This window comes from Vidua chalybeata, chromosome 2, assembly GCF_026979565.1.
Source record: "Vidua chalybeata isolate OUT-0048 chromosome 2, bVidCha1 merged haplotype, whole genome shotgun sequence".
In the NCBI taxonomy this organism is placed as follows: Eukaryota; Metazoa; Chordata; class Aves; order Passeriformes; family Viduidae; genus Vidua; species Vidua chalybeata.
The window spans coordinates 39,394,716-39,495,703 of record NC_071531.1 but is presented as its reverse complement, the minus strand read 5'-3'; the positions used below and the strand labels follow the sequence as shown (position 1 = coordinate 39,495,703).

Here is a 100,988-nt window from a genome sequence, read left to right as displayed (position 1 = left end):
TATCTATTTTATAATCTATTTTATAATCTATCTAAACAGACTTTATTTGAGTTTTGAGAACATTCTTAAAAGGGGATAAGAAAATATGGTTAAAGAACCAAGTATCATCCTCTTGCTCCCATATCCACTCACAGTTCCTGGAGACAAGGAGCAGCTCCTGCATTCTACTAAAATGACTTCCTATTCTTTCTTTTATCAGATAACTCGAACTTCTAACACTGCCTCTCAGCCATAGTTGGTTTTGTTAATATTCACACTGACCTTTTCCTTTACGGTTCACTTGGTAACAGCTGATGCTGAGTATCTGCCTGGGGCTTGAAACACTCCATCCAATAACCCTTGAGGAGTTCCTCTGAAGGCAAACAAACCTTTCCAGAAAGAAAAGGTGTTAGTGTTCAGTTGCACTCAGCTGAGACCCCAGAGGTTTTTAATAGGGCAAATATTGCCTACTACCGATAAAAACGCCAGTATGTTCAGAAATCTTGTGTCACCAAGGATCCTCACTAACACCCCCCATTTGCTGTATGGAGTTATTAATAAGCAGGAAGACACATATCTGGTGCAAGATGCCCATGGTCAGCATGGATTGAGGTGAGATTTAGGACACCATTGTAGTACAAGTGCACAGTTCAACATATTTGTGTCTTACTCACCTTAAACACGATGAGCTGAACCTTGCCATATCAAGAAGATGTTCTGTCTGGTGCTGACCATGGCTATTGTTTGAACATCAATGCTCCTGACACGTGCTTTGAAAGAGCAGCTGAACACAGCGAGGGACTTTGGCTAAATGGCTTATCCACAGGGAAGAAAATTACCTTTTTATTCCCCCTGGAATGCCACCGGATCTGAAAAGAATGAAGATGGCCAAAAAAGAATGTTCAGAGACTGGGCCTTGCAGATGGACTGGTGAGGAGAAAGACCAGTGGACTTTATATAAAGAAAGCAATGATACAGAAAGAACCAAAATTATTTCAGCAGCCAGGCTGCTGAAAGTGAGCTGGCTCAAAAGTCAGGTGGAAAGGTCAGTCCAGGCAGAAGGGACACACTGCACCTGTCTTATCTTTTCCCTTCTCATGATTAAATATGTATTTTTCACTCCTGCTGTTATGCAATGCAGCTGTACAGTATGAAACCATTGCCACATCCTCCTAACAGGTGCTGCCACATTTTGTATCAGGGTGAAGCTAGAATCATATTAATTGTGTTTGAAGTTATTTGGGATACAGAGGTGCCATTTAACTTTCATTTGGTGCCTCACTATTTTGTTTTTTTTTTAATAGTAGTTTGACATATCTGGTAACCAGAACAGACAGATGGAACAGAGATAATGAAACACAGCCAATCTTTCATGCAGTGGTTCAGTTCTCCTACCAAACAGGTTTTAAAGAATTAAGGTTTCAGTAAGGAAGAAGCCAGGCCTGAGGCAGGGTTAGGAAGCTGGATGATCCCTCTTATGATCCTTGTGGGTCTCTTCCAACTCAGAATATTCTGTGATAGAAGATGCTAATATTGCCAGTAAATAAGGTTTTTTTTTAAATTATCAGTTATTCTTAAATATAGGACCTGAAAATGGTTCTGATGAGAACTGTATATATAAATTGCATGCAATACATAAAAAACAGAAAGAACAATTTAGTGCAAGTTTGAGGCAGGAATTTATAAACGTCAATGGCAATATAACACATCCTAAGAAAGGAGGGAGATCTGTTAATGTCTTAATTTACATATAGTGATATAATTAGTTTAGGATAGAGTCAAGCTGATATATATTAATCTTAATTGAAAGGAATAAAAAATAATAAAAATATACAAAATAAATGGATTCAACAAATGGTGTTGAAATAGGTTGAATTGAAATGCTTTCTATCAAATATGTAACTTTTTGACAAATAACTCTGATGTGTACTTGACTTGCAATTTAGCAGAAGGGAAAAAAAAAGCCAAAATGAAAGACTTACAAGCTCTAGGAGGACCACATCTTAATAAACAGCTTTTACAATTAAAGAAGACAACAAAGTATACTACAAATTTTGTCACATGCTTATTAATTTAAATGAACTCAGTTTGCAATACAGCTCCACTCACATATCTGGAGCTTGAGCCAGAACAAGAACAGCTACAAGAACTTGCAGCCATTCCTAGGACATCCTTAAATGGCTATATGAAATTTGAACAGTTTAAAAATGACAAATCAGGACACAAGACATATCATGGGTGAAATTCAGTTAAGGAATTCCAGCTCCTAAGAACTTCAGCCCAGGACTTTGTTGCTTTTGACAGGATGAGACAAAATACAACTTTCATGCTGCATGGACCAAATGATGTTGCAGAAGCTAATAAGTACCACCCAAAACAGAGATAAAGTTTCTCGTTGCTACCTGAAAAGTGGAGGCAGAGAAAAGGAACAAAATTGAAGTTCTAGAACATTCATGCAAGACACTGTTCTCTCAGAGAAGCATCCCAGGAATTTCCTAATTTATAAATTTCAAACCTCTTCAAACACTAGAAGTATTAGGATGTAGTTGCCTGGAAACTGTTTCACCAGTGCTTGTGATACAAGTTTCTGCTGTGAATAATGCCAGGCTGAAATCTGGCTGTTGAACACAAGTCTTGTGGTAAGTATCAATGTGCTGTCCTGAGCTAAAACCCAGTCAACAAGACCACTTTCTAAAATTATCATGTTACAGACTGCATTCCTCTGTTTTTCCAGAACATTGTTATAAAATAGCCATGAACCAGAACAGGTTAACAGTAACTAACATTATCTTAAGACAGCTAATGATTTCAGGATTTCAAGTTTTGGTTTTAGCACTTAGACCTAAGAGAGACCACTAGCTCTGAACCATAGGTTAACCATACCCGAAATAAAATTGTAATTAAACAACACTGCATCAATACCTTTGGAATTCAGCACCATAGATAGTGCTTAATGTAGTTGTTGACAGGGAGTAAGAATCTGATTTGAATTTCTAATCTAAATTTGCCTTGCTTCAGTATCCAATCTCTATTATGTCTTCCTTAACCAAACTATAAAAGCCTCACAAAAGTCTCTATTCACCTAGAAAAAACTGATTTTGGGTTGTACACTTCTCAGATTTTTACTTGGTAAGTTGAAGCACTGTCCCCCAGATCTCCTACCACATATTCCTTGAGTATGGATTTTTGTGGCCCTTGTATCAATTCTTCAGTACAACATTTCAAAACCTCAGCCCCAGTGTTGACCCAGTAACAGAGTGGTTTAACAATGGTTTCGCAGGTTCTGTAGGACAAGAGATAAAACCACCACAGCACATTCTGTTTGCATCCACTTACTGCAGTAGTTCTCTTTGCCACAGAATTACATTAGGAGTATGTTTATGGGAAGCTCCATGTTCAGAAGACTCCTTAAATCCATTTCACTGGTGCTATTTACCAAGACATAATGTGTATATTTAAGTTCTTTTCCTGTTCCTAGAAGCACGACTTTGTAGGTGATTACACTAGCAACAGACACTAGCATACTGTTTTGAGGTATGGTGCAATTAAAACAGAAGAGACCGACCTTTGATTTAATGCAATTTAAATAGGCAGGGTTTTGTTACATTTGTTTATGGTTGAATAGTACCACTATGACACCAATATGTATGGGAAATCTTGTAGAAAGACTCTGTCAATGGTCTCTAAAAAAACTTGCTAGGCTGACTTCAACATTTGGACACAGCTCTGTTATAAAAGCCTGCCCATGTCACACTGCTCCGGGGAGCTGAAACACAGACATTAAGAATGGTTTGAATGAAATACGAGTGAGAATTATTTATGTGAAAGCACGAGCAGCAGCACAGTTTCAAGGAACAACATGAATTGATAATTGAGGACATGACTAACAGCAATTAAACTAGTAAATGCTGAGGAATGTGCTGTTTACATCAAGACCAGGAGGCTGAGCTCTGATAAGGCCATGGGAAGATGACTTGTCAGCAGAGGACCTGAGGTCTGATAGCAGGAGGAATGGCAGCAGGGTTCCAGCATAGTGTGTGCCTACTGCTTCTTACCCCAGCATGGAAAAAGGCCAAAAAGTTACTGAAATGAGGAAACACACACAGGTAACAACCCTCCCTACCATTTATGGGGGATGAGGCAAGCAAGATTATGTTGGAACATCACCTTGTACTAGCTGATGGATACAAATACCTGGGTGGCTCTGGTATTTTTATCTGGTATTTAACCCTGGCAGGCAGCTCAGCCCCACACAGGCACCTGTTCATCCCAATGGGATATGGGAGAGAACTGGAAGGGTAAAAATACAGTAACTTGTGGGGTTGAGATAAACATAATTTGGCAAATAAAACAACAACAACAAAAAAAACCCAAATCACCAGCATGCCCCCCTTCAAACAAACAGACAAGAAAAAAAATTCAAAAGCTAAAAAAAGGCAAGCAAAGATAAAAAAACCCTAAATCAAGCAAAGTGTTACCAAAAGCCTAATTGCTCATCAGTGACAGATGCCCAGGCAGGCCCCAAGCAACTGCTGCTCTGGCTGACCTCCCTCCCCTCCAGATAAATTCCTGAGCTCAATGTCATATGGTGTGGGATGTCCCTATGGTCATTTGGGATCAGCTGTCCTGCCTGTGTCCCCTCCTCCCCACTCCTTGTGCACCCCCAGCCTGCTCCCTGGTGGGCTGAGAGCAGAAAAAGCCTTGACTCTGTGCAAGGGCTGCTCAGCAACAGCTGAAACATCCTTGAGTTATCAACACTGCGTCAGGCACAAATCAAAAACACCCCATACCAGGTACTGAGAAGAAAATTAACTCCATGCCAGCCCAAACCAGCACAATGAACAAGTTTTCCACTGCCAAGGAAGAACCCCAGACACATGGCACTTACTCAAGGGTAACCAATCCTTTTCTCCCTGCCTGGAGTAGCTGCTTTGACATGGGCTTCTTGGTGCTTGTGAGCATGTGGGTGTGAAAACACAGCTGGGTGAAATCTGTCAGATTCAACACGAGGGACTGAAATGGGTTGTATTTAAAATAAATACCGAGTTCCCTTTCCTTCTGGCCTTGAGTTGAATTTTGTCACATTAATTTCATCCTGCATCTTTTTCTCTAAGCATATTTTACTATTGGCTGTGAGCCATTTTCCCCTGCAGATGTGCAAGGCAAGTTAATCCTTCAGTTCTGAGCCCACATTTTAACAACACAGCTCTTCACCAACACATTGCTGCCTCGTGCTTCACCAGCTGGTGCATTCCTTCATTTCTGCTTCAGTTCCTGCCTTTTGGAATTATCAGTATCTCCGAAACAGATAACAAGCAATTTTAGCATAGTGTGCCACCTCCCCTACTTTATCTTTCTCAACTAAGACAAAAAGAAGAAAAAAAACAAAAAGAAGAAAAAAAAAATCACAGTCACATAATTTGTCTAGGTACATTCAAAGATTTTTTTTCCAAGGCTTTATTGTGTATTGTGTATGTATTTTTATAGTCTCTAGCACACTGTGAGGGGAAAATATTCAACTGTTTCAAATTATGGATGCAGAATAAGGATCCAACACTGCTGACAATGAAAGAAAAAAGCTTTAAGCTATCAAAAAAAAAACCACCAGCCCTTTAACAGGCTGTTGTTGATGAAGAGAGTTTTCCTTTTCTGTCACAGGCCTTTAAAAAGCCTAAGTAGTGATGTTGACAATTTTTCCATCTCATCACACCAATTATAAAAAGTGTTGGCCCCCTTAGTGCCTTTGCTTACTATGGGTAATCATACCCCTTACCTGATTGATTACTGTGGCAATGTGGCTATTAAAGCTTCACTAAATGAAACACAGCTCTGGGCTTGTCCCTCCCCAGGCAACCTTCATGGAGTTCTGAGAGTTATGGAATGAACAATGAGTTGAACAGTTTTGCTGAACTAAGGTCCTTTTCTTACAGTTACCTGTACATCCTTGGGAACTTCTTATCTCTTCTTTTTACAGTCCACACCACTGAAAAAAACCCAGGGTACTTACCAGCTCTATCAGAAATTTCACTTCTTTCTTGGTACTAATAATGTTGACTGGAGCAAAATGATGCAGTCACTTTCTTTTCAGACTTCTTCCAGGCTTTAGAATCCTTTTTTTTTTTTTTTTTCTTTCCTGATGTGTTACTTCAAATAATTTGAAAATTATATTTGTATAAAGCTGCTTAAACCTTATACCAATTCTTAAAATATAAATTGAAACAAAACTGATGTAAAAGGATTTTTATACTGGGAGATGAGTGAGTTTTGAAGGCCTCAGCTGCAGTTCTGCCAATTATGTTCAGAATTTTCATGTTTCTCTTCTCAATTTGTCACATCAAACTTCCACATTTTTGGGAGTCAGATATCACAGTGATAAAGATGAACAGATTATACAGCACTAGCTACAAAACTCACTATCCCAAGAAGCTCCACTTGCTGTTCAGGTATCTGGTGTCAATGAATCTTACAGGACAGAGACAGACATAAAAAAAAAAAAAAAAGTTCTAAGGATTCACAATGAAAGGTTATTTACCTAAATCCCTTCAGCCTCCTCTTTTTGTCTTTCCAGCTAATCCTTCATAGCACAATCCAAACAGCAAAACAGAACCATGCAGCTAGAAAAATTCTCAGTGCTTTTTTCATCATTTACAACATGTAGCAGTTAAACAAGGTATAGCATTCCCAAGGTATTTTACTAATATCAATCACACCTTGTTTTTGCAGAAAAAAAAGCTGTAAGTTCTGCTTTGAGAGAAGAAATTACCAGAAAATACCAGGAAAAAACCCTAATATCTACTACAGTTAATTTGAAAGGGATATATGCCTAGTCTCTAGATATAATTTAAATTGTTTATTTGTGTTGAGACCAAAACATATTTAGAGTCTAAAAAATTCTAAATAATTCATTGTATAGTCACTATAATACTTAAGAAAGGAAAAAAATCAAAATATTTAAAAGATATTAAAATAGTCACTTTCAAAAATATCATAAAAACAATTGAATTTTTTCATTATCTGCCAAAGCTTTCATTTGTTTTCTTCCTGCAGGAAGTTCCAGGACTCCCAGTCTGAACACAATTAAATACAGAATTTTTCCGTTCATGAAAAACCGCAGAACAGCAGTCTTCACAAATTTTAACAGCTAACTTTCATGACGAACAGCAACTCAGACATCTCCTATGTACTGAAGTCTTCTTATAAAGAAATCAAAGATAATAGAAACTGAGTATAAGAAAAAACCTTGCCTGACTTACTAGACTAGGTGCTTTCATTAAGAGTCAGGTCCTTCTAAAGACACAGTTTTCTTTGAAATAATTCTATTTCAACTTAAATACTTATTCTCAATATTTATTCTATTCCTACTTAAATACTTACTGTTTAAAACAGTATTTATAACATTTTTGTTAAGTTTAATTTACTGCGTATCATGTCCATCCTCAGACCCAACTGCAAAGACCCCCATGACCATGACCCATGACAAGTCGCTGTTGTGCCTAACTCTGGCAACAGTAAAACAGAGCCCACTCGGCAACTTGAAAAAATATTTTTGAAGAGTATGAATTAGAAAGGTCCAGTTTCATTTGTCCCTACACCTCATCTTTACAGTCCTTAAGCTGAACCTGCCCCTCCACTCCTGTGGCTCGGCCCCCTGTTCCCTGCAGAGCACGACAGACAGGTCAGCACAGAGTGATGCAGTCGAGTGCAGGGGTCTCCGCTTTGGCCAGGGTCTGTTTGTATATCCCCAGATCCACAGACCCTCTCCTCCCCTCGAGGTTCTCAAGAATGCTAAGCTGTGTTTCTGCCATAGCCAGGGCATCCTTTTTTATCAAATATTTTATCACCTCAAGATCCTGTACTTGTTCTGTACAGACTGCCAGAGGTGACAATCCTTGTCACTTGCCCATATTCTCCCACATGCCTTGCCTTGACCATACTGCCTAAGGACATACCCCTATGTGATATTCTTGAATTAACCTTAGGAAAAGCTGGGAAAATATACTTGAAACATGCCAGTAGGAATATCTTAGTTACCAAAAGGTATCCAAGGTACTGAAGAGTTAGTGTAGAAAGACAGAAAACATCTACCCCACAGGAAAAGGGGAAGGTACCATTCTTTGTTTCATCTACCAAGTGGTTCCTGGAAAAGGGCAAATGTCTAATTGTTCATTGTCCTCATGAGACGGTTCCCAAAGTGCAGGGAAGGCAACAATGCAGGGCCCAAATACCAGTTTAGGTTCAAGGCCAATTCTTTTATCATCGTTCTCCCAAGCAAAACACAGCCAAATGATACACTGCAAATTCAGCCTTTAACAAGCTCTCAAATTTGATGTACAGCCAAAAAAAAAAAAAAAAAAAAGAGCGTGGCAGTGATTAGATAAACTAATACTGTGAACAAGTAAATCAACACTGTAACCAACATAACATGCTGTGGTCAAATCTGTTATCTCAAACCCTTCAAGCCTGACACTGGGTGCCAAAACAGGACTGTTGTGATTCAACCTCACCTAGCTGCTCCCTCAATCCTCTGCAGCAGGATAGGGGACACAATCAGAAGGGTAAAAGCGATAACATTTGTGGGTCCAGATAAAGACAGTTTAATATGTAAAAAAACCAAAACAAAACCAAGAAAAAGAAATTATGCAAAAATCCCTCAACTGCTTGGCAGCAGCTGACCGATGCCCAGCCACTCCCTGAGCAAGTGCTGCTCTGGCAAACTTTCTCTGCAGTTTTTATTGCTGCACATGACACCTACACAGTACAGGACATCCCTGACCCCCAGCTGGGGTCAGCTGCCCTGGCTGTATCCCCTCCCAGTTCCTTGTGCAGCCCCAGCCTGCTCCCTGGTGGGGTGAGAGGTAGAAAAGGCCTTGACTCTGTGCAAGCACTGCTCAGCAACAGCTGAAACATCCTTGAATTATCAACACTGCAGCACAAACCCAAAACACAGCCCCATACCAGGCACTGTGCAGAGAGCCCAAGTCTTTATAAATAAATTAACACACACTGGATAATTAATTTACATGCTACAGAAGTAACAACAGAGAAGGGAAGCTGGTACAGAAGGAATTATTCAGGAGGGAAATGCCCACATTTATTACTATAAATTACTAAGCTTAAATGGTAGAGGGTGCGTTCCCTCATAGAAACACATCACAGAGATTAAGTCTATAGACACATCATTTATGTGTTAATCATTAATGATTTAAGCCTGTGTAAATCTACAGCAATGTCAACTAGAGTTTGCTGTTTTTCATAGGCCAAGGTTCAGCAAAAGAGTTACACATATATTTAGATGTATGTGTGTATATATATATACACACACACACATGCACATATACATATTCACTTCTGAATACAAACTACATTTATAGATTAGTTGTCAGATGCATCTTCACCCAAGAGAGGTCTCAGTACAAAAGGGAAACTGTCAGTTCTGTTCCCAAGGCAAAGTGGAAAAAGTCAGAAAAAAATGAGGCAATTAAAAGAAGCCATGGTGATATGCATAATAGCTCTTAATACATGGATACAGAAGTCTTCCTGAGTGGCAAAACAGCTTTACAGGATATATTCTATATTCTCCCAGTAATGAAATACCTTTTGAGGTAGGTGTTCCTACACCCATTTCCACAGACAAACAGAAGTGTGAAGCTTGTAGGGCAGAGGAGAAGATAATGCCTCTTACAGCATTGTGAGTTCACTGTCTAGAAGTGTATGATTTTTTTCCCTCTTTAAGGAAAAGAATTTTAAACGAGAAATTTTGTTTCAGAAACATAGTTAGGAAAAGCAGAGTATATCCAGCATTTCACTGCCAAGATGAGCTGCTTTAGAAAAAACCTTTCATGAGTGATGGCAACATATGTGTTTCACGCTGTGCTACAGAAAAATGACAGCAAACCTCATGTCATAAGGAAAAGATGATTTCTACTGTCATGTGATGAAAAGTTTTGAAGACTTTCTAATATTAAGTGTTGTGGTGAATAACAACCTCTAGTTACAGGAACACGGTACTAGAGTCAAATGCAAAGGACTTGAAACTGATGTCTTGACTAATAATTTAATTGCCTTTATTGACAAGGAATATGAAATAAGACCTGCAAGTGTCTGCATCTCATACGCAGGATGCAGAAAGCCATTTTTTTTAAATCAAGCTTTCATTTTTCCTAAATGTCAGGGGTAAATCTAAAACAAAAAAACGCAGCACACAGTGAGAAAAGTAACTACCTTTTTTCTTTTAATATAGATGTAGTACAGAATGTTTAATTACAGCAGGACAGTGCTTCCAGTTAAATAAAATTAAAAACCTTTATTTTCCCCAAATATAAAATTACTAAATTAATGTCTTAAAAGAATAAGAATATGGAAAAAGCTTTAAATTATACCACCATTTACCACAGTAACCATGATTACCAATTACATACTCCATTGCTTTGGCAAAAAAGGTTTTTCTTTTAATAACTGCATATAAACCTAACATAGCAAAGACTGTATACATCTTTATATTGCACTTATTTATATACAGGGATAAATGAACTGTAAAGTCTGCATTTACTTGGAATGAGCAAATTTTCAAAATAAACTGAAAGCAGAATGGTAAGAGCTGGTATGAATATTAAAAAAATGCTTAGAAATGTAATACATTTATGTACAGACTGTACGGACTGTATTAACAAACAATATGTACATAACAATTTACTACTATTGATATTTTAGTATAACTCAGTGTTTATTAATACAGACCTTTGGTTGTATTTAGTTGTTTAGTAAGATCTAAGCTTGCATACCTCCAAAATGCAACAAGGTATAAAATAAAGCACAACAATTTGCCAACTGGTACAAAAACTACTATTGTCAGTTCCATTAAACCCCAAAAACTAGTGTCTCTCTCTAGCCCCAAAATAGTTCTTGTACTTGGAATCTCTATGTGCCATACACAAAAAGAACACCTGAATCTTACATATCTGCAAAATACATCCCACAACACTTTTTTTTGTAATGTGCAATTCATTTTAATAATACTTTCTAATGAAAAACAGAAGCTAACTTCAACTTGATAATTTTCCAACACGCACTTCTGCAATGACATTGTGAACACTTTTAAATTTTACCAGCAAGATTAAAAAATATGTATGTGTGCCTCCCTTACTCTAAAAGACTATTACCAGTAACTGCTATTTGCTAAGTGTGCTCAGACATTCGTATGAACTACGCAGTTTGCATGTGCCCAACATTTAGCTTCAAGGTCATCCTGAGTTTGCACACAATGAAGCAAATCCACAAACTTCAAAAGAAACAAACATACTTTCCTTTACAAAACAATCATGCAACTGAAGAAGAACTGGGCATCCCATGAACTGTTGTGCTTGTTGGAGTTCCACTTATGGCGTTGAAAATGTGTAGTGAGTTGGGCATGACACTGGCCTTTTCTTCCACCGGAGTAATCTTAAAATGAAAGACACGTATTTACCAAAACGTTTCAAAATGGCACAGGCATATCTAAAACAGATAACCAATTTCTTGATGTGCTGCTTATCAACTCAAGCTCCCAGTATTTTTCTGCACAAAACTTTTTGGAAATGGTTACTCTTTTCAGCCATCTTCTCCCAGATTTAGGAGAAGTTACTTCTTCAATATCAGTTCTCCTAACTCACATATTACACTGTCCTTTGCAGAGGGTGCTTGGACAGTTTCTATCATTCCTCCTGTTAACTTTCAAAAGGAATTTCATAGTGACAAGGTCACTTTTTGCCCTTTTTTGGTTTTCCTTTTTTGACTCTATAGAAGTATGATTTGAGCATTTCTTACAAAAAGCTATCGAAACATGAAAAGATTTCATTCTTAACAGCGATAAACAAATTGATGCTGCAATTAGAAATACCATAAAAAAAGGAATTATATAAAGATTAGACAAACTAATACAACAGAAGTAGAGAAAACTAATTACCATCCCATCTGATCATATTGGCAAGCAGCAGAGGAGAAAAAAAAAAACTGTTAAGATTCTTTATGCATTTTTATAACAAATTTTTTGCACTTGTTAAGACCTTGCAGTGTTACATTACAGCTAATAGTTTATTCAGTGATGCAGAGCTTTTTCTCAAAACAGCAATAGGCAGATACATAAAAGAGGCATTTTAAAAGATTTAAGTGAAGACCTTCATGTTTCTAAGCCTTCAGGGGAATTATCAGTCTAATTGGAAAAAAAAAAAACAACAACTAAAGCAAAACAAAGCAAAACCACCAATAAAATATTTATTGGTGGCATATTTAACTTATGTACAACTAATGACATTTGTATAAGAACACAGTGATAGGCTTATAGTACATATTACTGCAGTCAGTTCTGTACTTTTATGTTCTCTTCACAGTATCTTATGGATATCAGTTGTTTGTCTAAATGTAAACCAAGAGAAAGGGCAATGTGATTTACTCCTGAAGTTTCAGGACATGCTTTTTCTTATCACCAATCTTTGAAAACTCACATACATCAGCATTTTTTAAACATCTACATCTTGCACTGAGTTGAAAGTACTTTTTCTTGTGTACAAATTTTCATTATATTCTTTTACTTTTCCCTGTACCAGGGGAATGCTAATCTTGCATTTATCATTAAATTCTTTGACCAAAACACTTGCCTCTCCTTTCCAAAGGGGTATTCTGTATCGCTGTCTAATTCTCTCATGTACCTTGTTCATCTCAATCAGCTTTCCAGTCAGTTATCCTCCATTCCAAATCCTCCTCTGCTTATCAATAAATCACATTGAAATATAGTCAAACTATCCCACTTCTGTTAGCTAAGCAAACTCTTTTTCTGTTCCACAAATCTTTCAAAACTATTTTCTTCTACTACTGTTTCTTATTAAAAAACCAAATCCAACTACTTAATTCTGGAAAAATGGTATCACTTCCTATAAACTTTGGTTCACAATGTTCTCTATTGATGGTAATCAAAAAGAGTTGTGTCATAAGCTCTTCTCTGTGACAGGATATCAAACTTGGTGAAGGAAAATAAAGCCAATGTGCTTCATCATGATTATATCATATCACAGAGCTACTCAGAACACAGTACCTGACAAACCACATTGGGAAATAATGGAAAGCAAGAAAGCATGAGAAGTGAACTTTAGATAAGTGGCCCATTTTTGAATAGAAAAAAGTTGCCATAAAAGTTTTGGGTTCCATCTAAGCAAAGGTAGAATAAAGGCAAAACTCTTTAGAATTATAAACTATTCTGTGGTTCTGGAAAAGGTTATAAAAGTAACAGTGGATGAAAGAAAAGGGGGCTGAAGTGATGAATAAAAATGTCAAAAAGGCAGGGACCAAGCACTGAACTTCAGCTCTTCCTGTCCTCCTAGAAATAATGATCTTTGCCTTTGAAGTCAGGAGACATTTCTACCATGGAACCCAGATGCAAAGGTTGAGTGGTACATCTCACTCCACAAAAGTTCTGCTTTTCCTTCCCCAATATTTCTAGCTTGTCATTATTGGACTTCCCTCAAGAAAATGTATTGGAATACCTCTTGAAAGATATGTAACTCTTTGTTGCAAAAGCAATTATTTATACCTCCAAAACTGAAGAAGAAAGGGCTACGCTTGCAGATCATAGATATTAATTTCATTACATTTGTTTTATCTTTATTGTAGTCTTCCTTGCCTACAAAAAACCAGGCTGATGCCAACGAAATACACAAGCAAAAGAAATTAAGGTCCACAATTTCTTGGCAGGCTTATACTCTGATAGAAAGAAAAAAAAAGAAACAATCCTTTCGTGTAAAGTATTATATACATTTCCCCTACTCTTTTCACATTATAGTTACATTCTGAATGATGGTATGCATAACTTAATTTCAGCACATACTTGTTCATGCATTATTTCAGAAAGCTCTTTTGCCATTTCTCTGTAGTTGGCCTTCATTTCTTCTTGATATTCCAACTGATCTTCCTTTATCAGTCGTTCATTTACACCCAGAGCATGCCCACAGGCTTCAACAAATTGCCTGATTTAGAGAAAATAAGAAAGTTCTCAAACAGAAATCCAAAAGTCTGGTTTAAAATGTCAGCTTAAAGTATGTTTTTACTGAACCAGAACACTTTAAAAGTTAAAAGTTTCAAAAAGAATTTTTATGAGTCTTGGAAAAAAGGTCCATTCTTTTCTTCCCTCTCCTCCATCCCCAAGAAATCCAAAACCTTCCATGCCATACCTAAAAACTTCTTTTAGGAGCTTTACTTTATTGTCTGGATATCTTTTGGTGTTAGTGTCATCTAAGAAAGCTCTTGCATATGCTAATGGACCAGCATTAACCTAAAAAGAACAAGAATTAAAAAATAGTCAGATATCTGACATACTGTCTTAGCAATAACAGGTGCTACAGGTGTCTATTGGATTTGATTTTCTTATGAGAATACATAGATTTCAAAAAAGTTGTGGACTTAGAAAAGAAGAAAACTGCTAGAGTGGGAGCATTAAAGCAGGAGAGGACTCTCTAGTGCTATAAACCTGTCCCGGGTACAAAGAAACCACTTCAATGATGTGGCAAAGTAACTGTGGATATTGCCAATCTGTCATCTCTGTTATGCAATTAGGGTGGGAAAATGAGCTCACCTACTACTGTTTGGTCTGTGTATCTGTTGAAAAGAGATTTCCAAGCTGAGAATTCTGCAAAAACCTGCAGAAGTTTAATTGTGCTCTTAGGGCAGCTACAGGAGAAGTGCTTTCAGTGACTTATGACTCATCCTTATTATTCCTTCATATTATCAACACAAGCTTCTCCGTTCTCATCCCATAATACTAGCTTGACAACTTACTGATTCTGGAACCTTGGTTTGGTTTTTTTTTCCCTTTCCTGCTGAATGAGACAGCTGGTCATATCAAGATGACTGTGTTAACAGTTCCTTTGTTTCCAATCAGTTTAAAGTAATAGAGCAGCACATATGTCACTGTATTTTTTGAAGATCCTTTCCATACTGACTTATACATGCTACAACTGCTTCAGGTACCCTATTTTGGTGAATCTGATGGCTTCTTTATACATTCCAGTTCCTGCCTGCCTTAGGCAAAAAGGCACACACAATGAGATTTTCTATGGTTATCTTCTTCCTATATATTATCACTCACTCTTTATGTCCATAAGGTTCTTACAAAAATATGCTAGACCTACTGTAGGCAGACCTACAGCTAAGCAAAATATGCTAATTTATCTTCAGGCTCATCTATCATCTTCTAGCAATTTCAGTTTTACACCAAAATCTGGTGGGGCTTGTAATACAACATATTCCAGACATGAATCTTAATTATTTTGTGTAACTGATCAGTTGTTTATATCAAATACTTTTATTTCTTTTCCTATTCAGGAAATAACTGCAGACAGTGAGCATATTTCTAATTTAGGACACTCTTGAACGTGCAGAATAGAAACCAATTATAAAGTGCTACTTATATAAGTTTTCAAGGACAGAAGCAAATGAAACTGCATGGCAAAGGTCTTACCTGAACACTGACACTTCCCTGTAGCTTCAACTGCAATTTGATCATATCTACTTCGGCCGAAGAGCAAAGCTGCCTAAGCTCTGCAACTTTTTTACTCATTTCATCAATGGCTACTTCAATTGGATTTAAATCAGTGTGGTGCTGGTACATCACTGGAATGCGCTTTTTCACATATGGGAAACAATGTATGGCTGTGGACAGAAACAAGTTTAACTTAGTCAAGAAAAGGTTTTTTAATAAGGTGTGCTTTGAGAGAATCTTATGCTAAAATCTCATTTTGATGTAATTAGCTGCCCAATTTAATAACTTATATAATTACAAATACTACCAAATGGATGGGGAAGCAAGACATTGATATGTAAATATGCACAGTGTTACATGCATTACAGCAAAGAAAGATCACTGTCATTACTGCTAGTAATTACCACCAAGAAATAAACCACTGGAACTTAATTTATATGAGAACTCTGAAAATAATTGCTTAACATGCACAAATCTCAAGGAAGAGAAGAATCCCAAAATAGCAAAGCTGTATTTTCTATTTCCTCACAAGTACTGGCTACGGACAGCTATAAAGTAATTTTTTATTATAAAGTCACTTTATTATTATAAAGTCACTTATTTCTTTTTACAACTATTTTAATACAGAAACTTGCACTGAACAGAGACGAAACACAAAATAGTCTTCTTCTAAGAAAAAGGAGAGCCAGATTCCAGATTCAGAATTCTGGAAGCTTAAGGAAAAAGAGAAAATAATTTTGAGGATTCCCCACTGAAGAAATCAATCTGAAAAACCTAGTTGTGGCCAAAAATATGAAAAGGATTTTAGCTGATAGCTATAAAGGACTGAGGTGAAATGAAAAAACCCATATAGAACAAAATTAGACCATTTGAACTAATGCTTCCAGTCACAGCATTCCATTCCATCAGTACCTGTCAAAATAGTCCGTCGCTTACACTGTTCTTCTACTCCTCCTTGTCTTTTACCACCTTGAGTAAAAGGCATCTCAAACATGAAACGACGAATGTTATGAGTCCTTTCAAAATCTGTTTTTCTTTCCTGCAGCTCCTTTTCTTCAAAGTATGGAATTACATGTGTAACTTGAATATATGCATATTTTGAATCTAAATCCTTAGGATTTACCTTAAAAACAGGATTAAAAAAATCAAATAGCTACATTGTGAATAAAGTGGATCTAACAGTAGTCACACAACTTCCAGAAATTAAATTTGGTCTCTTAACCTCTAAATTATTGAAAACATGGGAAATACTCATGCTTTCACAGAGGTTTCCTGTATTCAGTTTTTAACTACTAGGAATAAAGACAGATGCATTACAGCACGTTGTGGATTTTTTGGCTTGTTTTGGTTTGTTTGCTTTTTGGAGGTTTTTAACCGCTCATGATCATGAAACCCAGTCCTTTCATCAAGTCCTCCTCTCATTTTAAAGTTCAAATATTGAAATGCCCACCATTGCTGCACTTTAATGCCAAAATGCACAGAAATTTTTGAATCAAGGATTCAAAAGGACCCTTATCAAGGAACAAAAAGAGCCATGAAATTATACTAAGAGGAAATCACCATAAAGTCTAAGGCTGAGATGTGGGAAAGGGAAGAACTTCCAAAGAATGACTGTGCATGAATGGACAAGAAATACAGCTAAAGTTAACACAGAATATGATAGCAATCCAAATTTCTTCTGAGATACAATTATTGTTTTGTGAGGTAGCATTACAGAAATTAAGTTTTTTGGTTGTTCTAAAAGGCATACTTAGTAGGAGATAATATTCCTCTCATGCCTTTCCAACAGTAGAGCTTTTAGATGCAAATGAGTAACAGACAGTGATCCCACGCTATTTCAAGTATACTAGTGAAAGCAATATATTAGAATTTTTTAGAGAGAATAAAAATCATACTTTGCCAGAATCCTGAATCATTTTGACATTTTCAGCTCCAAATTTGTCAGAGTAGAGTTTTTGGAGTCTTTGGGAAATTTCTGAAAGAGGGGTGAGTTTAGGCTCTTTATAGATATATTCTTTTCCATCTTCATCCTCAAAGAAACCCTGTAAAAACAAAGTAATCAAAATCTTGGGGAATAAAACATATAAGGAAATGACTAAGATAGACATAATGTGTGTGGTTCAAAGAAAATATAAACATTTAACATTAGTATTCAAGCAAACATAAATAGACAGAAATTAAAATATAAGTAAAAGGGTTTTCTAAGAGAATAAAAAACAACAGAAAAATGTAATTCTCTACTACAACATGAGTGAAAGATAATGGAAACATAGAGTTTAAATTTTAAAAGTTTGTAGCAATTCTATGGTGTGCCAAGCCTTTGAGATAAGTTTCTTTCACTTTTTCTTAAAAGTGAACTTGCAGCACTGTTTCACTCGCCAAAATTGGTAGTCGTGCCCAGCAGGACTATCTGATCCACCAGTGACTATTTTGGCAAAAGTTTACATAAAAATAATCTGAAAATTTTCCTTAGGTAGTTATAAAAAATTAATCCCACAAGATGAAATATAATTATGCAAAGATCTTAATTTTATGATGTACTATTGGTATATGCTTCTTTATCTTATTACACACACCATTGTTTTTAAAACCACAACTAAATGCACAATACATGGAAAGTGAAACAGTTCATTGGTTTAAAACAACAAGCCATGTTGAGTTCATGTTTGAAACCAGAAAACAAATATTTTTTCATAAACGAAACAGACAAAATAGAAAAGCACAACATATCATGTATAAACACAGGCTAGATTGACAAAAATACCCACACCAAACTAAGGTGAAATGCAGTAGTTTGTACTGCATTGCTTGCTTTGTAAGCAGTCACTGTAATTACCTCAACATCTGTCTCACTGTCTGTAAACTGGTATTGCTATAAAGTCATAAAAGACAACAGAATACATGTAAAATTATACTGCTCAGAGTATTTTACAATTCTCCATGCTCAGCTGGACATTTAAGCAACTGGGCTATGCATGTAGAAAGTGTATTACTTGATACCATATGCGTGATACCATAGGGATACAGAGGCATTCTAGACAAGTACCAGAGGATGTGAAGCTGCCCAATACACAGCCAGAACTTTGGTTTGAAGCATGCAATACTGATGCATAGAAAAGAGTGACCCGTTCTCTAAATGGAGCTTGATGTTACTTTTTGACTTGCAATGGCTATTAATGCATACCAATCTAAGAAGCAGCCTTGCAAAACCACACCGTAGCACTACAGACATTATGTCAATGCATTGCTAAAAACTGACATTACAGAAAACTTACCGCTGCCTTAAGGTAGTAAACAAAAGAAGAAAAAAGGAAAAAAGGCAAAAAAATTTACTGAGGAAAATTATAAGAATTTTACTGGAATTGATAGATGTTTTAAAAATAAATTACTGATGGTGTTTCTTTATTTCATACAGAACACATTCTGTGTGCTTTTGATGTCACGGCATCAATATAGATGATGAAAGAGTAAATCTTGTAAAATAAATTCAGGTTTTTCTTACTGCATAGAGCACACCAGTGAAAGTAACACTCACTTGTCCAAAGAATGCTACCCTGAAATAAGTTCCCAGCAGCCTCTTGCCTGTATGCATAACTTCTGTAACTTTACTGTATGCTCGATGAAGGGTGTCATATAAGTGAGCAAGCCTCTAAAAGTAAAAGAAAACAATAATGAGGGAGAAGAACAAAGCACAACTTTCCTATCTTAAAATAACAAATTAGGTTAGGTCCTTGCAGCCAGTAACAACTGAAAACATTCTTTATTGAATGGTAGTATTAAGTTTAGCAGTTGCATCAGGATGACAATATGTAAGACTCATTTTTAATTATTTATATTAAAAGAAAAAATGTAATTATTTAAAATTAAAACAAACATTTCAACACATTCAAATTTCAATTACAATTTTAACACTCTTATTATGTGCTGTCCAATGTGTCATGCAGTTAGACTTGAAAATTCAGGATTTTTTTTCTTGCTCAAATTTACTTTTGATGAATTAAGTACCTCAAAATCTCTCCGTTTTTCATAAATGGGAATTATAAGTTTATATATGTCAGCAATGAGTTCATAGCGTTCTGCCTTCCAGAGTCCATCAGCACACTGCTCCAACAATTCCATCAGCACATCCTAGATTTGAATACACATTTGAAAGTGTAAAACAATTCAGTACTCATCAAAAGCAGAGAAAATAATTATACCAAAATTACTCCCAGTGAAAACTGAAATCTTGCCTCAAAACGGAATTATGTAGACTTTGTAATTTAAGTTATTATGGCAATCAAAAATTGCTAAAAGGAACCAAAACAAGATAGAATGGTCTGAGTGTACACACATACTCCTTGTATTTTATACAAGAATATCTTTTAGATATTTTTGAAACTTGTTTGGACCCTCTTCTATCACTCTTGCATCACAGTGGTGAAGCTAGAAGCTGGAAAAAACTCCTCTGATGCTTAAATGTTACTCTATTCCACCTTCTTCTTCCCTTTGGTAGAGGACTAAGCTTAAAGACATCACTAAGAAAATCAATTTTTAACACTGTGAGCACAGACTAAAAAGTGGTACCCTTATCCTTACCCTTATCCTGCAACAGACCTTAAAACATTTCCTCCTTTCCCCCAGTCATTATGGGGCTGTGCAGACTCCCAGTATGTCCATTCTCAGCAGCCAAGTGGTGACAAGTGACAGACCAGTGTCACTGCTGCACCACAAGGGCTGTCCACAAACACTGGTTTATGACACAAGTCTTAATTCAGACACCAGAGGGCATCCAGATGTAGCAAAGTAAAATTTTGTTTACAAAAGGAAAGGAACACGAAGAGCACAAGCTTCAAGTGGGAGAGCTGATAGGAAGGAGCAAAACAACACACCATTTTTGAGCCACATGTCTCGATATTTACCCACTCTCATGGGAAAAGTTCTTTTCCATATATGCAATGTTTCCCTTGACACCTCTGAGAACAGCCTCCTGCTCTTAGTGGTGGTATTCTCAGAAAAGTCTGATTCTTCAACTAACCACTTTAGGAGCTGGTCTTTTTCCAGTTTGTTTATACCTGTCTTGACTTTTGGGGGTCAGTGCTGGACACAAGGTTAGAGATGGGGCTCCACAAATGCCAGCATAAAAGGGAAAAAACTCACTTCCCTCTGCTTCTTGAGTGAATCCTCTCAAACACAACACAACCTGCACTGATGATTCCCATTCAACAGGCAGTCCACTAGAACTGCCAGGTCTTTCTGCAGATCTGCTGCTTAGCCTGTACTGAGCTTTTTTTGCTGATTTTTTTTTTAAAGTGCAATGCTTTGAATTTGTCTTTGTACCACCTTGAGAGGTACACTGTACTCCTGCAAGGCTCTTTCATTTACCCATCTGCAACCCAGGACAGTGCCTCTCATGGAATGTCACAGGCCAACAACTGTTTTGATTAAATGCACACAGTAGCCTTGCTAAAAAGCAAAATCCCAAACTAAATTTTGGATTTTTCATCTGGCTATCCTGTGTAACCCTGGCATCAGACAGAATTCTTTTAAAATGAGAACTAAATTGAGAATCCCAAAATTTCAATTTTTTTTAAATGAGGAACTATATGAGTCTTAAGAAAAAATTCACTTAATTAGGAAGAGGTTTTATAAACTGGAGAATATGAAAGATATTTTGACCCTTTTAAAAACATGAGGGGATTCTCTCTCATCTTCCAATACTTGTAAGTGCTCCTTTGGAAATTTAACTCTAACTAGCAAAAAGGGAAATCTCAAGTTTTAAGGGAAGAAATTCCACATGGCTTGTTACCATGTATAAGAAGAATTCTCATCAGAGCAACAGTTTACTAAGTAGTAGTAAAGTATAGCTTGAAAGAGGTTTCTGCTTTTTGACTTCTGTACTCAATTAATCTCATTTTTTTCTCAGACAATACAGTTCTGCTTACTTATGAACACACTGAGGAAACACTCCATTTATGAATAAATTCCCGTTCCTGAAGGAACAGGGCTACCTGTTCTGAAGCATTTCTGAAATTATTTTTAGTCTGCTAAAGCTAAAGCTAAACAATTCTTCCCTATTGTTACTCCTGTTATTATTACTATTATTATTTCTCCCCTGTTATTACTTTTCCCATGTTTCAGATAACTTCTGAAAGTTATTTGAAAAATAGTAACTTTTTTCAATATTTCATCAGTTAGTGTACTACATGGTTAAGTTTAGAAAGGGTTGCATGCAGGAAAAAAATGAAATTTGGCTTGGTTTGATCCTTCTGCAAGCTGTACAGGCTTATAATTTCACTCTTGGCTTACTTCCGTTCCACGGAAATACTGAGAGATGGAAATAAATTTGTGTAGGGTTCAATGACCCAGAAAAATCAGTATATTCTTTTTGCAGGGAGTGACTAATGAGAAAAAGAAAAAAGACATTCCAATTAAAAAAAAGAAAAAAGCATAATAATTTAACTCTGACAAATGTTCTGGCAGGAAAACAGTGACAGAAATTTCCAACAAAACTTTCCATCAGCAGTAGTCACTAGAATTCCTGATCTTCAATAACTTAGAGCAGCTTGCATATTGCTTTGAGTAGCATGCTACATTTCATGCTGGATCAGAAGAATCAATGATTTAAAAAAGACAGCACAAAATTAAAAAAAAAATACAAAACACAAAATAATTTGCACAGTCAAGTAATGTTGTCATACAGCTTTACAATACACTAATTAAAACACAAAAGAAAAATGTTTTTGTTGCACAATTACGCTTACAAACCAGAGTTTTCCAACATGACTGCTGCCAATCGTGGTCTGCTCCTCTCTTCCATAACTACACCAGCAAATACACAGTGCAGACAGCTTTTCATAAGCAAGATTATTAACATTTTCATATAGACTGCTTACTAGTAAAATTTACTTTAGAGCCTGCACAGATGGATCAGCAAAGACACAAGGAGTGAAACTTAAGCCAGAAAAAACACATGGACACGAGTCTGAGTCTGGTGTCAGTAAAACTACTTTCATTGTTATGGCATATTTGCTTAGGCAAACTTAAACAGCAAAAAAAACCAGTGAACACATTTTCACGATTTCTGGTGGAGTATTACTCTAAATCCAAGTCAGTTTTACAAAACAACAGATTTTGCTAACTCTGATAAGAAACCCACATTAGTGTTCATCCTGTCAACTAGAATAAGCCCCCATTTTGCTTTTATTCCAAAAGTGGTGTTGAGCTGATGTGCTAGCACTATATTTAAAATACATGTATACAGTAAATTCTCAAAATCTGGGACACCTCACGTTTTTTTCATTTCAGCTTTAGGGTATGAATAGCAGATCAGAAAAAAATTATTGTATCCCTTATATCAGTAGTTCTCCAGACTGAAACATAAAATTTGCAAAAACCCCAGCCCTTCCATGTACGTAAATGTTAACATTTTTATGTTTACTTACTTCATTGAAGTGAACATCTTGCATTCCAACATCCTCCATCATTGAAGCCTCTTCATCTATATTTGGTGTGATTACTCTGAAAGCAGTACAACCTTGCCTAAACATCCCTGTCATTGAAAAAGAAATATAGACAAATTTAATTTTCTTCAGCAGGATAACACTGGGCCATTTTGTAATTCTGGATAAAGCAGAAGCCATGTTTAAATATACCTATCACCAAATAAATAAAGAAATAGATCAGCCTCCCACTGCATGATTGAAATAGAAGTCCTTACATTACTGTGAACGCACAAATGGGTTTTAAAAAACCCAAAAACCTTAACATCTGGACCCTTACCTACCCAACTAAGTAGTGTCTGAATCTTCCTATTTTATCTTAAATTTGTGTCTAATCTACTCCCCCCTAAGTCTAAGGTACTCAAGGTAACTTTTACTGTATTTAATTAAAAACTGCCATGAAGTCATGCTGGACCTGAGTACAGGGGCAGGACCTGGCACATCATTTTTTCCAGTCTGAATAATATGAATGACATTAACCATAAAAAATGATCAAGGGGTGGCAAACCAGATTATTTAAACACAGAAACCAGGAAAAAAAACGAACAAAATACCAATCTAACTTCCTTTACTGAAAAAAAAATACTTATCAAAAATGGAGTATAGAATGTTCCAACATGAAACCCATGCCTTTTACTTATGCTGTTTAGATCTTTTTTGATTACATCAGACTGCTGAATTAAGAAAACAGGATTTTCTGTATCAATTAAAACCTCAAAGGTGATCAGTAATTATTATGGAAGCTTAAGGATTTGCACATATTTATTTTACAACTCATTCCTACAAAGATTCTTGCTGCTCAGTTAGGAATTCTGACCATCAGAAGTTTTATTGAATGATTGCCTCAAATGCAAGGGGCTTTTCTCTTCTTAGAAGTACCAAAGGTAGAAGTTTGACCCTCTGTATTACTGAGAGGAAATGAATTTTATATGATAGTATGCAAAAATAGCAGAACACCCAAAGGACTCACAAATAAATAGAGACTATCACTAATTCTCAGGTATCATCAGGCTTCCAAATGAACACAGTAATTTGTCTTAGCAGCTTATTTCAGATTTGGTCTCAGAGAAGGTTCTGAAATCACTGGGCAAAGAAAATAGCCTATACACTACACAAGCATTTGGTGAGAAGCACAACAAGAACAGAGACAAGTAATCTTTTAGACTCATGATTTTACTTCATTTTGAACTGTCCTGCAAAGGCAAAGCTGAAAAGATGCAAACATGAATTTACCCACAAATCCAAAACACTGCCTCAACATCATAATCAGTTTTAACAGATTCCTGAAAAGTTCTCCAAGAGAGCCCTTTTTGTTAATTTAAGTTATATCTCAAATCCCTGATTGACAACTCTTCTGATCCTATAGATGAAAGGAAGTTTTCTACCCTATCTCAAGTGTCATCAGAATCTACTTTTAAAAACAGCTGCTGGCACAGAATATACCACAACAAGGTGAAACAGCCTGAGCACTATTATCATTGATTGAATGTCTGAAAATTTGTACAAATTTATTTTGACTCTTCTGGCAATGCCAGGTTTCCCTAGAGGCAGTGAGAGACTGACTACTTGTAGAAACAAGAATATTCACGGATAACTTTGCTTTAGAAAGGATCTGATCTGAGCTATTAGCAGCTCTGGTGTAAAACTAAAATTTTTACTTTTCAAAAATTTTACTTTGCCTTCATCTGAAATGCTGCCCTTTAGATATGCAAGTTTACTCTTAAGTATGTGAGTTTGCTACCTGGTTATGTCAGAATTTTTTCCCTAGTGAACACTGAAATTCATACAACTTTCTCAAGGAAACGCTTGATTTTCCCAAACTCTAATAAAAAATATATTTAAATACATTAAAATAAGGTTTTGAAATCATACCTTTTCGTGTGAGATATTCTGCAACCAGTGCTGCTACATGGACATAGCACATTGCTGCCTAAAACAGAAACAGTAACAATCTTTCAAATACAATTAAAATAGGACTGTTAAAAACAAGGTATATAAGGAGAGCAACAGTACGAGACAATTTCTTCAGTTTTCCCTTTTGCTGCTCTGCAGGAGATATTCTATGACTGCAAGAATTCTCCATCTTACTTATGTTAAGCAGTAATTCTGCAAGTGCACTCCTTAACCAGAGCACTGAGTGGCACAGACAGCAGTTCACAATCTGAGTGACCCCGGGTCACAAATCACAAGGTAGGAACATCATGCTGTAATAAAAACAAGTGAAACTCCTTTTAGGGGGGAGGTATTTTAAATGTTAAGCTATTAATGATTCTATTCAACATTTGGTAGCCCTTCTGCTAACCTGCTTTGTCTGCTTTTTGGCTCCAGACCAAGAAAAATGCAGAAGAAAGTGGTGACAGGCCATTTGAGAGTAGCAAGAGAGATCTAATCTCTGAATAGAATTTGATTGGTGCAGTTTGGAAAACAGGCAAAAAAAAAAAGAGGGACAGAATAATTTTCAAATATCTGTGATTTTTAATGGATTTGACCTTGACGACTTTTCTCCAAAAAAATGAAAGGATTTCACATTCTCGTTTTATTAAAAAGGTTTAGGCTTTCAGCAAAGTAACTATCAGTTGAACAGTTCAAATACGGAGGCTGCACAACCTCAAACAATGGAGGTGAAGGAAAAAGGTAAGAATCTGCCAGAAATTCTAACTCATACTTTGTATTGAGTTGAACTTGATGATTTGCAGACATCTTCATCTAGTTGCACAGTCAAAGATTTTAAAATTTTAACCAAAAAAATGAAAAACATAACTGAAAAGGACTAAAAGACCTCGTCTTCTCAGATAGGTGAAGCTGTTCAGTTCAAGAGACAAGCTAATAACAAAGTAATGTGTATGCCTTCTGTGTTGCTACCATGTAGGAGAAGAGAATTCCAGTACTAAGAACTGAGTTTGGAAGATAGCACCTTCTATTTCTTGGAGATCTTTACTTGCTTACATGATGCTCATTTTAACAGATGTTAATAAAATGCAATGATTTCATACAAAACAATTTACTTTCAGATGGAAAAACCTTCCAGAAAGAGACAAAATTAATCTGTATCCAGTTAAAATGTTAATGTCTTATAAAGACATATAACAATCCCCAATTCTGCTTTTTGCTAGAACTGAATATTTTTAGAGCACAGTAAAAACAGAAATGTTTCCTTTTTTTCAAACAACACAAGAAATTATTTGTCAGTTTTAAGAACATTAGTTGTTTTTTTACTAAGCAATTTGGAATAAAATCAAGCTAATTCTTCAAGTAAAGGAAACTGGAGGAGAATTCAAGGAGTGGCTTTAAGTGTTTAAGCAAGTAATAACAAAGATATTTTTAAGCAAAAGGCCTCTCTTCCATGGCTTGCATTGTGCATTCCATTCTTAGTAGTGTGTCAGTATAGCAGTTAAACATGTTCCTTACATTAGTAACGAGAAATTACTTACAGATGTACTTGGGTAGGACAAAAACTTATCAGCTATTGAAACCAATCCAGCAACAATTCAAAAATTGTTAAAAACACTTATTATGTTACATGCTAACAACTGCATATAGTACATTCCCTCTCTATAAAGATAAGCTTATGCTTATACCAGAACTAAAACTAATTTGATTTTTTTTCTCTTACCTCTGAAAGATCTCCATTTTTAACGTGGATCCTTGCCATGCTGTCTAACCATGTCTTCCTCAGTTCAGGTGTACTTGCATATGACTTTGCCAAGCTGTACTGGAGGTCTACAAGCATTTCTGGATCATTCTCATGTTCCTTCATCTGAGCCGTAGCCATCAGTACTGTGCGAATCCGTTTGGTTAAATCCTTAACGTCAGAAGGGAATGTAGTGTGCTAAAACACAGAAAAGTCAGGTAAGCTACTGTGTTTTCCTAGTCATTGCACAACAAAGTGATAAAGCACAACTGGAAAAGATGCTATGGAAGAGTCTTCAAGCATCCTTCTACAGTATGGAAATAGGAATAAAAACAGACCTTAATAATTCTGTCGTTATTGGCACAATTGTTGATGATGGAAAGAGACTGCTGAAATCTAGTTCCTCCAATTCCAACCACATCAGCAATTAACTGGCTTACTGAAATAATAACCTTGACAGAAACAAGTATCTTGTTAGTGCATATTTAATGAAACACCCTTGAGATATATCTACGAGGCAACTACAAAAGAAGTTTTGTCCTCTTTAATTGAAAAATCATTCTCCTAAATAAAATAATGTTTGGGGGTTCTTTTCCAATTACTTGTACAATAACATAGGCAAGATAAAACAGGCTTGTGTAAATTCAAGACACATGACTGACTGCTAGGTGAACTAGCCAGTGATCATTAAACTGGCAAACTACTGCTCCCACCTTTGTCAAGACACACAATTTTCAAAGTATTTGTTTTATTTTAGACTTCTGTGTGCTTGTTGATGCCTTCTTTTCCTTCTTCAGATGCAACAGGATACAGCATTTAACAAACAAAATAACATCTACAAAAGAGAATGTTTGCACTGACAAATAAAATTTATTTCCTACAAAACACAGGGTCATCCAATTGTTTCTAAGTATTTCCTTGTACAGAATATAATTTTATGTCCCTCTTCTTAGCATCCACTTTGATTAAACCCCAAATAAATTATTTTAGGTCTATCTGACACGGCTTTGCACACTGGTATAGCAACTGTGTATCTACTATATTAAAAAAAAAAAAGAAGAAAATATACTAACTTGCAGATGTGTTCGAACAAAAGACTTCTTCCCTGTGTAGTCAAAATTATTTCTCATCAAAAAGTACAGTAACTGTGAAGCTTCATTACGAATTGAACTCAGCTTGGAATTACAGTACTTCAGAATTTCATAGCACAGTGCAGAACACATATCAGCTCTACCTTCATAAAATGTAGAAGGAAACTGAGAAAAAAGAAGAAAATTAATTTACTCAGTAAAACTAGAGTCAGATCTTGATAAAATAAGCATGTCAAGAAAAAACCAAATATATTCATATCCTCAAACTGTGGAAAGAGCAATAGTTAGAGTAGTTCATGACACAAAACAATTTTTACAGCAAATCAAAGGACAAGCATTCCACACTGTTGAGATCAGATCAGTCCTTATTCACCAACTTTATTTTGGGATGTTAGTTCTTAAATTCTTACATAGTATATTGTTAAGCAAAGAACTGGACATGTATTTGAAGATGAATTTTTAAAAACTTCTTACCTTGTAAATAAGTGCCCTTAAAGCACTGAATACATTTTTCAATGCTGTTTCAGACTGATTCTTTTGAAGGAAGCAGAGGTATACATCAAATACTTTCTTCATCAGTGGATTATGTCCGTGATCAGTCAGTAGCTGATTCTTTAAAACAATAGCAAGAATTTAGGAGTTTTGTACAGCAATACATTTATAATACTCTAAGAACACATACAGATCATTAAAAGCAGGACATTTAAAAAATACAACCTCTATGTCATTACCAAGATGTATAATAAAACACACATACATAAATTCTAACTAGGTATTTCTAACACTTCATCAATGCTGCTTATAAAGGAAGTGTTACCTTCTGAATAGACTCATAGAACACAATTGTTTTTATCAGCTGTTAATTAAATCCATTACTATTAATAGCTTTTTGAGGGGCACACTCAAAGTATCAACAGACTTTGCTTACACTGACTTTAGCAGCTCAGACAGGGGAATTTTCTCATAGCAGTATCTCCTATTACAATGTGATCCTACAAGGTCCTACCCTTTCTGCAACTCACCTTGGTGCACTCGACTCTTCCTTGTCATTACTGCTTATATACAGGCCTCCAAAGGAGTGGAAGAGAGTGGGTTCAGACTGGATATAAGCAGAAGTTTTTCTACAGTGAGGGTGCTGAGGCAATGGGACAAGTTGCCCTAGGAAGTAGAGGATGCCCAATTCCTTGGAAGGTTTTTTCAAGGCCAAGCTGGATGGGGCTTTGAGCAACCTGGCCTAGTAGAAGCTGTCTCTGCCCACACAGAAAGGTTGAACTAGATGATCTCTGAAAGTCCCTTACTACCCAAACCATCATATGACTGATTTTATGTATTTTAGTGCAGTTGATTACATAAAAGCTCCTGATTGTCCTATCCGTTTTGTTTGGATTTTTGAGACTATTCTGGCATACTCTTGCCTACCTTCTCAATATGCAACACACAGATAACCTTGAAAGCATGATGGGTTGATAATTACAGGATAATTAGTGTTCATTCCTGTTTATATCTTTACAGCTAGGTATCTTAATTTTCAATTCTGTCACCAGGCCCATGGACTGAACTGGCTCTAAACTCTACTAATTAAATTACCAGGAAAAGGAATCTCATTGTAAATAAGCTCATGTTTTCATAACTAGATTAAAGATAAGACACTAAATTTGAATCTTCAAGCAAAAATCTGGATACACTGCCCCAATTCGAGGAGAAACAAGCTAGAGTTATCATCTCTCCTTTTTATGGCTTCGATTTTAAAGTCTGGAAAACCTCAGAAAACAGCCAGGAGGGGTAAGTAAGTGGGTGTGCTATATAAAGATTCCACAGGAAAGCTACAGCAACTGATACAACTAAAAGAAGTCTTATTAGTGGACAAATGGAAAAAAAAGTTACAGAATAGGAACACACAAATAACTATTAAGGAGTACATTACTATAATAAGCAGCCAAATTCAATATGAAAGTCTGAGAGTGTCCAATTATGGTTTTGCCATAGATCTTTCACCTCACATGGCCTTTTTAAAGCCACTTTTACCACTAACATTAGGTAGACACTAAAGCTCCTAGAACAATTTTTAAGTTAGACTGAGGAAGGAGCTTTTCCCACAGATTACTGTGGGTGTGAAACTGAAGCCAAAGCATTTTGCTGTGAGATATTACCAGTTTTACCTGAAAATAATAAAATACAATGCTAGAAAACCTAAAAATAGCGAAGCTATTTAACTAGACTATAAAAATGAAATTTAAAAAATAATTTTTAAAAGTATTTATTCTCAAAGATACTTAAGGGAAAAGTTAACACCAAGTCGTGAACAAACCTTAAAAGCCATTGTGAATAATGATAGAGTGTCCAGAATTGTAATGCAAACTTCGGTGGCAATATTTGCTTCAAGTAAAGACTGGTGAAGGACATCTGCATCTGAATGGCCATAGCCTACAGAAATTCCAAATGAAGTGTAAGTGCTGGATACACTCATTTAAATGTTTCTTATTTCCAAAAGACTTGCTGCACTAGGAAAAGATTAACAAGTAAAAAGCCTGACAGAAGTTAGTATTCAATACAGGAAAATAATTCATATGCATTTAAATAGTTTCAAATATGGTCAGACAATTATTCTAACATAATTTGCAAAGGACTATAAAATATATTAAGAATTTCAACAATAGAAGCATTAAACAGCAGTTAAAAACAATGTGGTATTTCACATATATATGTGCATGTAGACACACGTGTGTGTGTATATATATATATATATATATAAAGCTACACAGTTATATATATATACACACATATATTGGTAAGTACTGCAGTAGGATGAAGTTACAGCTGAAAAAATGTAGTTTTGGCAATTTAGTGATGTTACAATGGTCTCCAAGTTAATCACAAGTCAACCAGGATAAAAATACAAAATAGTAAGAGTTGAAGGAATACAATCCTTTAGTTATATGCAGTTTACCACCCAAGTAATGAATTCTGCTCTTGTAGCAATACAATGCAATATCTCCATATTTAATAAAAAACATTCTATCACTTCTAGCTCCATAGTGAATTTTAATAATTTTAAAAACGTATCCTGGCTCAGCACTGATAATAATGTATCACTTATGTTCCCTAACACTGGTCATGAAGCACCAGATTGACAAACGTGACTGGGCTGCTTTATAAACATTTGGTCTGTGTCATGTTTGAACATCAGACTTACAGACAACTTAGCATCACTAAATCAATGACAAGGATGAAAAACTTGTTGAGATCAAGAAAAGAACAGAAGAAATGCCAAACTCTTTTGTAATGACACCTGGCCAATTCTTTCTGCACTTTCTTGCTTCCTTGGCTGAACTACGCATGTATACCCATAACCACCAGTTTCTTTAGATTTATACATTCTTTCTTTAAGCACAAAACTATACTGAAATTTCTCAGAGATTAAAGGTAACATAACAGTATTTCAGTTCTATTTCTAGCTTAGGTGGTTAGAAAGGGAGAAAATAAGTTTATAATTTACACTAATAGACAACTATCTTGCCAAAGAATCTTGATTTTAGAAACAAGTGAAGCAGCTAATTCCACCAGACACTCCCCTTCTTTATGTATCCCACACAAAATATCTGCAAGATTATTCAAGCTCTAAATGCTACTTTGAATACATGATAGAGGCAGACTGACAACTAAACAAAACTGGAAATTAACAACAACAAGAACAAAGATAAAAAATCAATTTAATACTTGATGTGGTTTTTACAGCAACATATTTTCGATTTGTAAAACCTTGGTCAATACAATCCGTAATATCCTGATATTTATTAACTGTCCATTTAAAAAAACCACCTATTATCAGTTTAGACAAAGTTATCTGAATAAGACACCTTCCTTCATAATTTCCTTCAGTTGGAAAAGAATGGAAAGTTTCTTTTTACATAAGCATGCATTTTTAAAAATCTTTCAGCTCATTGTTTCCTAAAAAATCAGTAAACATGGCCAAGTTCTGAAAGCATGAAATCTCTTTACACAGGGACATGTTATCTGTTTCTCAGAGTTTTTTTCTTTTTAACCAGTCTTTATCTGCAAAGTATTATACTGTACCAAATGTGTAGCCACATAGTGTAAAGGCTTTCTTTTCTGTAACAACAACCATGTAGAAATTATGATGATACAGCAGTAGCAGACTGATTGCAAGGAAAAAAAAGTAATTTCCACATGCTTGTCTGACATTTTAAAAGCAAGCAATCGCATTTCTTACATTGCAACAGATGTGATAATGCATTTATGAATAGAGAGGTTTTGTGGGATTTTTTTCCTCACTTTTACACATGACAATGTGGTAAGTCTTGTGCAATTAGGCTAAGTTTTGCTTTATATTACAGAAAAAGAGCTAAAAGATTTTAAGGGACAGTTAGATACGCTTTGAGAAATCAAAGAATGAACACAGTGAAAATACAGTTAGCTCAAATAATTGTTTTACTGCACATAACTCTTTTCAATACCAGTGTTGTATTTTACTGAATTAGTCAACCAGTTTCATTGTTTTTTGAAGCTGAAATTTCAGAAATGATGCTTTAGAATACTTTACATACAGTATATTGCAATTTAGAAGCAGAATGTTTAAAAAGATAGGCCACAAGCAGATTTAGTTTTCAATACAGCAGTCTATACAAGCTGACTTCAACCTGATTAAATCTTACCATTGTCTACAGAAATTCCAAGAATACTTGATATCTTTCTCACACTGAAAACAGAAAAATCACTTCATTATTGGACGCTTTTTCACTTCCAGACAAACTCAATTATGGGCTCACAATCTTTGTAGAAATTCTAAGAAACTTATTTCTCCTTAGGGGATGTCAAAACATGGAGATATGGTCAGAATACTTATATTTAATTTTAGACTAGTAGTTTATAAGACCACGTAGGAGAAAAAAATTGAACCTTAATAAAACAAATAGGAAAAAAAAGTAAATTTTGTACCTATGTGCAGCACACGTTTGAGGCGTACGTAACTAAAAGAAAATATTAAAATACAGTTTTAAGACAGACTGTAGCTAACCATGCTCCATGTTATGGCACCACCCAGCAGTGATTGTTCTATCACAAAGCAGAGAACAGACCATCGACTGCTTCCAGCTATTCGTTTGACCTGGAACAGTAAAAGTCATTGAGATGCACTGGTGTGGCTCTGGGACCTGTCTCTGGTGTTGTGGTACTGGTTGAGGATGACAGATGTTATCATGTCATGAGACTTACTGTGGTTAAAAGTGAGAGAGTTATCCAGGCTGCTCAGCTGCTGCAATCTGGCATGCATCATTCCTGTTCTGTTACGGGAAACAGGCAATGTCTGAGATTTTCGATCATGAACTATGGATCCTAACCCCTCCTGGTTCCTGCAAGATGGGTGAAATGGGATAGAAGCAAAAGTTAGACATGTCAAACTGCAGCAAGACAGGAAGTGCTGTTAGTTAAGCACAAGAAGTTTTATAGTTTTATAGAAGGAATTATAATGCAACCTATTCACTGTTTTCTTTTTAAAACAAAAATAGGTAGCTTTAAAAAAAGCATCACAGCAAACTCTTTCTCAAAACCTCAAAGCATGAAAGCAAAAGCACACAAGCAGCCACTCTCGAAGTGCTAAATTTACTTCAGAGCTTTAGGAAAAAAAAAAAAAGTATTTGAAAACATAAATATTCTGAAAATATTCAGAACCCAAAACTGAATCCTCTATTTTGATTGCAAAAAAAAAAAAAAAAAAACTGGCAAAAAAGTTAGGACACACAGCAGTAAAATTAGAAAGCACACATGCAACAGGAGAGCAGGAATTAACTGAGATAGCATCATATACTTCTTACCCAAGCAGGAAGGGAGAAGAGCCATAGACTTTGTTAAATTTGCAGCAATCAAATGAAGAAAACAGAAAAGTGATCTGTGTTAGCAATCAGTACAGGCTAACTTCCTATTGTGTACCACCACCAGAGCTGATGAAAAATGAAAACCAGTGCTTGAATTTCAGAATTCCCTGTTCCCTTTTGTTCTCTGTCATTTGTGTATTTTAACAGTACGTGCATTGACTGTGATATACTTCAGTGTAGTGACAATGTGAAAGACATGAAAGTTACATTTACTGGGAAAATTCACAACACCAGATGCTTTCATTAGCTCAACATTTTCAACATTAACATGCAGCACAGAGACCAGGTGATCAGTAAACAAAAAAGAAGTGTAGTAGTGTCCTCTACAAACTCATCAAACAAAGCAGCTGGAAGAACTTTTACAAAAAGCCTGAAAATTATAGACTCCTGTACATCCAGAGTTTGACATACATTTGAACACAAAGATTACAATCAAAACCTTAAGAAAGCCAGATATATTTTTGAGCTTTGAGCTTTTTACATTATGTGAACAATTTTTTTCCCCCAGAAAAATCTCCAAGGAGATAGTCAAGTCTATAGAAGAAGATTCACATTATCTAAATTAAAACCAAAAAAGGCTAACATTATAGTTAGAATGTATTACCATCCCAAGTCAGCAACAACTTTCTCACTGAGTTCAAAAGGGCCAGTATTTTAACAACACCAGTTTAATTATAACACTATTACCATGTCAACCACAGTGTTAGGCCTAAAGAAGTTGCTGTCTTTTACTCCATTAAAAAACACTTTGTATTAAAAAAAAAATTAATGTAAAGATATTAAAATAAATTAATACAAGTTTCTGACTCCCACAGATTTTCTTTGGACTTCAAATTTAAAACCAGCAGTGTTGGAATGTTCACTACTCACCTTCAAATACAACCACTATATATATGAAATTTCTAAAACATTTCAATTTACTTGGTTTTATGGCCAACTGAATAAACAAAACATCGTCAAATTTCTTTTCCAAAGACATTATTTCAAGGCAAAAATGCTGAAAAAGATAGCATTTAAAGGGTGGCTTCTGAAGTCATCATTAAAAAAAAGCTCACAGATCATTCTTAAATAAATACCAGACTTCCATACAAGATACAGATTTGTTAATATGGTAACCAGTTACTTACTTCAAAATCTTATGCATCATTTCACAGTAACTCTTCCACTTGTGCAATTTGTTTGTTACAGAGGTTCAAGGCATATCTTACACAGTGTAATTATTAATGAACAAGACAGTGAAATTTAAATTCCACACAGTACCTGGCTATGTATCGTTTTCCCATGTACTGGAACTGATGTAAGCACACTCTGCAGAGAACACAAGTCAGAGAAGCCACACTTAAAAAAACCTTTTCTAGATTTATGCACACTGGAATTATTCAACAATTATTGTTAACTTTAAACTCTTACATCATGGAAGTTCTTTATTTCTCCCAGCTTTACAATTCCCTTCCAGATGCCAAGCCAAGAAAAGGTAAATGTGTCAGTTACCTACAAATGCACAAGACAGGGCAACTAACATGGAAGAGGGAAGCAAAGAGATAACCAGACACTGCCTATTTACATATATTTTGTAAATTGTGTATAAGTGTTCAAAATAAGGGCAAAATATTTTGCTTCCCCTCACTCTAGCCTAAACCCACTTGGTTAAAAATTGGGGTTTTTTTTGTTTTGTTGGGTTTTATTTAAGGTCTCCAGATTCCAGATTAACAACAAATAGTTTCTGAAAGAACTATTTTCAAAAGGGAATATACTTTTATAACAAGATGATGACAAAGACAAAAGCAAAAAAATTTCATTAAAAAAGTAATCTATATTACTGGTAAGTGCACAACACTAATGACTAATTAACTAGAAGTCATATTTTAAAATCAAGAGAAGCAGTGTGAGTGGAGCTGTAATACTGATTTTATTTTACTTTTTTCACACTGTCAACACTTATTGCAATAATACAGAAAACAACACAACACCCCTTGTTCCTCCAGTAAGATGTTCTAAAAGTTCTTCTTTAAAGTGTAAAGCCAAAATGAAAGCCAGTTTTCAGGCTCTGTCTTCCATATGCCAGCTGAGAATGAGAGAAAAGACTGCCTCATTGCCTCTTCATCTCAGCTTCATTTTTTTACTGAGACCTTGAGTAGCTTAGCTGTCTCCAACCTGCCAAGGCAGAATGGTGTTTGCCTTCCCCAGACTTGTCATTGTGAGCACAAAATAACCTCGACTCGCCCTTCTGAGGTCTTGTCTTTTAGACTTGTGGACTCATAGCAGAATAGTGGACTCATCCTGCATCTATTCCCTTAGGGAATAGCAGAGGACACATGAGGATTGCTAGGAGCATGGTTCTGAAGTTATGCAATTCAATCAGTTTTGCTATGCAACCATATATTTGCTATTTAACAGCTGATGTTACAAGACACAGTTTAATGCAGAAGGGTATCAAGACAGTTGGTTCCTCCTCCATAAGCACTGCAATACTCTGAGCACTATTTGTTGTTCAAGAACCTCCTGAGATCCCTTCTGTATAGCCTGATTCCAGAGACTATCATGGATTTGGACAGACATACAATTGTGGACATCAAGTTAAGGACTTCCAAATAGATCAGGACAATATTATTAAAAAAAAAACCAAAAACAAAACCAAAAACAAACCAAAAAAAGCATTTGCACATGCTTGCATCTACACTCAGGTTGTTCACAGACCAGCAAAACATACAGTTGCATGACAAGCACAACAAAAACTTACTCTGTAATGGTGAAAAAGTCCATGAGTTCAGATTTTGTAGCCTTGTTCCAATATGTAAACAATGCATCTAGGAAAATGAATAACAATTTAAAAGATAACAATTGCTATTTGAAGTTTTCCTTAAAACTGATTATACAAATGCTCATATCAATTCTCCAAATGAGTTTCTGCAATATGATGTTACTTAATTAACCCATAATATTCACATCCAATTTAATATTTTACATAGTAATAATTGTGTAGCCTGTAGTGCCTACAGCACTATAACAACGTAAGACTTCAGCATATTTCAGACTGTTAGTCCTATAACCTGCTTCTTTACAGATGGGTCTCAACATTTTTTTTTAATTAAAATTAATTTTTCTTTTTTTGATCACAAACAGGGATGATTCCAAGATGTATGATCCTAACAAACAAGTAAGATGTGCCATTCATCCCTATTTCTATAACTCTGTAACCTTCTCCAGGATAACACGACTCTTTCAAAAATTCAATGCATCATCTCACAAACATCCCAGGAGAATGAAGAAGCACTAACATCCCCATATTCCAGAAATGGAAATACACACAACAATCAAATTATTTGGTTCCTTGTAATACAGCAAGTTCTGCAGAATAGAGGAATGAACTAGCCCAAGGCACTTTTACACAACAATGAATTATTCTTGACCTCTGTTTTCCAAATCAAACTGTACAATCGCACACAAATATTCACTTTCTTAAAAAGTCTTTTAGCTGACCTCACACTTTTAATAAATAATGAGTACTTAAAGTTTACAAGGTTTCAGTCAGAGTTTAATTTGAGTGATCACACATATTTGTAAAACGCAGCACATCATGGTATCCACACCTAAAATACTCTGCTGATTTTGAAAAGTTATTGAAATAACAGGCATAAATCCAGTAAATGACTTTGAATTTATAAAAAGCAGGAACTTAAAAATTTATAAGCAGGAATTTATAAAAAGCTGGAACAAGGAACTACCTACCATCTGACATGCTTCTTAAAATATGAAGGAAACACATAAGCAGACTTTTGATCTCTGCTTGGTCAAGTTTGTCATATCGAACAACAGAACTTCCTAAAGTGCTGCTCTGTTGGTTCTGAAAAGCAAACAGATGTATTTTGGCTGAAGAGTTCTTAAACTGATAACAAACTAAATTGTTTCAATTGCTTTAATAATTCCTGCAGCAGAAAAAGGATCTCAGAATGGAGACAAAGGTGTTTCATGTAGAGACAGGTCACTAAAACACACGTTACACACACCAAGTATACCAAATTAAGCCTCTTTGCTTTGCTTGTTTTTAATTCCTTCTAAGTATAATTTTTTCCCCTAGGAGCAAAAGGAAAAGTCACCTAAGAGTGATTATTAAGCAAGTTAATTATACCTAGGTACTCACATTGCAGAAATCAAGCCTCCCCTTCTGCTTAGACTGAATACTTGAAAACCAAATGCTACTGTTTGCTGGGACATATATGCTCCTTTGCTTTTCAAGAGACTTTCTGCTGAACTGTGGACTGCCTCTACAAAATTCATTCCATTTAAAGATCTCAAGCAAAATTCAAAGAACCTCAAGAAAAATATACATGAAGGGCAATAATATGCATTCTGAAAGACTAACTACTACTAAGTAACTTGCTCTTGCTCTCATCTCCTCCCCCAACATACAGACAAACAAACCCTCTCCCTGTTTCATTTTTTAATGTAATTCCTACACTTGTGGGAAGTTTATCAGCAACCCACATTACCACTGTCTGTGCAAAAAGAAAAAAGCTCTATAATTGGTCTTTCAAAATGTATACCACCAAAAAATGTAAAAATAAAAATTGTAAAACTATATAAATTGAACTTTGGGCAAAGACTTGTAAAAGAATAATTTCCACGCAGTCAAGTGTTACAAAATCCTTAATCTGAAGCTTTTACAGATATACTGTATAAATTTTGTTTAAAGTATAAATTATGCCCTTTATAGTGCCTAATTCTCACATCCAATATGCCACTTATGCAAATGGAAAATGAACCAGACATTTAGTAAGTTTTCTGTAAAGTCAACAGTCTGGTAAAATTGATCTGTACAACTCTTACTATAAAAAATTTACAAATACAAAGGCAGACTCAAGGGAGAAAAGCACTTGGTTTCACAAATGAAGCAAGAAGTGACATTAGAGTAAACCCTTCCTGGAATATTCCCTACTGAACGCAGGAGACACACTAACCATGAAGGAACATTTCACAGCAACCATTGACTGCTGAGCCCTTTTTATGCATTTTGTTGCATTAAAGAATTCCTGTCCTAAACCAATGTGTGAATCTGGTACCAGTAAATGTGTGAATCACACACTAGTCATTGAATGGATGCACAGTGAAACTGAATGTGAAACTATGGTGAATACTAGCCAGAAGTTACTGTAATTTAGAAGGAGGTGGACACCTCTATAAGCCCGATTATTGCAGATTCTAAAGACCTCAAAAACTGTTTATTTTTAAAATATCTCTGGTGAACAAGGAGGTGCTCCTCTACAGCATCTGGATGGCAAAACAGAGCATGCAATCAATGGGTGACAGAAACAGAACTGTGTTTCCTACACTTTAAGAAACTGCCCAGAGCACTAGATAATATTCCCACTAAGACTGTTGAAGATACACACAGATAAAACAGGACTACAGCTACTCAGAAGCTTCGTATAGAATCATGTCAATAACCTTTAAAGTATACATATATTGAAATAGAAACTGATATACTTCCAGTCTATTCTGATTCCACTAGCATAATGCTACAGATTATTCTGAAAGAAAATTACAACAAAAACATGGCTCTTCACTATAATGACATCAAGCAATGAGCAAAAACTTGGAGATAACATGCACTGAACAACTGATCTACCAGAAAAAAAGAAAAAAAGCAACAAATAAGAAGCCAGGATTAAGTACTATTTGGGGAAAATATCAACAGCATGCAGAACATAAATCCTCTGTTACCTAAGTTGGCAGACCAGAGTAGAATTTTCAAAGGATGTTGACTCCTTTGAAAACCCTTTTACTTGGTGAAAACACTACACATTAGTAATTAACAACATGACAACTAAGTAATAGATGACAGCATTGCCATTTAGCAACAGTGTGTACCAAGATATTTCTTTATTACCTTGGTCAATACCAAAGAACTTTCAGTTCTATCAAAGACCCCAAGACTCAAATTCTGCAGAGACTGAAACTGATTGGATTTTTTATACTTGAACTAGATCATGTGCATGTACTCCAGGTTTGACATTTGAACATATTTTACATGGTCAAATTGCATATATTGGGTTTGAGATTCAACTGTTGCAAAGAAGCAGCAAAACTACTGACCACACACTTCACTCAGAAGCTTAACTATACCAAGCACAAAAACCAGATACTTCTTGTAACTGAAGAGAGAAAGTAGTATGCAAAATTTTCTCTGGCAAAGCTGGGATTGTCAGAAGTGAAAAATCCATAGTAACACGGTTTTTCTTTGGAGGGTGAGAATTTTCTTCTTCTTCTCCATTTGGGTGCAAAGCATGAGCAGAGTGCCTTCTGAGAAGCTTCTCTCTCTGCCCCACGAAGGCATGTCAGAGTCAAGGGGAAAAAGTCAACATGTTGTGACTTGCACAACGAGAGCTAAGAAAATGAAATGTGGTCAGTATTGACGCAAACTCTAAAAAGACAGGACTGAATACCTCATAGCTACTGCAGCCAGAGCTCCTAATTTCTAACAGCTTTCAAATGAAAGCACAGAAACTGGTTTTTTTCAACATTTTAAAAATACCAAGTATATAGAGCATAGAAAGGGATGGAGTCATAGTCTCCACAAAATCAAAGAAGTTGTTCTAACTGGAATTCAATCCTCTCAAGCAAAATTCAATAAACTTCATCTAGTGCCTTTCTTTAGCAAAGGAAACAACAACTGCTTGCTTTTGTCTCTACATTGAAAATCTGTTTGCATTTTTTTGTTAAACAGCTCGGTAAACACAATGCCAAAGGAGTTCACAAGATAATGATTTCACCAAAGATTTATATAAAATACTGTTTTGAAGTTATTCTAGAAAGCCCATTCAACACTAGAGATCAGAGACTTAGGATGAAATCTTAGAAATACACTTGTAGGATTTATCTTGGTTTGTTTTTTGTTACCTTGTCAAGAGAATTGCTCTTGTCACTGTGTCTTTCTGGGAGACTGTTTCCTGAGTCTGTGCTTATAAGAGAGCCTCTTGAGTCAGCATTCCTCACACTATTAATATTTGGAGTTGATGTGGTGTATGGGGAAGCTAAAAAAAAATAAAACCACAACATCAAACAAGATAAAAATCTCAAACAATACATACAAGTTAATCCATAGTTCAGTCAGACATTTAACATCACCATATATTTTTTAAGAAGGCATATAATTAATTCCACTTATTTTTAATGAGGACAAACTTATTCTAGAATTTCAGCAAATATTCTAGTCTTTCAGCAAAAATATATGTGTCTTAGGGTGACTAAGCACATACACACAGACTTATGTACAACTATGTAGATACATGCATAAAAAACACATGTAGCAATACATACATACTTCTATGGAGTAGCATGTCTATGTAATTAAAAAAAAAAACAAGTTTCCCGTTTTTTATATCTTAACTGTCACCTTTGACAGGGGAAAAAAAGCAGCCCTGCTCCAGGAAAGTTTTAGTTTCATATAGAAGAGCAAACCCCAAAAGATCCCAAAAGACAGATTTCATGTACAGAGTGAAAAAAATAAAACAGTTCCTCTTTAGTTATTTTATTTTACTTTTTTAAAGTGCTTACCAATGCCAGAGATAACACCAAACAGGTCTTTAGGAAGGTTGTTATCCAATGTGTTTCCTGATTTTTGTGGTGTTACTAACTGACTTGCAGTCGGCAAAATCTGCACATCATCCTTTGTGCTCTGTTAGGAAAAGAGGGGAAAATGTGATTATTTTCCTGTATTAAGGACTTAGTGAATATGACACATCTTCTAGAGAAATATTTGTTAAGTATTTCTTCCTTAAATTTTAATTTCTATTAAATATGCTCAAAAGAATGGAGATGTTCACATACTTGCATAAGCTTGGGATACCTTAAAACTTAAGATACTTCAGGAAACATTGAAGAAATTAGTATTCTGTTGAATTTTAAACACTGTAAAAGAGATATTTTAAAAAGACTCACTGTCATGTTTTGGAATGAGAGGACAATTTAGGGAAGTAACGTAAAGCTTTTTGTGTAAGTGTAACATTTGTTCAAAATAAAAGTGAGTGTTACATTTTTGTGTAATGTAACACATTACTGTTATTTCAAACACCCAAATATTTATCTTGTTGGAAGAGTTTAGGAGATTTTCTTTCTTAATACTAAATGGAACACAATAAGATAAGGACAGGAGTCAAATACATGAATAATTAAATCTTAGATTCAACAACTGTGCACAACCGTATCGATATATACCCTTCACAAATTACATTTTAATTAATTCTCCTGTAGCCCTCGTGCACTATAGCTCTTTCAAAATCACACTCCTTTAGGGTTAAGTTCTTCTCTAATTTCTAGAAAATTAGCAATCTTTTTGTGGTCCATTTGTTTCAGTGTTGGACTGCGCTGAAAAATTGCAGAATTCTGAAGCTTATGAAGCTCCTTTTTTGCCAGAAGTATGCAGTGTTTCATATACAGCTTACCAATAAATTATGATAAAAACAATTCAGAATACCAAACAGAAATTGTCACTCACATTGGTGGAAGGGTTAACAGGAAATGGAGACACATCTTTCACATTGATCCGCTGAACATTTTCTATGAGCAGACCAAAGAGTGGCAAATACATAGTGGCTATTCTTGCTTGATGGCCCTAAATAGAGTTTAACAGTTCATTTAAAAACTACAGTTTTAATTTTTAATCACCAACTAGTTTTAATCTATTCACCTCTAAATAGAAAAAAAAAAAGCGCACTTAATAAATATTTGCCAAGCCAGAGCTCACATTCATAAATTCATAAATGGCAAAAGCAGTGATCATCACTCTATTTCATTCTAATTTACAGAAGATCAGCAAATGTTATTTACTGTCTGAATATAATGCAGAAAAACTCCAAAATTAATGTCGTTTCAGCCAAGAACTAATCAAGTAGATTAATATTATGTTAGCCCAATGAATTAATGATACCTTCCATTACAATTTTTTGACTTCTCCACAGCACTGCCGACGTTAAAGAGTCAAAAAAATTAAAAACCACTCAAAATCTACCACCATTACTTGAAGTTTTCTTTAACCCATTTCAAAATAATGGATGATGGAAGGACAGCTGCAAAATATTAAGAGCTAATATTTAATGAAATGAAGAGCTTAAAACATACTCGTAAAAATCTGATTACTTGAAGCACAGCAGCTGGAGTACTGTGCTAAAATACAAACCCACATATAATTATATTAAGAGGTGTTTTGTCATTTTATTTGCTAAAAAGATGGAGTTTGCAGATTGGTCTCAATACAGTTTTCATCACGGTCTGGGCAGAAATGATTTTGCTGAAAATTAACAAAGGTTTCCTCTATGAAAGAAAAAACTTTCTGTATGTGTGCACATCTAATCTTTACTATTTTGTACTACTAGCATAGCAATAGACTTACCCTGGTAGCATATCTATCATCAAAAGAATGCTTTATCATCAAATTCTTGAGCACACTGATGGCAATCTGCCGCACATCTCTGAACTCTTGTAAGGCATTGCCCACCTCCCTTAGAAGCAGCCCAACCAAGAAGTGATTCTTACAGAATTCATCAGTTAATGAATAGTCCAGCTGAAGGTCTGGAAGTAAAATACAAATTTCACATAAGGAATAGTTTTATTTAACTCAATTTATCAATCAACTTAAAGCTGAATTAAAATCCAGCACATCAGACACAGCAAAGTCACACTCCACCCTCTTCAAAGTACTTTTCATGTAATAAAAGAATCCAGTTTATTTATGTACTGAGTATATGATATTTTTAGAGAAACTTCAGCTTGAAGGGCTCATTTATTAGAACATATATATGTTTACACTGTCAGCTGAGGAGGCGTCCAAGAGTTTCTCATGTTCACTGTCATTGCTCAATACAGTACTTTCATTTTCCAAAGAACTCTCTCAGTAAGACAATCCCTTAAGTCAGAAAGAAGCATATCTGAGACAGCACAGCCATTATACAGACATTCTACAGGCATTCTTGTAACACACCTAAGAGCCAGCCACATCAGCACCTGAGATATCTTTTGCTCAACACAGCAAAACAGAGCCAGAAACACTTCTTACAAAGGTCTTTCTTTCCTGGCTGAACTCCTAGCTCCCAGGGAGCATTTTATACTCTTCTTTATTGTGCAATCAGAAATACTGTCTTCTCTGGTTTTGCTATTTTCTAAGGTTCCCTAAGCCAGCAGTTCATAGTCTCTTTTCTATGAAAATATTTATGCAGTATTATTATCCAAGACACTCCCGAAGGCTGAAAAAGCCAAAGACAGAAAGAAGTTCTAAGCAGCTGTTCAGCTTGTGGTCTCAAATCTTGCTTTATCTCGCTCAAACTTGATGAAAGTGTTAATTAGTGATATTCAATTTTACTAACTAGCAGAGTCTACTGAATAAATATTTCAGACAAAAAAAAACAGCTCTTCTACAAAAATATGTTAGGCAGGTTTACTCATTCTTTGTAAAAGCACCTTCCTTGCCCCTGTTTAGTGATTTCTGCTGTAGCTCAGTGCCTGGAAGAAATTAATGTGTCTTCACAGCCACAGAAGCAATAGCTAGCATATGACTTGTTTTGGCACAAGACTGGATGTACCAGGAACCCAGCTAGGCTACACAGGACTTTCATGACTGAGCTCCTACACACACCAAAAAAGGAAAAAAAAAAAAAAAAAAAGAACCACGAAGTGGAAGTGAGAACAAGCTACAACAGAGGAACACAGAAGTATTCAGGGAGAGTGCCTGGAAAGCCAAAGCTCAGCTACAGCTGATAATGGACATCAATAACAATAAGGAGAGCTTTTACCACTACATTAGCCTTAAACCCCTGAATAAGGAAAACATGGGATATTTGCTAAATGGGCATTGTGATTTAGAGACAGTGGGCTTGTGTAAGGCTGAATACTCCATAGCTTTGTTACTTTATCCTTCTCTGACATCAGTCCCAGGCCTTAACAGTCCAGAGACTATCTTCAGGAAAGACAATTAGTGCCAGTGGATAAGGATCAGGTCAGGGATCTCTTGAGAGATCTCCAGCCATGCAAATCCACCAGATGAGACACTGAGAGAGTTAATTGATACCATTGCTCATTATCATCTTTGTTGAGCCATGGTGAAGTCATTTTTCAGCAAGTGAAGAAGAGTGTGACTAGAAATGGCCAAAATAAATTTACCCAGGGTAAATAATGTTTTAAGACTGGTCTGTTTTAAGGGGAGAATAGCAGATGTCCACATGGTCATTGTATCCAAGCTGGGCCATTTCAGTCTAAGTGAAGAGACACCCAAATGTGAAAAATAACTATGTGGATCACTCAAAAGTTGGAGGTTAATAGTTTGTACCCTACTTGGTGACAGCTGCAAGAGGAGTTTCCCAAGGACTATTACTACTTCATCAACAAGCTGAAAGGGGAGATGGAATACAACCTCATGCAGCTTGTGGATAGGTACAGTCCATTTGCTCAAGGGGCAGAGCTGCATTTCAGAAGAATCTAGATTCTACAGAAATGGCAATCAAATTCCATTAGGAATAATGCAAAATTCTGCACCTGGGATGGACAAACTTCCTGCAGTGGAACCAGCTGTGGAAGGACTAGCACTTCTAGAGAAAGGAGGCCTGATATGATCAAAGCAGAAAATTGATCTACAGACCTACTCAAGTCCCTTTAAACCTGAATAAATATATGGAATCAAGTTTACCATGTCTCTCTTTGGAAAGATTACTCTGCCACCTAAGCACTTCCTTTAACTTTCAATGAAAGGATTGAAACTTTAGACTAGTATTTAACAATTTCAAGCTTTCCATCATCTCACAAACCTCAAGTTACACAGTGTAGACATCTAATAATAAAATGCTGATATACAAGAAATATGCCATATACTACTTTGGAAGAATTTACCTTGGTATCTCTGAACTCTGCCTTTTCCAAACGGCATTGGTAGATTCAGTGGTATATAGTGCTCATGATTACAGACTACACGAAGAAATTCAAATTTGAATTCAAAAAGAGCCTTCAAAAAGAAAGTATAAATTAAACAATTGATGCAGTGATTGGAATAACATATTAAAACCCAATTTTTAACACAAAAGGGTGATTCATTTCAGTCTTGTACTATGTTAGATATAGACCTATCAAAGTTCCACATGTCAGCACAAAATAAATCCAGAATAACTCATACTTAACAACTGGTCCTATTTACTATTCCCATTGTCCAAAGTTTACAATCCTATTATGTACTGATGTAAGAAAAGTCTGGGCACCCAGCAGAAATTCTTTGGGCACCTGATACATGCTTTCCCCACTCCAGTAAGTGTAGCTTAAGATATTCAATATCAACTCCTCCAACTTCAGACTTCTTGCACTCATGCTTAAAATTTCTGCTTAGTGTTGCACCCCCATACCCCACTACTTCTGTGATTCACACACTCTAGTGTGGCAAAACTGCACCTGAAAATGGGAATCAAAATAGGAAACGGTGGTTTGATGGAAAGAAAATGTTCTAGGCACAGAGCAGGGACTTCTAATGTAACTGGGAAAAGACTTAATGCATGACTTTATCCCCATGCAACAAGAAGAGACAACACTTAAAAACAGCTTGTTTAAAAACACTGAGTACCTTGGGATCTCCTGGGGCAAAGCAGCTGATGTAGTTATTGATCTGCTTGAAAACAAAGCCTCTGTCCATAAAAGTGAAACACCTCTGGGGAGAACAAGTAAAACCAAGATAGAATTGATTTACTACTGTCTCTGCATTCAGCAATTATATTTCTCTATTTAATGAGTTTATTCTCCAAACACATTATTGACATTTCAGTTTGAATATACAAAACAATAAAACAAGCAAACTAAATATATGTGTAGCTATATGAATATCAAAATGTCCCTTAAGAGTGCTGATCATAAATCACAAATAAAAAGCAGTTTGAAAAGAAGTCTATCTTGCCAGAAATGAAAATGTCATGCCACTAGAAGTTTTATCTACCATTTCAGTTCCCATCCTTTTTTATCCCTTGTAGATATTATTGGCTGAAAAATGAAAGACAGTGACATAAATGTCTTCAAACAAATCACTGCTGAAAACTATTGCAGGATTTTAAGGCAACCCAGATGATATTTTTAAAGAGAAAAGAAAGAAAAATCAAAATACATTTTGAATAAAATACAAATTCATTTCTTAAATTACCAAATTTCTGAATGGATGTCATCTTGTTTACAGAAGATGCAAATCATACTTCAAAGAATTTTAACATGGACATAAAATTATATTTAAACGGCTTTATATATGTTCAGCTTTATATGAGTTGGCTTTCAGATTCCATAATATCCATACAGAAGCAGTATTATTGAAAGAATAACCACAAAGTCCAAATCTCTTTGTGCACCTACCTTTATAAAGGCAGCCAGACTATGGTTTGCATTTTTTGAGGCCTCTGGATTGTCTCTGTACTTCTGAGTGATGTGTGGCATTAGCATATTAACAACTGTTTCCACTGCATGATGAAAGGAGGCAGAAAATCTCTGGTTTCTCAACAGCTAGAAATTAATCCAGATACCATATTAAATATGGTTTATAACACTAGACTAGACCAGAAAATTTACTTTAGATAACATATAAATAACCTGACAGGGAGAGAGGAAACCGTTTTTTAACTTTCTCGCTTTCTAGAGTGAAGGATCATTTGTTTAAAAGAAAATATTATAACATGCACTAGCATCTGTTACTGAAATTCAAGCACGGCAGTCTTTGATGACATAAACCAATGTATAAAAGCTTCTAAGTATAATGCATTAATATTTTTATATACTGCAATAAATAACACAAGCTTAAGGATAAGAGGGAATCTTTTAATTTTACCCACCTTCCTCTCCAAAGCAGACACCAGTTGGTTCACAATATACTAATTACATTATCAGACAGTCTTTTCTGTCTTGAAAAAAAAAACCCTTTTTTGCTGTTCTGCAACTATCTTGCTTTCACCACTGAAGAAATTGTCATCCATGCTTCTTTCTCTTACTCCTCATCAACTTCAAAACCTCAGCTCTTCAGGCATCAGAACCTTACTCTCTGTGTTTTTAAGTTTTCACAATCAAAACTCTTTTTCTCTTACTTTTTGGTAGTTTGCCAATTAGCTTAAAAGATTTTCTCTTCATTCATAATTTCTTACTTTCCACTCACCACCTATATTATCTTCATCAATGAATTTGTACACTCTAACAAATATTGGTCAGTAAGTGCTCTCCAGCTTTTTGGCACTGCAGAGTCTCTTTTGTTTCTCTACATCTTACTACCTTCACTAAAGATTCTGTTCTTTGTGTGAAGAGAGTAAATGGCTTGTGGTGTGAGGCTGATGACATGGACAAAAATTGTTTCATTTGTAGGGTAATTACCCCTTTTCTTTTTGAAAACTGAAATCAAAACATCCATGTGGAATCAAAACATCCAAGTACTTTTATTCAAATAGTTTTTTGAGCTACATTAAATGCAACATTCCTAAACAGAACAAGTCATTGTCAAGGCCCTGCATAAATCAATGATTACATAATTTGCTTCCTTTGTGTTTGAATTGTGGTCTAAAACCTCCAGCGTTAGTTTTAAAAAAAAAATTAAAATAGACATTAAGGCTGAAAAAGATCTCTTTATAAATATAAACAGTACTCATGCAAGAAATAACAAATAACTAAAGATTGTGTTGGTGAGTATGCCGGTGTCGCACAACGCCCTTGTAGCTTAGTCTTTGTTGGGCAGTAATTAAACATAATCCTGGCTTTAGAAATAATTTTGCTGCACATAGAAATGCATCTTTTTATCAGATATCATAAGCAGGAAACATCTGAGTGTATGTTGCGTTTATTACAGTATCTAGTGAGGCACAAAACAATCTAGCTAAATAATTTATATTTAAGGGGCTTGTAAATTCAGAAGCAATGTTCAGGGGTGAGAATACTTGCAAACTGCAGGAAGTTCTTCTCCCCTCTCTTTCACATTACAGAGAAGGTGACAATGAGGTTTGTTGAACTGGGACTCAAACTCTACTGATGATACCACAGAGTATTAAGTGTAGAAGTATAAAGCTTTTTTCCTGCTCACTGTACAATTATTTTTTTCCCTCATGTACTTCAGACTTCCAGTTATAGTCTAAATGCACAGTGAAAATAGTGATAACAATATCACGACAACCTGATATGTTACACAGACGAGACTATGTTGTTTTCTTGAAACTTTCAAGCCTTGTTTCAATCCAGAAGTAAATAAACTAACAAGATGTCACCAATGCAAAAAACACTGCTTACAGGCTAAGCTTGTAGAAAAATGTATTTCTGAAGTTTTAGCATTCTCCTTCCAGCGTAGGAAATAACACAAAATTAAATATTGACATTTCTTACTAGATACAGAAGACTAAATTTCATGACTCACTGTTCTCAGGGCCATTTAATATCACAGCTACAGTACTGCTCAGGAAAAAGCCCACATTTTTTTGGATAGTGCTTACATCAAAGTCCACTGTGTTATCTACTGCCCCCAACTTTGTTGTACCACAAGAATTACAAATTCCTAATATAGAGAGTCTGATTCCTTACACAGGCTGCTCTACTACATGGACTTTAAGGATTTCTATTCTTTTATACTAATGGTGAATCCAGCCCTGCTGTTTTCTTGCATCTAATATTTTAACTGATTTCTCCTGCTGCCTCTTTCTCTCCCTTTCTAATATGCAATTAGAAACATGTGACTGGGGTAAGAAGAGACCATACAGATCTTCCTCAGAATATTTTTTTTCAAAAGTTGACATACCTTCACTTTAGAGTTTTCTATCAAATGTTGAGCCATTGACTTTATCAGAACTTCAAAGAAAAACCATGAATACTGCAGAGGAAAGAAAAATTCAGTAAGATTGCCACATGTGTTCAACAACTATTTCAATACACTTAGTTCCTGTTCTTCAGTTATGACTAGGTAAGAACATACAGTAAAAAGTACAGTTCAACACACACCTTAAGCAGTTTGTTGCTTGTAAGAAAGTCAGCAGATGGCTTTAAAATTGTTGTCATTGACTTTGTCAACTCTTCATGTACTGTCTTATATTCAGAAGCAACAAAGGGTTCTGCCTTATATGCATACTTGGAGAGGAAAAACAGAATTAAATGCAAAATGATGGCATAATACAAAAGAATTGAAATTAAATAGATGCAACTGAATTTAAATATATTCTTTCTTAGAGAAATAGAAAAAGGAAATATTCAATTTACTTTTACCTACCTTTACATAAGATCTCAGGTAGCTATCCAAACCTTCTTCATGACACTGAGCAACAATATGGATAATAACCCTAAACAGAAGTCAGAAAACAAGTAAACCTATAAAGAAAGCTGTGATTGCAACAGCAAAAGTGCTACTCAGTCACAGATTTATGTGATAACCCAGTCATCATGTAGACTCTATGAACCACTTAAAATTCTTTACCTTGTCACATTGACTGCAACTTCCTCTTGAGTTGCTCTGGTGAGAACTCTGAACAACTGGTTTAGAACAGTTGGCAGGAAAGCTATCATCACATGGCCTTCCATAGCATGAAGGCTCTAAAAGAGAGTAGTAATACTGTCACTCCTGTGAATCAACAGCATTTAAATCACAAATTCTGAAACAAAAAAAATTATTGCAAGTCTTTTTCCAAAAATACAAGCTGCTTGCACCACTTGGTGTTTGTTACCAAAAATATGGCATAGAAAGCAATTGAGGATATTTTCCAATATAAATATTTAGTAAATGTTTTCTAAAGGAAAGTAAATTAGGGATACAAATTAGGTGTCATTAGCAGCATTTCAGAAGTACTTATTTGTACTTTTCCATTGAAAAGCACTCTAGGTAATGATTCAGTGAAAAGTCTGTCCATGTGCCCAATAGCACACTAAGACTGACATTGATATATTTTGGTATTTCACCCACCAATGCAGACATTTAGCAAACAGAAGTTCCACAAAAACATGCAGATCTCTTACCTGAGCTAAGTGCAATACTAATTATACTAGTTACTGCTAACAATAAACTAACAACTAAGTTAAAACTGAGGATGAACTAAAATCCCTAACAACTTAATGGAAATTGGAGACAGTGAATTATTAATGACAGTTTCTTCCAGATATGCCTTTGCATTCCATCACATGCAAAAGATCCTACAGACATAACCACTCTAACAGAAAAGGCAGTGTATGAAGTTTATCCCACAAAGTATTATGCCACAAAATTCCCTGGAATTAAAGGGAATTTGACAAAAAGAATGTATTTGCTGAATGAATGTGTATGCAGATAACAAATGTCAAACTCTATTTAGTGTTGGGTGTTAGGCAGCTATCTTGTCTCTGACTGTTTGCCTGCACATCCACACTATCCAGGAGACAAAATGGTCTTTCTTCCTATGTGATCTATGTCAGAAAAAATTGAAGTGGAAACCATGCACTCTATTGATTTAATCCCGAAAGAGAACTGAAGACATGACAATGATGACCTTCTAAGCAAAATTTTAGAAAATTCAAGAGTTGTGATTCCTTACAATTTCCATACACAGTTCAATTTGATTATTTTGACAAACGAAGCCATTAGTGTTTTGAAATTACCACCCATAAAGCTAACCAATACCATCTCATTATTTCTTTGTGGTTTCCTCTTACATTGCATTTGTAAATTTATTTAAGGCAGAAAGTATCTTTGTGGGTTTTTCCCACTGCATATTCCATTAATACGAGTCATAGTCACAGTACTAGTCCTCACAATGAAAAATGAGACATACAAAATGTCTGAAGCTCCAAGGCTTTGCAAAAGCATAAATGAATTATATAATCTGTTATTCACTGCCATTTTATACCTTAAGATATTTTACAAGATCAGTTCCTAGTGCACGAGCTCCAGACTCTGTTTTCTGACAGTACTGAAAAAAATTATGCAAGTGCTGGTCCTGTCAAAGACAAAAAGAAAAACAAATTCAACAATATCTGACATTACTATCTATAATGCATTAAAAATATTTATAGGTATAAATACATATCTTCGTCCATAGATTCAATTTTCAAAAATAATAGTTGAAGTGCACTATTCTGAAGACTAATCAAGTCTTATTTTTTTTAATGAAATTTCAAGTGTTTTTTGAATACCCATTATACAAAATGCCTGTATTTGCTTCCTACTGGCATGCAGAAAATAGCATACTTATCATGTTTTCTATGAAAAGCTCTAACAGGACTCATTGCTCTGCAGACATGCCAGTAAACAGCTTTTAGACAACTATGACCTCTCATCTAACTGGAAAATTTAGACTGGAATGGACGACAGGAGACAAAAGGTTCATGTTTTGAATAGCTTCCATTTAAAATCTGATTTTCACATCTGATGTAAAAGAAAGAGACCACGAGAAAAGCCCAAGAGACAAAAAAGAGGTGAGCATACCGAGTTTAAGAATCCTCACATACAATGTATATACATACTATAAATATATGTAATTCCTAGAAAGATCTCTAATTAAATTTGCTTTATAACTCACCTGTGTATACACAGTTGACACCAGATGAGTGGATATTTTTAGCAGTTGTTTGCCTCCATCTACCCATTTAATTTCAGGACCAGAATGCTGCACACACACGAGGGGGAAAAGTAAAATAATGTAGTAGTACATTAAAATAAAACAATTAACAGTACCATTAACAACACTTCTTTCAAAAAGAGAAAAAAAACAGGTTGAAGAAATGCAGTGTGCAATGAATAAAGTCATAAAAAAAGCAAAACTATGCAGGCAATATTTCCAAAAGCATTTATGAAGGTTAAAATGTATTTTACAAGTCCCATAGTATTTTCCTTGGTGGCTAATAAAATTGATTCTCAGCGAGTCACAGACTTTGTGTTTCCCCTACAACTCTGCAGAGAAACTTCTGACTAGCGAGAAATATTTACTAGTTTTCTCAGAAAAATAACACAAGGATTTCCACAGATACTCACGAGGTTTAAAACTTAACATATGTCACTGATAGGTAGCAGCCAGTCCTTCCTTCTCATCCCATTCCCAAAGAACTGAGAATGAGAATGCTGACCCTGATAGCCAGTTAGAGAGAGGTTTTATTGCTAAATCTAATACTAGACATATTGGTCCTAACATTCTACCCATGGGCATGAGCAGAGACAAACAGCAGAGGCATAAAGAATACACCTACAACGTGAGAAGATGAATGATGTGAAGGAGACAATGGTTGGAAAGCTTACAGCAGAGTTTAAAAAAGACCAGGTGGTAGAACAGGAGGAGAGCAGCACCTCTTGCTGTTGATTTTAGGTCTCTTCCTCCAAAATTAGTCAATTTTGTCTCTGCATTCAAACTTCGTCAAATTCCCTATCACATTTTCATTTTGTATCCTCCTTGGTATGGTTTTTATGACAATTATGCAATACAATTATGCAAGCTTTCTGCTTTGAAAAATACAACCATAAATTTTACTTGTGAAGTATAGAGATCACAAAAATCAAGATGTGAGAAGAAGACTTGTTCAGGAATAAAGGACTTACTGAAAGGAGACAGCATGAAATGCTAAAAAAAATTTAGTAAAGGACTTCAGATTATTTGCATACCTTCATAAACTCAAAATAATTTTAAATGTTTAAAAATTACTGTAACTTCTAGTAAATTATTACTGTAGGAAATGAAACATAAGCATATCTTAATTGTATCAGCTAAATAACAACAGAAGTATGTAACAACTTTCTGATTTTTAGAAGAATTTGACTCAACCTGTCCTAATACTTTTTTTTTTTTTTTCTCCCATGTCTCTCTCTTTGGGTTTATTTGTTTCCTCTAGGTCAAATATCTGACTTCTGCTAAGCATTCCATTTCAACTATAAAAGAAAATAAATTCTATTAGAAAATGACTTAAATCTTATCAGCACACTGGGGAATTACAACCAAACCTTCTCTCTACTATATCTGGGTTCTTTTTTAAGATTAGAGCCATTTTCTACAACATACCTTTCCAACACCCACTTCTTGATAACTAAGATAGCCCGATGGAAGATTTGCTGACACTGGGATTTGTTGCTCATTGGTGACCACTCTTCCGTCTTTTATCAAAGGAAGCCAAGAATACCCAACTACAGAATATGAAAGGCAAGTAATTTTAAATATTATGAAACTTCACATACACCCTTACAAGAAAAGTCTTACCAAATAATTCTGACATGTAATTCATAAAATAGAAAATGTTACTGTAAAGGCCAAATGATTTGAACTCAAACAACTACAAAACACTGAAAGCACAAAATAATTGTCACTGATTTTGAAAACCACTGTACATTCGATGGACACTCTAAACCAAAATTTGAAACATTTTAATTAGAAGAAATATTTTCTTAAATCTTTCAGTCAGTCCTATGTAATTAGAAAGCATTATGTGGATCACAAAAATTATGGGTTACCAGATAAGCATACTCCAAAAAAATTTCCCTAGTAATGACTGAAAGTAAGGCATTAGTGTACAAACCTTGTGTTTCAACAACATCTTTCTTCTTTGTACTCCCTTTGCTTGAGCTATCACAGCTGACATGGTAGAATGTGAACAACAAATGGTGCTTTTCATGTAACTGAGTGGGCAGCTCTATTTTAATCTGAAAGGCAAAGAAATCTCTGAAGAAGTTTTTCAGCTAGAGCACAGACATTGGTTCTACATTTAAAAAGCAACTCCAGGTTGTATGTTATTTGAAGCTAGACCACAAATCAAACACACAAAACTTTAACAAAGTCCTTAGAAAGGCAACCTGATTTAACTGGGAACTTTGCAATCCTCTAATATTTTCTTGTATTTTGAAACTTACATAGTACCTGAGCTACTAAAGTTTCCTCAGAAAGGCAGCTTACCTCATCATAAAACTCTGGATTTTGATGGTGATGCAAAACAGCAGCAAATGCACTTCTTGTAAATACTGGTCCACCAGGCCTACCATAGATACACTAAGAACAGAAAAAAGGAAAAAAAGAACAAAAAGACCATGTGATCCTTTTTTACTCTCAGCTTAGAATGTATCACCTAGAATTTGAAATATTTTAACTTGTTTAACTTGGTTTCTTTACATGATGTTTAGTCTGCCTGCTGTGCAGTAGAGGTGACCTGTGATTTCACTTCAGGATGTCTCTACATTTCTCTACTTCTGTTCTTCCAGGCACCTTTTATATACTGTGATAGTTCATAAAATGGAGCTTGGCTCTGCAGTTGAAATAAATCTTTAATGTTTTAACTTACTGGGGAGCAGGTATAAGATACCCTTGTTTGCAACAAGTTTATTCCTGGAATTTTTGTAAAAAAATATTAAATACATTAAATGCTCTGAGGACTCTTTAGAAATTTCTTTCATCAGAAGCAAACCATCCAGAAGTTACTCTCAAGCCACCGTCCCAAACTAGATCAATTAAAGTACTACTGTTACTTAGCTAACTGCTCACTATTTACTTCTATCAGCCACAAAAATGGAAAGACTGACCTTCAAAGGCAAAGAATCCTCTTCATCAGAATCCTTGAACTCAACACACACTGCAATATTTCTAGCCTAAAACGGTGGTTAAAAACATAAACCCAAGCAATTAATCATAAGGATCATCACAGAAATAAATATGTAAACAATATTAACTAAACCTGAGAAAGAAGGTGGTACAGGTTTCCTCTACTCACCTTTGCAAAAGACTTTTGACTGTCATATTTTAAGTGCTTTGGATAAACATAAAGATGATTGTTGTAGATGGTAAAAGGCTGAGTGCATTTTGGTATACAGGGAACAAACTCCTCTATTTCAAACGCTGTGAGTGTCTTGGTACTGTTTTCAAACTGTTTCATGGGAATGTATGATGAGTTAACATAATCTGAAAATACATAGAAAAAAAAACAAATAAAGAACTGAAGAGGAAAAAGCCTGAATGTCCATTTAACAGTGTTAATACTTACTTGGAAAATCTGGTGACACATTGTCAATTGTAACATCCAGATTTCCTAAAATAACAGGAAGTTTGGCCATCTTTTCAGGTCTGTAGGAAGGAAAAAAAAATCCCTCAAAGTCAGGCTAAATGCAAATCAGATGCCAGTAAAAAAAGATAATAGGAAACAGAGGCAAAAGTAATATCCTGAAATAGGAGTATGAGAGGAAAGGTGGTTTGAGGGTGCATGACTGATGTGGTCTTGCTTTTTGCCTAGACACACTGTTTTCTTTTCCTTTAAATTCTCAGGAAAAAAAAATAAGACTTGACACTCAAGTGTGTCAGAGGTCACGGAAAAGCATGACTTTTTCTTTCTTTAAATTTAAATGAAACACTTCTTCAAAAGCAAGTTTTGCCATGTAGTAACTCACTATCATGTGCAGCAAAGAGGGAATCTGTAAGTAAGTTTCCATTTCAGTTGCCAGTGATAAGTATTCATGGCAGTAAGATAAACCTGGGGGAAGAGAAATCAGCAAGTTTCTATCTCCTCCTTTTTCTAGACTAACAATTCACCCTGCAAAACCCAACTATAGATGTTATGGTGTAGCTATTTCAGAAACATGAAGTACAAATATTTTCCATGCCAAAACCATGCAGAACCCTTTATTAGTAAAGACAGTCAGCAGCATGATTTTTTAATATTATTGCACAGCAAGTGGATGCAACGTTTTCCCAAAAAGCAATCCCATGCTGTAAATCAAACTTCTGGCTGGAGTCAGGATTCTAATTCCAACAGATATGTCTTCGACATTAGAACCCCTTTCTTACTGGAATTCCTGTGAAATACTGTACATGGTTCCACAAACAGGATGCTGAAATAACCAAAAGCACTCCCTTAACTCACAAAGTAGTGTGGCAGGCTAATTTACTGTTTGTTTCAATTCCAGTAATAGCGTTTATGGCAAGGAGTACTATTATTGTCTGTTGTAATATCACACACTTTAAATTAAACTACATACTTATAATCTCAGTTCTACTATTTAATTAAAAAAACTTTCTCTACAATCTCAAGTTAAATATAATATTCTCTTAAAAATCAGTACTTAACCAACACAAAAAATCTAAAATTCTCAACAACTAAAATCCCAACAGAGTACCAGTATATTCCACTACTACATGAAGTTCAACAAAACTTTCAGCCACTTGCTAAAAGTGAGCTAAAAAATCTATTGCAAACCTCATCTCCTTATGAGATTTGCTAAGAAAGAAGAAAGAAACTATAGCCCATTGTGCTTAGTGATTGTTCAAGTTAATACTCATAAGCCTTGCACACAAAACAATGAAATCTTTAAGAATACTTGGTAAAAATGTTCTGTTATTTAGGTATCCTGAGACACACACATTCCCAAGGAAGGTGGACTGGAGACTTGCTTGAATCCCTTTCCCTGAGAGCCAGCATCCCCTGCCCAAGGTCAGGGAACAGATTATTTATGCTCATACTTGTTTTCCTTTGAGAAACAGCTGAGCATATTGTGCAAACATAGAGATACTTCAGGATATGATTCTGACTGCATGTTACATGTGGGATTATACTTCAGTCCTGCTTATAGTCCCCAAATCCTGTAAAACAAAGATCTATAGCTTGTTTGAAGGCCTTAATTATATTTATACAGATTCTATATTTGATGTGAAAGACATGTATAAATACATACATCAAAATATTAGATATTCCAGTTCAAGACCATAACAAAATATTGTGTGGGTTAGGAGTGAGGGGTTTTAGGTTTGTTTTTTTGTTTCTGTTTTTTCAAGTGAGAAAATCAGACTTACTTCCTGAAATCTGCTAATAATTTCAACATGTCTTCATTTGAGAGTTTATTACTGTCTTGCCTGAAGAGAGCAGAAAATCTTGCATTTTTGTCCAGGGTTCCTGAGGCATCTTTAAACAATGTCCTGAAAGTAAAAATCCTGCTTTTAGCTGAGTTTATGAAAGTGTTGAAATTCATTTCAGGATTTTTTTTATTACAATTCAGAATATCCTGCACCATCCTTCATTAATATTCATTAAGTATTTATTATTCTACTTATTGTGGGTGAGTTTAACATATAAATAGCTCAGTCTAATAAATAGGTGTGAACCATTTCATCTTTAATAACATAAAAAATATTGTTAACAGAAGACAGCTGGCAATATCAACAGTTTGAATAATAATGTATGTTTATAACTTTTTTCCTATTACAGAGCTGAAGTATATGATTGTTGGAAATCTTCAGTTAATTGAAAGCAAAAGAAGAAATAATTTAAATAGCACATTAAGTTTTACAAGAAGGGAGATGCAAAAAACCACGTTAGAGAAAAGTTAGGAAAAAAATACAGATTGACAAGATTTGTCCTCACCTAGCTGCCCAGGCAAAAGGCATTCTATATTGACCTAATCTCTGGCAAGCCTGCTTAGCATTCTTCAAAACTTTCTGTGCAACCTACAAGGGACATAAGAAATAGCCATATTTGAAAAGCTACATTTTTCTGAACCATTAGTACTCAAGAAAAAAACCCACATATTGACACTGATACGAATTAGAAAATCTTCTTTAGAAGATTATAGATTAATCCTAAATATGTGAAGGGAAAGACAATTGATAATGCCTCTTAACTACTCATTTCAGGTTAAGCACAGCCTGCTGATTTCACAGCATTTCATGGGTGTAAACAGACCCATCCACATTTCTGATAAAAAATACTTGATTAAGCATGAGAAATAGTATTAGACACAGAATACAGACTGAAAGCTAGAGTAAAATTAAACTTTTTAAAAATAAAACTCCAACTCCAAAAAAAACCTCCACATTTCCCCTCTCACTTGCTTCCCCACCTATATCCACCACTCACCCTGTGTACCAGAACACATTCTTACAGAGTAAGTAGTACAATACTCTGCAAGACTTGTACTGCAAATACACACAGGCTATGGGGAAGAGTTGTATGAAGATCACATGGACAACCCTGTGTATGGACATTGCAACACTGTTCTCATTAAAAGTTTAAATTCTTCTTTGTTAACGTTTAAATGAACAAAACCTCCATTAGACAGAACCAACAAATACAACAATCAGAAGCTAGAAACCCACTGATCTGAGATGTTCAACACTGAGCTGAACCACTTGAGCTTCTCTTTTCCAGAAATCAGCTTTTCCCATGTGTCCACACAGAGCAAAACTCTTTGCCAGAGGCAAAACCAACTACAGAGTAAAACTTCTGGAATATTATCCCTGATCTGTGCTGTTGATATTATAAGCGTGATTCTATTTGTGTGTTTGAGAGAACTCTCCATTACCCTTTCCTGTAAAAAAGAGGGAAATAGCACTCGGAAGCATAAAACCTTGGTAAGTAATGATCATTAAATCATTGTAATCAACATTTAATGGAAGAAAAAGTGATTTTATTTTTGGCTGTAGAATTTGCTGCTTCCATTTTCCCCTCTTCTTGTAATTTTGCAGGGAACTGGAACTCACTCCCTACACTGACCCACATGGAGGCCTATATAGCTGGTACTGCTCTATTTTGTCTCAGATGAATACAGTGTAGCCCCTGAGAACAAGAATAGAAGAAAAATTCCAACTAAGCATTCATTTGTATAAAATTAGAAGTGATTGAATGCTAGAAAGCATAAGTTAATTAACCACGAGCATTCTCATTGTCTACTCCCATCGTACAGGGCAACTACAAGTCTAGAACTCAGCATCAAATGTGGGACCACCTGGGCTTACTTAACCTCCCCACATGGCTCAGGCCCAAGGACACCAAAATCACCTACACTCAGTTCAGGTTTTATTTTAACTCAGTAACAGTCAACATCAAAACCAAACTCCTAAAATACAAAGCTGCTGTTTTCCAACAATAGCTGGGGGGAAAAAAAATAACTCACACATTCCTGGAAAAACAAATCAGTAGGCTGATCTATATTAAGACCAAGTGAAAAATACATGTTTTTTTACATGCAGCTTAGCCAGCATCAAATTTGTAGGAAAGAATTGTTGCCCTGCAGAGACTGAAAGTTAACTGTTTCTTCTTAGCTGAAAATAGGCAGAACGTCAATAGTAGCTGATACTGCTTACAAAACCACTTTTCTCTTGTATGCTGGTCTGGCTATTTAAGCATAGCTGTAAATCAAAAACACTGAACATCTGCTTCTTCATTGACAAACAAGAAGTAGGAACTAACAAAACTTTTTGTAGCTATGTTTCAGAGAACATCAAAATGTTACACCATCCTAGATTCCTGGAAACTTAAGATGTTCCAGTGGATTATTTCCAGAAGTGATTTGGGGTTCTAGCAAATCTCCAAAGAACTTTATATATAAAACCAGAAGCTTAATGATCTCAATGGTTCTGGAGAAAAAAAAAACAGCAGGAGTGCAGATAAAGTTACAATAAACTATTGTCACCAAAAAGTAAGACAAAGAAACTGTCAACTGTGTTACACTAAGCAAGATGCATTAACTAAGAGAAATACACAGTTATGATCTATATTTAACATTTCACTGTTCAACGATTTTCAACTCAACTTTCACACTGAAGTCTACTATTCTTTTGTCAAAATAATTTACTTAAAGACATCCTAAAAATTATATTGTCACAATCATAAAAAGTGAAATAAATGTTTCCAATAAGATGTTCCTTTATCTGTAATGTAATAATAGTTACTAGAAACAACTACAGCTTACTAAATCAAATTATCCAGTTACATGGATTTACTATGAAACAACTAAGATTTTGATTTGTAGTTATTAATCTGAAATCAATCTGGTTTGCCTCAGCATTTTTTTCATGCCACAGAAGAAAATAACATACCTTTGACGAATCTGAACTTTTCATATATGGTTCAGCACAATGTGTAATACTTCCCTGTAACACCTTTTCTATTCTAGCCACAAGGAAAATGTCAGTATGAGGACATGTGACTGAAAATATTCCCTAGAAATAAAACAAAAGATAAATAAAGAAGGAAAATGCACATTTTACGTGACATAATAGAAAGCCAAAGAAATCATGTAGGAAACTTGTATCTAAAATCCTACTAGTTCTTCAGGTTCCTAGCTCTTACCTGCTTTGGATATTGCAAGACAGTTTCATGAATGTCCTGAATTCTGTGTAAGCTATCACCACTGCCATTCATCATTTGCTGAGATGCACTGGACAGCATGTGCCTTACTGAGGCGTGGTTTAAATCAACATGGAAATCTGCTGAAATCTTCCTGTTGTTTTTAATATCAAATAGTGACAGTGTGACAAAGAAAGGTTCTACCTAGACATTAAAAAAAAAAAAAATCAAGTGTCAGTGCTGGCATCTAGATCACTACAAAAATGTGTATAAAAAAAGATAAGTAACATTTTCAGGAGCACATATGGCCATCAGCCTAGGTATTACTGACAACATGTAAAAGACAGTGAAAAAAAAATTTCTCTCTCCACCACCCAACAAAAATATTAGCAACAAAGGTACTTTATGTACAATTTAGGTCTTCATTTTGATTTAAAAGAGCAAAAATCCCCATAATATAAACTTCCCAATCACAACAAGGAATCCCTGCCATTAAGGATAGTGCCAACCAAACATAAGGACATTAATTTCTGAATTAACAGAAAATAATTAGATTAATTATTTACATTTGTTGTTGGTCCTTCTTCATTTTCTGCAACGCAGCTTTGCAAATTAAAGGATAAATCATTACACCTTACAAGAATTTTTTTTCCAAATTTCTCTTCAAATGGCTTAACTTCTGGTTCAATACTAGAAAAGTCAAGTTTCTTTAAAAAGAGAAAAGAAAAATAAACATAAGTTTGCTTTCATCTTAAAAAGATCAACATAAAATACCCCTGCTTCCTTGTAAAAAGTCTAACCTGTGCATCTGGATCCAAGGCAAAAAGTTTAACTCTGCTTTCAGTTTTCAGCTTGATTTCTGCTTCTCTGGTACTCTGTTCAAAATAAGAAAAGAGGTCTTGATATCACACTATTAAAGTGGGCTTCAATTTCATGCCTTTTTCTGTGATGTTCAAAGCTCCACACATTTTTGATTAATGCATTCATTTCTCCCTTATTGAGCTTTGTACCCCCTTAGTTTACATTGATGAAACATGACTAAGCACAAAGTGAGAGCCTCTTCTCCTAACCAGCCCTAGAAGTATAAAATCTTACATCAACAACATGTAACTTTCCAAGCTCATGGGAAGTACACTTCAGTGTAATTCATATATCTGTCTCCTTAAACAATAACTTTCATAATCCTATTTTATTTAAATAAAAACACATAGTATGACTGCAGGTTAAAGCTCAGAGGTATCCTGAGACCATAGGATTGCTGAGAAAACAAGAGATCACCTAAATTAAGAAACATCATCCTAGCTCACTTTCTATTTTCTTTTGGTTGCTTGCTTTTCTTTAACTTTCCTTGAGCTCTACTGCTAAAGAAGCGGTTTTCCTGCGGGTAGCTGGAGAAAACCCAAAAACTTCCAAAGGATAAACCCCTCACATTTAGAAGTTACTTTGCAGAGTTCACTGTACACTGGGATTTGTGGATAACTATCTATTCACAGTAAAACAAAAGTGAAGTGGAACAAAATAGAATGTGAAAACTGATGGTATACATAGGTTACCTTTGTTTGAAAAAGGTATTATTTAAAGAGCATTCTATGATTTTTAAAGTCACAGGACACAACAAATGAACAGATGCATGTACCAAAATTACCCATGCAGGAGAAATGCCATTCTTAAAGTAGCAGCTGGCTAAACAAGGATACAAAATATTACATTACAGGCAGGTGTTTCTTTTTGAATCAGCCTGTATGGGTTAAAAGAAGTTACAAATCCAAAATGCTCATCACTGACCATCAGCAGGAAGTGATCTACTGTCTACATCTGCTTTGCTGGAGACTGAAGCAACTTTTACTATGTCCCAAGAGAAAGAACAATCTCTAAGAGCTCATAACCATATTTTTAGCTCGATAACAGGAATTAAAAAACAGAATTTGGCTTAGAGGATGTAATACAGAAGAGAAAATTCTGAGGTGCTATTTTGGATATAAATGCTCCAATGGTTTTGATTTACTTTTCTTTGTTCACTTTAACATAAAAAGAAGAAAAGAGGAGAGTTGCTGTGAAAGAGACGACCCAGATAGTCAGTACCAGCAGAGTACTGGCAGAATTAGCTTGCTGCACAACTGGTATAATTGGGAAATACAGGAAATGTGAAAAAGTTTAAGAATGGCAAGAAAGTGGTGTGCATGTTTTACAAAGGTAATATTTAGTGACAAGAACTGAGGAGGAAGATTACCTAGCCATAGGAGCCAGACAGAAACTACTTCAGCTAAAGCATCTTGAATAGTTTTAGATTCTTTAGTGTTTTGTGCACGAAGACCAGATGATTATATGCATTTTTGACTGACAGAACAGGGGCAGTTGTCAGGACTCAAGAATTGAAAATGCATGTTACCATAAACCCTGTCTACAGCACATCAGTGACTCTGTGATTTTATTTCCTCATCTGTAAAACTGAGACAATATTTTCCTACCTCAAGGTATTCTGGGACCAATAACAGTATAACAGTTAAGGAGGTGCTGGGGCACACTGATCATGACAGTCACAGCTATTACAGAGGTCTAATTTATTTTAAGATTAATAAACACAACAAAAACAAACAACCCCAACCAACCACAAAAAAAATCTCCTAAAAATTCCCTTCATTCACTCTTGACAGTTAAATTACAGATAAATGGAACATGAAATAGGCAGGAAAGACAGACTGAGACAGATTGTGTGTGCATCTATGCACCGAAGTGCAAAGTACCGTCTTCCTCAGTTTATGTTATGAACTAACAGCTATTGATGGAAAAATGAAGGCTTAGAGATGTATGTGCTCACAAGGGTTAAACCCTTCCTAGGAAGTCTGTTTTTTCCCCTACTGTCAGGTGCTCTACAATCACCCCTGAAGGAATTTTTCTCTCCTCATAAGGATATGAGGTCAGCTATTATGAAATTCTCCTCCTAGAACCAACAAAAATAATAGAGCAGCTATAAACTCCTCTAGAGAAAGCCCAATGCCTTGCAATGCTTCCACTGGGGAAAAAGGAACCAAATCCAAACAACAGCTGAAAAGACAAGGCAAGAAAGAATAAAGGACAAAAAATCCTCCAAACAAACACCATTTACCTAAAGCAATCAAGTTAAGACACAAAGAGTAATGCAAATGGACAGCGTTCTCCCTGTCATTTTCTTCAGGAAATGAAAAAGTCTAGGAAAACACATTAGAGCAAATTATTTTGAAAGGCAATCTTTAGGAAAGGTGAATTAGAAGAGGAAATTTAAAAAAATATTTTGAAGGAAACAGAAATGTAAATAGGTTATAACAACGGAATAAATAATAATAATAAAACATGCCAGTGCTTAAAGAGCTAAGCAAAAATAATATTCTAAAAAATAAAGACCTTTAGGAGCTGCATGCTTCTGATCCAAAAGTTATGGAAACAGGAAGTGGCAACTGTAGTACTAAATCTATATGCAGCCCTGAAGTTAAGTCCCCTCTGTAAAGAATATGGACCATAAGCATTATAATAACTGACAATGAAGAAAGAAAAATCTTCGACACAATAAGAGCAACTAATTTCGTATTTATTTCTGAAATAAATTTTCATGGCCTCATGCAAGTATGCTGTTTCATGCTTACAGCCCGTCCGAGGAAGCCTTGATTATATGCACCACAATCCCAATTAATTTCCAAGTACAGTCATATAGATTATCATATAATAGCTTTTTGTGTACATGTGCTAAATTGATTACAAAGCAGTAACAGAAAGAATTAAGTCAGCCAACCAATTTGGGTGCTAAAAGCTTGTTAATGTATTCTGACTGGATCTTTTGATATGCTAGCTACTGTAGTAAATAGAATTTGGTTTGCTTATTCTCATTTCATAAGCTGCACTACCTTCAGGAGGAGTTACTAGGTCAGACATATCCTCAGAAAAAATAAAATCTGAAAGATCCTCAGAAAAAAAAAATCTGAAATCTGAAAGATCCTCAGAAAAAAAAAAGGGAGAATATTCCACAGAATGGTTAAGCAGAAAAGTTTCAATACTCGGGGCTGTACCACACAGAAGAAAGAGTAAGGAAGGATTTTGGATTCTGCAGCTTCAATATAAAAGGTCACCAGTTTCAATCCTTGGGTGATTTAAGAAAAATTTCTCCTTTACAAAATTCAAAAAACCAACTGTAACACACAACTCACTGATTTAACTGAAACTCTGCAAATGGGCTGAGGAAGAGTTACTGTTATTTTCTATTTTGCTCCATTTTATTTCATGCTTGTTTATATCACACTTCTCTATGAAAAAAATTGAAAAGCAAGAACCATAGCAACACAGGAAGCATCCATGGACCTGCCAGCTCATTATAAACACAAGCATCTTAAAATACATTCACTTCATCACTGCTTTTAAGCTGCTCCAGATTTCTAAGTCTAAAAATAAAATTTGACTTTAGTATAACTAGACTTCTACAGAAACACTTTAACACTTACCTGAATGCAATAAACCAACACAAAATATAATGAATTAATAAAATAATAAGACATGCTGCATTTAAACAGCATATTAAGATTTATAAAGGAAACTTCAAGACAGTATCTTGTTTCCTTCCAAAAGCAGAAAATAATGAAGCTCAATAACCACACCTCATAAAAGAGTTTCTAAGCTTTCCAAGCACCACAAACTGACTGGAAGCTACAAGCCAATGCCTTACCTTTACTGAAAGTTCATGTGGCTAACTTATGTTTCATACTTTATATCCCAAGTTGACATTTACAATATATATTACCTTGGCAATTTCAGGATAGTAGTTATCAAAACTACTTGATGAGCTTTCCAGTTTGCTTTGTTCATCATCTGAAATTATAAAACCCATTTTAAAAATAAATATAAAAATTCCAATGTGCTCACAAAACTCCATAGCAAAAGAATTTCTTCTTCTTTAATCTCCTACCCCCTCAAAATTACAACTGTTAACATAAATAGGTATGGACAACTGCATCATTTTGATGCAGGGATTTCCTGAAAGATGTAACTAGTTACAAAAGTCATTAAAATAGCAGTTACTTCTCAACTTAAAAGAACACACCTTTAATTTTAATATCTGCATGAGGCAAGCAGATACTCAGTGCACAAACTTACATTACTCTTTCCACAATGCATTGTAACTTGACTTCAAAACAAGTTCCCTCTGTTCCTTAGGTTCCCAGCTCTACTCACCAACAGTTACTGGATTTACAAAGCAGCCATTCAGTTAGCTATAAACATCTTGCAGTGCTGAGGTCAACTAAGGACCACAGACTGAAATGTCTTTCCCAGAGCTAGATGCTTCTCCTTTTCAGATTTGCTTTTGTTGCAAACATCACACTAAATTCTGACAGTCAGAAGTCTTTGAAAACTCTGATATCTCATTTTAAACTCTAACGATCCCTTTTGGTACTTTCAACTATCTATAAAAAACCAACTGTCTATAATATCCTCCAGGTTCTTTTTAATATGCATACAGTTGGTTTCACACCAGTTTCCCTCCCCATCCATCCTCAAGAGGAAAAGTGAATGAGAGGACAACTAGACTATCCTTTTGTCACTGAAATACTGGTGACACACACTGCATTCCTTACAGATACCTGCCTTACCTGTTCTTAAAGGGTTAAGGCACACACTGTAACCACCATTTCTACCTACAGTGACCACAGAACAGATTATTTTATTTTCAGCAGCATTTTACAGATTTCAAAACAAGTCCATCCTAAGTTTCTTTCCTTCCTTCAACTGCCTCAGCCATGATTCTACATTGTGGGTTCTAGGCTTAATCAGTCTCATAGTTATCTTGTGGACTTGATTCAACTGGAATCAATACAGAACAGTACTGTTTTAATGTCCAAAAGGTTAAAATGCTCATCAGTTGAAGTGGACAGTAAAAAGGCCTGTAATTTTTATGACCAAAGAAAAACAAACAAACAAAAAAAATTAGCCACATTAAAGTCCTTCTTTCCAAAATGCATGTAAGAAGACATGGTCACATAACATTAGCCATGCTGGAAACCCTGCTTACCTTCGTGGGACTCGCCATTTCTTTTTTCTTGCATTGCAGCCTCAAAGTTAAGCTGAAGGATTTTGTTCAGAGTGTTTATCCACTCTTCCATTTCAAGTTCACTGTCTGCAGCTAAAAGGAAACTACTCTTGTCTTGCATCTTGAGCTCAAATGCGAAACGTCTGACTTTATTGTTCTATAAGAAAATAAAAGACCTGTGTAGCACTTCACATACTGTCTAACCACTATCAAAGGAAGATAGACATATTTCAGATATTCTATACAAAAATACAGATTGATGTTTTGAAAAAATGTATCATAATGACACTTTTTGCTCTCTGACATTTGACCTTTTCAAGTTATTCATAGCACTGCAACAAGTGCAAGTAGGAAAGAGAACAGCCTGTTTTGCACTTTCCAGTCATCATTCTGCTTGCAATTTTATAAAAGCTCAAAAGATCCAATTTTCAAATATCAATTCTTTATGTACTCAGACCACCTAGAAACGAAGCTAATGAAGATCTACTAAAAAAAAAAGGAAATAAAAAGCACAAAACACTATCATATTTGAGTGACAACTGTTTGCAGACTGGGATTTTATACTGGAGGTAAAATTATAATGCCCTGATACTGTTAGTCATATAGATATACATAAAGCTGTGAATCAGTTCCTCCTTTTTTCCTCAACCACTTCTGTCATCCTTCTCTGCACAATTTAAACCAGGGTTTCAAATGCTACATAGCCTGACTCAAGTTCTGAGAATGAATTCAGAAGTCTTAAATGAAAATTCTATATTAGCATCAATTTAGTTTTACAAATTGAGAATGTATTAGATAAACATTAAAATAAACAGTAAGACAGACTTAATGGTTGGGGGATTTTTTTGTTTAAGTTAAATTAAATGCCAAATTACATATTAGTTCCACTGTATCTCAGATTCTTCAATTAACAACTAACTACTTGTTGACAAAACAGTCAGCTTTCTACCAAAGTTGAGTTTCTGCCAAGCATACAAACAAAAGTGTGGACTTCAGACAATTCTAAGGCAATCCTAAAGACTAAGGCAATCTTACCAGTTGAAATCAGTGCTGAAATAAATGAAAAATCCTGAGAAAAGTAACCTCTATGTTTCACATTATAAAACCTTGACACAGGCAGTAGATGTCACAGATCTCAGATTTCACAAAACACTGAATTAGAGCAACTATACCTACACATGTGGCTGCATATGTCAATAGATACACTGCATATATTATGTGCTCCACATCTCTGATCAGGAAAGACTCTATATAATTTAGTATTATAACAAAAACCCCAAGAAAACAAAACCAAATCCAAAAACACCAAACAGAATTCCGGGAATTCCAGTCTCTTTATTTAAGTTTAGGGAAAAAAAGAAATGCACCCAAACCAAAAACCCCAACCAAATAAAACCCCCTCTATTGCACAAATTCAGCATTCCTCTTGATACAAGTTCTGATGAAAAAGCATATTCTAGTCTAACTTCATTCATGTCTATAAGTGAAGTCAGTATTTTTCTCTCAGGCATCTACTGTCTTTGAAAAAATAAGTAAGCAAAAGCACTGAATGAACTCAGACCAGGGGAGTGTTATAGCAATGCAGTAGGAACTAATCTCCCCTCACTAAAAAGACTGACTCTGAAACAAGGAGTTTCATTCTTACAAGAATTAAAAAAATCTTGTAAGTATAACTACCTAAGAAGAACCATTTCTAGTAATTCCATGTCAGACTACTTCAAAGTAATATGGCTGGGGTCCTTACAAATTCTTTTCCTTTACTTTCCTTTTCTGTTAAATGGAAGTGCAATTTCTGCTGTGTAGATACCACTTTTTCCCATATGAATTTTTAAATGCTAATTCAACACCAACAGTAAGGAACAGTAAAACAATAAGGGCAGCCAGAAAGGATACAGAACATAATATAAGATAATAAAACTACATGTCTGGAATAGGGAACTTATGTATAATATTTGATAGTTTAACTCAGCATTTACTTGCCCCCCACCAAAAATTCAAGTAAAGAAGAGTTATTTCCAAACCCCTTTACTGTAGCCACTGAACGACTGCTTGGCTTCTTGAAAGTGAGCATTAACTGGTTTTGATTTTGCACATGATGCTAATTCATAACTAGTCTCAAATTTTTACATGCAGTTTTGAAGACCAGGTACCAAGTTGACCACTGAGGGTACTGTACAATACAGTACAGCATTAGAGACATAGCCAGCTATAAATTTTAAAGCATCCAAAGTACAGTTTTACTTAAAGATGACTGTATCAGCCCTACTTGCAGAAGAACAAAAGAAACAGTAATACATTGTTTGTTTTAAAAAGCAAGCTTCTGGCAGAGTCTGAGGAAACTTGAGGTTAATTGGGTTGAACTGCCGGAAAAGAAAGTATGGAACAGTATGAAAGTATGTATGAGGAAAAGAGATTTTCAGGTTTTAAATCCCAAAATGATAGAACGGTTAGCGGTTAGAAGAGGCCTCTGGTCGTCATTTCATCCAACACTCCCTCCTCAAGCACAGCCAATTAGAGCCATTTAGCACAGGATCATGAACATCTCCAAGGATGGAGACTCCACAACCTCCCTGGGCAGCCTGTGTCAGTGCTCAGTCACTCTCACAGTAAAAAGTGTCCCCTGATGTTCAGAGGCATCCTCCTGTGTTGCAGGTTGTGCCTGTTGCCTCCAGCCCTGCCACTGGGCATCCCTGAGCAGAGCCTGGCTCTGTCCTCTTTGCACCCTCCACCAGTATTTGCATATATTGATGAGACTACAGCCATGTTTAGGAGCCACTTTTGTGTTTGTTGGCTTGTTTTAAAAACACAGATTAAATTCATTTCAGTGGAGTTGGCCAGAATTGTATCTCTAAGGCAAAATAATTCCTGTAAAATTATATCTAGAACTTGCAATATGATAAAATTTATTACAGTCATAAGATTTTCAAAGAAGTTACCAATTCAATGTGTATCCAAAAAACAATACTACAATTTTTTGGGGGGAAAATTCCTCTGTAAAGCTGTTTTATCTCTTTGTGTAAATCTTCAAAGAACTTTATGCTACAAAAATATTATTTAAGCAATACATTTTTATTAAACTTTGCCTATTTCTGTACAAGTTAAAAAAACCCTAAGACCCTTGGGGTTTTTCCAGGTATGCTGTGCCTAACAGAACAGTTACATGCTGTACTATAAATACATAGCAGAATCACAAAAAAAAGAAAAACAATCTTTTCTTTGGCACTTGCTATTGATAAACATTTTACTAAGGGCCTTAACGTTTCAAAATAAAGAAAAGCACAAAAAAGTAACATTATAAAGGTCAAATGAAAGCATCTGGAAGGTTGTTTGAATTCAATACAACTTCTGCAACAAAAATCCCACACAAGAAGCTATGAAAAACATTTTACAGCTCATGCAAGCACAAAATCTAACTGAAATAAACTTCAATTTTATGCTGTCATTACTTTGCCAAGTTTGGGGTCCTTTGTGCATTTAACTTAGAATTTGGTTTGCTAAATACTTGATTTTATCAAGCAATTTATGTTCTTTTCAGAAAGATTTCAAAAATTCATTCTCCTGCCCCTTGAAATCTTGTTGTTCACTGCTTTGGCAAGATGCAGCCTGTCTATTTGTTTCTCTGCATAATAGGTACTTATCTATATTCAACAACATTAATCTATATATTTTAATTAAAATTTCACGTGCTAATAAATACAGAATTAATTGGCAAACAGGCAGAATAATTATAATTACCTGAACCACGCCCATGCATGAATCCAGAAATATTGATCCTTTAGGTTCTTTAGATATTTTTTCATCTTTGTAGAAATTGAGATTATAGGATCCATCACCAAGCTGGATTAAGTGGAAAAATCTTCTTTTAAATGACTAGTGAAAAGAAAGAATAAAAGAAGAAGTAGTAGTATTAATTAGCTATTAATTAGCTTCATATTGTATACTCATAAGTGCTATTTACATAGTAGGTAATATAAAAGAAGCTTTTATTTATAGATAACATAATCAGTATCTGCAAAAAACCAGAAACCATTCATTTTAAAAAATTAACTTATGCTATCTGTAGCAGGATTGTATTATATCATTTGATAGTATTTTTGACTGACTGAAAGGTATTTAAAACTGACTCTACAATATACATAAGAGGCACATTAAAAAATTATAATTTTATATAAAATACAAATACCCCCCTCCCCCCCATCAATACTACACAGTCCCTTTTCCACTAAAATCACACTAAAGTACAATTAGGAAAATTTAATTCCTCCCACATACTAGATTTTTCATGTCTTGTTTTTTCTGGTTTACATAAAATAAAAGCAAAGGTTTCAGATATATGAAGCACATACAAGCTCCCCTCTTTTCATACAATTTTTTTTTAGAACTAAACACATATCACAAATTGACCTCTCCAAGGCACAGGGATATTCAGTATCAGTGCTTAGGTTTTTGTTATATGTAAGATATTCTTAAACTTACTCTCATCGTCACACTGATTGCACTGTTCATGTTGCCTTTGTAAAGCCATCCTTGTTTTGTTATTCCACCCTTCTGAGACCCAAGAGATGCTGCATCCTGGAAAGGAAGAAAGGAATACAGAGAAAGGAAGAAAAAAAAAAAAAAAAAAAAAAAAAGAAGGAAAAAGAAAAGGTAAAAGTTTGCATCACGGTCCATGTCGTATTTATCAATAATTTCAGAAGTCATTTTAGAAGTTGGAATAACTATGGTCATAACATAATGATAATAATGTACCATGAGTCCCTGCTGAAATTCTATAGCTTTTCCATTATTTTATATAAAGACCTGGAATGAGATTGACCTCATCTAACTTTTACTATGTAATCTGGCCACTTCTACAGGCTTTATCTACAGCCAACAGGATGATCCAGCCTATACATAGCTTCATGTTAGTCAAGACAAATCCCAATGAAACAGGGGAATGAGCAAACAGTCAAAACTTAAAACATTTGCTAACATATACCTTGTAACCTTTTCCACAGTGTAAGAATTTTCACAAATTTCTATTGCCAAAAAAGAACAATGCAAACACATGCTTATCCAAAACTTCAATCAAGATTTCTCAAACCATTTTGCTTTACATACAGTATTTCAAAGACATGACTTTCTTAAGAATTTACAGAGAATTAATTCTGAATTGGGTCTGCCCTTTTACAGATCAGAATCAAAGCTTTGCAGAGAGAACAAGACTGAACTTGGCAGTGATGGCAAGTTCACAAACAGCAGATCCAATGCAAGCATCACACATCACACCCACTGCCTGTACCCCACATCCATCTGCCAGGGGAGGGAACTGAATGACTGCATCAAAAACCTTAGCATGTTAACAACTACCAAAAAGCAGCATTCTGCAATCAAAACAGATCAAAAGACAGATTTATAACTGCCACAGAACAAATATTAAATCACCAGTTCCAAGTAATCTTTTAGAGTACTACGAAGCTGACATTACCATGGTTTCCAGTTGATGTAGCCCATTTTGAAACAAAACTGTTAATGAATTAGACCTGTAGGAGGATTTTCATCTATCTAGAGGAGAAGTACTCCTGGTAATTTTTTTACTGAAATATTCAGAATTAGCTGAGCATCCAGCTGAAAACAAGATCACAAAACATCCTTGAGTATCTCAAGTACTTTTTCTAATTCCTTTTCTTTGCTGTTAAGCAAACATGCAACAAAAACTGATTATATAAGGGGGAGAGAGTCACTAGTTCAACAACTGAACATTAAACCAAATCTTGGAATAACATGAATTTGTTTCTGGAAGTGAATCAAGGAACATTCTGTAAAATGTTACTAGATAATTTATTTACAGATTTTTTAGTCTGTCTACCTTGCATACTCATAAGCATATGCACATGTGAACTTCAAAAAACTGTGAACAGAAGGCAAAAGATGCATCAATCTGACCTTTTAAAATTTGTAATCAGCTTGGTACTATTGAAGTTAGGCCCAGTAAGGATGACATGGTCATCAACTACCAGAGCATCTGATATAATGGCCCAAAGGCATAGACCAGAAATACCCAGTAAATTTTCATGTGCCCCAAAGAGTCTCACTGTCCATGCAATACAGTTATCATTTTTCCATATTTTCAAGTCATTAGCCTCCACTGTTCTTCTATTACCAAGATAATTATTTTTCCTGTACAAGAATAAAGATACAGATACAACTTAAAACACTGGGTTTCCAAATATGACTCTATATGACTCTTCACCTCCCCTGGTGTGAGTTATCCCCAAGGAAAGGGTGGGCTTAAATCACCTTTACAAGTGTAAGGCCATGAGTAGATGATGAGTTTTTGCCAAAACTTGGCACAAAACAACCAATGCTTTTCTGTAATTGCACAAACCATGCGTAGGATCACCTCATACCGCTAAAATTCATTAATGACCTGAGTTAACAAAAATTAAGATTTAGCTCTATTAAGACTCCAGTTCCCAGTCTCTGAGGTGCACAGTTTCCCAACTCCGCTGAGCTGCATGCTGTTTTCTAGCAATAAAACTGAGCGTCATGTGGGCCTCTCTAGTTACACCATTTCTTCTGTCAGGCAGAATTCCTGCCTACAGAGCCAAAAAGCTACTGAATCTTTCCAGCTGACCATCTGTTAATACAAAGGAACCCAGGATCCAGTTGTTAACACACGACTCTCACACTGAAAACATACTTCCTGTTTCCAACTGGTAAGGTAATTTCCTCACTTTTATCATTACTGCTGCACACTGTGCTGCACTTTTTAAAGTGATCTTTCCCACAAACTTGGCTCCAAAGTCTGTTTCAACAAAAACAATCCTGTATCTTGATCCCATACCAGATTGAAAAATTCCATTTGCAAACATCAACCTGATGGCCTGATAGCCTGAATTACTTTTGGATAGGTAATTTTCTCCTTTTTAATGATGCGGGATTAAACTAATATTTATCTGTTTTTCCTCCAATTTTTAATCACTTTTAACTTTTTGTTTTCTATCATTCTCTTAATAAATCAGCTTTCTTCAAACACAAACAAAAGGGAAGCAAAAAGACCAAACAACTTTCAATCTAAGGCTTGCATCTGTGCTTTTTGGCATAGAAAGATATTAATGTCTGGAAGAAACACCTCTGGCATTAAGTCTTCCCTTGATGAAAAAATTTATGATCTCCCCACTCTATTGTCCCACTAACTTCCCTTTTCTTCCTAGCATGTCTTTTTCTTGTGTTTATTTTCTGAGTTCCTCAAAGAGCAGCAGACCTCTCCTCCAGTGACTGTACTTCTGAAAGCGATACTCTGTTCCTGCTTGTTCTTACAGGACACAGACAGTCCTTCTACCTACATTTCCTAATAAAACACAAATTACCTGCTAATAGCCAAATTATAGTTTTTCACTGTTTAACTAACTCTATCCATAATGTATTTCCTGGTAAGAATTATAGTCATATAATTTAATATAATTATATAATAATTTAATATAATATATATAATTAATATATAATTTAATTTCTTAGTGTTTAACTCACTGTTTTCTAATACACTTCTGTTGTCAGAAATATTATCACAGTAAATAATGCCAAGTCTTTTAAATGTCAGCATAACAGTAATCATAATTATTCCCATCCTACAAATAGGAAGTTTTGGGCATAGATGTATAAAGTTATTTTTCCAAATATCACAGTGCAGATTAATAGCAGTGCTGGATAAACATCAGCCTGGGACTCTCTGCTTGGGAATCTATCTACTCAGATGAATTCCCCAAACAACTTCTTCACATTTAATCCTTTCATTTCATATGCAGCAGTTCTGAATACCAGGAATTTAGAAGCAAAGTAATTGCCAAGAGTAAAAACCACAAAAAAAGAAAAAAAATATTTTAATTCTTGTTTGAGACATAAGAGTTCAAGTAACTGTAAGAAAAGGTAACAGTGGCATTTAAAAACGTGTTTTGAAATAGGGTGTGGTAAAAAATAAATAAATCACAAAAATAACAAAGGTAGTTGCTGAAGAAAAAGTCTTTGGCATTTGAAATACTTGAAAATTGCTTGATGCTATACATCTCTCCTTTCCCTAAGTCAAGGACACAAGAGACAATATCTAGGAGTTTTAGTCAATTTTTAAAGCCTTTGTTTCCATGGCAGCTCTTCAAGTCTTATCCTATACTCAAATTTGTGATGAATTGAATTTAGCTCCCTCTGTATGCTATACTGTCATGCATGCTGAAGTGTGTGTGCTGTTGTGCTGGAACAGATTCACCTTTGATTTTACTTGATTCCATGATTAAACTGCAGGACACACTTCTCTCTGGAAACCTGCCTCCATAGACACAGTATAAAACAGATTTTTGACAGCTGAAGGATTGTATGTCACCAAGTACTAAAACTTCAATTTTATTATCTGTCAAAACTTTTTCTCTCACCTGACAGATCTCCAGAGAACAAGGTTATTTGAAAGGAGACAGGTAAAATAACTGATTTGCTTCCCAATAAGGAGGTTCAAGCTAATCTCTGTTTTCATGTACTGACATCAACACTTAATCAAACTCACAACTTCTGCACACCTAACATTCTTTAATGAAAACAAGAGAAAGTAAGGAATTGCTATTATCTCACCTCATCTTTATCTGCTTCTTCATCCACTTCATATAAATGAACAGGAAGTTTGTCTGGCTTTGTCCCTTTACTACAAAAGAAAAAGCTTCTGAAGTACCAGGAATTTTGTGATTAGTTACATATTTTATGGATGCAAAAATTAAAATTTTCTTGTCTTACTGATGAGGAAAAAGCACAAGAATAACTATGTAAAATCACATATTGTTCATTAATTCTATTTCTTAGAAAGCAATTTTCCTCATTTGTACATCTGGCCACCATGTCCCTTTTGTTCTGCTTGTTCCTGTGCTAATGTGTAACTGAAGAGAACAAATGCCTTCTCATTCACTGCACTCCTAGTATCTTATCAGTAAGAATTCAGAATTCATACCTGCAACCACTGGCTCCTTGCAGGATGATGCATTTTTTTAAAATTCCTATTGTGGTTTCTGTTCAGGACAAGTGAAAACCAGATACTGACTTGTACAAAACCTGTGAGTAGATCAGAACTCTCCAGAGGGCAAGGTAACTATTTCTTAGCTGATAGATGCAGGAGAGAAGTTAGGGAAGACATAGATCTTCCACAGTTGGGGTACTCAGAGTATTTAGCTACTCTCAGACATTCTTAATTAAGATTCTAATCTCTATACTCTTTCTACAAAATTTTGAAAAAGTGGGAAAACATTTCTCTAGCAGATGGTTTAGAAAGTTTGTAACAGATGTCAGTTAGGCTTGTACTTTGAATCATCCTTGTGAAAACCTGCTCCACCATCTCAGTTAGGTTCTATTCCCCAAGCTCCTAAAGGGAGTTCCAAAAGCTGCCTTTGAAGTGATGAAAACAGGATATTACCATTTTAGGTTCATCTACATATTAGCCTGTTTTAGTTATCATACTTAAAGTCACATTGTCAATGATACAATGTCTTGTTTTGACCTGTCTGTTAAGAAGGCAATGTTATTGCAGTACCTTGCCAGAAAATGATTTAACATGATATTACACATTCAAGTTCATCAAGTCTTTATTATATCTACTGACTCTAAAACATGGATATAGCATATTTAATGCAAAGTTCCTTCACAATTTCAATTTATCATACCACTAAACAAACTAAATAACATACTTACTTTGGAAGCTGTCGAAACTCTCCTGAGTAATCTTCGTATCTATAGTTAACAATATGCCAGTCTGAATTGTAGGTTTTGATGCACTGTTTAAATGAAAACCAAGTATCAATATTAACTGGAAGAGGATTAAAGGAATTCAATAAGACACAGCACAAGAAAATCCCTTAAGATATGTCTGTTTATGAACTATTGTGGTTACATATCAATATCTGAAAATTCTGTACACTTCCTTTCTTTTGCAATAGTCTAATGCAATGTAGCTTTTTGGAACAAGTTATATGCTTCAATGGAATTTTATAATCTGCTAGACATATATTTAATAAAACCAGAAAATTATTAATGCACTCAACATCTGGATTAACCATCTTCAGTCGTCCAAAAAGTTAAACCAGCATTTTGCTGCAGCTGAAAACATGGCCAAGCCTTTAGAAAACTCAGCTGAAGCTGAAAACGCGACTGAGCTCTTAGACAACGCAGCACAAAAACAGACACCTTATTAAAACAGAATATTCAATTGTGCACATAGTGATACAAAAAAGCCAAAACCATCTTTTCCTGAATTTATACTTCCAGTGCAATTAAATTAATACTTAAATTTAAACTGGATGCTTGCAGTGGTTGAAAAGCAATTATGTCATTAAGTTCTGATCTAGATCACAGGAAATACCATTTTACTCCACCCATATTGTTACAACACAAAAGTACTGATTTATCTTGGCTTTGAACAAAGTAACATAAAACTGACAAAATCTGTTGACAGAAACCATTCCATACAAAATTTTATGTTATACAATAAATCTACATATACACAAACACAGCATCCAATAAATCGCAAATATTTTCTTTGTATTTCAAAACACAAGTTTAATACTTGCCAAGCAATTGTTTCAGCATTAAACCCCATTAATTACCTCTAACACTCCTCCCTTGTCTATCCTCTTCAAATTTATCTCAGAAATGTTTAGGTTAGGTATTAAGGGTATTTATCAGTGTGGATAAATCACATTGATGTAGATTCAGCTATGTGGAGTTCCTTCAGTTTTATCAGAGTTACAACAGATATTTACTTGTTTCAGATGTTAAAATATCAGCTTAAAGCACATCAGTAGAAAACCAGTAGATAATACAAAAAAAAAAAAAAAAGGAAAAACAATTGAACCTTTAATTCCTTAAAGGCTTCAACAAAACAACAAATGAAGAACAACCTCACAAAACCAAAGGAATGCCAACCTAAGCAAACAGTTCTGAGAAACTTTAGGGTTGAGGATGTTTCTTCTACATATTGCATACAAGCTGAACAGTCATAATGAATTTTGGCCTCCACAAGTGTTACAGTTCTGGATACCTCTGTTCCAACAATCTGTACAAGATTATTATTAACAAAGTAAGAATTCATTCATCTGGAAAAGCCAAAAGCAATGAAGTGGAGGAGAACCATCTCCAAAAGACAATGGTGCAAACAAAATAATTAAAAGCTATCCTGTAAAACTTATTTTCCAGCCACCAATACTGTGTTTTAATAAAATAATATGGTTTTAAAAAAAAAATACTGTGTTTTAATACTGGGTTTCCCTGGAAATTTTGGCTTGAAATAATTGACAAGTAAGTGGCAATAAATATTTAATTCTTTTTTCAGGGCTTATTTCTCTGTTTTAAATGGTAAAATGAAGGAGAAGAAAAACAAGTCAGGTATACTATTGTTATTACACACAGTGACATGCAACTTCAGTATTACCTCAGTTACAAACAGGCTCTGAGCTTCTTTCTCTGCATTTTCAGGAACTGTTGAACGAATGTATCGACTCTGCCGCTGCAATAATGCTGTCTGATAAACAACAAAAGCAATTAAGAAGCTTGCAATTAAAGGGAAGATAACACATTATGGCCACACTCAGCTAGACCACTACAATGAAGAAAAGCTCAGCAGAAAGCATCCTATGAATATGATGTTTCAGAATAGCCAATTAGTGAGAATTTGCTTTCATTCAAGCAACATGTTCCTTCTTTCACAATAAGGGCAAGATTGGAATCAGTGAGAAATAGATGCCGTAGGACAGTTTTTTCCACTGTATTGTCAACATGGGAAAGAAAATACTAGAAAAAAATAATTCCACCATGACAACATAACTCAAACATTTTTAAGATAGACATTAAGGTAGTATTATTACTACATATAAAAACTATTATTCAAGGAAGGTAAGAAAACCACACCAAAATAAAAGAGTAATTCAACTGCAGATCTCAAGTGACCAAAAATGAGACTAGCACTGTTTAACTGCAGGTTTAGACAGAAGATGTGGGTCACTGAAGTGTATATATATATATACACTTCAGCCTACCAAGACAAAACTTATTCCTATCCTATGCCATTTCTCAAGAGAGGCACAGGAAGGTTACCAGAGAGCAGGAAATAGCTCCGTGACCATGAAGTTCTGCTTCTCAGACCTGTGTTGAAGTAAGCCTTAGGATACTTTACATTTGTAAAGTGAAAAAGATGAAAACTTAACAAAATCTTCTGGACCACAAATGAAAATAACCACACAGCAACAGAAGTTGTATTTGCACTATGTGGAAAGGAATTTCATAGCTTAGGCCATCAAAGGTGAACAAGAGAGTTTACACAGCCAGGACCTGGAAAGGGGTTGTGGTCCCTCAAATGTGAAAGAAAAAGCTCCACATGTTATGTTGAAAAATAAAGGGTGCATTACCTTATCTCTTTGGAGAGTCTGATCCATAAGATGATTGATTATCTTGCTCATAACCAAAGCCTCACTCCATTAACTGGGGAGGGTATTTAAGTAAGAACATTCAATTACAGTAAAGATTGAAAGGGAAAAAAAAATCCCATAGTCATGGTCAACTCATTCATCTAGTCCAGAGCACTAAAAGCAACAATGCTAACTTCTTGGGTGGGAGAGGTGGGGAGGTATTAAAAACAAATATCACAAACCCCAAAATATTTCATGGGACCAATAAACCTTGCAAACTACAGTTAAAAAAACAAAAAAGCAACCTGTAAGAAGATATACACTTATATGCTAACAGCTTTTAAAAATGAAGTTGTTTTAATTCTAGAAATATCTTCAAACCATATTAAGTATTTGTTTTAACAAGCTATCGAAATAAAAACTTCTATTAAGAGTAGTAAACTTCCTTAAGACAAGAATTTCTAGATACTATTCCAATGAAATAGTCTCATATTTGATGAGAAATTATTTGTATTTTATATAATGTATAAATATTACATGCAGTATTTACATATATTCTACAAGCATACAGTTATACTGTGCCTTCCTAAAAAAATATTATTTTAAGAAAAAACAGAGACCGAGGTGGCATCTTACCAGGCACTTTTCATGGGAAACCCATGAATTTATCAATCAAATTTTAACATGGTAGCATAATTTGGTAAAATTGAATTTGCTGAATGTACTTTTAAAACATCTGCTGCTGTTACCCTGCTTCACAAGTATCAATACAATAGTAAGGGCTTTTTTCTAGTTGTTCACACATAACAAGATTTTTATCTTAGTACTGTATCAATATCAGTGACAAAACAGAAGAATCTGACTTGTCAATTTTGTTCATATTAGTAATTTTCTTAATGCATCTGTCTCCTTCTCAGCACATCCATCAGCTGCAGTAGTGCATCAAAGAGACAGGAAATGTAATGAGTGAGGTACTGTGATTTAGAGCAAACTCCTAAGAAATAATTACTCAAGCAGCACCATGATATTTTAAAAGCAAGCATGCACATAAATACACATTATATTCTAAAAGAAAAATGAGGAAAGGAAGGATTGTCTTCTCAATAAACTCTCTTCACAACTACATTGCCTGAACTGTTTTGTAGAAATGAAACTTTTCAACTCTCTGGGTTTGAGTGATCATTTGATTTATGGCAGCATCAGGAACTACAAAGTGTTTGTCTCATGCTCTCAAAGAAAATTAAAAAACCCTTTCAATTACTCTGCTGTCAAAACTAAGGAAGGCCACTTGTAACACAAGCCAGGACTCACATGCACTTACTGAGGCACAGAGTGAACAGACTTTTACTGACACAACTTTCTGACTGAGTCCCAGGGATTTAGGATATGTTGAGCTCTCAGAATAGAGAACAGCAGCAAGAACATTTCACCGAGTCAACCAAGGTGTCCTCGCTACCTGAAACCTGATGGAATATGGACAGTGAACCTGTCCACAAAGAGTGCAGACTGCAATGGATGCTCTTTCTGTCCCAAGGTTGTGTTTGCCTGTGAGACTGTTACCACAAAGACTCATGCTCCAGATGCAGAGAGAGAAATTGTTCTAAAAGATGCAGTGGAAAAGATGGCAAGCTGTGAGACCCTGCCCTTAAAACAACCATGTGTCGGAAGTGACTTAACCTTTGCATGGGAAGTGTCAGATCCTTTGTATGGGAAGTGTCTGAACCTGTATTATAAAGTAATTTCCAAACTAAATCAATTTTGAATGGTTGGCTAAAGACTTAAGGAAAAACATCAAATAGATTTTAAATGGAAAAAGTAATAGGGAAATTACTTTTAACATTTCAAAATTAGTTATTTGACCAGTTTAATTTGTGCTCTCTAAAATAAGGACATTACTTGGACATTTTTTTGCTTTTCCTCTACTGAAAATGTGCCTTCTCATAGAATGACCTGGATTTAGTTTTACTTCTGCAAAGCTGGCACAGTATCTATTTTCAGAAGTACTTAACTCGCATTAAATAAAAGCTGAGAGCTTTAAGTGAAAGTGTGTTAAATCCAAAAGGCTCAAACCCAGAAATAACAAAGGTGAAATGATGTCTAAGCTAAAGCACCAAACTGCCTTCAAAATAACACTGCAATAACTTTGCAAAGACAAATTTAACATGGGTAGGAATGTACTCACATTTTATTTGCTACAAGCAAATTTAGCCTGCATTTGCATTATTTGACAGGACAAGGGGAATGGATTCAAATGGAAAGAAAGCAGTTTAGATGAGATATTATGAAAAAGTTCTTTACTGTGAGGGCAGTGAGGTACTGGAACAGGTTGCCCAGAGAAGCTGTGGATGCTCCATCCCTGGACACGTTCAAGGCCAGGCTGGACAAGGCTCTGAGAAAACTGGTCTAGTGGAAGGGGTTCCTGCCCATTCCAGGGGATTAGAACAAGATGAACTTTAAGGTTGCTTCCAACCCAAACCCTTCTATGGTTCTGTGATTTCCTTTAAAATTTGAGGTAGTGCTCAAAAGTTAGATATTTTGAAAGAAAAAAAAAAAGGTATTTAGATAAAAGGTGACTTATTGCCAAGTACACACTAGCACTGCTTTGGGTTAAGGTTTCTTTAAATAATTTACCCACTGTCCAATTAACATAAACATCACCAATTTTGCAGTCATTGAGCATATGACTTTAACGTCGCCACCACCACCATAAAGGTGGTCTGTTTTAAACTAGTGCTATTTAGTTAGAAACCCATTCCATTATTGAGCAAATTTGAGATTCAGATGAGAAATTTACAGCAAGCCATGAAGAGGCACAAACTTGAATACAAGAGTATCCAATGGATATAGTGATTTACTGTTACAAAGGAGATGGCTCTTTTTACCAAGAGGCTAGAAGAGGGATACCCTTGAAAAACTGGCAGCATTGTTGTGACTGAGAAAAGCAAGAACATTAAGGAAGATGTTCCAAGGGGAAGTAGAAAGTTGGTTCTATCATCATAATTAACAAACACATTGTATAGGCACCATAACGGAAAAGAAGACAAAAATGCAGGTAAAAATGAACAGATTACAAAGCATGAAGAAAGTTTAGACACCCCACTTACTGAGAATGAAAGTAAATTCAGTGATGCCAACAGCAAAACATGTCTCCAAACACGTCTGCCCCTATACATTTGTTGAGAACAAGATAGGGAGTAACCTGGTAAGTGAATTCAGTGCAGAAAACTCAGAGCTTGAGCTTGTGAAAAGCAGCTGAAACAATCTTCAAGTGGTAAATTTAAAAAGACCCAACATACGGAGATGAAGTTGCTGATTAAGAACTCTTCTGGTAACAACAGAAAAGCAAATCTTGCTGTTATTTTGATATAATAGCATGAAGGAAAAAAAAAAACTTGAAAGAAAAAATTACAAGCCTACTTTTTTGGATTTGAAGCTCTGCACAAAGCAGAACAGAAATCATGTTCTTATGAAAAGTAAATGAACTGCTATCAAACATATATAAAAAGAGAGAAAACGGTTTTCATAACCTCAGATAACCACGTCTGGGACAATGGCAAATGCAGTTAAGTAGAAATCTGGACAGGTTCCTGTAACTAGATAGCTGGCTGAAGAACAATCCTTCAAACTTTATAAGTTTTCCAAGACTGGAGCATTTCTTTGGTAGTGACTTGAGCTTAGAGCTGCTTCTGACAGCATGTTTAGAGAACAGTCATACCTGAACAGAAAAAGAGTTATTTTCCCCTTTTGCGTTTTTTTTTTCTCCCTTTCCCTCACTAGACAATTTTAATCTGGAGGAAAAGAAAAAGAGAGGAAGGGAGGAAAGCTATATGTGATCCAAAAAAAAGCCCATTGCTGTGCTTTTTAATTTCTGATATGGACAAAAATTATTTGGTGCTCCTTTAACACTAGCCTCTCACACCTAATAAATTAACTTTCCATTATCTAACTGCATTACCTGAAAAAATCCAAATCAAGCACAGATATTTCTTTCCAATTTCTCTCTAAAGAATTTAAGCTTTAACATAAATTCAATGTTGGTATCATCAATGGTGCTTCTTTGAAAACATGCAGCTTCTTCAGTAATCTTCCAAAAATTCTAAAAGTGCTATCTAGTACTGCAAGCTAAGTATTTTCTATGCCATTTTAAGTGCTAGTTTTAGGGCCATGCTGAACAAAATAGCCTTACTCTTAATGTCATTATAAATTAACACTGCTGGGCTTCCTTTCCAGGCAAGGGTTTTTACATTGTAATCAATTTAACCTAAGTGTGAGGAAGAATTTGTAAAGATAAAAACTGAATGCTCTAAAAGGAAATAGCTTGAACAGGTTTCTAGACAATGATAGGAGTTTTCACTTATAAACAGTCCTACGTGTGTTTACAGGTAGTTCTAAATGTTCTAGCTCACTATTTTAAATTTTTCTTGATGGGGATGAGGCCAGTATCAAACATTTGAGCCATGGCTTACCCAAGAGCTGCTCATATACTGAGTGACAGCTACAAGATAGAGGAATTAAAAAAATACATGCAAAGCTGAATGGTAAACACATAAAATATGCCTTAATATTTTTTTAATTATTCAAATTATACTGGCAACTATATAATGACTAGTGATTTCAAACCTGTAAATATGGCTAGAGAAAACTGAACAGGGTTAAAAGGTTTAACTTTCAAATTAAACACTTAAGAGTTTTCTGTTCTCTGACTTGGGAAAATTTCCTTAATACATTGAATGACAGATTTAAATGCTTTGTGTTGTTGAAAACAAGCTAGACAGATCAAAGTAGTGCAGAAGAGTCATGTGTACAACAACAATATTTGGAGTTAGTTTGTGCCAGCAAGTCTTCGAAGGAAATAAAAGTTTGATAATACAGTTTGATAGTACAAACCAGTCTTCACATAAATCATGTATAAAATGAGACTCTGCCAAAACTGGGGAAACCCACAAAATTTGTTCAGATATTATACTGATGAGGGATAAAGAAACAGAAAAACTGACCATATTCCAAAACTGTGACTACTTGAAGGAAATCTTCCGATGTAACACACCCTTTAATGCCTGCCTTGATGAAAATCTAACCACAGAATCCAAACAAAGGATGACAAAAGCCATTACGATTTATGACAAAATTCAGTCATTCCTTCTGAAGGATGAGACTGAGAGCTATGGACTAGTTTCATTCATACAGGCCTGAGACAAGAATTGCAGAAATAGCAGTTAAACACTTCAGCCATATCCCAGATTGCTCAGACAAAATGCCCGAGGATATTCTTAATGGGTTTGTTTCTTCTCCATTGATAATTCAGAGCTGTTCACCAGAATGACCCTGGTAAGTGAACTAGTCAATCAGATAAGAGCACACTTAGCAGAAGTAACCTGGATTCCTCTTGATCTGTGATACTGAAGAGACACACTACAGAAGGGGATTTTGGTGGTGTAGCCTACTCATGTTTTTCAGTCCTGAAGCCAATACCTGGTGTAGGGTATCATCCTGAGAGATTCCGTATTCGAAAACTTGTCTCAGTATAACATCCTTTTCAAGAAGCCTTACTTCCATGCTATAAACTTCCACATGTGACTGTGAACACGTGAAGCCCAAACTCCTCTCTAAATAACTGTAGCTTCCCAAAACTCAAATTTTTTAGCTGAGAATGGGAAGACTACAAGTAGAGTTATTCATGTCAGAATCAAAGAAAAAGAAGCCCCCAGACTGTATTAAAAAGACTCCAGCTGCATTCAGGTAAACACTCTAATAGGCTGGAGAAAATTCATTACAAATTCAAGATTTAATTTATAGGATCTTAGATGTCCTTCTGTAGAAATATACCAACTCATCATCAACTTTCCCCACAGTAAACAAACTTAGCTTCAACTACTTGGTTGAATAAAATTAATTTACAGACTGTTCACATGTCTGCATGCTTTTCAAATAGACATTTTGATTGCAGGTATGGGCATGTAGACAAGAGACTTTCCTCACTATTTACTCCAACTCCAGTCTCTAAGATGCTTGGCAGTTATCCTAACTAGATCTACAAGAAGATTTTTTTTTTAAAAGGTGTAGTGAAATAAACTATTTATTTAGATAAACATTGTCATTTAAAAAAATATAACAAGATTATCACAAAGGTTGTTGAAGTCTGGCTTAATCGAGTCAGAAACTCTGTTATGTAAGGGGTATTTTGCTAGAACACAGTTTTGGCTGGGACAATGCAGGTAAGAGTAGCAGACTGCATTTGAACAGGTTCATGTGCTTCACTATTAAGAATGGGGGGAAAATCAGTTTAAGAATTGAAGAAAGCAGATGCTTTTTTTAAACAGTAATCACATAATTTCCTACATTGCAAAGGGAGGGGGAATACCTACAAGTGACTGATCATCTACTCCAAAAGGCAGTAAAATTGTTGAGTTGAAGAAGTAGATCTTATGGTCAGATGAGGAAATTGTGCTATTTCTTCTGTACTCAAAAGAATAAATCAAGCAGGGTAATGGGACTCACAGAAAAGATTTTGTGCAGATTTTTGGAGCTAAAGAGAGTTAAGAAAGAAAGAAATAGGAAATTGTCACCTCATGGCTCCTGCTATAAAAAAACTGTGGTAAAAAAAGAAACCAACCCCAAACAAACAAAAAAAAAAAACCACAATGAAAACAGAGAGGATTAAATTACCTGGAAGTCATCATAAGGGAACAGTAGCATCTCACGTAGAGGATCATTCAAAATCTGTGTTTTTCTCTGAACAATGACATTTTCATAGTCTATTGGTTCTATAAGTTTTGGCTTTGCCTACAGGAAAAAAGAAAAAATCAAAATAAATTCAGGTATATTGAGGGAAAATTACAGTTGTTGACTTATTCTAAAAGTTACTCTTTAAAAGACTGGCAGAATTACATTGCATCTACATCAAAAACATACAGTATTCAAAATGCAGACTTTGTCATATTACACCATATGGGGAAGTGCAAGTGACAATTCAAGACAAGCATGCTGATTGCCTCAGAACTATTTCACAAAATCCAGTAAGCCAGAGCTTATTTTCATAATCACATATGTATTCTCACTGCAAAAGAAAATTATAAAAAAATTACTAGTCTCTTATGTTGATGGTTACCTTTGCTTGATACAGCCCAGAAAGCTCTGATCTGGGTTTAACAGGAATGAGAACAACCTTAGCTCAAAGACTGAGCTGTGTTTTAAATCAGCAGTAACCTGCAGCAGGGGCAGGCTAATTGACATTCCTCCTTTCTACTTTTTTTCAAAATTCCCATAGGCCATTTACTTCCCTCTTAATTGCACAAGCAGCTTTCCTCAGTAACTGTGCATTGATTCCACATTAAAGCCCCTTTCTGCAGATGAGGCATTACAGCTGCCCCTGCACAATCAGACAGAGAAAAACCTTCACCCTGCCAAGCATTCTGTTAAGTGGTCAGATGGCAAAGCAGGTTTAGACAGAGCTCTGAACAAGGCAGCTCTGCCTCGGAGTGTGCAAACTAATGTAAAAAGATGGGGTTACAATCTAGTTTGAACTTTCTGGAACTAAAATTCAGCATCACAGTAACAGACGTAAAATTATTTTTTTTTTACAAGAAACAGTTGCAAGAGACTTTATAAATTATACTTTCTCAACATCAGGGGTACTAATTTACAGATAAGGTATAATAAATATAACTGTAGCAGCAAGACCGGCTTCTGTCATCATTATAGGTAAAATGCCCCAACAAGCTTTATATATTGTTTTGTATAACTCATGACAATAACCTTTCAAATTCTAATTGTCCTGCACAGAACAAATATCTCTATCAGTAACTGCTGTTAATCACTAGTATATTAATAATATTTCTGAGAAATGCTACAGGTGTTTTCTTCATCCAAAAGTGAATCAAATAAATTTGTTTGTTAAGGAATTAGGAAAGCTTTGGTCAGAAAACGTTACCAAAGTTTTCAGGCTTAGTTCACAAGCTATTTGAGATTCCCTCATGTGTACCACACAGTAGTTTTATTGGCAAGAAAAATGTGGGAACATAATAAAGCATAACAGCTGAAAAGGCAAAAAAAGCAAAGTCTGGAAAAATCTACCAAAAAATTATCAACAAAATGCAGCTTTGTTAAGAAAAATAGCTAGCATTTACAATCACACAGAAGGATTTACCAGAAGTTCATTAGCTATGTAAGAACATACTCAGCACAGGCCAATACTTCTAAGAGCCATGATTATTATGTTGTTTTTGACATCTTTCTGCTCAGATGAGATGGAGAAGGGCTGTTCAGTTCAGTCCATATTGCACTCTGACACATTTGGAGAGCTTATCACTTGAACCCCAGCTACTGCCACATCTTCTCCTGTCATTCATGAACATGCATTATCACAAAGCCAAGAACTAATGTCAGTGTCCATCAGAAAAGGCTTAAGTTCATGTTCATGCACCTATCTGTAGCTGAAATGGTTGGACAATTTAACTCAGAAAAGCATAAGGCAAGCACAACCTAAGAAAAGATTACATTTTCTCTAATGTACTAATTTACACAAAATATTCTGGTTGCAAGTTTGCATTTAAGTGTTCAGACTGCTGCAGTGAATGCCAAGCTAATGAAATGATGTGCTCCACACTTCCTTAACACCTTGTCCACCCAACTATTTGAAACATTTCCTACATACTGACACTGCAAAATTACCCCTTCACAAAATTTCAGATTGAGCAACCCCACTCCAGTGGATTGTCATAACCAGTTCTGATTACAAATAAACTACAGTAACTTCACCTCTTCTAACTCTCCACTAAGGCAATAACTGTCCATTACAAATTTTCTTCTTTAAGCACAGAGATAACAGAATACAAAGAGCATTTCAAACGTTATTGGTCTATAAATGAAGTAGAAGGCAACACATCAGCCAGAAAACAAAACACCCTTTGCTCACCTTTCTCTCACTTTCAGTGTAACAGGTCTATCCAGGCAAGCAAGATGCCCACCTGCCAACCACTGAGCTTGAGCTCTTATGCAATACACTCTCTTAAGTTAAAGGAAGCTTTAGAGACTACTAGAGTAATGTGGCCCAGTCACTCCTTTTGGTCAAGTTTGCCTTTCCCATGGGACCACTCCTTCTCAAGAGTCATGAGAAATTATACTTAACATGCTGTGGTGACAGGTTGGTTTGAGAGTGGTGCAGGATGACTGACCTTTAGGAGAAAATACTGCAAATTAAGCTATGCCTAAAAAAACACCAGCAGAGGACTATTTGATTTGTCTCTACAGCCTCTGCAGTTAGCTGAAAAGCTTTGGCTTCACAATTGGCTTAAAGCAATTAAAAGCAGGGCTGACACCAGAAGGACCCTTCCCCTCTCTCGTGGCTCGTTTCTGAGCCTTCTCACACTAAGACCAGCAGCTGAGCCAGAGCTTTTGTGACAGATTAGGAGGTGATCTAGCTTGAGAGAATTCCTTCCAACCAGGGGCCTTCCAGTCAGATTGTGTCTGAAATGCTGATCAGATGCCTGTGTGACCACTTGTGGCAATTTGGGGAGCTTTGCAAAGGAAAGAATAAACACGTGTTTGGTCAATATCGTCAGAAAGCTCCCAAAGCAGGACAGCTACTATCTGAACTAGCAAGTGGATAGATCACAGCCCCAGTTCCACAGCCTGGTAGCAAGGGAAAGCTGTCATCTCAAATGGTTAATGGATTTTTACATGGTGCTGTACATGATCGGCACTCTCATCCACTTCTCCCTGGTGCTGAAGAGCTATGTCCACCCTCCTGTTAATTCTCTTGGGAAGGTGACAGGTGAAGACTGGAAGAAAGCTAGTTCTGGCTTCTCTCATTTCACCCGCAAAACCAGAGGAAAAGGATTACTTTTAAAGAAAATACAACTAAAATTACTTAGTGGGCATGCAAACACACACACACACACACTTGTCTAGCACAGCTAATTCAAAACCCAAAAATGCAGCTTTAAAAATCATCCAATTAATTGCAAATGCCTCTCTTTGCCCTGTAGTCACCAAACTGGCTTACCACAACTATAAAATTCATGAAAAGGAATCTTAAAAGAATATAAGCTTTGCTTACATTTTGTTTGCATGCTGTATATACAAGATTAAAAAGAAAAATCCTCCCTCATGAGAAGCTTTTAAAGAATCTAAAGTTCACTGGAGCTGAGGTCTAAAATACAGACTTTTCCTATTTAATCAGTGAGGTACTTGATTTGCAGAAATATCATTTATGTAAATATTAATGAAGAATTTGCTTCCTTGGGTTTCTCCTAAATGTTACTCATTTCTTTCTTAGTCATTTGTCAGATTCAAAAGGAAGAGGATGTTTTATCAGTTTGGACCAGATATGAAAAAAGAAAACAATAAACAACACACTGATACTGGCATTTAGCCAGATATAAAACAGCACAAGGAAGCAGATTCTCTCTCGGGCTCTTCTACACTTAAAAAAAAAATCTGGTCTATTATTTCATGTAATATAAAAGAAAATATGATGGGTACTTACACGATTGTTAAATACGATTTATGGACCAGCAGACACAGATAAAACTCAGCCCAGCTAAAACTGCAACATCAAGTTTATAGGCACTAAAAGTCAGTCTTTACAAGGCTTAACTTTTCCTATTAATCTGCAGCCAACAACATTTTTATTTCTGTAATCTAGGAAAATGCTAAAAGCATAGGCATTCATGGCTGGTCTCGAGCCAGCCAAGGCTATATTTTTGAAAGATAAAAGAGCAAATTTTCTGCCATACCACTTTGGGTTTTGCCTGAGTATTATAAGCATGGAAACTTATCAGAAATAGAAAATATTTCAAAACAGCAGTCATGACACCCACACAGCAAGCATTTTAATCTGTCAGAATACAGTGTGTATATATATATATATTTGGACAAGCAGTGTCAAAACTCATCAGATAAAATAAATTTTAAGCTAAGAGTTCGGTGATTACCTACATTACACATTACAGGAAAAAAAACCCACAGGACACGTTTTTCTTGCATGCTTAAATTGGGACAATTGTTATTGTCCAATTCCCTTCTCAGAAAACAATAGATGGTAAGGCTAAGCACACTGAATATTGCTACCCTCCTGCTACAAAACATGATTTACCTTATAAAAACATGTTTGGCTTATACACCTGCAAATTAACAAGTTCCCATAAGGAGTAAAATGGAGCTACAGGCACTAGCAGGAAGCAGCATATAAATAGATGAATAGGTGTTATGTATTTCTTAATGGTGGCCTGAGGAAAGCCACTGTGGACATACAGTAAGATTATTTAATACTAAACATGGGTAACAGCTCTACGTATCATACTGTCCCACAATAAACATAAAATAAATTGCCCAGCTTGAGGCTTTAAAAATTAATTCAAGAAATTATTTGTATCCTAGAGCTTACTTTTAACTATTACATTTTATACTGCCAGCAAGTTTCCAAGTGGAAAGACAACCTCCAAAAGATCCAACTTCCCAGAAACATCATCTGTTTTGATAAGCAGTTACTACTTGTGACTATCAAAATGCAGCTGGGCAGGAGGAAAACTCATCCAATAACTTGTACAACAGCTAGCACAACAGCAGCTCATCCCAAGCAGGGTTTTCAGGCACCACCTGAAAAAATCTAAATGCTTTTTCCACGGGCTCTTCTTGCTTGTTAACCTCAAGAGCAAAGTTATGACACAATGTAATTCAAATCACAGGGACACAAAAGAGCACACATACTGACATACTGGCACTGAAAGCAGCAGATGACTCTTTCTGTGAACCCACCCACCTAATCAGGAAAAGTTAATTCAGGCACAGCACTCAATCAAATAACATTATTTCAATAACACATGGGATGCTTCCAGTTATAGATACCCAGTTCCCTCAATACTCCAACAGACTCTCATGAACTACATTTAAAAAAAATTAAATGAATACGACATAAATTAATATGACAAAAAAACCTGTTACTTCCTGACAGCTGAGTCTATCTCATCTTTATAAAGAATCCCGAAATTGAATGGTAGGCGAATCACATCATATTTGCACAAAAGGAATACATCCACACTTGAAAGAATATTTTAGACAATAGTAAATGAGAGGTATTACTAGAGTAAACCAGAAGCCTACTGTTTCATACACTTTTGAGGATTGCTATCTAATGTAATTCCCAGGTTTTTAACCCAGGAAACACAAAATTCTGCTGTTTAGATTTTGTTACAGCAACTATCTACTTTGTCAGTCTCAGTTATTACCTCACGGCACCCTGCACCAATGTCAAATGTCAAATGAAACATATCACCCTACTTTTTGCTTTGCGCCTGGCAGCACATTTGCTGCAGGTTACTTGCACCACTCCATCTAGCCTTCCCCAATAACTAGACAAAAGGGATCTATAATTGTGCTATATATGCACGTGTATATATATATAAATATATAAAAACATATTAGGAACAAAATAGTAACTGAAATCACAGTGAAGACATTTTTAATGTGACCTATGCAAAACCTAAATGTTCTTCCCTTTAAATATTGACCTTTGTGTTGAATCTATGCACTACATCCAAAAATGAAAAAATAAGTGCAAACACTGGAGGTGCATTATTCCATGGACATTAAATTAAGCAGTATTTGAAAAATTATAAGGAGGTACTTAAATGGTGATAAGTAAACATAGTATTGTTTCATACTTTTTTCTTCTTAAATAAGTACATGTCCCTTGCTGCTTAGCTACAGTACTCTTAAGTATCTGCAGAAACACTAATATCCTCTCTGAGTATTCATGGGGGAATAAAAACAATTCTAAATAAAGTTAAACATTCCAAAGGCAGGAAAGCACACAGAAGATTAGCTCATATTGTACTGATGAAAATCTGGACCAGAAATCAGAACACACCCATCCAAAAAAAAAAAAAAAAAACCACATTATACTAACAACTCTCTGAATAGAAAAAAACCAAAAAAACTCAGTGACAAGGAAAAGAAAGTTTGTCTTACTAGCACACATGTAAGCTTTCAGTTATATACAGTAACAATTTCCAAAAGTTATAGATGAATATTACTAAATACAGATGGGCAAAATGTTTTAGTTCAATTCCTAAAGACATAGTGTGAAGTTCAAGTAAGAGGGAGGGGGGACACTATAATTTGACAATCACCCCACTAACTTCAACTACAGGCAGACAAATAAAGAGAGGACCATCAGCAACAGCAATTAAGCATGAAATAATACTAAATAAAGTTGAATTTTTAGTAAGAACTATCGAAGTACTTCTTTCTACTGATATGTAAGTACTAGTTTACCAACTCTCCTCTGAAGAGACTTGGTGGATTCGTTACAGCTCTTGTTCTCTTGCTCTCTATGTTTTCCTGCTATATTATTACAGTTCCAAGAGAACTAAGTGTCTAGTAGTGTTTCAGACAAAATAGTTCTTATTTGACTATTTCCCCCACATACAGAAAATTTCCCTTTTCCATCACTAGAAATTATTTTAAAACTTTAAATTCCTCAATAATCTGCATTGAAAGAATTGAAAAATAAGTCCTTTAACAGATAGATAGATGCTTTAACAGAAGTAGTCATTAATTATTTAGATAGTTCTTTGATCATTTAAGTAAAATTTAACTGTTACACACACACTTTAGGAAGTTCAAAGACACATTAACTGGAAGATATGCTGGGCAATTAAAAAACAGACACACTAAAAAGAGTTTTAAAACATATGCAGTTTTCATGCTAGGTTCAAAGAGCTGTATAAACATGCTAGACAGAAGAGACTGAAAAGCAGTTAGTCTGAATGCCAAATTCCAAAGTCACACTCAAAGAGAACCGAAGATCTGGTAAACTAGAACAGCAAAAACCAATTAAAAAGGCAGACTACACACAGAGAATCAAACCTAAATCTTAAATGCAAATTATTCACAAATAAGAATGCTTGAACTTCTCACCAGCAGCAGATGAAGAAGTTTTTCATTGACAGAGAGAACTGGAATTATTAAAGGGAAGAGACGGCTTGTTTAAAGAATTCTTACCAGTACAACCACAGGATTCTCCGGTTGCACTTCGCAAGGACCTGCATCCCTGCCCTTCTGTGGAGATTCTATAGTAAGCTCTTTCTTAGGATTTCTGTTTGTTCTTGCCTGCATTCTTTCATTGAAAATACAGACAGCAGCAAAACTGGATGCTTTCTTGCATCAAAGTAATCGACATGCCAGTGATTCAGTGAAAACAAAAGCTTTTTCCCTGGCACAAGCAGCACAAAGTACAAACTAGTCTAACTTCTCAGCTGCAGTTTGCTAAATCTGTTATGGTGGGAATGCATGACAGACAAAGGCCAGCCCCTAAACATGCCGTATTCCTCTGGGGAAAAAAAAAAAAAAAAAGGTGGATCCACTTTAATGCCTTAAAGTTATGAGCCAAACACAAAAGAGAATGTGCATATCTAAAATTACTATGTAAAACAGGCTGAGTCTTTTACAGCATGTATAAAATCAAGGTTTCAATAATTCGAAAATATTTTTAATGTAAGAATTAGTCACTTATTGACAACTGTGTCTTCTTAGAAGTATAAAACCCTAAATATTGTGCTTTTTAAATTTTTTTGCATGAATGTCACTTACACAGGGGCTACCAACAATCCACCAAGGACACTCTAACCAAGGATATTCTCCCTGAACAGATACACTGCTCTTTTTTGGGGGTAGAGTGGGCATGACCTTTTTTGTCTTAGTGCTAAATCTGTATTAAAGGTTTTGCTTAATACCAAATTGCCTTCACAGTAAAAATCTAACATACTCTACAAAGATACTAACTCAAAATAAAATACAAAAATACTTAACTCTTCAAGTACCAGTATCCCTCTGCCTCCTTCCTCTCTTCAGCCAGTTAGCTCACTCCTGTATTGCACATTATTTGTGCTCATTCCTTACTCCTCACAACCCTTCAACACTGTAGGTGTCCATGACTGATCAGCATCCAAAAACACAGAGAAGACAATGCAACAAAATCTTCAAACATTTTGAGAGAAGATGCTTGGGAGAACCTTCTGCAGCCATGAAGAACAGCCAGCCATCACTTGCTGCCTTTGACCAGTACAAAACCCTGCAGGGTGTCAGCCTTGTCTTGTGAACAGCTTGCAGAAGTGTCTCTTGGCCTCAAGATATCCAGGCTACAACAGTGCTCAGTGGTTGCTCTCTTCATTCCAGTCCTTAATTACAACATAAACTCAATCACAGAATCACAAGGTTGGAAGAGACCTTCAAGATCATTGAGTCCAACCCATGCCCTAACACCTCAACTAAACCATGGCACTGAATACCACATCCAGTCTATTTTTAAACACATCCCGGGACGGTGACTCCACCACCTCCCCAGGCAGGTGACAAGTCATGCTTCAACTTTGCTTTTTTAACCCAACCCACTCTCTTACCATACCAGTACTTACAGCCACTGTTCAGCACACACACACACCGTGGCAAAAGAAGCAGCAGCAATTTTATTGGGATCATTTATGTGCAAGTGCAAAGGAATTTTGTACACAACCTAGCTGACAGTTTTGGAAATTTTTAAGATTTGACTATTCCAACTTCCCCACACACTGGTTTTAGCTAAACTCCTCCTGGGGAAAGGAAAAAGTGAATGGTGATGAGCAATTTCTCCAGGTTTTGAGAGAAATATTTTGGTTTTCCCTTTGTTTCTTTTCAGCACTAATGAGTTGCAACCTCCAAGTTCACAAACCTCAGTAGCTGTATTTACCGAGCAAAAATACATCTGAGAGAAAAGTCAACTCCCCAGAGAAACACATCATTATTTTAGACTCTCTGCCTACTAAGGAAACTAAGCCATCACCTTCATTCAATTCTCAGTTCTCTTGGGACAGTTATTTATCTCAGTTCAATATACCTCACATCCTAAATTTAACTTGGCATTAACTTTTATCTATTCTCTAATAGAAGAGAAAGTGACCTTAAACTGCAGAAAGCAGATGAAGTTGTGGAGAAGCACAACTATCCTACTTCATTGCTAGTATTTTTAAGAAAGTACAACTTGAGGCACAGACTTCTCATTCTTCAGACCTAAGATGTTGATCTCCCTTTCTCTTCCTCTTCTCTCCACTCTCACACTTGTGTAACATAATCCTATTTCAGCCTGCACTCATGAAATTGAGTCTGAACAAGTCTGAAATTGAGTCCACAATGCAACTACATTTCTAAAGAGTGGACTGAAAGAAAGAATAACATTTTAGTCCCGACAATAATGATTATGTTTCTGACTTTTTCTCTAGGAAATACAAGTTCAATCCATGTACTTTTTAAGCTGCCTCTCTTATACTGAGAAACCAAACTCCAGAAAACAGTACTTTATGAAGCTTCATTAAGAGTTAAGAAGGAAACCAGCAGTTTAGTCAAATTTACAAAACAGATCTTCCTGTGTAGAGCAAGGTACACAATAGTTCAAGAACATTTAGTTACACTTTTTATTTTGCACCAGCCCCCTTTGTTTTCAGAGAACGGAAGCACAGAACAGCTTAGACTAAATTACACCATTACTTGAGGATGCAGCTGCCAAACAGGAATTTGTTTCATTGAGATGGTCTGCAATTATACTTAACTGCAACCAGAAATGCACAACCTAATTATGCAAAAGGCATTTGTGAACACTCATACTAATAAAGACTTAAAAATTTTATACATTGTAAGTAGTATTTCTTCTGCTTAATTTAACAAAGGATTCTTCTTCTAAATGGCAACATTACTTTACCCTGGTCAGGTACTTCTCCTGAATGCATCTGCATTACTTTAATTCAGTATAAATGTGATTTTCTTTGCCTGTCATTCTTCCTATTCTTCTCAAAATGTGATGAGGCACAAAAAGAAAGCCCACCAGCTAACATTTTTATAACATCAGTTAAAAGATACAGAAGCTATTTTTCCTTATGAATGACTCATGTAATTTCTAGCTTGCATTTCACTCACAGATATACTGTTAGAAGAGGTTCTTTCATTTAAGAAAAACAGAAGTGTGAGGCAGTACCTCTGGAACACATCCTGCATGAAACAGACCTTAACTGCCAAATTGATGTGTACTTCCAACATTTATTTTCTGTTAAGGACTTAGTGATTACCTCAAGAACTTAATTAATTTAAAAATACTTAGGGGGGGGGGAAACAAACAAAAAACCACAGCAAAAATATCAAAGCAAAGCAAACAAACAAAATCCCAAGAGATATTGTTTATCCAGGCATCACACACTCAAAATATTTAAGCTATTTTATTAGTGTATTGAAACAATTTACCAATAACAAAATTCAAAAAGTGAAAGATGAAAACCAGAACTTTAAGATATCATGAAACTTTTATCATCTTTTTACATGGCATGACATGTAGTTTTAACCTCCTTAACTGCAATTTTTTAAAAAAGTAACAAAAAAATAGTACTCAATTTGTTTCATCAGTCATTTTGTTACCTCAGTAATGATCAACAGAAAATCCAGGAATATAGTGCACACACAAAAAATGGCACTGTACAAAAACTGACTGCATTTCCAACATGGCTCTCAAAACTACAGGAAATTACTAGCTAGAGACCTATCTGCAAAATAGCTCACATTATAATGGAAACAATGCAATTCATCTTTTTACAAACATTGTGGCTTGAAGGACTTCACATGGTACTTTCAGCAACCATAGTTTTCACACGACTTCCAACAACCAAATATTTGTCTCTCTTCTTGCATCATATACTCCTAAGGAACAGCCTAAGTAATTACAAAATTACATAAGTAACAAAGTTCTCAGTAGCTCTGGCATACCCCAGTAATTCATCCAGCCAATTTGCTGCCCAAAAGACAAGTTCATCATATACACTCTCTTATTCCTTCAAATCACTTTTCACTTCAACAACTTACTTAGCTAAAGCACAACATCACATAATAGAAAGTGAGTGATGGTAAGGGAACAGGCACCATATGACAGCATCCTCTGAACTTTAACGGAAGAAAAGATGACTACCCAGCCTCCCTGTAGGAATAGCCTAAAATCTGAGTCGTTTTGTTTGATGGCCCTTCTTTTGCTTCAAGTCCTACTTAAAGTCTGCATCAAGGTCACTAAACCTACTAGCTATAATTACAGGCAGCAAACTTGCCTCTGTAAGCTGTTCTAGGGAAAGAACTGTCGTTAACTTATAGCAGTTGGGGGGGGGGGGGGGAGTTAGAACAAGAGAAGAAGGAATAATATTACTGTAGATTTGCACATCCTGTATATGGGAAAACAGAAGGATTTGTATCCTTCTGTTGTATGCTCTATGGCTACACTCTCTACTTTGTGTCACTCAGTTCCCTGGCAACTCACAGCATCTCTTAAAAAACAATTCAGAAATGAGAAGAATAGGTAACTGGAGGGGGGGCTGATGCTTTGTTTTGTCAGGGCTTTGGGGGTTGGGTTTTTTTGGTAGGTTGGTTGGTTTTTGATTTGGGCTGGATTTTTAAGGCAGTAGCTCATCTGAAAATATGAACCTACCTTAGTGGAGTGACAAGGACCTTTATTAAAAGCCAGTACTTCTTGCTCTCATCTCTATTAGTACAAGATATTCCAGCACTGCCTTCCCACACTTGGCAGCCTGCCTTGCAGCTGTATTCAAGTCTAACATTTCACAAGTCAGTGGAAGATTCAGTGTTGCAGTTATACCTATCTTAATGCTGCCAAGTTTCATAAGTGACCAACAGATAAGCGATTCCCTGGAAGAACATATTCACAAGTCCAAGAAAAAGGCTGATAACAGATGGAATGCAGTATGCAATTCACCTAGCAATCCCCTGCCATCCATGATACACTCAGATGAAACAGAAAAAGTCAGACAAAACTCAGGAAGACTCTTTCTATGGCAAACACTGCAAACACGTAATCTGCAGTTCCACCAATAAGGAGAACATTCTCAATTGGAAACAGGGATGAGAAAAGAAAATGTGTAAGACACAGATAGGAGTGTGCTACACATTATGCAACTTTTCATGTTCACTTTCTTTGGCAAAGCAAGAAATAAGCCTATTTCATAACAGGGAGAACAACAACCACTCTTTGTAGAGGTATCTTTAAATCAGTAGGAATGACACAATCTTAAATTTTGTATTGCAGGGAAAATTACTCTCAAAACACTATTTTTAGGAAGAGAGTTAAGTAGCCTGGATAGGACAGAGAGGCTGAGATACTACACAGAAAAGATCTCAATCATGAGTAGGTTGCATCAATGCAAAAAAGTAACACCAATGTACAGGTCTGTACTACCACTCAATAAGCTGTAATAAAAAACCCTTTCTTTCAGTAGCAGTATAAAGTTAAAGGATTCTTCCAGTGAGCATCTCTATTGGATTCATAGTAATTCTGCACAGTGCATTTTTTAAAAGCTTTATTTCACAGAATAAGAATTTGGCTAAAGTTGTCAACACAGACATGGCATATCTCATTATACAGTAGCTTAGTTTGGGCACTTTTACACTGTGACAAATAAAAACCAAAACAAGCGTAAAATCACAGCAGAGCTAAACAAAATACAGATTAATTTTTGTCCATGACACATATCTGCATACCATTATCTATGAAGTATCAACTTTTGATGCAATTAATTTCATACCATCTTAGTAGGAATCTGTTTTCGGGCAAAACCGGACTTCCTTTAGGTCCCAGAGGAAAAAATAAAAGAAAACAAATCAAACAAATAGGAGATGTCAAGATTACAACTGCACTTCTGAATTAACTATGGTTCTGACATATGTCCTTACAGACCGGACATACACAAGCAGACTGACTGTGAGAACAGTATTGCACTAAAGATGGCTTTTTTCCTAACTGGACAGGACCTTATTATGACTATCAGAAACTAACAGGACAGAACAGACACACAAAAAGTGGATCCAACTCCAAGTCTGAGGATATCTCAAATGGAAGTAGTTCTGTGCCAAGCAAGCTTGAGGATGGGGGGGGGGGGGGGGGGGGGGAAGAAGGGGAGGTGACTTCCCACTGTGCAGGACAGTGCCTGGAGGTGCTCAAGGCCAGGTTCGATGGGGCTCTGAACAACCTGCTAGTGGAAGGTGTCCCTTTCAAAACCAGAGGATTTCATGATCCTATGATTGACTTTAGTTGCATTTAATTTCATGACAGAATAGGGTACATACATCTATACATGAATCAATTGAGCACTTCAGGCTGCTCCTAAAGCAGCTGGATAGAAGTATTAATTGAGAAAGAGGAGCAGAGATGTGAACTCCTTTCCATATGCTCATGAAGTCTAGACTCTAGTCTTAAAAGCCCCACCTGTGCAGCTTATCCACCACAGAAGTCTTCTCATTCCTTAAATCTATATAAAACTTTACAGCGAGGTTTCAGGAGGTTTTTTAATGGGGCTTTTAGGGTGGTTTGGGCTTTTTTTGGGTTTGGATTTCTTTTGGTTGTTCAGTTTCTGTTTGGGTTTGTTTGTTTGATGGGGTTGTGTTGCTCTTTGCATTTTTTTTAGCTCTACACTTTTGACTTCTTTCAGCACAAGATACACTTCTGCTACATTCAAACGGAACATGTTTTCCACCTGGATGTAAACTGGTGCCATATTTTTGGGTTGGCTATCTTTCGGTGCTAGTCCAGCATATATTGTCACGGATGAACAATGGTTTACGCATGTAGACTTGACCAACTATCCTGATTTTATCCCCAGGCCTGAAGATTTTTTTCCTGAAGATAAAATGCTTAATCTTATCTTCTGCATGCCAGTGCACTGAGTGCTTGCCAACCTGTTTCTGATAGTCCTCTCATGCATCTTTCAAAGATGTGTATTTGATGTAGGTACTACGCACTTGGTGAATATGTGCTGCAATTTCCCCTGATGAGAGGAGAGATATGAGGAGATGGAGATTTGAGCATTCTTCCCAAAGGAATCTAATGAAAGGTCAAAACAAAAGAAGTCTATAGAAACCATCAGGAAATTTAGCCAAAACTACAAGTCAGCACATCAGACACCAGGTTTTTATTCAGCCAGAGCAGTAAGATGAAAGGAGATAAAAGAAGGGCTCTAATTCAAGTGACCCATGAAAAACCCCATGCCACAGTTAGATGCTGTACTCATACATATCTGTTTCTTCCTCATTAAGAGGCCTAATGAAGCCTAATGCTCCCCTTGCTGATGAATAAAAGCCACTCGTAATACAGTTACAAGTTGAAGCAAGTTATGAGAGTGTAACAACAGACTAACTCATACAAATTGTCTGCACACCATTACAGAATTGCTGCATAAGCTATTTGAGCATATTAACAACTTCCACTTAGTCAGCACAATTACTTCCTCAGAACTCTCTCCTTTTTTATAATTCTACTTTATTTCTACTAAACCTTTCTACCTCATATAAACAAGTTGATATTAATTTGCAAATTCAGACAGCAAGAACACACCTTAATATAAGCTGTTTAGTAAATGAAGGCTTTAAGGTTTATTTAAAACACAACACATTAAATTAAGAAGAATCCTTTTTTAAAATTATACATATATAGTTTATTTTGCAATCAAAGTATCTGCAACTTGAATGTCTCCTCTGGAGTTATTTCCAGAATGATGTAGCTCACTGCTGTCATTAGTCAATCTTCCCACATGCCCAGACTTTGGTGTATCTTAAAAGATGTCATAAGTTTATTAATAAACCAAATGACTCATGAGCAGCACAGGAAAAGCAGACACCAAAAAACTCAGGAACACCTAATGATGATGCTGCTGTCAAGTCAACTGGTGACGCAGACTAAGACACTGCAGCTACTAAAATGTAGCAGGTTCTGTTTCCAGCCAACACCTAAATCTACCCTATTAAAAGCTGTACAGGTACTATTTCAAAATGCCTCACATTTCTTTTCAGAAATTGTGTAAGGGCAATTTAAGTAACGAATATTCTCAACATCAAACATAACAAATTTAAAGACTACTTAAAAAGATTAGG

The 100,988-nt window shown here is 35.5% G+C and overlaps 1 protein-coding gene across 1 annotated transcript; it reads right to left on the bottom strand.

The window, feature by feature from the left end:
* Nucleotides 1-10,188: 10,188 nt before the first annotated feature.
* DOCK9 (dedicator of cytokinesis 9) lies at nt 10,189-93,164 on the bottom strand. The gene is made up of 53 exons (XM_053934308.1): nt 93,051-93,164; nt 85,713-85,829; nt 78,074-78,163; nt 76,339-76,421; nt 75,235-75,304; nt 71,113-71,208; nt 70,372-70,506; nt 66,619-66,793; nt 65,353-65,420; nt 61,388-61,462; nt 61,154-61,294; nt 60,591-60,791; nt 60,338-60,460; nt 57,885-57,967; nt 57,317-57,439; nt 55,518-55,597; nt 55,248-55,435; nt 55,060-55,125; nt 54,440-54,532; nt 54,066-54,189; nt 53,555-53,676; nt 52,088-52,174; nt 51,416-51,505; nt 50,017-50,132; nt 49,813-49,882; nt 49,548-49,673; nt 49,348-49,419; nt 46,941-47,087; nt 46,171-46,254; nt 45,453-45,564; nt 42,967-43,145; nt 42,073-42,189; nt 41,133-41,253; nt 40,476-40,609; nt 37,308-37,422; nt 36,319-36,385; nt 34,839-34,886; nt 32,920-33,056; nt 29,996-30,111; nt 28,162-28,299; nt 27,670-27,852; nt 26,935-27,048; nt 26,579-26,794; nt 24,838-24,895; nt 22,909-23,015; nt 19,490-19,612; nt 19,020-19,133; nt 17,380-17,526; nt 16,397-16,607; nt 15,464-15,654; nt 14,178-14,278; nt 13,835-13,973; nt 10,189-11,418 (listed from the first exon to the last, which is right to left on the bottom strand). The coding sequence occupies exons 1-53, from the start codon at nt 93,162-93,164 to the stop codon at nt 11,296-11,298; spliced, it is 6,270 nt and encodes a 2,089-aa protein (XP_053790283.1). The 3' UTR covers nt 10,189-11,295.
* Nucleotides 93,165-100,988: the final 7,824 nt, after the last annotated feature.

Coding starts and splice junctions, on each gene's coding strand:
- DOCK9 (XM_053934308.1), bottom strand. CDS start 93,164: ATGCAGGCAAGAACAAACAGAAATCCTAAGAAAGAGCTTACTATAGAA. Junction 46,255..46,940: donor GTCTGGCTGCCTTTATAAAG/GTAGGTGCACAA, acceptor TGTTCTCCCCAG/AGGTGTTTCACTTTTATGGA. Junction 45,565..46,170: donor TTGCCCCAGGAGATCCCAAG/GTACTCAGTGTT, acceptor TTCTTTTTGAAG/GCTCTTTTTGAATTCAAATT.